Source organism: Apium graveolens, chromosome 11 (assembly GCF_009905375.1).
Source record: "Apium graveolens cultivar Ventura chromosome 11, ASM990537v1, whole genome shotgun sequence".
Classification (NCBI taxonomy): Eukaryota; Viridiplantae; Streptophyta; class Magnoliopsida; order Apiales; family Apiaceae; genus Apium; species Apium graveolens.
Genome location: NC_133657.1, coordinates 95819384 through 95963562, shown reverse-complemented (window position 1 = coordinate 95963562; position 144179 = coordinate 95819384).

Sequence of the window (144179 nt, the reverse complement as noted above, 5' to 3'; positions counted from 1 at the left end):
CATATAAGGTCGAATTTAACACAAACTGAGCATGCATGTACATTTTCGAAAAGAAGAGCATATATAACATGATTATACTTCAAAATAATGACCTATCTCTAACATGAAAAGTAGAATATGACTTTAAAACTAAAGATTAGTAGCATGCAAAGGTTTTAAAAGAGTTTTATTCATGGAAACACTTAGTTTATGCACATAAAAAGTATATCTCATAGAGAACTCTTTAATCCACATGAATTCAGAGTTTCTCTTTGGAGATCACATTAAATCAAGACATGCAAGCATTAAACTTCATCTCCTAAGCATGGAACTTCTTGTAAAGTGTATATTATATGAATGGGTAATGGAATTACACTAAAATGGCAAGATTTGATGAAGAAAAATTGAAGGGAATGGGGGAAGGGGATTCGGCCGAATGAAGAAAAAGAGAGGGGGAGGAGAGAAAATTTGAGAGTGAAAATGATGAGCTTGAGTGGAGTGTGGTGTTTGGTTAACTCCTCTCTTTATGGTTCATCATGCACTAATTCAATAGTGGAATTTGGAATGTACTAAAGTGCCCTTCTCCAATAACCAAGCAAAAGTGCATGTAAGGGTAGTTTATGTAATATCCGGGAAAATTATGTGAATATTATGTGTTACATAAATAAATATTATGTGTTTTATAAATTTAAAGCGATTATTTCCATGATATTAGATGTTATAACTATTATGTGTGTTTCCGTGCGAACCCGAAAAGTTTTCGATTGATTAAAATGCATTTAAACTGCAATTATATAAATCAGTCTGTAATTTGGACCCGTATTTAAGTATGTCTTTATCAATGCACCTGTTTTATCTCATTTATATGCAATGGAGTGTTTTTTGAGCATATTCGGGTTTTTCGGTTAATTTAAGTATCGTTTTATTTTCAAAAAATCAGCGGACCGGGACCCCACCGGGACGTCAAACCCCACAAAATTCGTGTTTTTATTTTTATAAAATTATTTGTATTTCAAATACCCAGGATTTATGTATTTTCGCATTATTCACAAATTTTGGGGAATTTCTACATTAATTTTATATTATATCATTTTTAAAATTATTCCCCGTAATTATGATTTTAGGGCTTTATTATTTTAATTACGGGAATACAAACATCCTTAATTTATTTTGGGATAGAATTTCTGTGAAAATACAAATACCAGCCTTTTATTTATTTATTCAGTATTTTTATAGAAATTTCAGAAAAAAACATAAAACCAAGAACAGTTTGTGGGGGTGAAATTCTTTGCAGCAACTTCAGTCACGATTTTTGATCGATTTAGGGAACCAAATCAGACGTTCTAGTAATCAAAATCATCCTCTCGACGAGAGCTTTCTATTGATATCAACATCTTGATCTGAGGTATAGTAATTAGAAAAGTCAAAATTTTGGGTATTTTTCTTCTTGAGAATCGTTTTTGATTTATGATGATTTTGGGTTGATTTTGATGCTACCAGTAGCTTTAGAATGATATTTGCTAACGATTTGAGTAGTTGGGTGATTTGTTTTAGTTCGAAATCGCTTAAACCGAGTTTTGTGGGTTTCTGAGTTTTCCAGAAATCCGGCAGGTTGTTCTTGGCGACCCGGCCGGGTTTTCTGGCAACCCGTTTTGTTTTCTTCCGACCCGCTATTGATCTGTTATTTCCAAGAACCAACCTGAAAACTTGTTTCTGTATTTTCTTTTTATATATTATTTTAAATTTATTTTCTTATTTCCAAAAAAAAATCATTTATTTAATGTTTAAAAATCATTTACTTACTATTTTTAAATTATAAAAATTATTTTCTTAATTATTTTAAATTCCTAAAATTATTTTCTTTTATTATTTTTCAAAGATATAATTTGATTTAATTATTTATATTTCATTTTAGTTAATTATTTATGAATTTAATTAATTGATTAAAACATTTAATCAATTAATCAGTTAATTTTATTTATAAACAGTTAAATAAATGTAAATTATTTATAATTAATTCAAATAATTCCTAAAAATTGTTTTTAATCTTTTAAAAATTATATTTTGGTATTTAAAAATCAATTAATATTATTATTAATTGATTTATTTCCGTTTATTTCTTATTTTATTCGTAATAAATAAATCGTTCGTCCGTTTAATACGAAACGAACGCGTACAGACTCAGAAAAATATTGCGCTTTCAATAAAAATACTTTTGAGTCCTAATTTCTTTTGTGTTGCAATGACATTTGATTTATGTATCTGTTTGAGTCGGTATCTGATCGGTAAATATTATTATTGACCTGATTTTCATTCTGAACGCACTAAGACATATCTTTTAATGATCTGACTTATGTGTTACATGAAATATGTGATTACGTGTTATACGAATGCCATGATTACTTGCTACGTGATATGCATGCTATCTGTTTACAGTTTTAAAATGCCATGATTAGTTATAAAATGATCGGGTATATGTCAAGACGGATAGTTACGTCGATTGAGTTTTGTTCTCTCAATTAAGATAGTCCTTTTGTTTATATAATCGATTAGCAAGGAGTGCAGTCAAGTGTTAGACGGAGATAGTAGCCAGCAGCTACAAGCAGAGTTATAGTGAAAGGTTATTGAGCATACCAGGCAAGTACCCCTAACTTCACTTATCATTAAAGTGACGTTTAATTCGAATCATATTACGCAAATATCTATATCTTCATTTATCATTCAAGTGATATTGAATCTGAACTTTATTCTTTCAATTTCCATACTATTCTAAGTTCAGAATAGTTAAACATTTATATTTCGCTATAAATCACTCTATACAGTGGAACGTTGAATTGAGATTAGCGAATAACTAATTGTTCTAGTTATTTCACCATCGATTGTTGAGATAGCTCTGGACCATGAGAAATGGGGAGTTATACAGTTAGGGATGTCCTTTGATTCGGCTCCTTTGATCAAAATATTTTATGGTTTGGATGAATGCGTAAGTGACCGGGATAGACGGTCCAGCGAAGGGCTATTTCTATGTGTTATATGAAATATTATGACATAATTTATGCCACAGGCTGATATATTGCCTTTTTATTTGAGTACTTGTGTTTTGGGGATATGTTTTTATGAATCATGACATTGTGCTATCACACGGGCTGATCAGCATGTGATAGTACATCCGTCGGAGTTAGATTCCAATCTAAAAATTATCGTTGATTGTTGATAGCTTGTGAAGCTTTTATTATTCATCAAATATTACTGATTTTATCATGTTGTTCAATTATTATCAGAATGTGGTTTATCATTTCAAGCACATTTTATACTGCTTGCTGAGCATTTCTTTCGCTCATACTTGTTTATCAATCTAATCTTTTAGCTAAGCCAGAGCAGGCTTGAGTTCCAGGTTTGATTAGAAGTCGAGTGCTTGTAGATAGTTGGGTGTGTTTTCCAGGTAGACTGTTTTGGGACGCCTGAATAAGTCTAGAGGTTTGTAATAAAATTTGAATAATCTGTAAAACTAATTATAGTTACGGTTTGTAATAATAGTTGGTTTGTATTAGTGCCTGTTTCATACTATAACCTGTGATCGATCCAGTGCATGTAAGGGGTCATATTTATTATCTTTTTCCGCTGTGATTAGTTATTATAAACTATTGGCTAGTGACCCCCAAATCTAGACCCCGGGTTTGGAGGGCGTCACAGGTTGGTATCAGAGCCACATGTTATGGTCACTGAAACAGGCTTAGGACTGTCATAGGTAAGTCATAGGAAGATCACATAAGATAGGCACGTGTAGTTTAGCTCTTATAGGGTTAAATTTAGGTTGTTGGGTTATAGTTAAGTTGTTTAGGTTCCCTGTTTTGCGTTTAGCCTTAGGCCTTTGTGTTATTGCTTTGCCATTTTGTTGGTTTTAAGGATGGTAAGAAGTGTTGAGAAAGAGGTTGGAAGGTTGTGTTGCAACCCTATCCACCGTTTGTTGGTTTATTTGAGATTTTGAGCAAGAGTTTAAAAGATTTGGATAATTTTTCATTAATTTTCTTTGTGTTATTATTCTCGAGATAATAAGCAGGATTATGTGATAATCATGTCGCTTGTGTTAATATGGTAGAAAGTTTATGATCTTTTGAGAAGAGATAATGCTTGAGAATTTTGATATGCTAAAGAATTGCTACATAATTGACACAATGCTTGACAGATTATTATATATATTGTTTGTTTTCTTACCAGAATAATGGCACCAAAGAGAAGGAATAATTCAGGAGAGGATCGTACCGAGAGTCGGATGGATCCAGTGATTGTCCAGATGTTGGGACTGATGCAGCAGCAGATGTTACATCTTACGCAGCAGCAAGTAGCAGCACCACCTGCAGTAACTTTTAAGCAATTTCAAGCTGTGAAGCCACTTGAGTTCAAGGGAAGTGTTGATCCTGTAGAAGCTAATGCATGGCTCAAGGAGATGGAAAAGGCTTTTCAATTAGTTGGAGTAGACTGAACAGAAGACCAAGTTTGCAAGCTACTTTCTGAAGGGTAAGGCAAACTATTGGTGGGAATCCACGCGAGCATTGGAAGGAGGTGAGTTTATAACTTGGGAGAGATTCACAGAGCTGTTCCTGGAGAAGTATTTCCCAAGGTATATGAAGAATCAAATGAAGATTAAGTTCTTGAACCTGACCCAAGGTGATCTTACTGTCGCTGAATACGAGGCTAAGTTTATAGAGTTAGCAAGGTTCGTGCCAGACCAGGTTGATACAGATGAAAAGAAAGCAAGAAGGTTTGAACAAAAATTGATGTTTTGGATTCAGAACAGAGTGGCCATGTTTGAGTTAACTTCATATGTGGCAGTGGTTCAGAAAGCAATGGTGATCGAAAGTAAAAGTGACATGTCTCCAAAAAGAAAAGGATGGGAAGAAAAGGAAAATAGAAACCTCAGAAGGAGGTCAGCAGCAGGGTAATTTCCAGAGCCGTTTCAACAAGAGGCCAGAATTTCAGGGTAATAGGAATATGGGATTCAGAAGACCACAATCAGGAATTGGAGGACAAGGCAACCGTTTTCAGAATTCAAATCAGCAGAGGCCCAATCGTTCACCAATACCGGATTGCTAGTTTTGTGGTAGAAAGCACTTTGGGAATTGTAATGCTAATGTGACGTGTTTCAAGTGCGGCAGGAAGGGACACGTTGCTAATGTGTGTCAGAATCTGACTCAAGGTCAGAATTTGGGAACTGGATGTTATAAGTGCAGAAAGCCAGGGCATATTTCCAGGAATTGCCCAACATAAGGTACGACGAGCAACACACCAAGGCTTACAGGTACTCCATCTCAGAATGTGACAAGGATTGAAGGACCACCAGCAAAGGACCAGCCAAAGGCCAGGACATTCAACATGACTATGAAGGATGCTATTTAAAGTTCAGACGTGGTTGCAGGTACGCTTCCAGTCAACTCCGTAGATGCTAAAGTTTTATTTGATTCTGGATCTACAAGGTCATTTATTTCTCAAAGTTTTGTCGATAAACTGCATTGCGAAGTTAAGTTGTTAGGACAAGCATTAATGATAGAGTTAGCTAATAAGGATCAAGTTCCCGTCGATTGAGTGTGCCCGAGGTGTGATATTGAGATAGGAAGACATCATTTCTATGCCAACTTGATACCTTTTAAGTTGGGAGAATTTGATGTTATCTTAGGAATAGATTGGTTGTCAGAAAATAACGCTCAGATTGATTGTAAGAATAGGAAAGTAAGACTTTAGACCTTGGATGGTAAGAAAAGGTGATATTTTGAGGAAATAAGTAAGAGAAGAAGTTCTTAACGATAGCTCAAGTGAAGAAGTTATTGTGTCAGAGTTGCGAAGCGTATTTGGCCCATGTGGTTGACATCAGCCAAGAAGTTCCGGTACTAGAAGCGATTCCAGTTGTCAACGAATTTCCAGAGGTCTTTCCAGACGATCTTCTAGGATTACCACCCGACAGAGAAATTGAATTTGCGATTGATCTAGCACCCGGAACAGAACGAGTTTCTAAAGCTCCGTACCGGATGGCACCAGTGGAGATGAAGGAATTGGCAACTCAGCTGCAAGATCTTTTGGAGAAAGGAGTTATAAGACCCAGTGTATCCCCATGGGGCGCACCAGTACTGTTTGTCAAGAAGAAGGACGGGAGTATGCGACTGTGTATTGACTATCGAGAACTGAATAAGCCGACTATTAAGAACAAGTACCCGTTGCCAAGGATCGATGATTTGTTTGACCAATTGAGAGGCGCTGTATGGTTTTCTAAGATAGATTTAAGGTCTGGATATCATCAATTGAAGATCAAGCCAGAAGACATTCTGATGACCGCATTTAGAACCAGATATAGGCATTATGAATTTCTAGTGATGGCATTTGGATTAATCAATGCACCAGCAGCTTTCATGGATCTGATGAATCGAGTATTCAAGAAGTATTTGGATAAATTCGTGATCGTGTTTATAGACGACATTTTGATCTATTCCAAAACAGAAGAAGGGCATACAGAACATTTAAGGATAGTTCTGGAGATACTGTGACAGAAGAAATTGTACGCAAAGTTTTCCAAGTGTGAATTTTGGTTAAAAAAAGTACGATTTCTTGGGCACGTGATTAGCAATAAAGGGGTAGAAGTGGATCCATCAACGATTGAAGCCATAATCAACTGGGAGAGACCAAAAACACCAACGGAAGTAAGAAGTTTCATGGGATTAGCAGGTTACTATAGAAGATTCGTGCAAGATTTTGTGAAAATAGCTATGCCGTTGACAAAGCTCACCAGGAAGAATCAGAAATTTGAATGGGACGAGAAGTGCGAGGAAAGTTTCCAAGAATTAAAAAATAGATTAGTATCTTCTCCAGTGCTAGTCTTACCAGATGATCAAGGAAACTTTTTGATCTATAGTGATGCGTCTTATAAAGGATTAGGATGTGTTTTGATGCAGCACGACAAAGTAATAGCCTACGCTTCAAGACAACTGAAACCACATGAAGATAAGTATCCGACGCATGATCTTGAATTGGCAGCTATAGTGTTTGTATTGAAGATATGGAGGCATTATTTGTATGGAGAAAAGTGCGAGATCTACACGGACCACAAAAGTTTAAAGTATATCTTCACCCAGAAGGAATTGAACATGAGGCAAAGAAGATGGCTCGAATTGATCAAAGACTACGACTGTACCATCAACTATCATCCAAGTAAAGCCAATGTGGTAGCTGACGCTCTCAGCAGAAATGAAAGGTTAAACATGATAATTTCATCCAAGGAATTGATCAAGGAATTTGAGAAGCTTGAAATAGAGGTCAGTACCCCAAGTATGTCTGCAGATGTGTTGTGTGCAATGTCTTTTCAACCAGAACTATTAGAGAAGATAAGAAGATGTCAGGAAGAAGTCATGAGCCATAAATGGGACAATTTGACAGGAGAAGAAATATGGACTCAAAAGGATGATAAAGGAATATTAAGATTTTCTTCCAGAATATGGATACCCAACGTAGCCGAGCTGAAAGATGAAATTCTTCGAGACACTCACAACTCTAGATACTCAATTCATCCCGAGAGTACGAAGATGTACAGAGACTTAAGAGAAAATTTTTGATGGCCAAGCATGAAGAAGGAAATTGCAGAATGGGTAAGTAAGTGTTATACTTTCCAGCGAGTCAAAGCGGAACATCAAAGACCCAGTGGACTGATACAACCATTGGACATTCCAGAATGGAAGTGGGAACATATCGCGATGGATTTTATGGTTGGATTACCGAGGACCAGGGCAAATCATGATGCTATTTGGGTTATTATTGATAGATTGATGAAGTCAGCGCATTTTCTTCCTATCAGCGAAAGATTCTCACTGGATAAATTGGTTCGGTTATATCTTAAGGAAATTGTGACATGACATGGAGTTCTAGTATCCATAGTTTCAGACAGAGATCCTCGATTTAATTCAAGATTTTGGAGAAGTTTTCAAGATTGTCTCGGAATGAAGCTGAACATGAGTACCGCGTATCATCCGCAGACAGACGGTCAAAGTGAAAGGACGATTCAGACTATTGAAGATATGCTAAGAGTATGTGCACTAGATTTTGAAGGGAGTTGGGATGAACATTTGCCATTAGTTGAATTCTCCTACAACAAAAGCTATCATGCCAGTATTAGAATGCCTCCTTACGAAGCTTTGTATGGGAGAAGATGCAGATCTCCAATATGTTGGGATGAGGTTGGTGAGAGAAAGATTTTGGGTCCAGAATTGATCCAGTAGACAAAGGAGAAAATAGAACTCATTCAGAAAAGATTAGTGGCAGCTCAAGATCATCAACGCAGATATGTTGATCCTACCAGAAAGGATATGGAATTTGAAGTTGGTGAAGCAATGCTATTAAAGGTTTCTCCTTGGAAAAGTTTATCAATATTTGGAAAGAAAGGAAAGTTGAGTCTGCGTTATGTTGACCCTTTTGAGATTTTGAGGCATGTAGGAAAGGTTGCTTACGAGTTAGCATTACCACCTCACATGCTGTATATTCACAATGTGTTCTATGTATCGATGTTGAAGCGTTATTTGCCTGATTCGAATCATGTGATAGAATATGAGCCAATCGAGATTCAGCCAGATTTATCTTTTGTTCAGCAACCAATACAGATTTTAGATAAGAAAGAAAGAGTGCTTAGGAATAAGTCTGTATCTCGAGTGCGAGTCTTGTGGAGGAATCCCAAGGTTGAAGAGTCGACTTGGGAGTTGGAAAGTGAAATGCGATCCAAATATCCTCATTTGTTTTCTTAGGCTGATTCTGAGGACATAATCCTGTTAAGGGGGGAAGGATGTAATATCCGGGAAAATTATGTGAATATTATATGTTACATAAATAAATATGATGTGTTTTATAAATTTAAAGCGATTATTGCCATGATATTAGATGTTATAACTGTTATGTGTGTTTCCGTGCGAACTCGAAAAGTTTTCGATTGATTAAAATGCGTTTAAACTGCAATTATATGAATCATTCTGTAATTTGGACTCGTATTTAAGTATGTCTTTATCAATGTACCTATTTTATCTCATTTATATGCAATGGAGTGTATTTTGAGCATATTCGGGTTTTTCGGTTAATTTAAGTATCGTTTTGTTTTCCAAAAAACCGGGACCCCACCGGGACGTCAAACCCCACAAAATCTGTGTTTTTATTTTTATAACATTATTTGTATTTCAAATACCCAGGATTTATGTATTTTCGCATTATTCGCAAATTTTGGGGAATTTTGACATTAATTTTATATTATATCATTTTTAAAATTATTCTCTGTAATTATGATTTTAGGGCTTTATTATTTTAATTACGGGAATAAAAACATCCTTAATTTATTTTGGGATAGAATTTCTGTGAAAATATAAATACCAGCCTTTTATTTATTTATTCAAAATTTTTATAAAAATTTCAGAAAAAACAGTAAACCAAGAACAGTTTGTGGGGGTGAAATTCTTTGCAGCAACTTCAATCACGATTTTTGATCGATTTAGGGGACCAAATCAGACATTCTAGTAATCAAAACCATCCTCTCGACGAGAGCTTTCTATTAATATCAACATCTTGATCTGAGGTATAGTAATTAGAAAAGTCGAAATTTTGGGTATTTTTGTTCTTGAGAATCATTTTTGATTTGTGATGATTTTGGGTTGATTTTGATGCTACCAGTAGCTTTAGAATGATATTTGCTAACGATTTGAGTAGTTGGGTGATTTGTTTTAGTTCGAAATCGCTTAAACCAAGTTTTGTTCTTTTTTTTGATAATTTTGAATCGATGTTCTGTGATTAGTGTTGAATCTAGGTTGTTATGATTGTTGTAAATAAATTGTATAGATCCTGAGGATTGTTTTATACCAGGAGTGTGGATTTTCATCAGGTATAGGCCGAATCCGAACTTTCCGATGAAATCATTGGAAAAGTCGAAGTTTTTGACCGGAGATCACAACTCCGGTGACGTTTATGGATTCTTCGTTAACAGAGTTAGTTGTATAATGATTTAGAGTGAGTTTGCTGTTAAAACCGATTACCGAACTTGTTTGGGGCCATTCTGGACTTCGTCGGACTTCCGCCGCGGCCGCCGGAGAACTCACCGGTTTCTGGGTTTTCCAGAAATCCGGCGGGTTGTTCTTGGCGATCCGGCCGGGTTTTCTGGCAACCCGGTTAGTTTTCTTCCGACCCGCTTTTGATCTGTAATTTCCAAACACCCAACCGGAAAACTTGTTTCTGTATTTTCTTTTTATAAATTATTTTAAAATTATTTTCTTATTTCCAAAAAAAATCATTTATTTAATGTTTAAAAATCATTTACTTACTATTTTTAAAATCTAAAAATTATTTTCTTAAGTATTTTAAATTCCTAAAATTATTTTCTTTTATTATTTTTCAAAGATCTAGTTTGATTTAATTATTTATAATTCATTTTAGTTAATTATTTATGAATTTAATTAATTGATTAAAATCATTTAATCAGTTTATTTTATTTATAAACAGTTAAATAAATGTAAATTATTTATAATTAATTCAAATAATTCCTAAAAAAAATTTTAATCTTTTAAAAATTATATTTTGGTATTTAAAAATCAATTAAAATTTTTATTAATATATTTATTTCCGTTTATTTCTTATTTTATTCGTAATAAATAAACCATTCGTCCGTTTAATACGAAACGAACGCGTAAAGACTCAGAAAAATATTGCGCTTTCAATAAAAATACTTTTGAGTCCTAATTTCTTTTGTGTTACAATGACATTTGATTTGTGTATCAGTTTGAGTTGGTATCTAATCGGTAAATATTATTATTGACCTGATTTTCATTCTGAACGCACTAAGACATATCTTTTAATGATTTGACTTATGTGTTACATGAAATATGTGATTACGTGTTATACGAATTCCATGTTAATTGCTATGTGATATGCATGCTATCTGTTTACAGTTTTAAAATGCCATGATTAGTTATAAAATGATCGGGTAGATGTCAAGACGGATAGTTACGTCGATTGAGTTTGGTTCTGTCAATTAAGATAGTCCTTTTATTTATAGAATCAAGTAGCAAGGAGTGTAGTCAAGGGTTAGACGGAGATAGTAGCCAGTAGCTATAAGCAGAGTTATAGTGAAAGGTTATTGAGCATACCAGGAAAGTACCCTTAACTTCACTTATCATTCAAGTAACGTTCAATTCAAATCATATTATGCAAATATCTATATCTTCACTTATCATTCAAGTGATATTGACTCTGAACTTTATTCTTTCAATTTCCATACTATTCTAAGTTCAGAATTGTAACGACCAAGAAATTACGCTTGTATTATATTATAATAAAGATAAATTATGTGTATTATTATGTGATTAACTGTGTTAAATCATTAAACCCTAATTGCCATGTGTTATGTGTTGCCTGTTTTGATCCGAACGTGTTTTGGATATTTATTGAGTGTTTTATCGTAAGTTATATATTTTATATCAAAACCCGTACAACTCAAACATTGTTTTAAAAGCCCGTATTTCAAACAAAATCATTGGCCCTGTTTTATCAAAAATGACCTATACCATATCGCTATTCTGAACCCCTAGACGTTTTACAAATTTACCTTTTTCGCGAAAAATGACTTTTTCGAACCCCTTCGGGTACCAAAAACCCCACAAAAATTATATTTTTATTTTTATATGATCATGAAATTATCATACATCATTTTTGTGGCGCCCTCCAAACCCGGGTCAGAAGTTTAGGGTCCACACACACCTTATTTATAACCTGCTTATAACAATAATAAAGATAATAATAATATGCAGTGACCCTACTTACCAACCACCACGGACCGCAACAGGTTAAAGTATGCACACAAGCCAAATACACTATTATATTACAAACGTTCAAATCCCAACTATTCCAAACTCAAAACTGAGTATTAAACATTATTACAAACTTTTACAGACTTAAATTATCCCAAAAGAAGCCTACTAGCTCGGCTCAATCAACCTGAACCCCTAGCTCACGCGCTGGACTGGGGATCCTTGGTACCAACCGGTTCCTTCTTAACTGGAAAAAAACAGAAACAATATCGCACAAATGAGCTAACTAGCTCAGCAAGTCACAATGACAAAACTGAGAATAATGATCATCAAGTGAATATGGTTATGATATCAATTGAACAATGGATTATGATTTAGAATTGGATACTATATTTTTATTTTAAAAACCAAGGTTAGGCTGTTGATCAGTCACGCACTAACCCCGAGCAAAGCACACAGCATTGCTCTAACTACTGGATCCAAGGCACACATTGGCCTAACTTGACCATTATATGGTCTGACCACGAATCTGGTCCACAATTTTATGAAACAATCCAATTCTAACATAATAACAGAATAAACAATAATAAACAATAACCAGAATTATTAACAATATTTGATGTTCCATAATGAAATAGTTTTAATCTGCATAAGGATCAAAAGAGTATTTTCAAAGTTTAGATGCTAGGTAATGAAAGAATTGGATAACAATGAATCAATGTTTCAGGGTTTCAAGGATTTGGCCTTTCAAAGCATAAAATACAATGGTTTGAGTATGTAGGCAACTCGATTCAGTGTATAGTATTTAGTTTGTATATATTTGTGGAGTAGTATCGTATATATGAGGTTCGTGTTTGGGTATACAACAATCAATGGTCTAGAAAGAATCAGGCTACGGCTCAAGATCAATAATTGGAACCAAGGTTTAGGGTTCAGTGCTTCAAAGAACTTACTATATAAAACAGGAATATCAGTCATGATAATATCTCGAGAAAGTTCAGAACACTCGCCTGGTATTAGCTTACTATACTGCACTCGCTTCCAATCTCAACCGTCTTACTCCTCAACTACCTGTTTCCCTTTCCTACGTCTTGCCTCTTATGCTCACATATCATAAGCATCTATCAATATTTAACTCATAGGATTCTATTCAACACATACTTCTATCTACCCTTCGTTTCATCCAAATCCGATTAACAGATTGAATGTTACGCAATAAACAGTAAACTTCGAATATATAAATCAACAGTCAACCAACATATCACATATACACATAATACGTCACATAATCAATGACATATCATTTAAAAAGACATTTCGGGTCATAAATAGGCTTTCTAGTATTTAAAATGATTTTTGAAATATTTTTCAGAATTAAAACGGGTCGTTGGATCAATTTCGGAATAATAAACAGGGTTCGGTTGGCCAATTCTGGCTCCGAAACAATTTTATAATAATTATCGAGCCTTGGAAATAATTTAGAATAATATTTTAAAGCTCGAAACTATTTTTCGGAATTTTTAAATCATTTCTAAATAAATAAATCTAATTAAATAATTAACTAAAATCAATTAACAATTAATTAAATCAATTAATCAATTAATTTTTGAAATAATTGACCAATTAATCAATTAAAAATTAACTGAAATTAATTAACTAATTAATTCAGATTTATTTTTGAATTAAAAATAATTTTTGGAATTAAAATAATAATTTTTAGAATTTTTAGAAATTAAAATAGAATTTTTATAATAAAAATAAATAGGAAATATGATTTTTCAATACTTTTAAAACATGAATCCTATTTTTGCAAAGTCTGGAAACTTCAGAGACCTAACTGTATCGTTTTTAAAACTACAGGGGCCTGTTTGTAATTTTGTCAGCCCCGCCGTCGACTTCACCGGAGTGTGGCCGGAGAACACGATTCCGGCCACCTCAGGCCACCAAACTGTCCAGATCACAACTACACTTCACCAGGAACATATTCATGCAAACAAATAATTCTAATCATTCCTGTTCTTACCGGAAATTGGCCAAGAACATCGCCGGTTTTCGGCGAACATCGTAAACCTTCAAAACACAACTCCCTTCGATTCACTAATCCTCTGTTAACGAGCTATATATCAATATATTTCAAATTTCATAAGGAACATAACCCACTATAAATCAACAGCTAATAACCCCTAAATCAAAAACCCCCAAATTTCAATTGAAAACATTCATACGGGATATAAACCCTAATTTTAAAATTCGAAAATTAAACTCAAATTTGAACATGTTAATGAACTCCAAATCAGACGTATAATATACCAAAATCATCAGGAAAACAAGCTCTACAACATGCAATCATTGTAAGTCATATGTCATAGCCTATTTGTATATTCGAGGATTCAACTCAACTCAAATAAGAATATAATAAGTAAATAGTGGATCGACCGTCAGAGAGATCTCGCAAAGTAATATCTGTCAAAGGATTCAGAAACAAGGTTCATCTATAGACTTGAGGAGTTAATTCACTGGAAGAAGTTCAAGAAGTTGATCATGCCTCAATGATATAAATCAAGATCGTGGATTTAATCAAGTGACAGAGATCTCGTCAGAGTATCATTAATTACAAGGATTTAATCTGAAGAAAATCAAAGCGTCAAAGTCAAGACATGAAGAAACGTCACGGAAGTTAGTCACTCATGAATCAGACAGTACATCGAGTGTCAACGTTGAAGTGGTGGAATTGATTCATTATTTTCAGTGATTTTCAGAAGATCTGCAGAAGGATGGGTGCTGCTCAAGACTAGAATTAATTCTCTATTAATTAATTAAGTCATCTAATTTAATTAAGAAAATAAATTATATCTGCGAAGAATAATTTATTTATTAATTGAATTAATTGATTAATTAATTCTGAATTAATTTTAGGAATTTTCAGAATTTAAATTGGATTAAAATCTGCATTAAATCAGCAAGACAATTGAAAATGAACTAGCATGACAATCAGGATTGTCATACCGATTGTCATGCTAGGCCATTTTCAATAGTCTCACCGAAAGTTACACTAGGAGGATGATTGTCTTGCTAGTTCATTCTGATTGTCATGCTAGTTCATTCAGATTGTCTTGCTAGTTCAATGAGATAGTCTTGCTAGTTCATTTGATAGTCATACTAGCTCAACTCATTGTCCTACCGAAAGTCTTGCCAGCTATAGGATTGTCATGCCAATTCAATTCTATTCGGCTGTTGATTAAAAAGAAGCAGAGAAGCAGCAACTCAACAATCCAGAAAAAAGAAGTCAAGAAAAAAGCAGAAAAGAAAAACAAGAAGAAATATTTCATCTTTTCATCTGCATACTTCAAGATTAAATTTCTAGATTGTAAAGTTAAATCCAATCCACTAGAAATCTTTATCTTGCTCTTGTGTAACAATCTAGCGGATCAAAATCCCTAGAACTTAATCTCAAATCGCGTTTAGCATTTGATTCTAATTATTACAAAAATAGAAAAAGTTCATGTCGAATTTATTCTAGATTTGTGATAATTGATTTGAGATTAATACCTTGTAATCGATACAGTTGTTGTAACACCTTTCAAGTTTAATAATATTTTTATTTAACTTGAATTTTGTTTCACATTTTTTATTCCACATTTATTCGATTATTTGGTACTGTTTGTATTCAACCCCCCCTTCTACAAACAAATTGGGACCTAACAATTGGTATCAGAGCCTTCTGATTAACGAACAAATCAAGATCCTAGACTTTTGTGATTTTTCAACTCCTTGAATTTTTATTTATTCAAAAATTCATAATGACTTCACATAAAGTTGGAACCGTTAAAATTCCACAATTTGATAAAGAGAATTATATCATGTGGAAGAAGAAGATGCTATTATTTTTACAAGTTGCAAATCCCAAATATTCAAACTTGTTAAAGAAGGGTATAAAAACTCCGATGGTTATTGAACCGGAGGTAATAATAGATGGTGTGGTGACTACTGAAGCTAGAACCTATCCAAAAGAGCCTGAAGATTTTACTCCTGCTGAGAAGGAAGAAGCCTCCTTGGATGCCAGCCTTCAATTAATATTAATTGATTCCCTTGATCCCTTGATGAACAAACATGTGATGAACTGTAAAAATTCCAAACACATGTGGGAAACTATTGAGGTGATTAATGAAGGCACAGAGGAAGTTAGGGAGAACAAGTTGGAAATCCTAACCTCTGAATATGAACATTTTAAATCAAATCCAGGAGAAGGAATTACTGAAGTGTTTGAGAGGTACAATGCGTTGATCAACAACCTGAACATCAATGGAAAGTATTATTCAATCAGGGAGGTCAACAAAAAGTTCCTTTTAACACTGCCAGCTCATCTTGAACATAGAATCACTGCCATTAGAGAAGCTAGAGATCTGAGTGAGATTTCTTTGGACAGGCTCTATGGAGTGTTAAAAACCTATGAGTTGGAGCAGATTCAACAGAAGGAAGTCTACGGGAAGGATAAAATGGTCAGCACATCTACTGCACTTGTAGCTGAAGGTCAACAACAACAACAATCTCAACAGTTAGAAAGAATGGTACAGTTTTCCAAGGGTGAGGAAAATGAGTTAGTAGCAGAATATGATCCTCCTACTACAAATCAATCAAGTGATGATTTTTATTCCTTGGAAGAGCTGGAGCAATTGGAAGATGAATCAATGGCCCAAATTGTCAAGAGATTCTCCCATGTCAGATTCAGGAGGAATCCCAAGCTTAAGTACAAGTCCAACTACAACAAATTCCAGAAAGGTGGATCTTCATCCTCTAACACCAGCAGTGGTGGGTACAAAACAGGGATGGTTGATCGAAGCACCATTAGATGCTATAACTGCAATGAGTTGGGACACTTTGCCACAGAATGTAGGAAGCCAAAGCAAGTAAGAAAGAACTCTGAAAGGGCTTATCTGGCAAAGGGAAGAAGCTGGGATGATACTGACAGTGAAGATGAAGATGAAGGAAATCTTGCTCTTATGGCTATTGATGGAAAAGCTTCATCATCAAGAATAGAGGTCAAACTTTCTGATGCTGAAATGGTTTATCATCTAAGAGGTAACTTAGATTGTGCACGTCGTGATAATGAACTGTTAAGTTTACAGATCACAGACCTTGAGAAAGAGGTCAATGAATTAAGACTTGTGCACATTAATCAAGACAAATTAAAAGAACATGTATCTTTTTTAGAGAATAGAGTTGACTGTTATAGAAAACTCGAAACTATTCTCAAAGACAAGATCACCGGTCTTGAGACTAAGGTTAGAGCCTACTTCAATTCTTGTTCGAAGGCTAAAGAGTTCTACAGTAAGCAAGCTGTTAATCAAACATCTGGAATAGGTTATGATTACAATGCTGCTATTGGAGAATTAGGCATAAACTCCCCTCCTCATGTCTGTGCTAAAGGGAGGGAAGTACCACATGTGCTTAAGGGTGTTGATGAACCCCTCTATAAAGCATCAATTGCTGAACCATTTGATGCGACCTCTTCTGTTATTCAAGAAGAAATACGTGCTGAGGATCATGCTTATGAGAAGATTGTTTCCAAGTCAAGTGAGTCGAAAGTTCCAGTCAAAGTTGTGAAAGCAACTGAGACTAACTCAGACACACATGAGTTGGATAACAATAATGCCATGTCTACCATGCATAAATTACCTGCTGTTAATCACTCTCATAAAGCATGTAGTGTTGCTAATTGTATGTCTTGTGCTTTTAATGTGATGTATGCTTATTTTAATGGTAAGCATGTGTCTAATGATAAGAGTACTACTCGTCAGCATGTGAATAACAAGAAGCATGATAGGTCTAAGACTGCTAGTCCTTCTAAGGCTAGAAAGGAGACATTTGTGCCTAAGCTTAAACAGAAATTTGTTAAGGCTGTTTACAAGGTCAAATGTTCAGTCATTGAGGATGTTGAGATCGTTAAAATTAAAAATGTTGTTTTGCCTGACAAAGGACAATTCTACAAGTATGCCGGGCCCAACCAAGTTTGGGTTCCGAAGAAGGTCTAATCCATCTGAAGTGCAGGGCATTAAACAGGTGTAACCGGTAGTGTGGATTCTTGACAGTGGATCATCAAGACATATGACCGGAGATAGAGCCCTGCTATCAAATGAGGATTGAGAAAGCTGGCCCCCTGGTTACCTTTGGAGATAACAGCAAAGGTTTATCTGAGGGATATGGCTGTTTGAAAGCTGGGAATGTTATCATTGTAATTTTGTATATTGTGCTAGGTTATTATCAGGAAGCAGTATCTAACATATAGCACCAGTGACGAGACTTGAGAATATTACGACATATCAGACACCTGCTGCACATTACACTTGGAATTGTACTCTAGTAAGATGTGTACAAGTGTACTCCTGGTTGGTAAGTCAAAAGAGGAAGTCAATGCACCACAGTTCATGGACTTTGCAGCTGCAGATCTATTGGACTATGCAATTTCTTCTTCACAATCTCACTTCAGGTTGGTATGAACTAGTATACTGCTCAAGCAATCGTCAAGGACATGGTATGGCACTCTAACAGAAGTTATAATTTTATATGAATAAGTAGAGTCGTCATATTAATAACTATCTTATCACTAGGCACAATCATATTGTTTTATATGTGCAGTGATATATTGATTATGCAACATAACAATTAGTATCTAAAGTACTTGACAAGTATCGGTCAATGATATCTTGTTAACATTATATTGCAGATATTTGTAAGTTTTTGACATGAATGAGAATTACTTAGACTTTACCCTAAGTGATCAATGTTTTATCAAAAACCCATTCATATTGAAAAACAAAATCAAACTTCTTTCTACATTAGTGATTTCTTATGTCATGTAAAATCTTTTAAAATCACTATTGTAAATCATTTTCTCTCTATTACCATATATTCTGTGTTACAGGTTCAGTCTCCAATGGCTTTCTTTCATTGACAGTCATGAGGTTGAAAACCCACAACGTCTATCCCAGACTGTAAAGACAAACATAAAAACAGAACCAACCAACACTCTTTTACCACTAAATGTAGTATGAATGAGCGTGAGGGAGATAGTGCCTAGTGCACCACATAAGGAAGTTCTGTAGTCAACCCAGTAGCTCTGTCTCCTACATAGATGAGTAGTATTTAAACCGAGACAACTGCTAGCCCCCATACATCTTCTCAAAAAGATGTAATGGCTGAAAAGGCACAAAAACAGTTACTAGATTCATTCTCTCAACAGGGTGAGTCTATTGAATTTTGCCTGTCGGCCAAGGTATCCGATGTAGTGTCACCACTTCAAACATAAACAATTCTTGATGCACAAGGAGAGGTTACACACACAAAGGATGAGTTGACGGAAACAAGAGTTTCGACCATTTTAAGGTCAGATTCGATTGTTCAAGGTTCGTTAGTGGACCAATTGCCTTTACAGGTGTTAGGAGAGGATACTGATCCAAAAGCCATATGTCAGTGGTCAGTGTCTACCTCCCCAGGCTTAAATCCCCTGGATGCATCTGCGGATAGTGGATCTGACATAGGTGCAGATCGGCAACTTGTTGACAATGATTCAGATATTACCTGATAAGTCACAAGGCAGTGTCTTCACAGACATTAGAAGGGAACTTTGATCTTTATGCTAAAATCGTTGGATCATTGTTTACCTTCCCAGAATTCAAATCTGGAACCCTAAAAGGGAAACTAGCAACTTGTAAATTATGACTCAGATTCATCTGACGAGTTTAACAAGGATGGGGATTTGCGAACTCCCATTGCACCACCTGTGACCTCCTTAAGGATGGCTAAGGTGATTTTCCTTGCAGGTACAACTGGAATATGGAGCTATGAGAGGAGTGATACACTTGTGAGAAAGAGTGTAAACACGAGTGGAGAGAAGAGTGAAACACATGTGAGGTACACTAAACAGAATCACACACTCACAGTGAGGAAGAAAGAGAAACTACTTGTTATTTCTTTTCCAACCAAGTGAAATATGAGAACTCCTTCAGACGACGGCATACATTCCTTCTTTAAGGGGGAGATAAAAGCTTAAGTAAAAGTTTGGAGGATTCCTCAACTAAGGGGGAGAAATAGCAGAGAGTAAGAAAAAGATCCTAAAAATATGTACACTACACCACACCATTGTTGTTTGTAACTACGGATCCTATTGTACGGGAGAGGTGGTAAACACAAGGTGATTTTCTAGTAAGGGAAGAAGCTGTTAGGGGAGTACTATTGGTTTTTATCTGCGGATCCTATTGTACGGGAGAGGTGGTAAAACGAAGGTGATCTTCTTTAATCAGTTGATTCTCATAGGGGGAGAAGCAAGAGATATGGGCTTCTCAACAGGAAATGTGGTTGTACAAATGAAGATGGAACTACTTGAAGATATGTTCAGTCTAGAGGAACATCTACTTGGAATCTGGAAAATGTTAAATCTCATCCAGAACTTTTCTGCTATTTACTTTGCATGTATGTTTATATCTTTTTCTTATTTGTTAGTTGAGTTATCCTCTAGGTATTTGTGTGTTATTGTCTAACAAACAAATAGGGGGAGATTGTAAGTCATATGTCATAGCCTATTTGTATATTCGAGGATTCAACTCAACTCAAATAAGAATGTAATAAGTAAATAGTGGATCGACCGTCAGAGAGATCTCGCAAAGTAATATCTGTCAAAGGATTCAGAAACAAGGTTCATCTACAGACTTGAGGAGTTAATTCACTGGAAGAAGTTCAAGAAGTTGATCATGCCTCAGTGATATAAATCAAGATCGTGGATTTAATCAAGTGACAGAGATCTCGTCAGAGTATCATTAATTACAAGGATTTAATCTGAAGAAAATCAAAGCGTCAAAGTCAAGACATGAAGAAACGTCACGGAAGTTAGTCACTCATGAACCAGACAGTACATCGAGTGTCAACGTTGAAGTGGTGGAATTGATTCATTATTTTCAGTGATTTTCAGAAGATCTGCAGAAGGATGGGTGCTGCTCAAGACTAGAATTAATTCTCTATTAATTAATTAAGTCATCTAATTTAATTAAGAAAATAAATTATATCTGCGAAGAATAATTTATTTATTAATTGAATTAATTGATTCTGAATTAATTTTAGGAATTTTCAGAATTTAAATTGGATTAAAATCTGCATTAAATCAGCAAGACAATTGAAAATGAACTAGCATGACAATCAGGATTGTCATACCGATTGTCATGCTAGGCCATTTTCAATAGTCTCACCGAAAGTTACACTAGGAGGATGATTGTCTTGCTAGTTCATTCTGATTGTCATGCTAGTTCATTCAGATTGTCTTGCTAGTTCAATGAGATAGTCTTGCTAGTTCATTTGATAGTCATACTAGCTCAACTCATTGTCCTACCGAAAGTCTTGCCAGCTATAGGATTGTCATGCCAATTCAATTATATTCGGCTGTTGATTAAAAAGAAGCAGAGAAGCAGCAACTCAACAATCCAGAAAAAAGAAGTCAAGAAAAAAGCAGAAAAGAAAAACAAGAAGAAATATTTCATCTTTTCATCTGCATACTTCAAGATTAAATTTCTAGATTGTAAAGTTAAATCCAATCCACTAGAAATCTTTATCTTGCTCTTGTGTAACAATCTAGCGGATCAAAATCCCTAGAACTTAATCTCAAATCGCGTTTAGCATTTGATTCTAATTATTACAAAAATAGAAAAAGTTCATGTTGAATTTATTCTAGATTTGTGATAATTGATTTGAGATTAATACCTTGTAATCGATACAGTTGTTGTAACACCTTTCAAGTTTAATAATATTTTTATTTAACTTGAATTTTGTTTCACATTTTTTATTCCGCATTTATTCGATTATTTGGTACTGTTTGTATTCAACCCCCCCTTCTACAAACAAATTGGGACCTAACAATCATCAAATCATACAAACAATCATTCGAACAAAAATTCATATTTTTAATCAAAATAATTCGAAATTTAATAAAAATATATAAAATTAACCTTTGATTCTGCAGTAAAACGGGTTATGGAATCTGATAGAGCTCTTCAAGACCTTCAAATCTGGTACTCGAGCTTTTCAAACAATGATCAATAACACCTTCAAAAGTTGGTTTGATTCTTGGAACAGTTTATGAATATATGATTTTGCTCTGTAAAATAATATAATTATCTATCTGCAAATGATTTTGATACGAAATAAAATACGAGAAAAGGCTATTTATAATTACGGAAAATTAGTATCCCGTTGGATCATTCCGGATATAAAACGGTACGTTTATTTATAAAAACTGATCCAAACGGTATTGGTTTTCGGGATAATTATCCAAACCAGTACAATTTGTACTGCGGTCTTGGTCTCAGCGCCTGGTTACACATACTACGAGGTGATAATTGGGATAGTTTAATAAAAAGCTCCCGTTTATCGAAAATACGGGTTTTATTGATTTACCGAAACGAATATTGTATCGAAAATGTTGCGCCGGGACCCGCGCAGAACAAACCGTACGCCGGATCGAAAAAGTCGAAACATGGAATATGCTCAGAATATTACAATTAGGTTAGGAAGGAGTTCTCGGAAGAGTTTCGGGTTCCAAAAGCGTAACAACGGATGACGTCGGTTGGTTCCCGTTTTTATAAAATAGATTTTAAATGCTCGGAAAAAGATTTTATAAATTTCATATGATCCTTATAAATCCATAAATGAACATAAAAATAATTCGGAAGATATGACAATTATCTATATTTTATTTTGGACATATAAAAATTAAAATACTCAATTAATATTATTTTTGAATATCCAAATACAAATAACACTTAACAATTAATTCACCGAATAGATACTGAACACACATAATATTTATTTAATTAGCAAAAATAATTACACGATATATCCCGGATATTACATCCTTCCCCCCTTAAAAGGATTTTGTCCTCAGAATCTCCTAAGAAAACAAATGAGGATACTTTTCTCTCATATCACTTTCTAACTCCCGGGTTGACTCTTCAATCTTTGGGTTTCTCCATAATACTCTTACTAACTTTACCACTTTATTTCTCAATACTTTCTCTCTTTCTTCTAGAATCTCTATCGGACTCTCTACATATGATAAATCTGCCTGAAGCTATATTGGCTCATATTCTATTACATGCCTGGAATCTGGATTGTACTTCTTAAGCATTGATACGTGAAAAACATTGTGAATGTGCTCCATATGCAGTGGTAACGCCAATTCGTAAGCTACCTTGCCAACGCGCTTTAGGATCTCAAAAGGTCCGACATATATTGGGCTTAGCTTTCCTTTCTTCCAAAACCTTGTTTGTCCTTTCCATGGTGATACTTTCAGTAATACCAAGCTTCCTTCTTCAAATTCCATGTCCTTCCTTGACTGGTCTGCATAATTCCTTTGACGATCTTGTGCGGCTATCAATCTTTTCTGGATAATTTCTACAACTTCCTTTGTCTGCTGCACCAATTCAGGTCCAAGTATTTGCGTCCATAAAGGGCTTCATAGGGTGGCATACCAATACTGGCGTGATAACTGTTGTTATAAACAAACTCTACCAGGGGTAAATGCTCGTCCCAACTTCCTTTAAAATTAATAGCACAAACACGCAACATGTCCTCGATTGTCTGGATCGTTCTTTCACTTTGGCCATCCGTCTGGGGGTGATAGGCCGTACTCATATTCAGTTTTGTTCCCAAACATTCTTGAAAAATCTTCCAAAATCTTGAATTAAACCTTGAATCTCGATCAGATACAATAGACACAGGAACTCCATGACGAACTACAATTTCCTTCAGGTACATATGGACCAACTTGTCGAGCGAAAATATTTCATTTATAGGCAGAAAATGAGCTGACTTGGTAAGTCTATCCACTATAACCCAAATGGCATCATGATTAGCCCTTGTCCTTGGTAATCCAACTATGAAATCCATGGTAATATGTTCCCACTTCCACTCTGGAATCTCCAATGGCTGTAACAATCCACTTGGTCTCTGATGCTCTGCTTTAACTCTCTGACAGGTATAACATTTGCTAACCCATTCCGCAATTTCCCTCTTCATATCTGGCCACCAATAATTCTCCTTTGAATCCCTGTACATTTTGGTACTCCCTGGGTGGATGGAATATCTTGAACTATGTGCCTCTTGTAAAATTTCATTCTTTAACTCCGTCACCGGTGGAATCCAAATTCTAGATGAAAACCTCAGAATACCTTGATCATCCTTTTATGTACATAATTCTTCACCTACCAAACCATTTAAATCTTGATCCATTACATCTTCCTGACATTTCTTTATTTTCTCCAATAACTCCGGTTGGAAAGTCATACTGTATACTTTCGCTTCCTCAGGCTTGCAAACTCTAATCTCCAATTCCAATTTCTGAAATTCCTTATATATCTCTTCAGGTACTGATAACTCATTTAACCTTTCCTTCCGACTTAACGCGTCTGCTACAACGTTCGCCTTACCGGGATGATAATTAATCGAGCAGTCGTAATCCTTGATCAATTCTAACCATCTCCTTTGCCTCATATTAAGTTCCTTCTGTGTGAATATGTACTTTAAGCTTTTGTGATCCTTGAAAATCTCGCACTTTTCTCCATACAGATAATATCTCCAAATCTTCAAAGCGAAAACTATGGCTGCTAGCTCCAAATCATGAGTAGGATACTTTTGTTCATGTGGTTTCAATTGCCTTGACGCATACGCAATCACCTTTTCGTGCTGCATTAAAACACATCGTAGTCCTTTGTGAGAAGCATCGCTATAAATTACGAAATTCCCTTGATCGTCTGGAAGTGACGAAACAGGTGCCGTGATTAATCTCCGCTTCAACTCCTGAAAACTTTCTTTGCACTTGTCGTTCCATATAAACTTTTCATTCTTTCGTGTAAGCTTTGTCAATGGTGTTGGAATCCTTGAGAAATTCTGAACGAATCGTCGATAATATCCTGCCAATCCCAAGAAACTTCTTACCTCAGTGGGTGTTCTCGGTCTCTCCCAATTCGTAATTGCCTCGATCTTTGCCGGGTCCACTTTGATCCCTTCGTTACTGACTATGTATCCTAAGAACTGAACTTCCTGTAGCCAAAACTCACACTTCGAGAATTTAGCATATAACTTCTTTTTCCTTAAAATCTCCAAAGTTGTCCTCAAATGTTTTGCATGATCCTCTTCCGTCTTTGAATAAATTAAAATATCGTCTATAAACACAATAACAAACTTATCCAAATACTCCTTGAAAATTCTGTTCATCAGGTCTATAAACGCTGCCGGGGCATTGGTCAATCCAAAAGACATTACTAAAAACTCGTAATGTCCATACCTTGTTCTGAAAGCTGTCTTTGGTACATCTTCTGGCTTGATCTTTAGTTGATGATATCCTGATCTTATATCAATTTTGGAGAAGTACTTGGCTCCCTTCAACTGGTCAAACAGATCGTCAATTCTGGGTAGCGGATACTTATTCTTGATTGTAAGCTTATTGAACTCCCTATAGTCGATACACAGTCTCATGCTTCCATCTTTCTTCTTGACAAATAATACCGGGACTCCCCACGGGGATATGCTGGGTCTGATTACTCCTTTCTCTAACAACTCCTGCAATTGCTTCACTAGCTCTTTCATCTCGATAGGTGCCATTCTGTACGGGGCCTTGGATACTGGTTCTGTTTCAGATGCTAAGTCGATCGCAAATTCAATTTCTCTATCTGGAGGAAGTCCTGGTAACTCGTCAGGAAACATGTCTGGAAATTCATTCACAACTGGAATATCTTCAAGTTTTGTTGGTTCTTGACTTCTGTCAATCACATATGCTACGAAATGCTCACATCCTTATCGTAGTAACTTCTTGGCTTGAATCATCATTAAGAACTTCTTTACTTGTCTCTGACCCTTGAACGTTACTATTCTTTCGTCTGGCGTCTTCACCATTACCTTCTTATTTCGACAATCTATCTGGGCATCGTGCTTACATAACCAATCTGTAATAATCCCAATTTTTGGAATTTTTGAAACACGGATGAATAGTAACATTTGCTGATGATGCTGATTAAGGAAAATTATCAGACCACGCTATATAGGAGTACTGTTATGGAAATTCTAAGATCGTATTAGTATTCCATAAAGTAAATAAGTGTATGTAAAGATCGTCAGAATCCAAATCCGAACACTTTGATTTTTCCCGAAAATCCACCAGATACCGAAAGAATTGAGTATAAGGTAACATGATTAAAAAGATTTAAATTCAAGGATTATAAAAGAGGATCATAAAAGGAATATAATGTATTGAGAAAGGTTAAGGGAACCCAAGTAATAAGATCCCGGGTATGATCCCTCAAACGATAAATGAGAACGAAAGTTAAGCGAACTGTATAACATATCAGCGGTCATTAGCCAAGTAATTAGGGGTTAATCAAAGAGGTTAGTGGGTGATGATGTCATCATACCAATAAGAAGAAAACAAGTGTAAACGGATGACATAATCAAGATGACCTAAGCATGACCTAGTAGATATTTTGAATTGGTGGAATATTATCCAAGTGTTTTTAACCATGGTAAATTCTAAATATGGTTAATTAAAATAAAATAGAAGCAACCAAGTAATTCACCACACAATTAGTCAAAGGGCAAAACAAGAAGCATTTCACTTTCTCCCCCTTGAAAGCTTGCTCTCGGCCAAAACCAGAGCAGCAACTTCAAACAGCCATATCTCCTTCAATACTCACTCAAATGATGTGTTCTATAGCTCGTTGGAAAGGTATTGAGATGGCCTACAACTCTTGTTCACAAGTCTCTTCCACATAAGCATTTTAAGACCCTCGATTTTACAGTTATTTCAATCGGACTTTTAGAAACTTCAAAACCTAACTTTGTGTTCTTGATTTCTTTGGAAAGATCAAGCTTGTAGGAGGTTAGATTAAGGCTCCCTAAGGCTTTCTAGAAACTTAAAACCTGCCAAGGAAGGTATAAACTTCAAACCCTAGCTTTGATTTTATGATTCCATTAAGTTTTATTGAAGCATTGTTAGTATTAAGGCTTGATCTTTGATTATAAGTAGTTTTGGTGGATTTGTATTGGTTTTGAATATTGGGTCTTTGATTGGTTGGATAAATTGGTAAAATTTGGAGTTGGGGACTGAGTTTGAGGTATGATGGTTGAATATTGTTGTGTTGGTGGTTGTGAGTGAATTGATGAGAATTTAGAGTGATTATTAAATTGGAAATCGCGTAAACATAACCGTCATAATGCCCGATTTTCCTTAACTGTTCTGTTCTGAACTTTAGGACCCGTGAACTCACTGTAAGATTCTAACATTTGACATTTTTAGATAGTTCATGTTACGAGCTTCATTTTGATATGTCGTTCGCCTAAATCCGAGTTACGAGCGATGAGAAACGACCGTTTTAAGTAACGGCGTTTCGCGAACGAACCATTACCCCTCGCCTTAATTTGAAACATTGGTTAAGGCCCTTAAATGAATAATTGGATTATGAAAAAATTATGTAAAGTGGGTTAGACGATTGGTAGGGTACTCGCAAAATAATCGCCTTAAAAATCTTAATGGTTAATTTATTAAAAATGGTGGAGCCGAGGGTACTCGAGCGACTTAAGTGCATCGTTAAGCGCGAAAGCGAACATAAGGGGTCTAATTGGTTAAAGTCTAGTTTCTTAAGCGACCGGGGTTTAATTCCGACTTATGTTGTTGTTCATAGGTTATCGGACCCACTCTAAGCTTAAGTCTATCTGGGAACACTCAGGCAAGTTTTCTACCCGTTATACTGTTGTTGTGATGTATACATATGTATATGCATTATATTGTGATAGATGCATGGTGGTTAATTAGCAAATCTTGCGATATATTGGAGCATGTGATATGGTATATTTGCATGTATGTTTCGTAATCTTGATATATATTATTGATTCAATTGCTTATAAGTTGCATAATACCTATACTAGAGATAAACAGTAGTTGCGTATACCCTTAGTATAGGGGACCCAAAGGTGAACATTTTTCTAAAACCGGGAGTCGATGTTCCCGAGTATATTATATATAATTATATATATATATATATATATATATATATATATAGATATAGTTTTCAAAACTATGAATCGAATAAGGTTTATTCGATAACTTTATTTTATTAATGAATATTATTTTGAATATTCATTCGAGGGCTTATGACTCCGTCTATTTTATTAATGAATATTATTTTGAATATTCACTCGAGGACATATGACTCCGTTTATTTAATTTAATGAATATTATTATTTGAATATTCATTCGAGGACTTATGACTCCGATTATATACTAATTATTATTCTTTATTTTATTAAAGAATAATGTGTCGATAATTAAACTCACTTTTGATTATTCAAATAAAGATCCTACTTTCGTATAAGTATATATTTGGTTATTTAATATTCATTTCAATTATGAGTTTTAAAACTCCTACCTCGATTATTTTTATAAGGATCACCCTTATGGGAATATTATTTAAATAATAATATTCAGATATTTTCTAATATATCGGGATTGATTTATTTTACTAAATCAGCATTACTCCAAACATTCTTAAAAATGTTTTCGAGTCTTCAAAATAATTTTTAAAGGTTAGGGAGGATCCCAAAACTCATTTTTTTATATTAAAGATCTTCCTTTCGAAGGGGATTTGAATACTCGCTCAAAACCTGAGGGATCCGGCTCTGTGGTGTATTTTATATTCGCAACAAGGTTGTTGTTTTGATAAAAGAGTTTTTGATTACTTACCCAACACTCGAGAAGTAAAATTCTTGGAACAAGTTAATCCATTAACAGGCACCGCCTGGGAAATATCGGTGAGTTTTCCTTTCCAACTAGATACGACTTCTTGGTGGAGCCGTATCAACAAGTTTCTACTTGGGGAAAGGGGGACAAGCTTTACGTTTCAGAGTCATGGATTTCATCTGAACTAGGAGTGGCGTAAGTGGTCGAGTGGCGCCGGCCCAGCCTTATTATATTGGCCCAAATGGCCTGGAAGTTCCGCTAAGACGGTCCATTCCTTAGGAGTCCAATGTTCGGTTGACAAGTAAATCCGACAGGTTCTCCTCTACATGTAGAAAATGGTGGGGTTGCACTACTGCGATTGATCATCGTAAGTGGTCTTCCTGGCGCGGCAAACTCCCGTAATGAGTTCATCATCCAATTGGATATTTCTGCAACACTACCCAGAGCACTTCGATAGAAAGGCTACAGTTGGGCGATTGTTGAGTGTTGGCAGGGTCGAGTTTTCAAAATGATGTTTGCATCAAATGAAGTATCTCGTAACTTCATTTTATTTTGATGATATTTTAAAGATTGATTCTATACAAGTCTTGTCTTGTAGCTTAATTTATGAGATGAACTATTTATACATTGAACGGTGGTAGTTCAAGTAGTATTCGGAAAAGATATAAGTATATTGGAGTATCTTGTAACTTCATCTTTTAAACTTATATCTAGTAAATGATTATCTTGTGCATGTCAAAGATTTTCAGAAAAACGTTGAGACAAGGTTAGATATATGAGATCACCTTGCAACGATATTTTTATACAGTTATAAACTGGAACTCTGTGTATATTATACATGTCAGAGGATTTCACAGATTGTGAAAAGTATATATGTATATATATACTGAATATTTTGCGACTTGGTCGCGTTAAGATATCAGCTTGGTTCATTTCTTCTTGACCAAGACTTTCATGAGTACTATGAGAATGCTCATATATTGTTAATTATTATACATATTATTTCGGTGGGCTTGTTGCTCACCCTTGCTTTCTTCTTTCATCATACAATAACAGATAGAAAAGATGATCAGGACCAAGCTTCCAATTCGCAAGCGGTTAGGAAACGTTCCGCAGTTTTCTGGAAGCGTTGATGCCGCTGTAGCTGAGGTAAAAATTACCAATAGGCTAGACTTTCAACTTCTGATGTACCAGACTTATGTATCTATATGAATTGTAATAATGGAAAAGAAATGTAAATTTATTCAGAACCGTTTTGAGGTGTAATGGCTTATAATTGTGGAATAAAATGACTTCTGTTATTTTTGGTATTCATCTCTGAGACTATAACTTGTGGTGCGTGTGTGTATATTGTGGGGTCACAGTACGTAGTAGTTGATTGTTTATTAAGATTAAGTGTTATTAAAGGAAATGGAACTCGTGAAAACCCAGATCCACGACCCCGGATTTGGGGGTGTTACAGAAATGGTATCAGAGCTAAGCGTTATAAACCTCAGAGATGATATGACGTTAAAATAATAAGTTCACTAAGATAATAAGAACTCTTGCCAAGTTCATAGTCGGGCTACCTAACGTAGTACTGACAGTTAAAACCCTTATGGGAACCCTTATAAATATCGTGATAGAAGCGTAGTTCGTTATCGTAGATGGTAGCGGGACTCCGAACCCTGAGGTTGAGGAGCAACAGCGCGATGATTTTTTATTACTAATTGGAGATCGGATTGTGGATTGAGGATGTAGTGGTTGAGGATGTTGTCCTAGATGGGATTGTTGCTGAGGAGGATCTCGTGGAGGATCCTAACAAGAATGAATAAAGGACCATTGAGGAATTGATGACCATGGTTAGGGAAACTACCAGAGGTAGGATTGGCCGGTCACTACCAGAGGTTCTTTCAAGTTTGTAAAGATAGTAGCCCCTTTAACGCGGCTTACTCGTAAGACTGAGAAGTTTGAATGGACAGAGAAATATGAGAAAAGCTTTTAACAACTGAAGCAAAGGTTGGTGTGGGCCCCTATGTTGGCATTGCCGGATGGAAAAAGGAGATTTTTGTGATTTGTATTGACGCTTCGCATAAGGAATTAGGGTGCTCTTATACAGCACAACAAGGTACTCGCGTACGCGTCAAGAAAATTAAGGGAATATAAAATTCGATATCCCCACCCATGAGCTTGGGCTCGTGGCAATAGTTTTGCCCTAAAGATTGGAGGCACTACTTGTATGAAGAGAAGTGCGAGATTTACCTAAGCCATAAGTGCTCTAGTACATTTTCACGCAGAAAGAGCTCAACATGCGCCACATGAGGTGGTTAGAGCTAATCAAGGATTACGATTATGAGATTCTTTATCATTCGGGGAAAGCCAATGTGGTGGCTGATGCCCTTAGTAAAAAGGAGAGACTCAAGATGATAATGTCTTTGAGAGAGTTTATAAGAGATTTAGAGAAAATGGAAATAGAAGTGAAGGTAACCGGAGCCGGTACCGAAAAGTTGTTCGAGATTGCAATACAGCCCGAATTATTGGAAAAGAACATATTGTGCCAGAAAAAGTGATGAATGAAGGCAGAGAGCCAACAAATAGATAAGAGATTAATACCGAGAAAGATGATAAGGGAATAATGAGGTATTCCTACAGAATTTGGGTTCCAAATGTTCAAGAGCTTAAAGATGAGATCTTAGATGAAAGCTAGTTTGAGGAATAAGATTTAGAGAAAACCCTGAACGTGATAGTCAGGGAGGTCGCCATCAAGATAGAAGGAACCCATAACATGATGAAGTGGAAATAAGGTTTAAAATATGTAGGATGACCCCGATTATGGGGAGGAGGAGGGAATGTTCAGACTAAGGAAACAGAAGTCGAGTAAGGAAAGGAGACCCGAGACGGTACTCCTATACGAAAATTTATGGACCTTTCTAGATAGAACTTAGACTATTATCCCCAACCACCACCCTGAGGAAACAATGCGGTGAGAAATTCTTTTAGGATCTTTAAGTCGCTAAGCTCTCAAAGTTCCAAGGAACAAGCTGACCCAGTCGAGGCAAGAGCCTGGCTAAAGGAAATATAGGAATCATTTGAGATTCTAAATGATTGAAGAATCACAAAAGACTGTTTTTGTCACTTACCCTCCTAAGAGAGAGGCCACCCGCTGGTGAAAGTCCAAGGAAGGCACGGAGCCAGAGGTTACAATAAACTGATTAAAGTTCAGTCAATTGTTTTCAGGAAAGTACTTCCCAAGGTTATGGAGATAGTGTAAAAGCTTTAGAGCTAGAACAAAGGCGGACAAGTATGATGAATTATGAATCTAAGTTGTAAAAGTTGTCAAGATTCGTTTTGAGGACACAAATCCAGAATGACGGGATGTTTGAAATCAATGTTTATGTTGTGTTGGTTTATGAAATAATGATAAGAGAAAGGAAAATAAAAAGAAACTGGAGTGGAAAGGAATATAAAGGCAATAGAGTTTGAGGAATGATAAGGAAGTTGGGTATGAGGAAACCCTAAAGACTCGTGGCAATAGAAATAGAAAAGTATGTAATCGTCAGGATGAGGGTGATTCACCATGAGTTAAATTGATGGTTGAAGGTATAAGAGATACATATATTTTATCCCCTGTAAGTTGGGAGGATTTGAGGAAACCTTGAGATAGTTCGAAGGATAAATATTGAGACGCGGATAGACTGAGGAGACAAGGAAGTAAGAAATTAGGAAAATTGGATGAAGGAAGTGACCTTCAAGAATGTGAAGTGTAAGACCGGTGGCTTGATACCCAGGAAGGGAGACGCCATGTATGAGAGATATCCCAACATTGAGATGACTGTTGAGATAAACAACAAAAGTAAATACAGAATTATTAAGAAGAAGTTCACGTTGAACACGACCAATATCTTCCAGAACATCCTTGTTATCGTTACCAAATCAAGCAAGAAAAGTAGATAACCGTAGTTATCTTTTGGAGGCCATATTGATTGACCTCATTTTGAATACAGATGTTATTGTGAAATTAGGCATATACTATCGAAGTGGGAATGATTGAATAAGACACCCTTATCAGGGATACATGACTTGATTTATCCATGGAAGGATGCATGTACCTTTTTAAAGGTGGCATTAAAGATAGAACATCGGTAACTTAAAATGAATCCTAGGGGAATGCATAAAGGTTGGCATTTCACCCTTAATAGGGATAGTATGAGTTTTGACAGTATGAATTGGAAAGGATTAAGGTAATAACAACCTTTAAGTATCAGTGGAGAAATTTTTCAGAAACATATAGACAATGGTTCTAGTATTAGTAAAGGGTATTTCGATATGCCCTGTATCTAAGGAATACAGGAGGAACGATTCAAGGATAACCTTAGAGGTTTTACAAGGAGAAAGGTAATATTCAAAATTCTCAAAAATAGAAATTTTGATAAAGGAAATATGACGTAATAAAAATAATGCCAAGTGGGGCACATGTTAAACCATGAGAAAGTATAGATTGAACCCAACGAAGGTCAAGAATGGTGAAAACAAGAAGGACCCAAGATAAGAGACGTCCTAAGTATGATCGAGAGTCAGTCATGATAATGATTAACCTCTAAAGACTGAGGCAACAACTTATGGAAAAATGGTGATTTTTTTCTCACTGGGATTTAAGAAAAGCATTTTCACATAAGCAGTGATTGAAATGAGGTAGAAAATTTAGTTGGAGGTGGTTAAAATGACATTGATTGTAAGGACATTTTACTATCAGGAAAGGCCAAAGGGGTGGCTGACACTCTAAGTGTAAGAGAGGAATTATAGGCGCTCGTGCCAGAGGAATACAGTGATGATGGTTGAAGCCGTGAAGGTTGTATTATGGTTTGGAAGATTGATATTCCTTCTGATGACTGTGCAATACCCAACCGTAATAGTAGTTTGGTAAAGGTTTAATTCGTGTAATCGCCATGAGCGGGCTATCTATCCTAGAAGGTCCTATATTGAGAATAAGCCAGGACCATGTTTCAAAAAGGACTAAACAAACCTTTGAGTTAAGTCTTCTATTGAAGGCATATGATTAAGAATGATATTAACCTGCTATCGTTGCTTTGATTAAAACTCTTCTGCAATTTTATCTGCTTCATGTCATATGTACGTCAAGTTCAGGAGTGTTCTTCATGAATCATGAACGGTGATCATGTTACCTCCTTAGAAGAATTCGATACGAGATGTATGGACTCCGTATGGTTAGCTATTAAGACTTCATGGAAAATGAATGACTACAGTAGGTCAACGGTGGACCCTAGTAGTGCAGGAATGATTCTGCGGGTAATGAGCCGATTAATTACAACCGTGAGAGTTGTATTGGAATGGATGTTGAGATTAAGTACCACTAATCGGGTTGTGGTAATGTATAAGTTATCATTGATAAACTAATTAAGTCGATTATCTACCTATTGAATACTTATTCCTTCTTATCAATAGAGAGTCGTATTACTATACAAGGAAGGTTGCAGTGCAAGCATAGAATTCTAGTAACGATAATATCTAGAATGAAATCCCATATTTGATTTTCGATGTCGAGGGAGTTTCAAAGGTGATTGTGTATTAGCTCGAGCAAGAGCATGGGTCCATAGAATGATGGATGGAATAGTAAATATTTAAGCATGTGAAATGCGATGCTATTATACTTGATGTGAATTTATATACATATATGTTTTGTTCTCCTATGTTAAACCTCTATAGTTCAGAGGTAGATTCCAAGACAGATATTTTGTGGCAGTATATTTTTTTTTATATATATATATAATTCTCTTCAATTCGTTCTTTTCTCTCCTTTTCATTTCATGTAAGCTGAGAAGAACAACCCTTCCAGAAGGGGAGGTATTGCCGAATGACTATCTATCTGTGTGATAGAAGCCTAGTAGGATACCACATGTTGTTTAATTGCTTGTCAAGTACTAGAGGCTGGCCACCTTCTGTACTAACTATGCGATGTAACAAGTGTTCATGATCATAGTGATCTCTAAATAAATTCTTTTACTTCTATATGATTGATCAAACTTTGGAAAATAGAAACAGCTGAAAAAGGAGTAGTAAAGTTATGGTGGTATTCGGAATGGAAACACGTTCGTGATACTAAGGTTGACGTGGTTATTAAAAGGTTATAGAACGCTAACGAGCAAAAGTATAACCAGTATAATATTAGGTGCGGAAGATGGTAATGACTACGAACAAGAAAAAAAGGAGTATTGAGAAGCAAAAGCTATAATGCTAGAAGCTATGATGAGAGTCTGTGCAATAGACTTGAAAGAATTTGGAATGATCACTTAACGCAGATTGAGTTTTCTTACGACAATAGATCATATGTCATTATCGAGATGTCGCCTTACGAGATCCTTGAGGGAAGACAATGTCGATCTCCCTTATGTTAGGATGAAGTTGCAGAGCGCAAGATGCTCGGACCAGCAGTGGTCCAAAGGACCAGGGATATAATAGATCTAATCAGAAGACGGCTGGTAGTAGCCCAAGATGGACATGAGAAGTGTGTTGAATTGACACTAAAGGACAAGAAATAGGAAGTAGGGGACCTAGTGCTGTTATAGGTATGCCCTTGGAAAAGATGGATGTGGTTCGGAAAGAAAGGAAAGCTAAGCCCACGAAGTGTTGGACCCTTGGAGATATTAAGACGTATTGGGAAGTTAGCATATGAGCTAGACCTACCCCCGAACCTGTAGCAAGTTCATAACGTGTTCCACGTATCAATGTTAAGGAAGTATAATTTGGATTCCAGACAAATAGGGGCACATGAGCACATAGGCATGCAACCAGACGTAACCTATATGGAGCAACCAGAAAGGGTTATAGATCGAAAAGGAACAAGTGCTTAGGAGAAGGGTTATCAAACTAGGCAGAGTTTGGTGGTAGAACCACAATGTGGGAAAATTTTCTTGAGACTTAGAAAGTGCAATGCTAAGAGAGCATCCCTATTCATTTTCTATCTGATTCAGGGACGGAATCCTTTTAAGGAGGGGAGACTGTAATAATCCCAATTTTTGGAATTTTTGAAACACGGATGAATAGTAACATTTGCTGATGATGCTGATTAAGGAAAATTATCAGACCACGCTATATAGGAGTACTGTTATGGAAATTCTAAGATCGTATTAGTATTCCATAAAGTAAATAAGTGTATGTAAAGATCGTCAGAATCCAAATCCGAACGCTTTGATTTTTCCCGAAAATCCACCAGATACCGAAAGAATTGAGTATAAGGTAACATGATTAAAAGGATTTAAATTCAAGGATTATAAGAGAGGATCATAAAAGGAATATAATGTATTGAGAAAGGTTAAGGGAACCCAAGTAATAAGATCCCGGGTATGATCCCTCAAACGATAAAGAGAACGAAACTTAAGCGAACCGTATAACAGATCAGCGGTAATTAGCCAAGTAATTAGGGGTTAATCAAAGAGGTTAGTGGGTGATGATGTCACCATACCAATAAGAAGAAAACAATTGTAAAAGGATGACATAATCAAGATGACCTAAGCATGACCTAGTAGATATTTTGAATTGGTGGAATATTAGCCAAGTGTTTTTAACCATGGTAAATTCTAAATATGGTTAATTAAAATAAAAGAGAAGCAACCAAGTAATTCACCATACAATTAGTCAAAGGGCAAAACAAGAAGCATTTCACTTTCTCCCACTTGAAAGCTTGCTCTCGGCCAAAACCAGAGCAGCAACTTCAAACTGCAATATCGCCTTCAATACTCACTCAAATGATGTGTTCTATAGCTAGTTGGAAAGGTATTGAGATGGCCTACAACTCTTGTCCACAAGTCTCTTCCAAATAAGCATGGTAAGACCCTCATTTTTACAGTTCTTTCAATCAGACTTTTAGAAACTTCAAAACCTAACTTTGTGTTCTTGATTTCTTTGGAAAGATCAAGCTCGTAGGAGGTTAGATTAAGGCTCCCTAAGGCTTTCTAGCAACTTAACACCTACCAAGGAAGGTATAAACTTCAAACCCTAGCTTTGATTTTATGATTCCATTAAGTTTTATTGAAGCATTGTTAATATTAAGGCTTGATCTTTGATTATAAGTAGTTTTGGTGGATTTGTATTGGTTTTGAATATTGGGTCTTTGATTCGTTGGATAAATTGGTAAAATTTGGAGTTGGGGACTGAGTTTGTAGTATAATGGTTGAATATTGTTGTGTTGGTGGTTGTGAGTGAATTCATGAGAATTTAGAGTGATAATTAAATTGGAAATCGCGTAAACATAACCGTCATAATGCCCGATTTTCCTTAACTGTTCTGTTCTGAACTTTAGGACCCGTGAACTCACTGTAAGATTCTAACCTTTGCCATTTTTAGATAGTTCATGCTACGAGCTTCATTTTGATATGTCGTTCACCTAAATCCGATTAAGAGCGATGAGAAATGACCGTTTTAAGTAACGGCATTTCGCGAACGAACCATTACCCCTCGCCTTACTTTGAAACATTGGTTAAGGCCCTTAAATGAATAATTGGATTATGAAAAAAATATGTAAAGTGGGTTAGACGATTGGTAGGGTACTCGCGAAGGAATCGCCTTAAAACTCTTAATGGTTAATTTATTAAAAATGGTGGAGCCGAGGGTACTCGAGCGACTTAAGTAAATCGTTAAGCGCGAAAGCGAACGTAAGGGGTCTAATTGGCTAAAGTCTAGTTTCTTAAGCGACCGGGGTTTAATTCCGACTTATGTTGTTGTTCATAGGTTATCGGACCCACTCTAAGCTTAAGTCTATCCGGGAACACTCAGGCAAGTTTTCTACCCGTTATACTGTTGTTGTGATGTATACATATGTATATGCATTATCTTGTGATAGATACATGGTGGTTAATTAGCAAATCTTGCGATATATTGGAGCATGTGATATGGTATATTTGCATGTCTGTTTCGTAATCTTGATATATATTGTTGATTCAATTGCTTATAAGTTGCATAATACCTATGCTAGAGATAAACAGTAGTTGCGTATACCCTTAGTATAGGGGACCCAAAGGTGAACATTTTTCTAAAACCGGGAGTCAATATTCCTGAGTATATTATATATAATTATATATATAGATATAGTTTTCAAAACTATGAATCGAATAAGGTTTATTCGATAACTTTATTTTATTAATGAATATTATTTTGAATATTCATTCGAGGGCTTATGACTCCGTCTATTTTATTAATGAATATTATTTTGAATATTCATTCGAGGACATATGACTCCGTTTATTTAATTTAATGAATATTATTATTTGAATATTCATTCAAGGACTTATGACTCCGATTATTTACTAATTATTATTCTTTATTTTATTAAAGAATAATGTGTCGATAATCAAACTCACTTTTGATTATTCAAATAAAGATCCTACTTTCGTATAAGTATATCTTTGGTTATTTGATATTCATTTCAATTATGAGTTTTAAAACTCCTACCTCGATTATTTTTATAAGGATCACCCTTATGGGAATATTATTTAAATAATAATATTCAGATATTTTCTAATATATCGGGACTGATTTATTTTACTAAATCAGCATTACTCCAAACATTCTTAAAAATATTTTCGAGTCTTCAAAATGATTTTTAAAGGTTAGGGCGGATCCCAAAACTCATTTTTTTATATTTAAGATCTTCCTTTCGAAGGGGATTTGAATACTCGCTCAAAACCTGAGGGATCCGGCTCTGTGGTATATTTTATATTCGCAACAAGGTTGTTGTTTTGATGAAAGAGTTTTTGATTACTTACCCAACACTCGGGAAGTAAAATTCTTGGAACAAGTTAATCCATTAACAGGCACCGCATGGGAAATATCGGTGACTTTTCCTTTCCAACTAGATACGACTTCTTGGTGGAGCCGTATCAATAAGTTTCTACTTGGGGAAAGGGGGACAAACTTTACGTTTCAGAGTCATGGATTTCATCTGAACTAGGAGTGGCGTAAGTGATCGAGTGGCGCCGGCCCAGCCTTATTATATTGGCCCAAATGGCCTGGAAGTTCCGCTAAGACGGTCCATTCCTTAGGAGTCCAGTGTTCGGTTGATAAGTAAATCCGACAGGTTCTCCTCTACATGTAGAAAATGGTGGGGTTCCATTACTGCGATTGATCAGCGTAAGTGGTCTTCCTGGCGTGGCAAACTCCCGTAATGAGTTCATCATCAAATTGGATATTTCTGCAACACTACCCAGAGCACTTCGATAGAAAGGCTACGGTTGGGCGATTTTTGAGTGTTGGCAGGGTCGAGTTTTCAAAATGATGTTTGCATCAAATGAAGTATCTCGTAACTTCATTTTATTTTGATGATATTTTAAAGATTGATTCTATACAAGTCTTGTCTTGTAGCTTAATCTATGAGATGAACCATTTATACATTGAACGGTGGTAGTTCAAGTAGTATTCAGAAAAGATATAAGTATATTGGAGTATCTTGTAACTTCATCTTTTAAACTTATATCTAGTAAATGATTATCTTGTGCATGTCAAAGATTTTCAGAAAAACGTTGAGACAAGGTTAGATATATGAGATCTCCTTGCAATGATATTTTTATACAGTTATAAACTGGAACTCTGTGTATATTATACATGTCAGAGGATTTCAAAGATTGTGAAAAGTATATATGTATATATATACTGAATATTTTGTGACTTGGTCGCGTTAAGATATCAGCTTGGTTCATTTCTTCTTGACCAAGACTTTCATGAGTACTATGAGAATGCTCATATATTGTTAATTATTATACATATTATTTCGGTGGGCTTGTTGCTCACCCTTGCTTTCTTCTTTCATCACACAACAACAGATAGAAAAGATGATCAGGACCAAGCTTCCAATTCGCAAGCGGTTAGGAAATGTTCCGCAGTTTTCTGGAAGCGTTGATGCCGCTGTAGCTGAGGTAGAAATTACCAATAGGCTAGACTTTCAACTTCTGATGTACCAGACTTATGTATCTATATGAATTATAATAATGGCAAAGAAATGTAAATTTATTCAGAACCCTTTTGAGGTGTATTGGCTTATAATTGTGGAATAAAATGACTTGTGTTATTTTTGGTATTCATCTCTGAGACTATAACTTGTGGTGTGTGTGTATATTGTGGGGTCACAGTACGTAGTGGTTGATTGTTTATTAAGATTAAGTGTTATTAAGGGAAATGGAACTCGTGACAACCCAGATCCCCGACCCCGGATTTGGGGGTGTTACACAATCCATTTCTAATATAACGTCAAACTCCCCTAACTTAAATGGTATCAAATCTACGCAAAACTTATTACCAGAAATCTCAATCTCATAATTCCCACAAACTTGATTAACAGATACACGTTCTTGATTTGCTACTTCCACAGTCATTATTTCATTTAAACACTCAACTGGATAATTTAACTTACTAACAAAATCTTGTGAAACAAACGATCGGGTTGCTCCCGAATCTATTAACACTTTGGCACATAAAGAATTCACATTAAGCGTACCTGCCACGACATCCGTATCCTGGATAGCATCTTTCACAGACATATCAAAAACTCTAGCCGTTGGAGTCTCATTCACTGTTGGGGTAGATCCCATAATCCTCAATGCATTACTGACTGGGGCTAGTGTCTTGCAATCCCTGGCCATATGTCCTGGCTTCCCACATTTAAAGCACGTAAATCCAATGGCTGGAACCTTTACTGCTGGATTCCGGATAGGCTGATCCTTATTTGCTGGCTCTCTTGCTGGCTGATTTCGGCACTCCCTCGAATAATGCCCTTTCTGGTTGCATTTGAAACATACCACATTCAACTTATTACAAACTCCCCCATGCTTCTTCCCACATACTTGACAATCCGGAAAAGTTAGTCTCAACTGATTCGGCTGATTCGTATTAACTGGACGATTGCTCTGGCCTCCGTCTCCTGCATTTTGTCTCCTGAAATTAAAATTTCTCCCTGACTGAAACTTTCCTTTCTTAAGACTTGGAAACTTCCCTGGTTGTGATTGGCCCTCATTCCCTTCAAATTTCCTTTTCTTGCTTTCCTTTTCCTTTTGGAACATCTCACTCTCTGTCTCTGCGATCATAGCCTTCTGTACTACTCTTGCATAGGTATCTAATTCAAAAATGGCTACCTTCCCTCTGATCCATGGTTTCAAACCTTGCTGGAATCTTTTAGCCTTCTTCCTGTCAGTATCCACATACGATGGTACATACCTTGACAATTCCTCAAACTTACCCTCATAATCTGTTACCGACATGTTCCCTTGCTTTAATTCTAAAAACTTCAGCTCCATTCGATCCTGAACAAACTGAGGAAAATACTTTTCTAAAAACAATTCCTTAAACCTTTCCCAAGTAATAACATCTGTACCTTCCAATGTCTTCACCATCTCCCACCAATAGGTGGCCTCATTCTTCAGATAGTAACTTGCAAACTCAACCTTCTGTTCTTCCTTTACTTTCACTAAGGCAAATGCCTTCTCTATTTCCTTTAACCAAACATTTGCTTCAATTGGCTCTAAGGAACCCTTGAATTCTGGTGGGTTTACTTCCTGAAAAGTTTTAAAAGTTACCTGGGGGTTGGTCTGCCTTTGTTGTTGTTGTGCCAGGTGAACTGTTTGTTGGGCCAAGATTTGAAGAATCTGGGCTATTGTTGGGTCCATGGTATCACAGGGGTATAACTGGTGCAATAAATAAGGTAAGGTAAAACAGGTGCAATAAAGTAAATGACAGTGCTGGAAAGGAAAAAGGTACTTATATATATATAGATCAAAAGTTTTAGGTAGTACAAGCGTAAAGACACTTCGGAAGTAAAAGCAAAAAGGGTACAATAACCTACTCACTAGTCAGCATAGCTAGTCTATAAATATAACTCAAAAGTCTACTGATACACACTACACACTACTGTATATACTATATAACCATAACAACAATGCTCAGCATCTCCATCTCTGAATCTCTGACTCAACTCCAAGGAAACTCTGGTCCTGCCAGCCTCTCAAAGTCCTCCATCACCTCAGTAGCCCAGCCCATCAGTGCATCAGCGCCTCTGCCAGGTAGTATAGCTCCATGTAGCCTAGCCTCAAAAACCCTCGGTGTCACATTAATCTCCTCTCGAAGCTCCCTCACACCACGATCAACATCGGTAGTCCTAATGATATGTTGTAGCTCTCTGATCTGGGCCAACAAGAATCACGCTCCAATAGAAGAGCCTCATACCGGTAGTAAAGAACTGGGGGCAATGTAGACTGGAATGGGGCACTCACAACTGAATGCCCAGTGGAATCTGAATCAGCTGGTGGGGGTCCTCTGACAGGTGGCCTCATGCCTGGGGGTGGAATAGCCTGCAGTGGTACGGGCTGCAACACAGGTGGAGGTAGTATAGCCAACACTGGTGGAACAACAGGACGTGGATCCGAAGATGGCACTCCAACTAAAGGCTCTGAGTGATCAGCTGATACGGGAATAAAAGAGTCGGCCATCGCTGCTATCTGAAATCATTTCACAATATAAGAATCTCGAACCATAACGCGAATTACACTAATACCTGATATACCGAAGCACTCAACCTCTCGACATTCTATCTTTCTATTTCTTACTTTTAATCCTAACCCTCTACCCATTCCCGTCAACCTAGGCTTGTGTCAGTGACTTATAACCTGTAGCTCTGATACCAAACCTATGGCGCCCTCCAAACCCGGGTCAGAAGTTTGGGGTCCACACACCTTATTTATAACCTGCTTATAACAATAATAAAGATAATAATAATATGCAGTGACCCTACTTACCAACCACCACGGACCGCAACAGGTTAAAGTATTCACACAAGCCAAACACACTATTATATTACAAACGTTCAAATCTCAACTATTCCAAACTCAGAACTGAGTATTAAACATTATTACAAACTTTTACAGACTTAAATTATCCCAAAAAAAGCCTACTAGCTCAGCTCAATCAACCTGAACCCCTAGCTCTCGTGCTGGACTGGGGATCCTCGGTACCAACCAGTTCCTTCTTAACTGGAAAAGAACAGAAACAATATCGCACAAATGAGCTAACTAGCTCAGCAAGTCACAATGACAAAACTGAGAATAATGATCATCAAGTGAATATGGTTATGATATCAAGTGAACAATGGATTATGATTTAGAATTGGATACTATATTTTTATTTTAAAAACCAAGGTTAGGCTGTTGATCAGTCACGCACTAACCCCGAGCAAAGCACACAACATTACTCTAACTACTGGATCCAAGGCACACATTGGCCTAACTTGACCATTATATGGTCTGACCACGAATCTGGTCCATAATTTTATGAAACAATCCAATTCTAACATAATAACAGAATAAACAATAATAAACATTAACCAGAATCATTAACAATATTTGATGTTCCATAATGAAATGGTTTTAATCTGCATAAGGATCAAAAGAGTATTTTCAAAGTTTAGATGCTAGGTAATGAAAGAATTAGATAACAATGAATCAATGTTTCAGGGTTTCAAGGATTTGGTCTTTCAAAACATAAAATACAATGGTTTAAGTATGTAGGCAACTCAATTCAGTGTATAGTATTTAGTTTGTATGTATTTGTGGAGTAGTATCGTATATTTGAGGTTCGTGTTTGTGTATACAACAATCAATGGTCTAGAAAGAATCAGGCTACGGCTCAAGATCAATAACTGGAACCAAGGTTTAGGGTTCAGTGCTTCAAAGCACTTACAATATCAAACAGGAATATCAGTCACGACAATATCTCGAGAAAGTTCAGAACACTTGCCTGTTATTAGCTTACTATACTCCACTCGCTTCCAATCTCAACCGTCTTACTCCTCAACTACCTGTTTCCCTTTCCTACGTCTTGCCTCTTCTGCTCACATATCATAAGCATCTATCAATATTTAACTCATAGGATTCTATTCAACACATACTTCTATCTACCCTTCGTTTCATCCAAATCGGATTAACGGATTGAAAGTTACGCAATAAACAGTAAACATCGAATATATAAACCAACAGTCAACCAACATTTCACATATAACACATAATACGTCATATAATCAATGACATATCATTTATAAAGACATTTCGGGTCATAAATAGGTTTTCTGGTATTTAAAATGATTTTTAAAACATTTTTCGGAATTAAAACGGGTCGTTGGATCAATTTCGGAATAATAAACAGGGTTCGGTTGGCCAATTCTGGCTCCGAAACAATTTTATAATAATTATCGAGCCTTGGAAATAATTTAGAATAATATTTTAAAGCTCGAAACTATTTTTCGGAATTTTTAAATCATTTCTAAATAATTAAATCTAATTAAATAATTAACTAAAATCAATTAATAATTAATTAAATCAATTAATTTTCGAACTAATTGACCAATTAATCAATTAAAATAGAATTTTTATAATAAAAATAAATAGGAAATATGATTTTTAAATATTTTTAAAACAGGAATCCTATTTTTGCAAAGTCTGGAATTTTCAGGGACCTAACTATATCGTTTTTAAAACTACAGGGGCCTGTTTGCAATTTTGCCAGCCCCGCCGTCGACTTCGCCGGAGTGTGGCCAGAGAACACGATTTCGGCCACCTCAGGCCACCAAACTGTCCAGATCACAACTACACTTCACCAGGAACATATTCATGCAAACAAATCATTCTAATAATTCCTGTTCTGGCCGGAAATTGGCCAAAAACATCGCCGGTTTCTGGCGAACATCGTAAACCTTCAAAACACAACTCCCTTCGATTCACTAATCCTCTGTTAACGAGCTATATATCAATCGATTGCAAATTTCATAAGGAATACAACCCACTATAAATCAACAGCTAATAACCCCTAAATCAAAAACCCCCAAATTTCAATTGAAAACATTCATACGGGTTATAAACCCTAATTTTAAAATTCAAAAATTAAAATCAAATTTGAACATGTTATTGAACTCCAAATCAGACGTATAATATACCAAAATCATCAGGAAAACAAGCTCTACAACATGCAATCATCAAATCATACAAACAATCATCCGAACAAAAATTCATGTTTTTAATCAAAATAATTCGAAATTTAATAAAAAAATATAAAATTAACCTTTGATTCTGCAGTAAAACAGGTTATGGAATCTGATAGAGCTCTTCAAGACCTTCAAATCTGGTACTCGAGCTTTTCAAAGAAAGATCAATAACACCTTCAAAAGTTTGTTTGATTCTTGGAACAGTTTATGAATATATGATTTCTCTCTGTAAAATTATATAATTATCTGTCTCTAAATGATTTTGATACGAAATAAAATACGGGAAAAGGCTATTTATAATTACGGAAAATTAGTATCCCGTTGGATCATTCCGGATATAAAACGGTACGTTTATTTATAAAAACTGATCCAAACGGTATCGGTTTTCGGGATAATTATCCACACCAGTACAATTTGTACTGCGGTCTTGGTCTCAGCGCCTGGTTACACGTACTACGAGGTGATAATTGGGATAGTTTAATAAAAAGCTCCTGTTTATCAAAAATACGGGTTTTATTGATTTACCGAAACGAATATTGTATCGAAAATGTTGCGCCGGGACCCGCGCAGAACAAACAATACGCCGGATCGAAAAAGTCGAAACATGGAATATGCTCGGAATATTACATTTAGGTTAGGAAGGAGTTCTCGGAAGAGTTTCGGGTTCCAAAAGCGTAACAACGGATGACATCGGTTGGTTCCCGTTTTTATAAAATAGATTTTAAATGCTCGGAAAAAGATTTTATAAATTTCGTATGATCCTTATAAATCCATAAATCAACATAAATATAATTCAGAAGATATGACAATTATCTATATTTTATTTTGGACATATAAAAATTAAAATACTCAATTAATATTATTTTTGAATATCCAAATACAAATAACACTTAACAATTAATTCATAGAATAGATACTGAACACACATAATATTTATTTAATTAGCAAAAATAATTACACGATATATCCCAGATATTACAATTTTTCTTTGCATTTTTGTAATATTCATTATTTTGGCATTTATTTTGTATTTATTGGATATTTAAAAATTGATTATTAATACCCAAACATTATAAAAATTGGGGCCAAATATTTTTATTAGGAGTGTAATTAGCCCCTTAATTTTATTTAGGGGTATTATTTTCCATAATATAAATAGCCTAATTTTTATTAATGAATTAGTTAATTAATCATAAAAATTCAGAAAATTAGGAATTAGGGTTTGTGGGTGAAGAACAGGGCAGAGAATCAATCACATATTTGAAGGTGATTCTGACATCCAAATCGATCACGTAAGTAATCAAATTGAAGCTGGTGAACTATAGTTTATGATTCTGTGATCAATTTCAGTTAATAAGTATTCGATTTTAATTTCATATTTTCTGATTATTTGCTTGAATTCGGGTTTGATTTTGGTTAGTTGTTAGAAGATTTTGATGTTGTAGTTGTGTAGATCGTCGATTTTGCAATCGAACGGCACCGGTTTTGTCGAGTTTGGTTTCGTTTTAAGGGTGGCCGAAAAAGCGGCGATGCCGCTGTTGTTGGTGGTTTAGGCGACGGGGACGGCTGGGAACGAAGGCTGAGGAAGGAGATGAACAGGAACGGGGTTGCAGGACGTTGGCAAGAAGTAATCAAGGTGCTGTTGCTGTTTGTTCGCCGTGGTTCGCCGGGAAGCATGCCGCCGGCGTCGGATTTTCCGTCCGGGCGGCCGTGTTCTTCGGAACCCGGGTTCGATCCGGTTTCCAACCCGGTTTCGACCCGGGGTTTGATCCAAAAACCCTGAAACCCTCCCCTGTTTTTATGTTTCTGATTTTCTATTATTTATTTTATTTTATAAAATCCAAAAATCAGATTTTAGTAATTCTAGAAACAATTAAAAATCAGTTTTAAATTCTAAAAAATATTATAATTAATTTCTAAATTAATTTATTAATTTAGAAATTCTAATTTAATTATTTATTTAATTATTTAATTATTTATCTAATTATTTATTAGTTATTTAATTAATTAATAATTAGGTAATTAATTAATAAATATGGATTAAAAATAATCGAATAATATGAATAATACTTCGCTAATTAGTTGAATAGCGCGACTAACTCGTATTTATACGAGTAGTGATTCGATAAGTTAGAATTAGTAATCGATAGATATTTATTCGAAGAGTGTTGTAATAATTATTCGTATTAAATAATTAGATACAGATAATTAATTAATTAATTAATCGTATAAGATATAATAATAATAACAATAGTTCAATAGTTATTCGAGGAAGGTGAGTAGCTCGTAGTTATACGAGTAGTTAATCGTTGAGTTAGGTTATGATTCGAGTAATAAGTATTTATTCGATACATAGCATATCAGTTAATTGTATTGATTGATTATTTGTGAATAATCGATCTAATCGAGTAAGTGATAATAATAATTTGTAAATAATTGTAATAAATTGTAATTAATCCTAATAATTAGATATTAATTATTTTAAAATACAATAATTGTTAATTAATTATTTAAAAATATAATTAAGGATTATTTAATTATAATTAATTATTTATAATTAATTATTAATTAATTTAAATTTTGTTTAATTCATAATAATTTGGTTTATTTGAGTAAAACGAAGACCCCTAGACTTAAAAAAATGAAACGAATCCAATAAAAATAATTGTAAATCATAATTTCCTCCGAAAGAGAGTGGGATTGTGATAGTTAATGGTTTATAGGCCTCATAGGGGTAGAATCGAGTCAAATAAATCCTGAAAAATTATAATAAAATCAAATGGGGTTAGTTAATACAGGTATGAGTCTAGTATCGATTCTAAAAATATTTATGAGTCTAAAAATTAATTATGTGCCTTATGTGCTATGTGCGTTACGTGATTATATGAACCATACGTGCTATATAATTATATGTGTATATGCGAGTCAGATAGAAACGCATGGGTAGATTAATATGGTTGCGTAGTATCAATTCGACATACACGTATGTAGTAAGTTATCTAAACGACTATCTTTCTATGATTGATCCAGTATCAGCAAGGCCGATCAAGCAGGAGTCCTAAGGAGGTGAGTTGAACCAGGTTAAGTACGCGCAAGGCAAGTTTTTCCCCTATTCTAAATTCAGAATAGTGAATTATACCCCATTTTCTATATCAGTTACACTTTGATAATTCTTGTTCACATACACTGTTACCCAATTATTGATTCTTGTTTCTATTTTGTTTCGATTCTTAATTTCTCAATTTATTGAATCCCCTATTCATATTCCAATACTTTTACCCTTGTTACATATACTCTGATATATCCTGGGGTTGGGATACATCAAAAGCATTCTGATTGTTTCGGATGCTACGTTTTGGACTGGATGGTTACTATACGGGCTGGGTTTTACCCAGACCATTAATTAATAGGTCGTGGTTTCCTGAGTACTCCTTATGTTGGTCAGGTCTATGCAGTTGGTTATAGATCCGCACTGTATCCTGACTGATCAACAGGTTATAGTGCATAGTTAGTTCTTGTTTCCAGTCTTGTTCATTTGGCATTCGCCAGCAATGGAAAATTGTTATTCTACACAGAAACAGATGGTTCTTCAAACCACCAGATTATCGATTCATTTATTCTTCTCTCTTTATACTATATAGATTATTGCAGACTTGTTGAGTAATTTTGGCTCATCCCCTTTTATTGTTGTTCCTATTGGTTTACGGTTAAGGTAGAGAATGAAACCCATCAGGACCCGCGTAATCAAGAAGCGAGTCAAGCAGCGGGACCCTCTTATACCAAGAGTGTTCCTCCCTATTCCAGAAGAGAGCTTTGAGTTACCTGATTAGGTGTACCAGGATAAGTAGTAATGTTGGGTTGAATAAAAGTTTTGTATGTTTTGAATAAAAGTTGTGTGGTGAGAATGTAGATAGAATAAAGTTTTGTAACAAAGAGAGTTCTTGAGACGGATTGTTTTATTTGGGTTGTAATAAAGTTAGTATGTCGTTCTTGTTTTTAACTCTTAACCTTAAAAGATCCTGAGTAGCAGTAGCTCGGGGTAATTATCATATTTATATTCCGCTTGTGCAGGTTTAGTGTGTAGTTAATGTTAATAATGCCCCAAATCTATACCCCGGATTTGGAGGGTGTTATAGTTGGCATCAAAGCATAGGTTTTGACCCTTGAAAACAAGAACATTAGGGTTAAGATAAGATAGGAAGATCATATAGGATAGAAGTAAGAGTGTAAGGATTGTTTGTTTATGTGATTAGAAGTTATGAGTTTTAGGATTGTGATTTGATTGTTCATGTGTTATTATTGTTATGTATGTTAGATGGCTTCTTCGTCATCATCTACGGAGCGGACTGAGACAGACCCAGTGGTAGCACCAGTATTAGCCCCAGCTTCAGTGCAGATTTTTCCTCCATTACCACCACCTCCACCATTGCCACCTGGACCAACACCAGAGATACCCCCTCCACCAGAGGTACCAGACTTTGTTGATTATTTCCCTTATTTTGAACCGGAGATACCTGACTTTCCACCTTTAGAGTTGTCGATGTTTGATGTTCCTGATATGGTTGACATTCCACAGTGGGAGGACTTAGAGCCCCAGGTTCCTGTGCCACCGGTTGAGATTCCATAGATTCCCCAGATGGAGCCTGAGTTAGAGCCACCAGTATATGCACCCATTGAGCAGCTTGTTTTATTTCCTGCACCGCTAGCTGTTTATGCCCCTGAGCCCGGAGTGTACCAGTTCCCGCAGCCAGAGTTTATGGATGAGGTAGTAGTAGATGAGCCAGTACCATTGCCTTCTCGAGGTTCCCACACGGATCTTCGTGAGCATTACATAGTTACATATCAGTGTTTCCAGTCACAGAGAGAGGAGAGGGTTAGATGGCATGATCAGTGTAGAGAGATCCTTGGGTTGTTTGAGACACAGGAGGACGGTCCAGTTCGAGCACTTCACCCAGACTATATCTTGAGAGAGAGGCTATGCCAGATCCACAGGGTTGGTTCTCAGGAGCTTACTGACTTGAGGCAACAGGACATTAGTGCAGAGGCAGCATACCGCAGGGCGATGAGACTTACAGAGGCAGTATTAGAGGCTTTGCAGGAGGAGCTGAGCCGTGTGCCACCAGGATTCTGATCTTAGCAAATGGAGGAGTGTTGTATTTTGTATATATCTGTAGATAGAGGCAACATAGTATTGTATGAATAGTTTGTATGAGTGTAGCTACTACTTTTGACTGATAGCAGTAGCAGTACGACTGACATATTATAGACTTTTGTATCAAGCATTGACACTTGCAGCTGGTGTCCTACCTATATATATAAAATGAACCTTTTCACATTTTTTTTATTTTTCTAGTCATTTAAGCATTTACATTTATTTTATTGTTTTACCGTTGCATATTTTAAAATGTTGTTTATTTACAATAATGTTGTACCCTTTATGTTTTCAAATTTTAAAATTATTTTAAAAAGGATTTATTTAAACATCGCACTATTTTATTCATTTAGATATTTAATAAATTGTTTTCTTCCCCATATCAACTGTTTTAACGCTGTATTAATATTATAAAGACTGTTTCCATTCCATAACACTTGTTTAGTATATTATTATTAAGAGAACCCATTGTTTTATTATCAGAAAGATGGCACCTAAAAGAAAAGCATGACCCGACTCGTCTAACGGAAATACCGAGGGCCAAAACGATAATAATCAGATTGATCAGATGTTCCATCTCATGCAACAGCAAATGCTGATGATGCAACAACAGATGCAGCAGCAACAACAATAGTTTCAACAACAAATGCTACAGCAAGCCACTCATCCAGGACAACAAGTACCACCAGCAGCACCTGTAGTTACTTTCAAGCAATTTCAATCGGTAAAGCCTCCAGAATTTACCGGTTCCACAGATCCTACAAAGGGGAGAGCTTGGCTGAAGGAGATAGAAAAGGCTTTTACGTTGGTTAAAGTTGAGGAAGAACAGACGACGGATTTTTCCAGCTACTTTCTGAAAGGCGAAGCCAATTACTGGTGGGAATCGAAGAAAGCTTTGGAAGAAGAAGGTGTGGTGACCTGGGATAAATTCACTGACCTTTTCTTGGAGAAATATTTTCCTCACTTCATGAAGAATCAGATGGAGATCAAGTTCCTGGAAATGAAGCAAGACAACTTATCGGTCGCGGAATATGAGACGAAGTTCACAGAATTGGCCAGATTTGTTCCTGAGCAAGTGGATACGGATGAAATGCGGGCCAAAAGATTCCAGCAGGGACTGAAGCCATGGATTCGTAGCAGGGTAGCTGTATTTGAGCTAAGACTTATACGGCTGTTGTTCAGAAGGCCATGATCATTGAAGGTGAAAGTGAAGTAGCTCAAAAAGAGATTGAACCAGGAAATTCCCAGAATCGTTTCAACAGAAGGCCGGGATTTCAAGCTCGGGGAAAAGTAAATACCAGGAGACCAGAACAAAGCAACCAAAGGAATTTTTCGAGTTGCTTCGAGAATCTGGATACCTAACGTACCGGAATTAAAAGCAGATTTTTTGCAAGATGCCCATAGTTCAAGATATTTGATTCATCCCGGAAGCACAAAGATGTACAGAGATCTAAAGGAAAACTTTTGGTGGCCAAATATGAAGAAAGAGATAGCGGAATGGGTTGGCAAGTGTTATACGTGCCAAAGAGTAAAAGTTGAACATCAACGTCCGAGCGGACTACTACAACCACTAGATATTCCAGAATGGAAATGGGAGCACTTAGCCACAGATTTTGTAGTCGATCTTCCAAAGACGAAAGCAAATCATGATGCAATTTGAGTTATCATTGATCGATTAACGAAGTCATCACATTTCCTTCCGATCAACGAAAGGTTTTCACTGGACAAGTTAGTGCACTGATATCTCAAGGAAATTGTAATGCGTCATGGTGTACCCGTGTCGATTGTATCGGATCGAGATCCCCGTTTAAATTCGAGATTTTGGAGACAATTCTAAGAATATCTAGGAACTAAGTTAAACATGAGTACTGCTTATCATCCGCAAACGGACGGGCAAAGTGAAAGGACAATCTAAATAAACGAAGATATGCTACGTGTATGCGCAATAGACTTTGAAGGCAATTGGGACGAGCACTTACCGCTAGTGGAATTTTCTTACAATAACAGCTATCAAGCAAGTATCGGGATGCCACCTTATGAAACTTTATATGGGAGAAAATGCAGATCACCTACATGTTGGGATGAAGTTGGAGAACGCAAGATTCTAGGTCCAGAACTGATTCACCAGACCAAGGAAAAAGTAGAACTTATCCGCAAGCGACTTGAAGCAGCGCAGAATCGACAGCGTAAATATGCAGATCAATCCAGAAAAGATGTGAACTACCAGGAAGGGGAACATGTATTGCTAAAGGTATAACCATGGAAGGGATTAACTAGGTGTGGCAACAAAGGCAAATTGAAACCTCGCTACGTTGGACCATTTGAAATTTTGAAGAAAGTTGGAAAGGTTGCGTACGAGTTAGCTTTACCACCCCATATGCAGCATATTCATAACGTATTTCATGTATCTATGCATAAGAAGTACAATCCTAATACAAGGCATGTAATAGAATATGAGTCAATAGAACTTCAAGCAGATTTGTCATATGTAGAGCAACCGATAAGAATTTTAGATCGTCAAGAAAGGGTATTAGGAAAATATTCTGTACCATTAGTAAGAGTTTTATGGAGAAACCCAGTGGTTGAAGAATCAACCTGGGAGCTCGAGAATGATATGTTAGAAAAATATCCTCAATTATTTTCATAGTGTGATTCTGAGGACATAATCCTGTTAAGGGGGGAGAATGTAACGACCGAGAAATTATGCTTGTATTATATTATAATAAAGATAAATTATGTGTATTATTATGTGATTAACTGTGTTGAGTCATTAAACCCTAATTGGCATGTGCTACGCGTTGCTTGTTTTGATCCAAACGTGTTTTGGATATTTATTGAGTGTTTTATCGTAAGTTATATATTTTATATCAAAACCCGTACAACTCAAACAGTGTTTTAAAAGCCCGTATTTCAAACAAAATCATTGGCCCTATTTTATCAAAAACGACCTATACCATATCGCTATTCTGAACCCCTAGACGTTTTACAAATTTACCTTTTTCGCGAAAAACGACTTTTCCGGACCCATTCGGGTACAAAAAACCCCCACAAAAATCACATTTTTATTTTTATATGATCATGAAATTAGCATACATCATTTTTCTTTGCATTTTTGTCATATTCATAATTTTTGGGAATTTTTGACATTTATTTTGTATTTATTGGATATTTAAAAATTCATTATTAATACCCAAAAATTATAAAAATTGGGGGCAAATATTTTTATTAGGAGTGTAATTAGCCCCTTAATTTTATTTAGGGGTATTATTTTCTATAATATAAATAGCCTAATTTTTATTAATTAATTAGTTAATTAATCATAAAAATTCAGAAAATTAGGAATTAGGGTTTGTGGGTGAAGAACAGGGCAGAGAATCAATCACAGATTTGAAGGTGATTCCGGCATCCAAATCGATCATGTAATTAGTCAAATTGAAGCTGGTGAACTAAAGTTTATGATTCTGTGATCAATTTCAGTTAATAAGTATTCAATTTTAATTTCATATTTTTTGATTATTTGCTTGAATTCAGGTTTGATTTTGGTTAGTTATTAGAAGATTTTGATGTTTTAGTTGTGTAGATCGTCGATTTTGCAATCGAACGGCACCGGTTTTGTCGAGTTTGGTTTCGTTTTGAGTGTGGCCGGAAAAGCGGCGACGTCGCCGCTGTTGTTGGTGGTTCAGGCGACGGGGACAGCTGGGAACGAAGGCTGAGGAAGGAGATGAACAGGAACGGGGTTGCAAGACGTTAGCAAGGAATAATCGAGGTGATGTTGCTGTTTGTTCGCCGTGGTTCGCCGTGAAGCAACCGCCAACGTCGGGTTTTCCGTCCGGGCGGCCGTGTTCTTCGCAACCCGGGTTCGACCCGGTTTCCAACCCGGTTTCGACCCGGGGTTTGATCTAAAAACCCTGAAACCCTCCCCTGTTTTTATGTTTCTGATTTTCTATTATTTATTTTATTTTATAAAATCCAAAAATCAGATTTTAGTAATTCTAAAAATCAATTAAAAATCAGTTTTAAATTCTGAAAAATATTATAATAAATTTCTAAATTAATTTATTAATATAAAAATTCGAATTTAATTATTTATTTAATTATTTATTAGTTATTTAATTAATTAATAATTAGGTAATTAATTAATAAATAGGGATTAAAAATAATCGAATAATATGAATAATACTTCGTTAATTAGTTGAATATCGCGAGTAACTCGTATTTATACGAGTAGTGATTCGATAAGTTAGAATTAGTAATCGAGCGATATTTATTCGAAGAGTGTTGTAATAATTATTTGTATTGAATAATTAAATACAGTTAATTAATTAATTAATTAATTAATCGTATAAGATATAATAATAACGATAGTTCGATAGTTATTCGAGGAATGCGAGTAGCTCGTAGTTATACGGGTAGTTAATCGTTGAGTTAGGTTATGATTCGAGTAATAATTATTTATTCGATACATAGCATATCAGTTAATTGTATTGATTGATTATTTGTGAATAATCGATATAATCGAGTAAGTGATAATAATTTGTAAATAATTGTAATAAATTGTAATTAATCCTAATAATTGGGTATTAATTATTTTAAAATACAATAATTATTAATTAATTATTTAAAAATATAATTAAGGATTATTTAATTATAATTAATTATTCATAATTAATTATTAATTAATTTAAATTTTATTTAATTCATAATAATTAAACCGTTAGTCCGAATTGAGTAAAACGAAGACCCCTAGACTCAGAAAAATGAAACAAATCCAATTAAAATAATTGTAAATCATAATTTCCTCCGAAAGAGAGTGGTCTTGTGATAGTTAATGGTTTATAGGCCTAATAGGGGTAGAATCGAGTCAAATAAATCCTGAAAAATTATAATAAAATCAAATGGGGTTAGTTAATACATGTATGAGTCTAGTATCGATTCTAAAAGTATTTATCAGTCTAAAAATTAATTATGTGCCTTATGTGCTATGTTCTTTACGTGATTATGTGAACTATACGTGCTATATAATTATATGTGTATATGCGAGTCAGATAGAAACACATGGATAGATTAATAGGGTTGCGTAGTATCAATTCGAGATACGCGTATGTAGTATGTTATCTAAACGACTATCTTTCTATGACTGATCCAGTATCAGCAAGGCCGATCAAGCAGGAATCCGAAGGCGGTGAGTTGAACCAGGTTAAGTACGCCCAAGGCAAGTTTTTCCCCTATTCTAAATTCAGAATAGTGAATTATACCCCATTTTCCATATCAGTTACACTTTGATAATTCTTGTTCACATACACTGTTACCCAATTATTGATTCTTGTTTCTATTTCTTTCGATTCTTGATTTCTCAATTTATTGAATCCCCTATTCATATTCCAATACTTTTACCCTTGTTACATATACTCTGATATATCCTGGGGTTGGGATACATCAAAAACATTCTGATTGTTCCGGATGCTACGCTTTGGACTGGATGGTTACTATACGGGCTGGGTTTTACCCAGACCATTAATTAATAGGTCGTGGTTGCCTGAGTACTCCTTATGTTGGTCTGGTCTATGCAGTTGGGTATAGATCCGCACTGTATCCTGACTGTTCAGCAGGTTATAGTGCATAGTTAGTTCTTGTTTCCAGTCTTGTTCATTTGGCATTCACCAGCAATGGCAAATTGTTATTCTACACAGAAACAGATGGTTGTTCAAACCACCAGATTATCGGTTTATTTATTCTTCTCTCTTTATACTATATAGATTGTTGCAGGCTTGTTGAGCAATTTTGGCTCATCCCTTTTTATTGTTATTCCTATTGTTTTACAGTTAAGATAGAGAATGAAATCCATCAGGACCCGCGTAGTCAAGAAGCGAGTCAAGCAGCGGGACCCTCTTATACCAAGAGTGTTCCTCCCTATTCTAGAAGAGAGCTTTGAGTTACCTAATCAGGTGTAACAGGATAAGTAGTAATGTTGGGTTGAATAAAAATTTTGTGTGTTTTGAATAAAAGTTATGTGGTGAGAATGTAGATAGAATAAAGTTTTGTAACAAAGAGAGTTCTTGAGACAGATTATTTTATTTGGGTTGTAATATAGTTAGTATGTCGTTCTTATTTTCAACTCTTAACCTTAAAAGATCCTGAGTAGCAGTAGTTCGGGGTAATTATCATATTTATATTCCGCTTGTGCAGGTTTAATGTGTAGTTAATGTTAATAATGCCCCAAATCTATACCCAGAATTCGGAGGGTGTTATAAGAATAGGTAAACGTTTATATTTCGCTATAAATCACTCTATACAGTGTAACGTTGAAATGAGATTAGCGAATAACTAATTGTTCTAGTTATTTCGCCATCGATTGTTGAGATAACTCTGGACCATGAGAAATGGGGAGTTATACAGATAAGGATGTCCTTTGATTCGGCTCCTTTGATCAAAATGGTTTATGGATTGGATAAATGCGTAAGTGACCGGGATGGACGGTCCAGCGGAGAGCTATTTCTATATGTTATATGAAATATTATGACACAATTTATGCCACAGGAAGATATATTGCCTTTTTATTTGAGTACTCGTATTTTGGGGACATGTTTCTATGAATCATGACCTTGTGCTAATCCACGGGTTGATCAGCATGTGATAGTACACCCGTCGGAGTTAGATTCCAATCTAAAAATTATCGTTGATTGTTGATAGCTTGTGAAGCTTTTATTATTGATCAAATATTACTGATTTTATCCTGTTGTTCAATTATTATCAGAATGTGGTTTATCATTTCAAGCACATTTTATACTGCTTGCTGAGCATTTCTTTCGCTCATACTTGTTTATCAATCAAATCTTTCAGCTAAGCCAGAGCTGGCTTGAGTTCCAGGTTTGATCAGAAGTCGAGTGCTTGTAGATAGTTGGGTGTGTTTTCCAGGTAGACTGCTTTGGGACTCTTGAGTAAGTCTAGAGGTTTGTAATAAAATTTGAATAATCTGTAAAACTAATTAGACTTACGGTTTGTAATAACAGTTGGTTTGTATTAGTGCCTGTTTCATACTATAACTTGTGATCGATCCAGTGCATGTACTGTGATTCTGTTATTATAAACTATTGGCTAGTGACCCCCAAATCTAGACCCCGGGTTTGGAGGGCGTCACTATTTAGTCTTTTGGTGGATAGAAGAAGGTTAGTGGGGTATGAATTGTCTATTATGCCCTTTAAATTGAATTTGAAGGTATTTGCATGCATGGGAAACTAAGTAATTTGCAATTTAAAAATTAACTAATTTATATAAAATAATTTTTATAAATATAAATGCACCTCCATAAATCACCAAATAAATATCATAAAATAGCTTATGATTTTAGAAATTTAATGATATAAAATTTTAAAGTTTATTGTTAAAAGATTTTTAAAATCGATTTTTCATATAAAATGAAGTACTTTTGATTATCATTTAAAAATACTAAATGATAAGATTTTCTTTTCAAAAAACATTTATATAAACTAATACATTAAACACTTAGTTTATAGGCACTCAGTCATATAGATCATCCACATTTATAATTCCATACAATTTAAATTTTAATTATATACACACAATTATATATAGTTAGGGTTTTAGATATACCAGTCGTAACATGATGATAAGAAGATTGAGAGACTGAAAGATGAAGGTTTCCATGATAGCCTAAAATTTGACAATGTTGAGATGATTTGTGATGATAGTGACGACGAGAGTGATCAAGAAACTAAATCTAAGGACAGTGTAGAAAAGTCTACAACTATTGAAGCACATAATTCAGCATCCCTCGAAAGACCAAGTACATCATCCGTTGAGAGAAAAGCTGCATCATCCGTCGGAAGGAAAACATCAACATCCATTGAGCCATCAATAAAAGTTGAAAGTCAACATGGATCACATACAAAAAGAACCCCTACTTCAAGTCAAAGATCCACAAACTCAGGGGGAGTTCTTCTAATCAAAACCTAGTCACACATCAAGACAACTATGAGGCCTCTTCATCTAAAGCTAATCTACCTCAACAAAGAAAATGGACTAGAGATCACCCATTTGAACTTATTATTGGTGATGCATCTTCAAGAGTTCAAACAAGGCAAGCAACTAGCAGCTTTCTATCTCAGGAAGAACCTAAAAAGGTATAAGAAGCTTTGTTGGATCCTGATTGGGTATTAGCAATGCAGGAAGAGCTAAACGAATTAGAAAGGAATAAGGTATACAATATGGATTAAAATGGCATAGTAGTCAGGAACAAAGCAAGATTTGTTGCCAAGGGCTATTGTCAACAAAAAAAAATAGATTTTGATGAGACTTTTCCTCCTGTTGCAAGACTTGAAGCCATCCGAATATTTCTAGTCTTTGCAGCTTATGCCAATTTCAACGTCTATCAAATGGATGTCAAAAGTGCATTTATGAATGGAGATTTGGAGGAAGAAGTCTATGTGACTCAACCTCCTAGTTTTGAAGATCCCAATTTTCCATAATATGTCTACTATCTTTTGAAAGCACTTTATGGATTAAAGCAAGCACCTAGAGCCTGGTATGACACTTTTTCTAAGTTTTTCTTAGAAAATCATTTTACAGGAGGTACTGTTGACAAAACTTTATTCTTTAGAGGCTTTAGCATACTTGTTTAGATTTATGTAGATGATATTATATTTGTCTCTACAGATGAGAAATTTTGCAAAATATTTGTCAAATTAATGCAAAGTAAATATGAAATGAGCATGAAGAGAGAACTAACTTACTTTCTTGGTTTACAAGTTAAGCAAGTTAGTGATGGAATTTTCATTAGTCAAACCAAATATATTTATGATCTTTTAAAGAAGTTTGACTAAATGGATTGCACATCTGTAAAAATTCTCATGGCCACTAACACTAAACTTGAATAAACACTACTGAAAAGTTTGTGGATATTTCAGGCTATAGAGGCATTGTTGGGTCACTTTTATATTTAACATCTAGTAGGCCAGATATAATGTTTGCTACTTGTCTTTGTGCTAGATTTCAGGCTGATCCTAGAGAATCTCACTTAGTAGCTATTAAGAGAATTTTTAGATATCTCAAAGGAACACCAAGACTTAGCATTTGGTATCCTCGAGATTCTGCTTTTAATCTAATTGGTTATTCAGATGCAGATTAGGCAGGTTGTAAAATTGATAGAAAAAGTACAACAGGAACCTGTCAATTTCTAGGAAACAAGATAGTATCCTGGTTCAGTAAGAAATAAAATTCAGTCTCTACTTCTACAGCTGAGGATGAATATATTGCAGCTAGTAGCTGTTGTGCACAAATTTTATGGATGAAAAACCAACTGTTGGACTATGGTCTATAGGTGGATAAGATTCCAATTTTCTGTGACAACACCAGTACAATTGCCATTATTGAGAATCCAGTACATCATTCAAGAACCAAGCACATAGACCAAGTACCATTTCATTCGAGAGCATGTTATGAATGGTACTGTGGAACTACATTTTGTTCCAAGTGAGAAGCAGCTTGCACACATCTTCACCAAGCCACTTGATGAATCCGCCTTTACTAGGTTGGTAAGTGAGTAAGGTATGCTTAATTATTCTTGAATTTCTTTTGATGTCTTTGCAAGTTGAAATGCAGCCAGAAATTTAGTTGATTTTTTTGTTAGGAATGAAATTTTGGCTAAGTCAAAATTTACATCTCGACGGACGTTCATTATTCATTATCCGTCGAAATTGAACATCCATCAAAATATATTATCTATTAAAATCAATCATCTTTCTGCATTCTTTTTAACTCAACGGATATTTTCTAAAACCTCATCCATTGAATTGCTTTCATCATAGCCGTTAATTCTAGGAATTATTCGTTGAATTTACTTATAGGATGTAAGTATATTTTGATGGATAATCATTAGAATTTTAATAGTTTATTCATTTTTAAACGGCTATTTTGGGAAAATCTCATTGGTTACTTTATTTTACTTTTTAATTTTGACAGTTTATTTCTGAGAAAGTATAAAAGCCTATTTTGTTTTCATTTTTACTTTTATCATTCTCAAGAAATTTCTAATCTATCTTTGTCTCCAAAGTAAAAACCCTCTTTCCGCAACTACTTTCAATCACAGCAATGGCACCCGTAGTCCAAATCATGTCTCAAACTGGGTATGTATATGAAAAGAACAACTTCGTAGCTTCGGTGAACAAGAAGATTGCTGCATCTGAAGACTATCATAAAATTATGGACTTCATTCGAAGCTGAAAACTGGGTTATGTTATGCTTGAGTCTCCGGTCATCTACTGTGAAGTTGTTGAGGAGATTTGAATTACTGTTGTGTTTAGTTCCAAAGATAAGATCATTACCTTTTATCTCAAAGGTAAGGAACATTGCATTAACTGTGATACTCTTGAAGCATGCTTTAAATTGCCTGAAAATAACACTCCTGTTCCACACAAAGACACAGATATGGGTAACATGCTTATTTCTATGGGTTATTCTCTTACTTCCACCAAATTAGGTGAAGTTATTAGGCTAGTATTTAGGAAAGAATGGAGCTTTCTCTATGACTCCTTTTTAAGGATTTTTCAGACAAAATTATTAATTTTGATGTTGTTAGCTATTATGTTGTTAATATGCTCTATATGCTTCTGAGTGATAAGTATTTTAATTTCAGTGCTTCTGTAATGTATGAATTAGGAGACATTAAGAAGAGGTCTAAGAACATATATTATGCTAGATTCTTTATGTTAATAGCTAATTTTGTTTCTGAGGATCTCTCAATAGTGAACCCAATAAACAAGTTAGATTTTTGGGTCCAAGAGAGAAGAGTTATTGCTGATCTTAACAGGGCTAATCACCATAGTAAGGTTCCCCTCATCTACATGTCAAATATGGAGCAGCCTCAGGTAAGTGAGGTAAACACTTCTATCCCTGCTACTTATCTATCATAAGTTTCTTTGCAAACAATTGTGGCTATGGCATCTGTGATAGTCCAAATAGGTGCCTACCCAAGCCACAAAATTTAAAACTTCCAAATTCAAGTCAAAGAAAACCCACTCTAGTTTCTTTCAAAAGAAACTAGTTTTAAAATCTACTAAAAACCAAGAGGGGAGTGTGAAGGGAAGTGAGCCTGTTGAGGGATATGGTGAACAAAGAAACCCTAAGAATAGGGAGATGAGGTGTGTGTAACCCAACCTAGCGACACTGCAGTTTCCCAACAAACTGTAGTGATTAATAAGGAATCTAGCTAATTACTAGTTACATCCTCCCAAAAGGATGTAACTATTGAACAATTCTCTCAACCAAGAGCACAGTCAAGAGTGTTAGGGATATAGACCAACCTCAAACTTATACAAGAAAGAAGAAATATAAAACACTTGGGGATACACAGGGTGCACAAACAGTGCCAACTGTAGTCAAAGACTCAGTTTCTGCACCATCTCAAAGTCAGATTGATGTGACTCCAATAAATGTGGAGTCATAGCCAAAATCTATAACAATAGAAGCACCTCACACACATAAATCACCCATAAATTCTCTGAATATGGATATGATTCACACATCATTTCCTGATTCTCCATCTTTAACTCTCATGGAGGAGCCAAAATCTCAAGCAAGTGGGCATCATCTTTTAAATGATTTGTTGGCTCACTTTCCATTTCTTTCAGAAAATGTTAAGACATCTGTGGACAATCTCAAATCAATCACCACAAAGTCTACAATAATTTTAACTCCAAACTCATTTATTTCTACTATCTCGAAGGATATTGTTCATCCGCCGACTAGTGATTGTATCTCGACGGATGTGCTTAACAGAAATTATCTGTTGAATCTCTCAACTACTATTTCGACGGATGTCTTTCATCCATTGAAAGTCTCTGCACCACTTGAAACTTCCATCGTTGTAACAAGTGCAGATGAGTTAGTGTTTGTACAATCACTCTTAGGTTTGAGGGAAGGGAATGAGCAGAGTGAGAGGCTGAGTTGCTCTCATGCAAAATGAGAGGAAATGAGTGAACAAATGCAAGCTATTTCTTCCATCTTGGCAAAAGAGAGTGAGAAAATTCCCTCCTTTTATGGTGAAGGTGAGGGTGTGAGGGTGGGAAGCCAAGGGGAGCCCTTGATGCAAAAACAAAGAGAATATCAGAGAAAAGCCGGTACAAGTGAAGAATGGAAGATGCCTATTATTAGTGAGTTAATAATGTCAATAAGGTAGAAAAGAGACAGCTAATTCAGTAATAATACCAAGTTGTTTTAGAATATGTTTCTTATGAAGCTGAGGCATTTACTCACCATGTTCCAGCCTATTATATTTTGGCTGAACAGGACAATGAGGCTGTTGAGAGGATACTAAACTTAGTGTTGTTAGGCACAAAGCATGCGCTAATAATTCACGCAAGTATACGCATTCGCAAGTAATATAGAATGATTTCTAGTTCGTTCCCACAGAGACTCTGATTAATTATATTTAATTAACACTTACTCACCAATATATGATTACTTCTCAATGTCAAGATAATAACACTTAAGGTTGATTAACTAATTATTAACTACGAGAATTAAACACTTAAAGTAACACTTGAATTCATAATATTAAACACACATGAGATCATAACTTCATTACTACTTCATTCAATAGTTATTGTTATTACCCTTAGCATGTAACGGTGATCATAGTAATCGAACAACACGAAATTGCTGAAAGCCAACTTTCGTTGCACAATTACCATTCTACCAAGCATCCACAATTAAGATAGAAGTTGAATAGGCATCAATTATGTTGAGACCCTATATGTCTACAGAATTTGACAACAAAACGATTTAAGCGCAAGTTATTCATTATGATTACACAGGGCAAGTAAAACGGTTAGAGTTACCCACTAATCATGCATACAATATATGAACCTATGCTAGTATGGCAAGTTCTAAATCTCAAGATTCACTGTCGTTTCACAAGAGATTAACAAGCTATCTTATATGTTTACGACGCACATAAGAAGAATAAGCACAACATATGCTACATATCATACAATCATCACATACCAAGGTATTAAACAATTAACTAAAGAAATCCATAGTAAATCCGCTACGACCCCATGATCACGATTAGCCCATGATAGAACTCATCGTCACCATGGGTTCATATAAAATATGATAATAACACAACGATATAAACTTAATAAATATACTTAATAAAAACAGAGTACGTCACAAGAGTATTAAGGTTTAAAGAGTAAAGAAAACTAGCATCCACTGTTACAACGAATTAAAAGAATCACAAGATAACGTATGCTTCCTCTTCTTTGTTGTGGTGTACTAAAATGGTCTTCTTAATCTTCTCTCTTTGTTACTTGCTCCTTGCTTTATACTTGTTGTTGTGAAACGTCTTCCAAGATTGCTTATATAAGAGTCCACAAGAGACAGCGCCGTCAGAAGCCCAATAGAAGTCAAATTAGAAAATCCAGATTCTAAAATTACGACCCCAGGCGGCCGCCTCCATTCCCACGCAGGCGCCTGCTCTCCAGGCGGTCGCCTGCAAGCTCCAGGCGGGCGCCTGCACAGTTTCTGGAAAATTCCACTCCTTCCCTTCTGATTTTGCTGATTTCTTCGCACAGCACCCCGCAACTGATTCCAAGTACTTCCCTAGGCATATTATGATGAAATCTCCCTAATTACGTAAGTTATACCATGAAATGCAAAAACACTAGAAAAACACATCAAATACACAAAAATACTTGATTTTAAGACATCAATTCAAGCCATTATAAGACGTTCTAAGTGGTATAAAATGCCACTTATCAATCCCCAAACTTAAATCGATGCTTGTCCTCAAGCGTCACAGACTCAACAACAAAATAAAAAAAACATGCATGAATGCAAACTACATGAAATCCAGCGATCCCCATCGCAATGACTAAACCAACCAACACATGACATCTCAACAAATGCAATTAGGTGACTAAAGATCAATCAAATCACACAAGCTAACATACAACTAGAAATGTGGTGTGTGCGAATGCTTAACAGATATGCTTCGAAACTAGATCAATTATCATAACTCAATTATCCTCAAGGCAATCACAAGATTATACGAAGAATATATTCTAGACACAAAATGACTTATAACACTTCAAGATCACTGGAGCTTGTTCCGGAATCATGCTTTAATTCAAAACAATAAACAAATGCTTATTTGATCGTGCAATGAGTGAGGTCCATAAAAGACTTATGCAATGGCATCCATTTAGCGAGCGTTAGGTTAGCGTATCCCAGACTATAAAAGCCTTAGGTCACTAGGCACAAAGTCCCCTAAGAACTTAATAACTCGAATACCAAAGAGCTCACTCATGATCAATTATGCATTAAACCATATTTTTTTTTCTTCTATGCTTTTCTTTTCTTTTTCTTTTTTCAATTTCTGAGCAAGTGTGTTTCGCTCCATCTTGCTCAAGCCTAGACTACTCGCATACAATACGAGCCGGCTACTAGCCTTTTGACGCCTAGCCATAACTAACAATGATATCCAATTTTTACTGCAATTTTATTTATTCATGCCTTTTATCATTAAGAGCCTATCATACATTCTAAGCATAAGAAATAGATTAACCTCAAAAACCATTAAACCATGACAACAATCTAGTCCTTAAACATACTCTAAAACTTAGTGAAATTACAAGTGTTTCTAGCATTCATGTCAACCTAACAAGATTCAACATCACTATAACGCTATCATTACACTCGCATTAATATCACATATCAATTGGTAAAGCAACACAAAGGGATCATGGTATATGCATGAGCTATATGACATGATAAATAAAGCTATAAAATAAAAAAACTATATAGCAAAAAACATGCAATTATATAAACTAAACTATCATGAATATGCAACTACATGACACATACACAAATATGTTCCTTAACTACCACCCCGAAACTTAAAATCTTCACTGTCCCCAGTGAAGGTAATAGAAAGGGACACAGGGTATACCTACTCAGAGAAATCATCATCATCACCACCCTCAGATGGTGGAGTGTCAAGAGGCGGATAAGCAGAGTCCTCACCAAAGACGGGCCACTGGATGTCAGCTCCAAGGTCTCTGAAAGCAGACCCAAGTGCTAGGGTGAGCTCCTGTGCAAAACTACTAGGTGACTCATACATTGCATCCATCCTCCTGAAAAGCCTCCTATACTGGACATCAGCCATCACTGAATCATCACCTCCCTGGGCTCTAGAAGAACCTGCCCCACCATGAGCCTAACTGGGTCTAGCCATCGTAGCACCAGCTGCTGGACGTCCTCCTGGGAGACAATATCCCAAACTATGCTCCTCGGGCTCTCCACTCGTCCACTCCTGCATTGCATTCAGCATCGATGAATTAATAGGAGCGGCTGGCATCTGCAGCTGCTCATAAGAAGGCCAGTGGACTCCAACTTCCTTACACAACTTCGTGCCAGTAGAGGCATAAGGGATGTTATAATGCATCCTCCCCCTCAAAAACTTCAAAATCCCTTGGTAGATGAACTTACCAAGGTCCACATAATACTCCTCATTCAAAATCCCCCACAACAACCTCGCTCTCTCAACTGTAACCTCATGTGCATGCGAAGATGGCAAAATATTAGCACAAATAAAGGCATTCTGTAATAACCCCAAAATTTTGAACTTTTTTTGTAACCCTTATGAATAGTGTTTTTGCTGATTATGCTGAATAAGAAAACTTTTCATACCACACTTTGTAGGGGTTCTTTTATTGTTATTCTGAGATCTTATTAGTACTCTATATAGTATATAAGTGTATGTAAAGATCGTCAGAATCCAAATCCGAACACTTTGATTTTTTCTCAAAAATCCACCAGATACAGAAAGAAGTGAGTATAAGGTAACAGGATAAAAAGGATTTAAATTAAAGGATTATAAGAGAGGATCATAAAAGGAATCTAATATATTGAGAAAGGTTAAGAAAACCCAAGTAATAAGATCCCGGGTATGATCCCTCAAACGAGAAATGAGAACGAAAGATCAGCGAACCGTATAACAGATCAGCGGTCATTAGGCAAACAATTAGGAGTTAATCAAGGAGGTTAGGCATAATGAGGTCATCAAACCAATAAGAAGAGGGCAAGTAAGGGATGATGACATAACAAGGTGACATAAGCATGACATGAGGGGGAAGGAGGTGTGGTTGATTTAAAACCACACAAAGTTCATGGTTAAAAAGGTGATTAACCAAAATCAAGCTAAAAACAACCAACCAACAATCATTTCACCCAAAACACAAATATCATTTCATTTTCTTCATCTTGCTCTCGGCTTTTCTTCTTTTCCAAAGAAAGAAAAATCAAAATCCTAGTTCCAAGCTTTGTTAAATCACAAGGTAATTATCCAAGACTCCTTGTGCATAGATATAACTATCCTATAAGTTTGAGATCCTAAATCATTCACAATCTCTTCCTAAAAATCATGGAAGAAGATGGTGAATAGTGTTTTTCAAGAACTAAAATTTTTGTTCTTGAGTTTTTGTTTAGATTAAGCTTGGATAAGGACTTTTAAGGGTGATTTCAAGCTAGTTACTTGATTCTCCACTCTCCAAGGAAGGTATAACCCCTCCAAACCCTAACTTTACTTGAGTATTAGGTTTAAGTTATGTTTTTATAGTTCATGAGAGGCTTGTTTGTTGTGAATGTAGAGGATAGTTGGTGTTGTAATGTTTTGGAGTTGTAATTCTTGGAGTATTGATTAATGAACTTAAGTATAGTTTAAATTCGTGTTTGAGAATAGTATAAATTGATAATGTTGAGTTGTTGGGGCTGTTATGATGAAGTATGGATGGAGTTTGGTTGGGATGTTGATTGTGAGTTGATTGTGATATGATTTGGAGTGGTTTAAATTTGGGAAATCGCGTAAACATAGCCGTCGTAATGTCCGATTTACTTTAGGCTGTTTTTGTTCATAACATTAGGACCTGTGAACTCACTGCTAGGTTTTCACCATTTCCATGATTAGATAGTTCATGTTATGAGCTTCGTTTTGATATGTAGTTCGTTTGATTCTGATGTACGATTTATGAGAAACGACCGTTTTAAGTAACGACATTTCGCGAACGAAATATTACCCCTCGCCTTACTTTGAAACCTAGGTTAAAGACCTAAAAGACTAATTGGAGTATGAAACAATTATGTAAAGTGGATTAGACAGTTGGTAAGGCACTCGTGAAAGAATCGCCTTAAAACTCATAATGGTTAATTTATTAAAAATGGTGGAGCCGAGGGTACTCGAGCGACTTAAGAGAATCATTAAGCGCAAAGTGAGCGTTAGAGTCTAAATTGGTTAAAGTATAGATTTACAAGTGACTTTGGTTTATTTCCAACTTATATGTTGTTTATAGGTTACCAAACTCGTCCCAAGCCATTTATAACCCCCAGTCGCTCAGGCAAGTTTTCTACCCGCTATACTGTTGTTGTGATGTATATACGTATATGCATTGTCTTGTGATAAATGCATGTTGGTTAATTAGCAAATTCTTGAGATATATTGTAGCATGTGATATGGTATATATGCATGCTTGGTTCGTAATCTTGATACATATATATGTTGATTCAGTTGATAATACCCATGCTAGAGATAAGCGGTAATTTGCATATACCCTTAGTAAAGGGGACCCCAAGGTGAACATATTTTTAAACCGGGAGTCGATGTTCCCGAGTATATATATATATATATATATATATGGATATAGTTTTCAAAACTATTGATCGAATAAGGTTTATTCGATAACTTTATTTTATTTAATGAATATTATTTGAATATTCATTCGAGGACTTATGACTCTGTTTATTCTATTTAATGATTATTATTTGAATATTCATTTGAGGATGTATGACTCCGTTAATTTTATTTAATGAATATTATTTATAATATTCATTCGAGGTATTATGACTCCGCTTATTATTTAATAATATCCTTTATTTTATTAAAGAATAATGTTTCGATAATCAAACTTATTTTCAATTATTCAAATAAAGATAGTACTTTCATATAAGTATATCTTTGGTTATTTAATATCCATTTCAAGTATGAGTTTTAAAACTTCTACTTCGAATATTTTTGTAAGGATTATCTTTGTGAGAATATTATTTAAAAAATAATATTCAGATATTTCTAATATATCGTGACTGATTTATTTTAATAAATCAGCAGTACTCCAAACATTCTTAAAAATGTTTTCGAGTCTTCAAAATGATTTTTAAAGTTAGAGTGGACCCCAAAACTCATTTTTTTATATTTTAGATCTTCCTTTCAAAGGGGATTTAAATACTCGCTCAAAACCTGGGGGATCCGGCACTGTGGTGTATTTTACATTCGCAACGTGGTTGCTGCTTTGAGAAAACAATTTGATTACTTGCCCAACGTTCGGGAAGTAAGTCCATCTAATTGAGTCGGCATAAGCGACAGGCCGGGGTACGGTCTATCAAAGTGTAAGTGGCTGGATGGCAGTCCATCAACGCGTAAGAGGTCGGGTGGCGGTCCAGCACAAGGTCCTTATGTGGCCAGGGTGATGACCGGTGGGGGATTCATCCATCTACTAGTAGAAAAGGTTACTTATTGGTATCTTTGCCTGATCAGCAAGATATCGGGTTTATGCCAAAATTCTTTTCCTTTCCAAAATTCATTGGATATTACAAACTCTGTTCATACTTTACATAACAGAGGTTCCAGGAAATGTTTAAGAGATATATATGTGGATATATATATCGGGACTAAATAAAGTATCTCGTAACTTTACTTCATTCAATAATATTTCAAAGATTGAATCTATTCAAGTCTTAACTTGTGGTCTCATCTATGGGATGACCTTTTGAAACCTATAATACTTTGAACAGTGGTAGTTCAAGTAGCTTTATAAATGATATAAGTATAGTGAAGTATTTGATAACTCCATCCCTTGTTTTTGCTTATATCCAGTAAGTAATTATCTTACACCTGATAAAGGTTTCCAGCAAGTTATCCATTTAGATACTTGCGTTATTGTTTACACTATATATTATCTTGCGAGCTGTAATGCTCACTCTTGCTTTATTTCTTCATCACACAACAACAGTTAGGAAAGATGGCCAGACTCCAGCAGACTCAGCGCAAGAGCGTGGGAAGCGTCCCGCGCCTTCCCGTGGAGATCATTGCTGCTATAGCTGCAGAGGTAGATCTATCTGTAGATCAGACCTTCTACTTTTGGGAATCAATTATGTATAATTATAACTTGTGGCAGATAATGGCAATTAATTGTAAACTTATCAAGTAATCATTTTGGGTTGTAATAACTTTTAAATTGTGGATTCAAAGACTTGTACTTATTTCAATTTCATCCGTGAAACTATAACGGGTTGTGGTGTGTGTTAGTGTGGGGTCAGAGCATGAGGTTATTTATTGTTAATTAAGTGAAGTGATATTGTGGAAAGAAAGACCGTGACGACCCAGATCCCTGACCCCGGATCTGGGGGTGTTACAGAAATGGTATCAGAGCTAAGCGTTATAAACCTCAGAGATGATGCGACGATATAATAATAAACTCACAAAGATAATAAGAACTCTTGCCAAGTTCATGGTCGGACTACTTAAAGTAGCGCCGACAGTTAAAACCCTTACGGGAACCCTTATAAGTATCATGATAGTAACTTAGCTCATTTAATGTGTAGGCATATGAGATAGAGGACCCTGAGATGTTCGAGCGTGAGCATGATAAGGCACTGCTAGATGCCGAGGATCAGGAGGAGCCTGAGATGGAGGAGGATGAGAAGGACCCCTCAGAGGAGTCAGAGACAGAGGTTGTTGCTATTTCAGATGAGGAGGACCCGAATGAGGTCCCAGTAGCTGAGGAGCATGTCGGAGCTATAGTGGAGTACATTGGTACCCCTTTACCCTCACTCCCGGTGGTCAGAGCTCCTACCCCTCCACCACTATCTTGGAGCCCCTATGATGACAGCTCAGAGACCCATTGTAACACCCCCAAATCCGGGGTCGGGGATCCGGGTTGTCATGAGTTTCATTTCCCTTAATAACACCCAATCTTAATAAATAATCAACTACTCTGTACTGTGACCCCACAATAAACACACACACCACAAGTTATAGTCTCAGAGATGAACACTCAAAAATAACACAAGTCCTTATATTCCACAATTATAAACCGTTACACCTTAAAAAGGTTCTGAATAAATTTACATATTCCTTGCCATTATTACAATTCATATTATACATAAGTCTAGTTCATCAATAGTTGAAAACCTAGCCTATTGGTAGCTCCTACCTCAGCTACGGCGGCATCAACGCTTTCAGAAGACTGCGAAACGTTTTCTAACCGCTTGCGAATCGGGAGCTTGGTCCTGTTCATCTTTTCTATCTGTTGTTGTGTGATGAAAGAAGAAAGCAAGGGTGAGCAGCAAGCCCACCAAAATAATATGTATAATGATTAACAATATATGAGCCTTCTCATAGTACTCATGAAAGTCTTGGTCAAAAGAAATGAACCAAGTTTGATATCTTAATGCGATGAAGTCGTAAAATATTCAGTATATATACATATATACTTTTCAAAATCTTGGAAGTCCTCTTCCATGCATAATATACACAGAGTTCCAGTTTTATAACTGTATAAAAATATCGTTGCAAGGTGATCTCATATATCTACCCTTGTCTCAACGTTTTTCTGAAAATCTTTGATATGCATAAGATAATCATTAACTAGATATAAGTTGAAAATATGAAGTTACAAGATACCCCAATATACTTATATCTTTTCCAAATATTACTTGAACTACCACCGTTTAAGTTATAATCAGTTCAAAAGTTCATCACATAGATGAGACTACAAGACAAGATTTGAATAGATTCAATCTTTGAATATCATTATAAATAATGAAGTTACGAGATACTTCATTAAATCCCGATATATATATACACCTATATATATACATTTCATACACTCCTTGAAAACCTCTGTTATGAAAATTATAAACAGAGTTGCAATATCCAATGAATTTGGAAAGAAGAAAACCTTGGCATAAACCTGATATCTTGCTGATCAGGCAAAGATACCAATAAGTAACCTTTTCTACTAGTAGATGGATGAATTCCCCACTGGTCATCACCCTGGCCGTAATAGGACCTTATGCTGGACTGCCACTCAGCCACTTACGCATTTGATGGACTCCCACTGAGCCACTTACACTTTCATGGACGCCCACTGAGCCCATGTTGCTTATGCTGAATCAAATAGATGAACTTACTTCCCGAACGATGGGCAAGTAATCAAGATGTTTTCTCAAAACAGCAACCTCGTTGCGAATGTAAAATACACCACTGAGCCGGATCCCTCAAGTTTTGAACGAGTATTTAAATCCCCTTTAAAAGGAAGATCTTAAATATAAAAATGAGTTTTGGGATCCGCTCTAACTTTTAAAAATCATTTTGAAGACTCGAAAACACTTTAAAGAGTGTTTGGAGTAATGCTGATTTAATGAAATAAATCAGTCCCAATATATTAGAAAATATCTGAATATTATTATTTAAATAATATTCCAATAAAGAATAATCTTTATAAAAATAATTGAAGTAGAAGTTTTAAAACTTATACTTGAAATGAGTATTAAATAACCAAAGATATACTTATACGAAAGTACTATCTTTATTTGAATAATCAAAGATAAGTTTGATTATCGACACCTTATTCTTTAATAAAATAAAGAATATATCTCAGCAAATAATCGGAGTCATAGATCCTCAAATGAATATTCAAATAATATTCATTAAATAATATAAACTGAGTCATAAGCCCTCGAATGAATATTCAAATAATATTCAATAAATAATATAAAGGAGTCATAAGCACTCGAATGAATATTCAAATAATATTCAAATAATAAAATAAAAGGAGTCATAAGTCCTCGAATGAATATTCAAAATAATATTCATTTAATAAAATAAAGAAGTCATAAGCCCTCGAATGAATATTCAAAATAATATTCATTTAATAAAATAAAGAAGTCATAAGCCCTCGAATGAATATTCAAAATAATATTCATTTAATAAAATAAAGAAGTCATAAGTCCTCGAATGAATATTCGTAATAATATTCATTAAATAAAATAAAGGAGTCATAAGCCCTCGAATGAATATTCGTAATAATATTCATTAAATAAAATAAAGGAGTCATAAGCCCTCGAATGAATATTCGTAATAATATTCATTAAATAAAATAAAGTTATCGAATAAACCTTATTCGATTAATAGTTTTACAAACTATATCAATATATATATATATATAAATATATATTATACTCGGGAGTCTCGCCTCCCGGTTTTAGAAAAAGTTCACATTTTGATCCCCTATACTAAGGGTATACGTAAATACCGCTTATCTCTAGCATAGGTTTTATGCAACGAATAAGCATTTGAACCAACATATATATAAATCAAGAATACGAAACCGGCATGCATATATACCATATCACATGCTACAATATATCGCAAGAATTTGCTAATAACAAATATGCATTTATCACAAGATCATGCATATACACATATACATCACAACAACAGTATAACGGGTAGAAAACTTGCCTGAGTGACTGGGGGTTACAAATGGCTCGGGACGAGTCTGGTAACCTATAAACAACATATAAGTTGGAATTAAACCGAAGTCACTTGTAAATCTATACTTTAACCAAATTAGACTCTAACGCTCGCTTTGCGCTTACTGATTCTCTTAAGTCGCTCGAGTACCCTCGGCTCCACCATATTTAATAAATTAACCATTACGAGTTTTAAGGCGATTCCTTGGCGAGTGTTTTACCAACTGCCTATTACACTTTACATAAATGTTTCATACTCCAATTAGTCCTTTAAGGTCTTTAACCTATGTTTCAAAGTAAGGCGAGGGGTAATGTTTCGTTCGCGAAACGTCATTACTTAAAACAGCCGTTTCTCCTAAACCGTACATCGGAATCAAACGAACCAGATATCAAAACGAAGCTCGTAACATGAACTATCTAAACATGGCAATGGTCAAAACCTAGCAGGGAGTTCTCGGGTCCTAATGTTATGAACAAAAGCAGTCTAAAGTAAATCAGACATTACGACGGCTATGTTTACGCGATTTCCAAATTTTTTACCATTCCAAATCATATCAATCCAACTACCAATCAACAAAAACTCAAGATACACATCAATGCTACTGATTTCAGTCATAATAAGCTCAAGGATCTCAATCCAATCATATATTATAACATCTCCAAATTCAACTAAACTACTTAACAATTAAGCTCGAATGATGCTTATCATTCAAATTACTACTCATCCATCCAAACCATCTCCAAACTTCAACATTCAAACTTATTACTAAAGGGTGTGAAGATTTATACCTTTCTTGGAGGGTGGAAAGTTACTAGGAAGCCTTATGGAGCCTCCTACAAGCTTGATCTTTCCAAAGAAATCAAGAACACAAAGTTAGGCTTTGAAGTTTCTAAAAGTGCGATTTAAAGAACTGTAAAAATGAGGGTCTTACCATGCTTATTTGGAAGAGACTTGTGAACAAGAGTTGTAGGCCATCTCAATACCTTTCCAAAGAGCTATAGAACACAAAATTTGAGTGAGTATTGAAGGCGATATGGCAGTTTGAAGTTGCTGGGTTTGTTTTAGCCGAGAGCTTTCTTCTTGAAATGGGAAAGTCAACTTTCAATTTGTATTTGTGTTATGATATTTGTTGGTTGGTTGCTTCCTTTTGTCTTGGAATTAAATTAAATTTTTACCATGGTGAAAAATGTGTGGCTCACAATCACCCAACCAATCCTTCCCACTTGTCATGCTTAGGTCATCAAGCTTAGGTCATCTTGTTACACTTGTCTTCTTCTTGTTGGTTTGATGACATCATCATCCCTAACCTTCTTGATTAACTCCTAATTACTTGCCTAATGACCGCTGATCTGTTATACGGTTCGCTTAACTTTCGTTCTCGTTTATCGTTTGAGGAATCATATCCGGGATCTTATCACTTGGGTTCCCCTAAACCTTCCTCAATATTTTATATTCCTTTTTATGATACCCTCTTAAAATCCTTGAATTTAAATCATATTTATCCTGTTACCTTATACTCACTTCTTTCTGTATCTGGTGGATTTCCGGGAAAAATCAAAGTGTTCGGAATTGGATTCTGACGATCTTTACATACACTTATATACCATATAGAGTACTAATAAAATCTCAGAATATCAATAACAGAACCCTTACATAGTGTGGCATGAAAAGTTTTCTTATTCAGCATAATCAGAAAAATCACTATTCATAAGGGTTTCAAAAATTCCAAAAATTGGGGTTATTACACCCATACTCCCGAGCCTAGGCAGACCGAGGAGGCACCCCCAGCGGCTCCGGATTCACCACCTCTCGACCCTGCCCATAGGCAGTCTTTATTAGCCCACGGCTATGTTCAGGATGTGCTGAGGACCCGAGTGGCTGTTGCTGAGGCCCGGCTAGATGAGGCCAGGAGGGAGTTGGATGCAGAGAGGGCGGGTAGGCGTACCCGAGCTTATGAGACCAGGGCTACTATACCCCGATCCTTGAGGAGGGAGCTAACGGGGATAGAGCTCACGTCCCGAGTGAGACTCCGATCGCTCCAGGGGGACAGGCATGGTAGGATCTCCAGGCGGCAGGCCGACTATATCTTCTGTCGTGCGATGGAAAGGGTATGGGAGCTGACCCGCTCCGGTGTGTGATTCAGGACTGGCGATGGGATAGTCTAGTTGTCTAGTTAGTCGAGGCCTTAGTAAGAGCCAATTTTCCGGGATAGTTGACTTGTATATAGCATCCCTTTTTCTGACTAGACATATAGACTATTGTGTATCACTTTTGGGACAGATGGCTGTAGCACTGTTGTACTTTTGACCAGATCAAACTATGTATTTCTCGCATTATGTATATATTTGTTTCCTTTCAGTTCAGTTCCTTAGTGACGAGATCACTGTTTTTATCATTTTTATTACTGCACTTCTTATTAAAACAGTCATAAAATAATAGAATTGCGAGATACATTCTCCCCATTATAGAGCTGTGCAAGGCACATGTTGTGTATGATTGTGACTAACGTTGAATTTCCCAATAATTTTTTTATCAGTATCATGCCGCCAAGAAAGATTGGAACTAGAGCGAACCCTGGATCTGAGGACCAGGGAAGCCATAACCAGGACGATAGGAACCAGGAACACAATGAAGAGGAAGACGAGGGTTATGTTGAACAGGATGACTCCCTGTATGAAGAGGAGGAGGAGATATATGATGTTGAGGGATTTGAGATAGAGGCTGAGGAAGGAGAAACTGAGGTTGAGCAACCAATACCAAACCCAGGCATGGATCCCATGGGCCAGTTCATGCAACTACTAAGGCAGAACTTGGAACGTCAACCAAACCCACCCCCTCAAGAAAATAACAATGTTGTGGCAAACTCTTTCAGGGCTTTTAAGTCCCTTAAGCCCCCTGAGTTCCACGGATCAGCCGACCCAGTTGAGGCAAGGGCATGGTTAAAGGAAATGGAGAAATCCTTTGAGATTCTGAGTATCGATGAGGCACAGAAGACTGTATTTGCTACCTACCTTCTGAAAGGAGAGGCTAACTACTGGTGGGAGGCCAAGAAAAATATGGAGACATATGCTATTATAACCTGGGAAAGATTCAGTCAGTTGTTTCTGGGAAAATATTTCCCAAGGTTTATGGAAAACCAGATGGAGCTCAAGTTCTTGGAGCTAAAGCAGAATAAATTATCTGTAGCAGAGTACGAAGCGAAATTTACTGAGTTATCAAGGTTTGTGCCGGAGTTTGTGAGCACCGAGGAAAAGAAAGCTAGGAGGTTTCAGCAGGGACTGAAACCGTGGATTCAGAATAGGGTGGCAATCCTTGAGCTTACTGATTATGCCACTCTGGTGCAAAAGGCAACAATTGTAGAAGCCGGAAGTGAACAGATGCAGAAGGAAAGAGAGAAGAAGGGAATAAAGAGGAAAAGTATGAGCATGGGTGGAGGTTCCGCAGGAAGGAACTTCCCAACTAGAGTTAATAGGGGAGCAGTGTCCCTACCGGGAAAGAACATTGGGTTTAAGCGGCCAATGAGTGTAAATGTGAGCCAAAGCGTCCAGAAGTCAAGAATGTCCTATTCCAACCAGTCTCGACCCCCATTGCCAGCCTGTAACACTTGTAGAAGGATGCATTCTGGGGAGTGTAAAGGAAAGCCGGTAATCTGCTTCAAGTATGGTCGAGAAGGTCACTATTCGGACAAGTGCACTTCGCCAACCCCCATTACCCGCCCAACCACCACTTGTCATCAGTGTAGACGCCCGGGTCATTGGAAGAGGGAATGCCCAATGAAAAAACCAGCAACTTCGGGAGCAAGCAGGGCTGCTTCTAATAAGCCACCTACTGCAAGGACTTTCAACATGACAGTCCAGGATGCTATGAAAGATTCTGATGTGATAACAGGTACCCTTTCTCTAAATTCAGTCAGTGCAAACGTTTTATTTGATTCAGGAGCAACTAAATCTTTTATATCAAGGGACTTTGCGCGTAAATTAAGACTTAAAGTTGAACCCTTGATAGAGCCCTTACAAGTAGAAATAGCCAACCATGAAGTTATTCTTGTTAATCTGATTCACCCCGCCTGTGAGTTAGGCATAGGGGAACAATCTTTCAGTGTTGATTTGATTCCTTTTAAGTTAGGGGAATTTGATATAATTTTGGGAATAGACTGGTTATCTAGCAATGATGCTCAGATAGACTGTAAAGGGAAGAAAGTTAAGTTGAATATTCCCAGAAAGAAAGAAGTCATATTTAGGGGAAAGAGGCAGACGCAGAAATTTTTGACCATGGCCCAGGCCAAAAGGATGCTACGAAAAGGAAACGAGGCTTACCTAGCCTATGTGGTAGACACGCAAAAGGAGGTGCCCAACTTACAAGATATTCCGGTAGTCAACGAATTTGAAGATGTATTCCCACAAGACCTTCCGGGATTACCACCCGATAGAGTGATTGAATTTACTATTGAGTTGGCCCCAGGGACGGCGCCAGTTTCAAAAGCACCTTACCGGTTAGCCCCGTTAGAAATGAAGGAATTAGCTACCCAATTGCAGGAACTCTTAGATAAGGGTATGATAAGACCCAGTGTGTCTCCGTGGGGAGCACCAGTGTTATTTGTTAAGAAGAAAGATGGGAGCATGAGGCTGTGCATCGACTATCGAGAGTTGAACAAGCTAACCATAAAGAACAGGTACCCGTTACCTAGAATAGACGATCTGTTCGACCAGCTAAATGATGCTGTTTATTTTTCCAAGATTGACCTGAGAACTGGATATCACCAACTAAAGATTAAACCCGAAGATATTCCCAAGACAGCATTCCGTACCAGGTATGGGCATTATGAGTTCTTGGTAATGTCCTTTGGATTAACCAACGCCCCAGCGGCTTTCATGGATTTAATGAACAGAGTATTTAAGAAGTACTTGGACAAGTGTGTGATAGTTTTTATCGATGATAATTTTATCTACTCAAGGACTGAGGCAGAACATGCAGTGCATTTGAGGATAGCTCTAGGAATACTTAGAGAGGAACAGTTATATGCCAAATTCTCGAAGTGTGAATTCTGGCGGAATGAAGTACAGTTTTTAGGACATGTGATCAATAAAGAAGGAATATTGGTCGACCCCTCCAAGATAGAGGCGGTTTCAAATTGGGAAAGGCCAACCACACCCACAGAGGTAAGGAGTTTCATAGGATTGGCCGGCTACTATCGTAGATTTGTACAGGACTTTGCGAAGATCGCAGCCCCTTTGACACGACTTACTCGTAAGACAGAGAAGTTTGAATGGACGGAGAAATGCGAGAACAGTTTTCAGGAATTAAAGAAAAGGTTGGTAATGACCCCGGTGTTGGCATTGCCAGACGGAAAAGGAGATTTTGTGATATATAGTGACGTGTCGCACAAAGGATTAGGGTGTGTGCTTATGCAGCACGGTAAAGTGATTGCGTATGCATCGAGACAACTAAAGGAATACGAGATTAGATATCCTACCCATGATCTTGAGCTAGCGGCAATAGTTTTTGCCTTAAAAATTTGGAGGCACTACTTGTATGGAGAGAAGTGCAAGATTTTCACAGGCCATAAGAGCCTCAAGTACATATTTATACAGAAAGAGCTCAACATGCGCCAGAGGAGATGGTTAGAACTAATCAAGGACTATGATTGTGAGATTCTCTATCATCCGGGGAAAGCCAATGTGGTGGTTGACGCCCTCAGTAGGAAGGAAAGGCTCAGAATGATAATGACTTCGGAGGAATTAATCAAGGATTTCGAAAGAATGGAAATAGAAGTAAAGGTAACCGGAACCGGATCTGAAAAGCTGTTTGAGATATCAATGCATCCAGAGTTATTAGAAAAGATTATATTGTGCCAAGAAAGAATAATGAATGAGGGCAGAGAGTCAATGACTAGAGAAGAGATCCATACTGAGAGAGACAATAAGGGGATAATGACGTATTCCTACAGGATTTGGGTTCCGAATGTTCAAGAACTTAAAGACGAGATTTTGGATGAAAGTCATAGTTCAAGGTATTCCATTCACCCGGGAAGCACCAAGATGTATAGGGATTTGAAGGAGTATTACTGGTGGCCCAACATGAAGAGGGACGTAGCAGAATGGGTAAGCAATTGTTTGACTTGCCAAAGAGTAAAGGTAGAGCACCAGAGACCCAGTGGACTTTTACGACCCCTGGAGATTCCCGAGTGGAAATGGGAACATATAGCGATGGATTTTATTGTAGGCTTGCCAAGGACGAAAGCCAATCATGACGCCATATGGGTAATTATAGACCGACTGACAAAGTCAGCTCACTTCATTGCTATCAATGAAAGATACACAGTCAATAGACTGATGGACATTTACCTTAAGGAAATAGTGACACGACATGGAGTCCCAGCGTCCATTATCTCAGACCGAGACCCCAGATTCAACTCCAGATTTTGGAGGAGCTTTCTAGAATGTGCGGGAACCAAACTGAACATGAGTACCGCTTACCATCCCCAGACGGATGGGCAGAGTGAAAGGACCATCCAGACACTAGAGGATATGTTGAGAGTCTGTGCAATAGACTTTAAAGGAAGTTGGGATGATCACTTGCCATTGATCGAGTTTTCTTATAACAATAGCTTTCATGCTAGCATCGGAATGCCGCCTTATGAGGCCCTGTATGGAAGAAGGTGTCGATCTCCCTTATACTGGGATGAAGTAGGGGAGCGGAAGATGCTCGGACCCGAAGTGGTCCAAAGGACCAAAGACATAGTGGATCTTATCAGAGGGCGGCTTGTAGCAGCCCAAGACAGACAGAAGAAATATGCAGACCTAGCCCGAAAGGACAAGGAATATGAAGTAGGGGACTTAGTACTACTAAAAGTATCCCCTTGGAAAGGATTAATGAGGTTCGGAAAGAAAGGGAAACTAAGCCCAAGATACATCGGACCTTTTGAGATATTAAGACGGATTGGAAAGTTAGCTTACGAGCTAGCCTTACCCCCTAACTTGCAACAAGTTCATAATGTGTTCCATGTGTCAATGCTAAGGAAGTATCATCGGGATGCCAGACACATAGTGGAGTACGAGCAGGTGGATATGCAACCAGATCTGACTTATGTGGAGAAACCAGTAAAGATTCTGGATAAGAAGGAGCAGGTGCTTCGGAACAAAGTGATCAAGCTAGTCAGAATGCTATGGCCGAATCATAATGTGGAGGAATCAACTTGGGAACTAGAGAGCGCAATGCTAGAAAAGTACCCCCATTTGTTTTCTATTTGATTCCGGGACGGAATCCTTTTAAGGAGGGGAGACTGTAATAACCCCAATGAATAGTGTTTTTGCTGATTATGCTGAATAAGAAAACTTTTCATACCACACTTTGTAGGGGTTCTTTTATTGTTATTCTGAGATCTTATTAGTACTCTATATGATATATAATTGTATATAAAGATCGTCAGAATCCAAATCCGAACACTTTGATTTTTTCCCGAAAATCCACCAGATACAGAAAGAAGTGAGTATAAGGTAACAGGATAAAAAGGATTTAAATTAAAGGATTATAAGAGAGGATCATAAAAGGAATCTAATGTATTGAGAAAGGTTAAGAAAACCCAAGTAATAAGATCCCGGGTATGATCCCGTAAACGAGAAACGAGAACGAAAGATAAGCGAACCGTATAACAGATTAACGGTCATTAGGCAAACAATTAGGAGTTAATCAAGGAGGTTAGGGATGATGAGGTCATCAAACCAATAAGAAGAGGGCAAGTAAGGGATGATGACATAACAAGGTGACATAAGCATGACATGAGGGGGAAGGAGGTGTGGTTGATTTAAAACCACACAAAGTTCATGGTTAAAAATGTAATTAACCAAAATCAAGCTAAAAACAACCAACCAACAATCATTTCACCCAAAACACAAAGATCATTTCATTTTCTTCATCTTGCTCTCGGCTTTTCTTCATCTTGCTCTCGGCTTTTCTTCTTTTCCAAAGAAAGAAAAATCAAAATCCTAGTTCCAAGCTTTGTTAAATCACAAGGTAATTATCCAAGACTCCTTATGCATAGATATAGCTATCCTATAAGTTTGAGCTCCTAAATCATTCACAATCTCTTCCTAAAAATCATGGAAGAAGATGGTGAATAGTGTTTTTCAAGAACTAAAATTTTTGTTCTTGAGTTTTTGTTTAGATTAAGCTTGGATAAGGACTTTTAAGGGTGATTCCAAGCTAGTTACTTGATTCTCCACTCTCCAAGGAAGGTATAACCCCTCCAAACCTTATACCCCTCCAAACCCTAACTTTACTTGAGTATTAGGTTTAAGTTATGTTGTTATAGTTCATGAGAGGCTTGTTTGTTGTGAATGTAGAGGATAGTTGGTGTTGTAATGTTTTGGAGTTATAATTCTTGGAGTATTGATTAATGAACTTAAGTATAGTTTAAATTCATGTTTGAGAATAGCATAAATTGATAATGTTGAGTTGTTGGGGCTGTTATGATGAAGTATGGATGGAGTTTGGTTGGGATGTTGATTGTGAGTTGATTGTGATATGATTTGGAGTGGTTTAAATTTGGGAAATCGTGTAAACATAGCCGTCGTAATGTCCGATTTACTTTAGGCTGTTTTTGTTCTTAACATTAGGACCCGTGCACTCACTGCTAGGTTTTGACCATTTCCATTATTAGATAGTTCATGTTACGAGCTTCATTTTGATATGTAGTTCGTTTGATTCCGATGTACGGTTTAGGAGAAACGGCCGTTTTAAGTAATGACGTTTCGCGAACGAATCATTACCCCTCGCCTTACTTTGAAACCTAGGTTAAAGACCTAAAAGGACTAATTGGAGTATGAAAGAATTATGTAAAGTGTATTAGGCAGTTGGTAAGGCACTCGCGAAAGAATCTCCTTAAAACTCGTAATGGTTAATTTATTAAAAATGGTGGAGCCGAGGGTACTCGAGCGACTTAAGAGAATCATTAAGCGCAAAGCGAGCGTTAGAGTCTAAATTGGTTAAAGTATAGATTTACAAGTGACTTTGGTTTATTTACAACTTATATGTTGTTTATAGGTTACCAGACTCGTCCCAAGTCATTTATAACCCCCAGTCGCTCAGGCAAGTTTTCTACCCGCTATACTGTTGTTGTGATGTATATACGTATATGCATTGTCTTGCGATACATGCATGTTGGTTAATTAGCAAATTCTTGAGATATATTGTAGCATGTGATATGGTATATATGCATGCTTGGTTCGTAATCTTGATACATATATCTGTTGATTCAGTTGATAATACCCATGCTAGAGATAAGCGGTAATTTGCATATACCCTTAGTAAAGGGGACCCCAAGGTGAACATATTTCTAAACCGGGAGTCGATGTTCCTGAGTATATTATATATATATATATATATATATATGGATATAGTTTTCAAAATTATTGATCGAATAAGGTTTATTCGATAACTTTATTTTATTTAATGAATATTATTTGAATATTCATTCGAGGACTTATGACTCTGTTTATTCTATTTAATGATTATTATTTGAATATTCATTTGAGGATGTATAACTCCGTTTATTTTATTTAATGAATATTATTTATAATATTCATTCGAGGTAATATGACTCCGCTTATTATTTAATAATATCCTTTATTTTATTAAAGAATAATGTTTCGATAATCAAACTTATTTTCGATTATTCAAATAAAGATAGTACTTTCATATAAGTATATCTTTCGTTATTTAATATCCATTTCAAGTATGAGTTTTAAAACTTCTACTTCGAATATTTTTGTAAGGATTATCTTTATGAGAATATTATTTAAATAATAATATTCAGATATTTCTAATATATCGGGACTGATTTATTTTAATAAATCAGCAGTACTCCAAACATTCTTAAAAATGTTTTCGAGTCTTCAAAATGATTTTTAAAGTTAGAGTGGACCCCAAAACTCATTTTTTTATATTTTAGATCTTCCTTTCAAAGGGGATTTAAATACTCTCTCAAAACCTGGGGGATCCGGCTCTGTGGTGTATTTTACATTCGCAACGTGGTTGCTGTTTTGAGAAAACAATTTGATTACTTGCCCAACGTTCGGGAAGTAAGTCCATCTAATTGAGTCGGCATAAGCGACAGGCCGGGGTACGGTCTATCAAAGTGTAAGTGGCTGGGTGGCAGTCCATCAACGCGTAAGAGGCCGGGTTGCGGTCCAGCACAAGGTCCTTATGTGGCCAGGGTGATAACCGGTGGGGGATTCATCCATCTACTGGTAGAAAAGGTTACTAATTGGTATCTTTTCCTGATCAGCAAGATATCGGGTTTATGCCAAAATTCTTTTCCTTTCCAAAATTCATTGGATGTTACAAACTCTGTTCATACTTTACATAACAGAGGTTCCAGGAAATTTTTAAGAGATATATATGTGGATATATATATCGGGACTAAATAAAGTATCTCGTAACTTTATTTCATTCAATAATATTTCAAAGATTTAATCTATTCAAGTCTTAACTTGTGGTCTCATCTATGGGATGACCTTTTGAAACATATAATACTTTGAACAGTGGTAGTTCAAGTAGCTTTATAAATGATATAAGTATAGTGAAGTATTTGATAACTTCATCCCTTGTTTTTGCTTATATCCAGTAAGTAATTATCTTACACCTGATAAAGGTTTCCAGCAAGTTATCCATTTAGATACTTGCGTTATTGTTTACACTATATATTATCTTGCGAGCTGTAATGCTCACTCTTGCTTTATTTCTTCATCACACAACAACAGTTAGGAAAGATGGCCAGACTCCAGCAGACCCAGCACAAGAGCGTGGGAAGCGCCCCGCGCCTTCCCGTTGAGATCATAGCTGCTATAGCTGCAGAGGTAGATCTATCTGTAGATTAGACCTTCTACTTTTGGGAATCAATTACGTATAATTATAACTTGTGGCAGATAATGGCAATTAATTGTAAACTTATCAAGTAATCATTTTGGGTTGTAATAACTTTTAAATTGTGGATTCAAAGACTTGTACTTATTTCAATTTCATCTCTGAGACTATAACGGGTTGTGGTGTGTGTTAGTGTGGGGTCACAGCATGAGGTTATTTATTGTTAATTAAGTAAAGTGATATTGTGGAAAGAAAGACCGTGATGACCCGGATCCCTGACCCCGGATCTGGGGGTGTTACACATTCCATGCACGGGCATACATGTTCTTCACAACAGCTGGAAAAGAACGATACTCGTTAAATCCCGTCTTCAACTTCCAATTCTCCTCCTGGGGCTTCCTTTGTCGCTGCCCAATAACACGGCGAATCACCTCGGGCTGATAATCAACAGTAAGCCCACGAATAACAGAATACCCATTCTTGTCAGCCTTGGCGTTTGCATAGAAATCGCGAACAACACTCATCGGGACCGCCTCAGGTGACTCGCAAAAAGTAATCCAACCCTTCTCTACAATCATCGGCAATAACTCACCATCCCTCCATGATGGAAAAAATCCCCTCTCCTTCAGAATCGGCTTAGTCAGAAGCCTAGCATACTCCTCCTCAGCAGCCCCATCCACCAATCGGGGCCTCGCAGTAGTACCCCTCGAAGAATCAGCAGTCGGAATGGTGTCGCTGTTATCGACAGTTCGAGATCTCTTTGGGGCCATTGAAACTGAGAATAAGAGTTGTAGAGTTGTGTTTTGTGTGTAGAAAAGGGTTTGTAAGTTGAAGTATATGGGAGTGTATATGGAGAGGTTGTGTGTATATATAGGGTAAAATTAGGGTTAGAATTAGATTAGGAGTGGGATAATGGCTAACTTGTAGGGAGAATTTGTGGGTAATGGGGTTTGTTGTGCTGTGGTTTTGTATTTTTGATTTTTCTGTTTTTTTTAAGGCTGAAACGAATTTTTCAAAATTTTGGTCCGCAGACGGTCGCCTGGAACCAGCAGGCGGGCGCCTGCTAGCAAGCGGCCGCCTGGAACCAACAGGTGGGCGCCTGCAAGGTTCTTGGAAAAAATATTTTTTAGCCAGCGTTTTCTGATTTTTTTGGGTTTTTGGATAGAATACTAAATTCTAAGGGTTCCTATGGTCTCATATCTTGGGTTGCCTCCCAAGAAGCGCTTCTTTTACATTATCAGCTTGATGTAGAGTAGTTCGATCAAGTTGACAATAAAATGGCACTAACCACTTCCCTGTTTGCCGTATCCCCATAATAGTGCTTCAAACTCTGACCATTTACTTTGAATGCTTGGCCCGGAACGTTCTCAAAAATCTCCACCCCTTCATGTGGAAACACAGTTTTGACAATAAATGGTCCAGACCACCTTGATTTCAACTTTCCAAGAAAAAGTCGGAGATGGGAGTTGAATAGAAAAACTTGTTGCCCCGGCACAAATGACTTAGGAGATAGCTTCCGGTCGTGCCACCTTTGTACTTTTTCCTTGTACATCTTGTTGTTTTCGTATGCTTGAAGTCGAAATTCATCAAGTTTATTTAACTGAAGCATTCGCTTCTTCCCAGCTACATCTAGATCAAGGTTTAACTTCTTCTATGCCCAATAAGCCTTATGCTCAAGCTCCGCAGGTAAATGACATCCCTTACCATAGACAAGTTGAAACGGGGACATCCCAAGTGGAGTCTTGTATACTGTTCTATAAGCCCGAATAGCTTCATCGAGCTTCAAAGACCAATCTTTCCTTGACGGACAAACAACTTTCTCTAGAATGCATTTGATCTCTCTATTAGACACTTTAGCTTGACCATTAGTTTACGGATGATAGGCAGTAACAATACGATGATTCACATTATAGCACTGCATCATAGAAGTGAACTTACGATTGCAGAAATGCGACCCCTCATCACTTATGATAACTCGTGGCATTCCAAACCTTGTGAATATCTGCTTATGAAGAAAACTCAACACTACCTTTGCATCATTCATCGGTAGAGCCTTGACTTCTACCCATTTCGAGACATAATCGACTGCCAGCAAGATGTACTGATTATTGCAGGATAAGATAAATGGTCTCATGAAATCGATTCCCCAAACATCGAAGACCTCAACTTTAAGCATCACATTAAAAGGCATCTCATCCTTTCTAGTAAGATTCCCAACTCTTTGGCAATGATCACACCTTAAAATGAACTGATGTGCATCCTTAAATAACGTAGGCCAGAAAAAACCTGCTTGAAGAATACGAGCTGCTGTCTTTTCACCACCATAATGTCCACCATAAACTGTGGAATGACAGTCTCGTAATATCCCCTCTATCTCACAGAATGGGATACATCTCCTGCTGATCTGGTCAGCTCATTGTCTAAACAAATATGGTTCATCCCACATGTACCACTTCACCTCATGCAGAAAATTCTTCTTTTGAGCCGCATTCATATTAGGAGGATTATATTGCTGACAAGATAGTTCACAATGTCTGCGAACTATGGCTCTTCCTCTTGAACTGCGAACAACTGCTCATCCGGAAAATATTCGTTGATCAATATCTTATCATGTGAAGTAGAATCAGGATTCTCCAATCTAGAGAGATGGTCAGCTACTTGATTTTTAGTACCTTTTTGATCCTTGATCTCTAACTCAAATTCCTATAGCAAGAGCACCCAACGAATAAGTCTAGGCTTCAAATCCTACTTTGAGACCAGATAGCGAATAGCAGCGTGATTTGTGAATATTGTCACCTTTGTCCCAAGTAGATAAGATCAAAATTTTTTGAAACCAAAAACTATAGCCAAGAGCTCCTTCTCAGTAGTGGTGTAGTTCATTTGAGCTCCATTTAGTGTCTTACTAGCATAGTAGACCACATGAAAGATATTATTCTTGTGCTGCCCAAGAACTGCTCCCACTGCATAATCACTTGAATCGCACATCATCTCAAAAGGTTCTGTCCAATCAGGTGCCATAATAACTGGTGCAGTTATTAAACTCTTCTTGAGAGTCTCGAATGCTGCCAAACATTCATCATCAAATTTGAAAGGCACATCTTTCTCGAGCAAGTTACACAACGGCTTAGATAACTTAGAGAAGTCCTTGATGAAATGCCGATAAAAACCCGCATGACCAAGAAAACTACGGATTCCTTTAAGAGAAATAGGTGGCAGAAGATTTTCAATGACCCCCACCTTGGCTTTATCCACCTCAAGGCCTTTGCTAGAGACTTTATGCCCAAGAATGATGCCTTGTTGCACCATGAAGTGACATTTTTCCCAGTTGAGCACCAAATTAGTTTCCACACACCTTTTGAGCACCGAATGAAGATTATTCAAACATTCATCAAATGAATGTCCAAAGACGAAGAAGTCTTCCATAAACACTTCGACATTATTTACAATCATATCAGAGAATATAGCCATCATGTATCTCTTAAAAGTGGCAGGTGCACCACATAAGCCAAAAGAAACTCTGCGAAAAGCAAACGTGCCGAATTGACAAGTGAAAGTAGTCTTTTCTTGATCTTTTGGTGCAATGCAAATCTGATTGTAACCCGAATAGCCATCCAGAAGACAATAATACTCATGACCAGCCAACCTGTCAAGCATCTGATCAATAAATGGAAGAGGAAAGTGATCCTTCCTCGTGGCTTTATTCAATTTTCTGTAGTCCATGCATACCCTCCATCCTATGACTGTTCGAGTGGGGATGAGCTCATTCTTCTCAGTTGCTACCACAGTAATACCTCCTTTCTTAGGTACACATTGCACGGGGCTCACCCAAGAACTGTCAGAAATAGGATATATGATTCTTGCATCCATCCACTTTATAATTTCCTTCTTCACCACTTCTTTCATGATAGGATAAGGTCTTCACTGTTGCTCAACAGTCGGCTTGCTACCTTCCTCTAGCAGAATTTTATGCATGCAGTATGAAGGGCTGATCCCTTTTATATCTGCTATAGTCCATCCGATGGCCGATTTGAATTCTCTCAAGATCCTCAAGAGCTTGTCATCATCACTACCTGAAAGGTCAGATGCAATACTAATAGGCAAAGTAGATGCATCACCTAAAAAAACATACCTCAAGTGTCCAGGCAATGGTTTAAGCTCCAAAGTAGGTGCTTCATCAATAGATGGTTTGAGCTTTCCCTCAGCATTCTTGAGATCAGTATTACCAAGAGATTCAAATGGCATGTCTAGCTTTCGCTTCCAAGGAGAAGCATTTAGATATTGTAGTTGCTCATTGCCTTCCTCATCTTCACTGTCAAATTCCCTCAGTAAGGCTTTTTCAAAGGCATCAGACCTTAGCACATGATCAAGTTCTGAAGTTACTGCAGAATCAATCAAATCCACCTTGAAGCACTCTTCATCTTCTGTAGGGAATTTCATTACATTGAATACATTGAATGTTACATCCTGATCTTGCTCCCGCATAGTAAGTTCACCTTTTTACACATCTATTAAGGTGCGGCCTGTATCCAAGAAATGTCTTCCCAAGATTATGGGAATCTTCTTATCTTCCTCGAAATCCAGAATGACAAAGTGTGACGCCCTCCAAGCCCGGGTCGGAAGTTTGGGGCTCACAACACACACCATAATATTTAAACCTGTATATAAAGTATTATATGCATTGACCCTTCTTTACACAACCACGGATCGCAACAGGTTAAAGTATGAAAATAAGCTACAACTTTACCCTTTATTACATCGTACCAAAACCCAACTAGTTCAACTTATAATTGTTAATGTTATCGTACTTACAATCTTACACCACTCATCTATAATATAAAGCTCCTGCTAGCTCGATCCAACTTAAACGGAAATCCTAGCTCGCACACTGGACCGGGAATCCTCGTTACCAACACTTTCTTCTTCAACTGTTGAAAACATAAAATTTTTTGCAAGAGTGAGCTTACTAGCTCAGCAAGTAATCATAGCAACAATTGAGGTTAAACAATTACCAATTGAAATGATTCAGAAGAATCAAGTTTCTGAATAAGCAATGATTAGAATTGGATATTCACTTTTCATTTTAAAATCAAGGTTAGGCTGCTGATCAGTCACGCACTAACCCCGAGCAAGGCTCCCAGCTTTGATCTATATACTGGATCCAAGGCACGCATTGGCCTATTATGACCACGAATCTGGTCTGACCACGAATCTGGTCCATATTTATAAAACTATCCAATTCTAAAACAATTCAATATGATAACCAATGTAAATCAATAAACTGAATCATAAACATCATTTATCTTGAAGCATAGGGTGATTCATAATACCAAGTAGGTATAACAAGGGATTTAAAAATATTGGCTTTCAATCAAGGGAAGAATCAGAAAGTAGAAGACCAAGGGTTCAAGGGTTCCAAGAATTGGTCTTCTGTTAAACAAGGAATAAGGGTTGGTATTTGGATCGTATTTGGGAATTCAACAATCAATGGTTTGTGAAGAACAAGGCTTATAGCTCAAGATCAAGAAGAATCAGGGTTCAAGGTTAAATAGTTTATAGCACTTGCAATATAAAATATGAGTGATTTTGAATAATAGCGACATGTTATGAAACAGTTCAAAAATATTTGCAATATATCTTTAAAGAAAGGTTCAGAAGTACTTGCCTTATCATCGATGATTTCCACTTTACTTTTACTCATCTAACAATTTTACTCATCAACCACTTTTCGTCTCTTTCTATGCCTTGCTTATATTTATCAATCACTTTCCTTCTCTTTCTACGCTTTGATTCTATTTATAGATCACTGGTTCCCTTTTCTATGCCTCGCTGACTCTGCTAGGCATCACAAGTATCTATCAATTATTCATATTCGTATTATTCTAATCATCACATAGACATCATAAGCTTTTATCTACCCTTCGTTTCACCCAAATCCGATTTACGGATTAAAAGTTATGACTAAAACAATTAAACCATAACCACATAGGCATATAACGCATCAATCAGTGAACACGTAGCACATAATACGTAAAGTATTCGATCAAAATTATTTTTCAAAGAAGATTCGGGGTCAAAATAATTTTTCAAGTATTTAATATAACTATTTGAACATTTTTCGGAATTAAAACGGGACTCTGAATTATTTTATAATTAAATAATAGGGTTCGAATACCCGAATATGACTTTAAAATAATTTTATAATAATTATCGAGTCTTGAAAATAATTTTAAATAATATTTTAAAGCTCGAAACTATTTTTCAGAATTTTTAAATCAATTTTATATAATTAAATCCAATTAAATAATTAATTAATAAATAATTAAATTAATTAATCAATTAATATCTAAATTAATTGACTAATTAAATAATTAATTATCAACTAAAATTAATTAATTAAATAATTAAGATTTATTTTGAATTTAAAAATAATTTTCAGAATTAAATAGGAATTTTTAGAAGTTAAAAATGAATTTTTATAAATAAAACAAAATTTAAAAAATGAATTTCAAATAAAGAAATCAGAAACAGTTCCAGGTTTTTGATTTAGGAGAATTTGAGATCGAAATCGGGTCTGTTAATTCGAAAAACGGGTCCGAAAAAGATCCGTAACCCGACCGGAAGAACAGCAGAATCCGGCGGCCGGGGATATTTTCCGGCGAGCTTTAATTCGCTTATTTACACGCTGTTCGATCCGGTTTCTTGAGGGAAATCATTCTACAGTTCTTCAGCAACATAGACACGTCAATAACCAACGAAAACAAGCCCCCGATCGGCTTTTCCGATAAAACTGCCATGAACGCCGGCGAAGCTTCGAGCTTCTCCGACGATTCACTACAAGCATCCAATGGTGCATATAATTACATGAATTAACTCATTTTGATACGATCTGTCGACTACTGTAACTCAAACATACCCAGAATCAATGAATCAAAAGTTCCTAAATCTGATTAAGAACATTCATAATAATTAAAAACTCTAATTCAATTAATCTGAAAATCAAACCTCATTTTCTATATGTTATTGAACTCTGTTTTTGACATATAATATACCAAATTGACCAGGAGAAAATTATCTACCAGATTATGCCATCAAATCATACAAACAATATCAAGAACAAAAATTCCTATTTTAATTCATAAATAATTCGAAATAAAATAATTAAATCAGAAAAATACCTTGATTTCTGGGCAAAAACAGATGATTGAATCAGAAAGAAGATTTGGAGAGCTTCGTTTTGATATATTACACGCCCGAATCGGAGTTCGATAACGCCTTCGTTTATACGTTTGATTCTCAAGAACGTATCGTTTTTAGGGTTTTTCTCTGTAATTACTATATTTCTACTAGTTGTAAATGAATAAACGAATAAAATGAAATAAGAATTATGCTATTTATATTTACGGAATATTGGTTCATTCTGGATCATTTTGGATCGTTAAATTAGTTGCTTAGCCGCTAAGTAACTGCAAAAATGATCTAATTTGATACTCGTATTGGATAATTATCCAAACCGGGATTCTTATAAAACACTATATATGAAAATAATGAAATAATATCCCGTCTTTCGAGAATACGGGTTTTATTGATTCACCGAAATGATTATCGTATCGAAAATCTTGCGTCGGGCCGCGCACAGGTCAAACCGTAATCCGGATCGAAAAGGTCAAAACACGGAAAATGTCCGGAATTACCAGATTGGGTTAGGAAGGAGTTTTCGGAAGAGTTTCGGGTTGTAAAAACATAAAAACGGTTGAATTTGGACGATTTTCGGCTTTATAAAATAATTTTGTAATTATTCAGAAAATAATTAATAAATTTATAAATCAATATAAAATCATATAACAGTCTAAAAATTACCAGAAAAATACCGTAATTATCTATATTTTATCCTGGTCATCATAAAATTAACATACTTATACTTTATCACATATAAGCATCCACATATCCACACAAATTATCAAAAAATTCACCAAAAATCACATAATAATCATATAAAAATTATTTATTGATAAAAATAATTACACGCGATATCCCGGATGTTACACAAAGTCTGCAGGAAAGATGAGCTTATCCACCTTTACTAACATGTCCTCCACGATGCCTCGTGGGTATGTAATAGAACGATCAGCCAACTGTAGAGACATGTAGGTGGGTTTTGGATCTGGCAAATTCATCTTTTTGAAGATAGACAACGATATCATATTGATGCTTGCTCCCAAATCGCAAAGGCACTTGTCGAATGACAACTTGCCAATGGTGCAAGGAATGGTGAAGCTACCTGGATACTTAAGCTTTGGAGGTAATTTTTGTTACAGCACATCACTGCACTCTTCCGTTAGAGCAACGATATCAAGATTATCCAGTTTCACCTTTCTTGAAAGAATACTTTTCATGAATTTCGCATAACTAGGAATTTGCTCCAGAGCCTCACCGAAAGGTATGCTGATGTGAAGTTTCTTGAACACCTCCAGAAACTTACCGAATTGCTTATCCAGCTTTTATTTTTGCAATCTCTTAGGAAAAGGTGGAGGAGGATAGAGCTGTTTCTCCCCTGTATTACCCTCAGGCAGAGTGTGTTCAAGAGTAGTCTTCCTTAGTTCCACCTCTTTCTACTTTTGCTTTTCTTCTTCATCTACAACTTCAGCTTCTCCATCTTTTGCTTTTTCAGCTTCAACAACTTTTCCAGACCTTAAGGTAACAGCTTTGACTTGCTCCTTAGCTTCCTTCCTTCCTGGCACTTCAGTATCGCTGGGAAGTGTGCCAGGTTGACGATTGAGCAAGGCATTGGCTATTTGATCGATTTGATTCTCCAAGGTCTTGATAGAAACAGCCTGACTTTTGCACAATAGCTTTAGTTGCTCGAAATCAGCACTAGAAGGTGGACCAGCACCTCCATATTGAGGATATGATTGCCTTTGAGCATATTGCTGAGGTTGCTGGAATCCAGGTGGATTAAACTGTTTACTTACAGCTTGCTGATATGGTTGCTGAACAGCATTCTGATTGTTGCTTCAGCTGAAATTGGGATAATTTTTGTTATTAGGATGATAAGTAGCTGGCACAGGCTGCTATAGTCGCTGATAATTGTTCACATACTGAACAGATTCATTAACAAGAGAACACTGATCCGTAGCATGAGAGCCTGCACAAAGCTCACAGACAATAAATATCTGATTGATTCCATATTTGGCTAAAGAATCGACCTTCATAGACAGCGCTTGGAGCTGCGCTACAATAGCTGTAGCTGCATCAACTTCCAGAATACCTGCTACCTTCCCAGGCATCATCCTTTGAGTTGGGTTTTGATACTCATTTGCAGCCATAGTTTCAATGAGATTATAGGCCTCAGTATAGCTTTTGGCCCAAAAGGCGCCTCCAAAAGCTGCATCGAGCATGGGCTGGGATTGGGCCCCCAAACCATTGTAGAACCCAGTGATCACCATCCAGTCAGGCATACCATGATGTGGACACTTTCTCAACATCTCCTTATAGCGCTCCCAAGCTTCGCCCATAGATTCTGTTGGTTGCTGCGCAAACTGAGTAACAGCACTCCTCATAGCTGCAGTCTTGGCCATTGGATAGAACTTCACCAGAAACTTTTGCGCAAGATCTTCCCAAGTGGTGATGGACCCAGCTGGTAAAGAATGTAACCAGTCCTTAGCTTTATCCCTCAGAGAGAATGGGAAAAGTCTCAGCTTGATAGCCTCATCAGTAACACCATTATATTTGAAAGTACTGCAGATCTCGACAAAATTTCTGATATGCATGTTGGGATCTTCAGTCGCAGCACCTCCGAAAGAAACAGAATTTTGCACCATCTGAATAGTGCCCGGCTTGATTTCAAAATTATTGGCCTCAATAGCTGGATGAATGATGCTTGACTGAATGTCATCAATTTTAGGCCGAGAAAAGTCCATAAGAGCTGGATCTGCTGGAACTATACGATCACCCATAATTACCGGTTCTTTCTTTTCACTCTCTCTATCTAAATCTTCAAAATCTAACTTCTCTGGAATGTCAAGAAGTGAATCTTTCTCCTCAGCCGTATCTAGAGTCCTCTTACGAGTGCGAGAACGTGTTTGAATAAACGCTCGCTAGAGTACCTGAAACACAACCTGAAACAATAAGTAACAAGTCTTAATCAATGAGTCCTAATGACCACTGATGGCAAGTACATAAACTAAACAAATTAACACCGATTCCCCGGCAGCGGCGCCAAAAACTTGTTAGGCACAAAGCATGCGCTAATAATTCACGCAAGTATACGCGTTCGCAAGTAATATAGAATGATTTCTAGTTCGTTCCCACAGAGACTCTGATTAATTATATTTAATTAACACTTACTCACCAATGTATGATTACTTTTCAATGTCAAGATAATAACACTTAAGATTGATTAACTAATTATTAACTACAAGAATTAAACACTTAAAGTAACACTTGAATTCACAATATTAAACACACATGAGATCATAACTTCATTACTACTTCATTCAATAGTTATTGTTATTACCCTTAGCATGTAACGGTGATGATAGTAATCGAACAACACGAAACTGATAAAAGCCAAGTTTCATTGCACAATTACCATTCTACCAAGCATCCACAATTAAGATAGAAGTTGAATAGACATCAATTATGTTGAGACCCTATATGTCTACAGAATTTGACAACATAACGATTTAAGCGCAAGTTATTCATTATGATTAAAGAGGGCAAGTAAAACGGTTAGAGTTACCCACTAATCATGCATACAATACATGAACCTATGCTAGCATGACAAGTTCTAAATCTCAAGATTCACTGTCGCTTCACAAGAGATTAACAAGCTATCTTATATGTTTGCAACGCACATAAGATGAATAAGCACAACCTATGCTAGATATCATACAATCATCACATACCAAGGTATTAAACAATTAACTAAAGAAATCCATAGTAAATCCGCTACGACCCCATGATCACGATTAGCCCATTATAGAACTCATCGTCACCATGGGTTTATATGAAAATATGATAATAACACATTGATAAAAACTTAATAAAAATACTTAATAAAAAAAGAGTACGTCACAAGAGTATTAAGGTTCAAAGAGTAAAGAAAACTAGCATCCACTGTTAAAACGAATTAAAAGAATCACAAGATAACGTATACTTCCTCTTCTTCGTTGTGGTGTGCTAAAACGGTCTTCTTAATCTTCTCTCCTTGTTACTTGCTCCTTGCTTGATACTTGTTGTTGTGAAACGTCTCCCAAGATTGCCTATATAAGAGTCCACAAGAGACAGCGTCGTCAGAAGCCCAATAGAAGTTAAATTAGAAAATCCAGATTCTAAAATTACGACCCCAGGCGGCCGCCTCCATTCCCACGTGGGCGCCTGCTCTCCAGGCGGTCGCCTACAAGCTCCAGGCGGGCGCCTGCACAGTTTCTGGAAATTTCCACTCCTTCTCTTCTGATTTTGCCGATTTCTTCGCACAACTCCCCGCAACTGATTCCAAGTACTTTCCTAGGCTTATTATGATGAAATCTCCCTAATTACGCAAGTTATACCCTGAAATGCAAAAATACTAAAAAAACGCATCAAATACATAAAAATACTTGATTTCAAGACATCAATTCAAGCCATTATAAGACGTTCTAAGTGGTATAAAATGCCACTTATCAGGTGCACACAACAACTTCTATTCTAAGGGCCAAGGATGCAATCAATTACATGCCCTCCACAACCGGTAATGATTTTGAGTGTCCATCTGGTGGTTTCGAAGATTCTTTTGGGGATGATGGTGAAGATGATGAAGATGAAGGAAGGGTCTTAGGGGGAGATGCAGAAACTCCATCATGGATGTTAAACAAGGAATGTACTTATTCACATCCCTAAACCACACTTTTCAAGCTGATTCATGACACCCAAAGTGCAATTCAGGCAACCACAAGTTCCAGCACGAAGAGTCTCCTTAAAGCCCATATGGACTCTCTGCAGTTGCATAAGATTTAGGCATTAAAGCAAAGTCAAGATGTGGATGAGCTCAACAAAGATCTTGCAGATGTAAAGACAGATCTTTCTGCTAGATTAGATGCCAAGCTTCCAGAAGCAATAATGCTAGAAATTGTCCAGAAGCTTAGGAAAGATGCTGATTTGAACAGAAAAGTTGAGGCCATAAATTCAAGACTTACCAATGTGGAGTAATCAATGGCCAGGATACTAGAAAATCAGGAAGCTCATAAAAGTATGTTACAACAACTAGTGGCTGCACAAACCTCAACCCCTGCTCAACTTGATTCTAACAAAAATGGGGAGAATAAAGCAATCATTCAAGCTAGTGAGGGGGAGAAGGATGTGCACATACAAGTCAGCAAAGTGATTGTTCCAGCAATTACTTTCTCTAAGCCACCACTTCTAGACAACATTGACTTGATCAATATTGCAGCAGCTGAGCTCAGGATGAATGAGCAAATGAAGAAAATTGATGAAAGAATTGAAAAGTTGTTTGGCCCAATTGAACAGAAAGATAAATCTATGAATTTCTTCACTCAATTGAGACCAATTCCAATCAATGAAATGAGCTTGGGAAATATGGAGAGAGGTTAAACCTCAGCTAGAAAGCATCCACGGGCCAATGTGATTTTGAAGCCAAATCATCATTACTCAAAGAATTCCAACAAAAATCCATTGGACATGGTCTATGAAACTCCCAAGCTTGATGAAGAGAAGCTGTTTGGTTGATCTATTGCTTATCACAAGGATCCAAGAGACTCAGTCTTGAAGAAGAGAATTACTAAAATCTATAGACATGGAAAGTTAATCTGTGTGATGGATGGACATCAACAATTTGCAGAAGCTAAGAAAGAAGAAAAGGTGATGCTCAAATAACAGAAAAGGCAAGCTGCCTTAGATGTCAAGAACCAATCTAAGAAGCCTGCAACCACAGAAACTGAAATGCCCGCTGTGATAGATGAGTCTGTGATTAAAGAAAAGCAAGATGAATAAAAGCAAGAAGAACCAAAGCAGGAAAAAGTACCAAGACAAAAGTTAAGAGCAAAGAGGAAGCTGAATTTTGATGAAGACAAGGAAGAGTATATGCCAACCCAATCTACCACTACAAGTCAATCAACCTTTCCCATAATGGAGTAGGCTGAATTCAAGGTTTATTTTGATATAAATTTCCATGATGAACCCATTATTCCAAAGGATGAACCTATAAAATTGGAAAAACCTACCTATCTTTGATCTAAACATCCAATCCCAACCAAACCAAAGAAAAGAAAGAAAAGAGCAATCAAACAAACCAAACCTGTCATACTCCAATCCAAAGCCTCAGCCAAACCCAAACCAACTGTCAACAAGAGAGATCAACTCTACATTTGTGACATCAAAGAATTTCATATATCAATCTCTATCTGGATGAGCTAGATGATGTAAGAGCTATTGATGCCTACAAGAATGTTTGAGAGAGATTGGTGTTCAGGTACAAGGGTGAAAAAGAGATAACTTGGCCTCTTCAAAGAGTTCCCAATGAAGGCTATTCTACCTTGGTGAAGATCTTCTCCTCAATCAAAAAGAACTTTGGTTTCAATATTGTTGCCAAAAGTGAAATACTGAACAAAACTGAGAAGATAAGGAATGGTTGGAAGGACTGTTAGATATATTTGTGATGCCATGTCTAATCTGATTTCTTTAGTTTCAGAACTTAATATCAGGACTTACTGGAAATCAGGATTTACTGAAGACAGGAAGATATCAGAACTTAAGATATTAGAACTTGTGATATCGGAACTTAAGGAAGGATATGCTTCAGACGTAAAGTGCGGCTGATTTTTAGGAGAGGATCTGGACTAAAACAAAGGAAGATATGCTTTAGGAGTTGGACAACTAGAAGACTTGTAGAAGATAATATCTGATTTATATATTTTAGGACGAGATATATTTTATATCAATTAGAAGATATCTTGTAACTGTGTACTATAGAAACACAACTTAGGGTTTACACTATAAGTGTTATCATTCACGAGAAAGATTATTCATTGTAACCCTAGCAGCTCTTAGTGATATTCATACATCATTGAGAGAGTAGTTTAACCTACTGTAACAGAGTTTATTACGATTGAATAAACTACTACTTTATGTTCTAAATCGATTTGATTGTATAAACACTATATTCAACCCCCTTCTATAGTGTTGTGTGGCCCAACAATTGGTATCAGAGCATCTCTGTTGATATACAAACAGTGAGATCCAGTTTACAATCATGTCTAACGAAACACAAACTCCACCTAAGCCCACCAAAACTCAAGATACTCAAAACAATCAAACCCACAGTCAATATGAAAGTATTAGGGTTACCATATTGAGAGCATCTGAGTATCCTATATGGAAGGTAAAGATGGCTATGTTTCTGGAAGCCACAGGTCCTGAATACCTTGATAGAATTAATGATGGACCATATAAGCCTACCAAGCTTTCGTTTGCAGTTGCTGATCAACCAGTAAAGACCATACCAAAGGAGAAAGGTGATTACACACCTGAAGACATCTCATATATTGCCAAGGATGCAAGGGTAAGGCATTTACTTCATAGTGCAATTGACAATGTCATGTCAAACAGGGTAATTGGATGCAAGACTGCAAAGGAAATATGGGATGCTTTGAAGACAAGATGCTAGGGAACTGAATCCATCAAAAAGAACAGGAAGACAATACTCACACAGGAGTATGAGCACTTTGACTGAAAATCTGATGAGTCACTAACTGATTTATATGACAGATTTGCCAAACTCTTGAATGATCTGTCACTAGTGGACAAGAAATATGATCTTGAAGATTCAAATCTAAATTCCTTTTAGCTCTTCCTGAAAATTAGGATTTGAAGTCTACTACCATAAGAGACAACTATGACCTTGCTGAAACTACTCTTGATGAAATTTATGGTATGCTCAAGACTCATGAACTTGAGATGATCAAAGGAGCAAAAGGCATGGAAGAAAGTCAAAGACAGTTGCACTTAAAGCTGAGGAGGAATCTTCTAAAGTGGTTGTCTCAAAGAGGGGCAAAGGAAAGGCTCTCATCATACAGTCTGATTCAGAGTCATCATATTCTGATGATGATGATTCAGAATCTGAAAATTTATCTAAATTAACTGTGTGCTCTTATGGTGAAGGGTATCACAAAGATAGCCTACAAGAAATTCAGAAAGGGTAAGAAGTTTTCCAGGAAAGGTGGAAGTTCTGAAAAGAAAGGGTTCAGAAAGACTGAAGGCAAATGAGGAAAGTCTGACAGAAGAGACAACTCAAATGTCAAATGCTACAATTGTGGTGAAAGAGGCCACATATCTCCTGACTGTAAGAAAGGAAAAGGTGATAAAGGCCAGACACTTATCACAAAGAAGAAAAACTGGGCAGACACTTCAGATTTTGAAGAAGAGGTAAATTATGGTTTCATGGCAAATGCTGATAGCAGTTCTGGATCTGCTGAATTGAAGGTACCTCATTCAACTCTTGCTTTTCATACTGATGATATTTTTGAGCTAAGATTATATCTTAAAACCATATTCATTAGTTTTAGAGATCAGACTTTAGAAAATGAAAGATTAAAATCTGAAGGTCTTGCTCTTAGAAACAGAAATGACTACTTAGAAAAAGAGTTAGTTATATTTCATCAAACTTAAAAAGAAAGAGATGAGGCTTTGTATGTTAAAGATGAACTGCTAAAACTGAATAAATCTCTTAAATCTGAACTAGAAAAGGAAAAGGAGATAATCAAAACTTGGACTAACTCTGGAAAAACAACTCAGAAAATCTTAGAAAGTGGAAATTGGAAAGAAGAGGTTATCTAGATGATAAAGAAGAAAAGGAAACTGTGTCATCTAAACCAAACTTTACCAAGAAAGCTGAAAAGCCTAAAGTTAATCCTGTCAAGTTTGTGTCAAATTCAGACAAGTCAAAATCTGAAAAGATGAAAGACTCTAAAACAGAAGTAAAAAAAAAGTCAACTTCTGACAAATTAAAACAGGATAAACCACCTGCAGTAGACATTGGCTTAATGACAAAGAAGCAGCTTAAGTATAAGCTGAAAGAGATTAGAAAAGTGAACAAGGTAAAGGAATCTAGGAAAAATAGGAATGAAAAGGAAGGTTTGAATAAAAGCAATAATTATATGTCTATTCCTAATGCTCCTAGAAAGAAATTCTATAATTGTGGAAACTCTAACCATCTTGCTTCTTTTTGTAGGAAAAATAAAGATATAAACTCTTTACCTCCTAGATCAGGAGTTAAGAGTCAGTCTGTTAGGTTTAAACCACAATATCCTTGTTTTCATTGTGGTAGTTTATGGCATTCTATTTATACTTGTAAGGAATATCATAGTTTGTACTATGATTATTATCAAATAAAACCTTCTTTAAAGAAAGTTGGTGTAATTCCTTCTAGTGTAAATTCTGATGCAAAGTCTGATATAAAATCTGATATAAAATCTGATAAAAAGTAAGTTAGCATAAACTCTGAAACTAAATCCGCTGCAAATGCTAACAAACTTAATAAAGCCAAAGGATCCAAGCAAGTCTGGGTCCTTAAAACTAATCAATAGTGGTCTTTGTGATTGCAGGGCAACAGGAAAAATATCCTGGTTCTGGATAGTGGATGCTCAGGATATATGACTGGAAATAAAGTCTTGCTATCAGACTTTATGGAGAAAGCTGGCCCAAGAGTTTCTTATGGTGATGGCAATATGGGAAAGACTCTGGGATATGGCAATATCAACCTTGGGAATGTCATAATTGAAACAGTAGCTCTTGTCTCAGGACTTAAACACATTATGCTAAGCGTGAGTCAAATCTGTGACAGAGGTTATCATGTGGATTTCTTTGAAGAACACTATGAAGTTGTAGGTAATTCTACAGGCAAAGTGGTTCTGAAAGGTTACAGACATGGTAACATATATGAAGCCAGACTTTCAACAAATTCTGATAGTTCTGCAATCTGTCTGATAAGCAGAGCATCAATTGAAGAAAGCTGGAATTGGCACAAGAGACTGTCTCATTTAAATTTCAACAGCATAAATGAGCTAGTAAAGAAAGATCTTGTGAGAGGACTGCAAAAATTAATATTTTCTCCTGATGGTCTTTGTGACTCATGTCAAAAGGCAAAACAAAGAAAATCTTCATTCAAGAGCAAAACTGAATCCTCAATTTTTGAGCCTTATTACTTACTGCATGTTGATCTATTTGGTCCAGTCAATGTCATTTCCATTCAAAAGAAGAAATATTCTATGGTTATAGTGGATGAGTTCACAAGATACACTTGGGTGTATTTCTTGCACAAGAAGAATGAAACTGCATCTACTCTAACTGATCGTGTCAGACATCTGAATAAGTTGGTCAAAGATTCTGTTAAAATAATAAGAAGTGATAATGGCACTGAGTTCAAGAATTCAATCATGGAAGAGTTCTGCAAAGAGCATGGAATAAAGCAGGAATTTTCTGCACCTGGAACTCCACAGCAGAATGAAGTTGTAGAAAGAAAGAACATGACTCTTATTAAAGTTGCATGAACTATGCTTGATAAAGCAAAGTTACCAACCTATTTTTGGGCTGAAGCTGTGCAGACTGCTTGTTTTACACAGAATGCTACACTCATAAACAAGCATGGAAAAACACCATATGAGATGGTGAAGAAAAAGATGCCAAATATGAAATATTTTCATGTATTTGGGTGCAAGTGTTTTGTACTTAAGACTCATCCTGAACAGCTGTCAAAATTTGATCTAAAAATTGATGAAGGAATTTTTGTTGGATATCCACTTTCCACAAAAGCCTTCAGAGTCTACAATTTAAGAACAAGGGTTGTCATGGAATCTATCAATGTATCTTTTGATGATAAAAAGATTACTGGACTTGAAGATTTCAATGATCATGACCAGCTGAGATTTGAAAATGAAGATGTAAATTCTGATGACCTAAATCCTGATCCTGTAAGTTCTGATGGGTTAAATTCTGATGTCATTGAAACTGTGGTAACTGCTCCAAAGGAAAATACACCTATACAGGGGGAGCAAGCTGATGATCATACCACATCTCAAGACTTTCAAGAAGCATCAGAACCTGTCACTGGCTCTTCAAGTTCTGATTCATCAAGTGTTGATGAGCCAAATTCTGACAATTCTAGAAACTCTGATTCTTCAATTCCTGAAGGATCCAACTCAAATTCTGGAATCTCAGAGAGCATAACTTCAGGGGAGCATCAGAAAATGCTGATGGAGACAGCATGGATCATGGGGGAAGATCCAGTTCTAGAGATCAACTTCCATCTCCAAGGAAGTGGACTAAATCACACACACTTGACTTAATAATTGGAGATCCTGAAACAGGTGTCAGAACTGGAACAACAACAATAAGTGAATGTCTCTATCATTCTTTTCTATCTCAGACTGAACCAAAGAAAGTGGAAGAAGCTCTTCAAGATGTTGATTGGGTGCAAGCAATGCAGGAAGAGTTAAATGAATTTGAAAGAAATAAAGTCTGGACCCTAGTGCCAAGACCAGAGGACAGATCCATTGTTGGTACAAAATGGGTGTTCAGAAATAAAACTGACAGTGATGGCATAATTACAAAAAACAAAGCAAGGCTGGTTGCTAAAGGTTACTCTCAATATGAGGGTATTGACTATGATGAAACATTTGCTCTGGTTGCTAGATTGGAAGCCATAAGAATCTTTTTGGCTTATACTACTCATAAGAAGTTCAAAGTCTTTCAAATGGATGTGAAAAGTGCTTTTCTCAATGGAGAATTAGAGGAAGAGGTATATGTTGAACAACCTCGAGGCTTTGTAGATCCAAAATTTCCAAATCATGTCTACAGGCTTGACAAAGCACTTTATGAGTTTAAGCAATCTCCTAGAGCATGGTATGAGACTCTGACTCAATTCCTTCTGGAAAGTGGATTTCACAGAGGCACAATTGACAAGACTTTATTCTACCTCAACCATGGAAAGGACTTACTTTTGGTACAGATGTATGTTGATGATATCATCTTTGGCTCTACAAATACAAAACTTTGTGAAATATTTTCCAAGTTAATGCAGTCAAGATATCAAATGAGTATGATGGGAGAACTTAGCTATTTTCTGGGACTTCAAGTCAAGCAAACTGAAGAAGGTACTTTCATAAATCAATCCAAGTACACCATAAATTTACTCAAAAAGTTTGGAATGCAAGACAGTTCTACTGCATCAAATCTCATGGCCACTACCACCAAGTTAGATAAAGATACTGGAGCATCAGTAAATATTACTAACTACAGAGGTATGATTGGCTCTTTACTCTATTTAACTGCAAGTAGACCTGATATCATGTATGCTACCTGTCTTTGTGCAAAATTTCAGGCTGATCCAAGAGAACCTCATCTAATAACTGTGACAAGAATTTTCAAGTACCTCTAGGGTACAGCTAATCTAGGATTGTGGTATCCTAGGGAATCAGATTTTAAGCTAATAGGTCACTCAGATGCATATTTTGCAGGATGCAAAATAGACAAGAAAAGCACTAGTGGAAGCTGCCAATTTCTTCGAGGCAGATTGGTTTCTTAATTTAGCAAGAAACAGAAATCAATTTCCACATCAACTACAGAAGCAGAATATATTGTTGTAGGAAGCTGTTGTGCACAGATTCTTTGGATGAAGAATCAGCTACTAGACTATGGGTTAGAATTTTCTAAAATACCTATTTACTGTGATAATCAAAATGCTATTTTTATGACAGGAAATCCAGTCCAACACTTAATGACAAAGCACATCAGCATTATGTACCATTTCATAAGGGAACATGTGATGGAAGGTACAGTGGAGTTGCATTTTGTTCCAACAGATCAACAACTAGCAGATATCTTCATAAAACCACTATGTGAAGCTACTTTTACAAGACTGGTAAATGAACTTGGAATGGTTTCAGGTTCTTTCTCAAAATCTATTTAGTTTTTGTTCTCATACATTAGACTTTATGATCAGTGTTTACAAATTTTCTTATCTTAATGTAATCTGTGCTTAAATTGTTACATATTAAACACTGCTTGTTATCTGATGTGATTCTATAAACTCTGAAAGTGTTTTGAATGTTCTATGACTATTCAATCCAATAAGGATTATCTTGTTAGATGCTGACTTAGTAGTCTTTAACAAACTATGTATCCCGTGTTTGAATTAGTTGTTTATGTGGAAATCAATAACACAAGCAAATTATGATTTTGATCTTAGTCAAATTTACTTTTTGTATCTTATTACTAAGTCACAAACTAGATTATTGCTTCTTATCTGTCAAATTCTGATGTCAGTAAATCTTAAGGATGAACTACATTCTTGATAAGCCTCACTTATATGAAGAAAACAAAAGAAAAGAAAAATTGAAATCAGGTACTCCTTTGAGATCTAGAGTAATTTATGTGAGAGGGAAGATCCAAGTGCATTGCTGGTATTAAGTTATATGCATTAGAAAAGCAAATTGATTTTTCTAGGTGACTTTTCACATTCTCTGATTACTGGAGAAATATTCTGATAATAGCATAAATTCTGATGGCAGTTGTAACTCATTTACACTGAGAAGCCAATGTCTAAAGAATTTCAAAAGATGCATTAAATAAGCATAAACAGTTGAGGTGGATTCTTGCATAACTTTATTCTATAGTAGACTTCACAATTCAAGACAAATTTTAAGCATTTTTCTTAGTTATGCCTTATTTTTAAGTTATACTGAAGTTTATCAGACTTTAATCCTTATCTGATCATTTGCACATACACACACTATCACTCCATATGAATGATGAAAATTACTATGGTGATTAAGTTGTTTCTGATAAACAGTTAAGTATTATTTGCATAAATTCTGAGGACAAGTTCTGATTATATTCTGATGATTAAACTTTGAAGATATCAGCCAGTATTTATGTGAAGAATCACAGAAACACTCATTCACTTTTTGAGTACAGAAGCCATGTTCTGATGACCGTTAAATTCTGATAAGAGTCAAGTTCTGATGCAAACTCTGATGCTTACGTGTCACATTTTAATTACTTGACTTATTTTTTAGTATTTACTGTAACGGTTATATTTCACAGGAAAGTAATTAAGTGAGATAAAAAAAGTGATAATCATTTGGTTAATGGGCTGCGTGTTTGTTTTGGTAACCGCATGTAAGCAATAATTACTGCACGTTTACCGTGCCAACTAATAATGTTTTTGACTGTTTACATGCTGTCAGGTGTAAAATGTTGGTTTTACTTCCAAAAAGAGCCGTTGAGTGGAAAGAGTATAAATATTAGAGATAAAACATTATCAAATCTTTTAACTTCTCTCTTATCTTATCTCTTATTTCTTTTACTCTCTCTCTCTCTCTCTCTCTCTCTCTCTCTCTCTTTTTCTCTCTATTTTCTAACGGACTTTCTTACAGGCATTTTATCAAACACCTTGCAAACACACAACTTTTCACTTAGTTTCTCACATAAATGGCACCAAAGGACCTTATCTATGATGGAGCCAAGTTTGTTCCCAACAACTACATGGCTATTCTCAACAAGGACGAGGCTCCTTCAGAACTTCACTTCATTCAAGATTTTCTTGCTCGAAGTGAAATTGGGTATGCTCTGACCGAACCACAGACTCTCTCAGACAAGCAAATTCTGGAGTTTTGGAGGTCTGGAGTCTATGATGATGGTGGTGAAAATAGGTCCACAAGCATTATTTTTAAAACAGGGGAAGATGAGCACTTGGTCACCTTGTCAACTATTCGACAAGCGTTGTATTTGCCAAAAAACTGTACTTACAGTTCACAAGTTGGAGAGTCAGTACTTCAAAACATGATGGAAAATCTTGGCTATGAGAAATATTTGTCCAAGCTGGGACAACTGAAGAGGCCCTACATCAGGAGGGAGTGGAGCTTCTTTTTTGACTGTATAACCAAAGCCTTTGCCAACAAATGCTCCAATTTTGATGCTATTCCAATCATGACTCAGCAAATTGGGTATGCTCTTCTCAATAAAACTCATTTTGATTATGCTAGTGTTGTGCTAGGTTTTATTGGAAATAGGATGAAAGAGGACCCAAATACTGTTTATTTTTCTAGGTTCTGTCAGCTTATTTAATGTTTTTGTTTTTCTGATAAGCCCCAAAACTTTAGTGAGACAATTGAACCCTTTAAACGTCATAAAAGGGCTTTCACAGACTTATTATCTGCTGCTAATAAGAAGAATATACTAAGACCCCTCCAAATTCCTCAATCTGTAAAATAGTTCTTAGTAAACTCTGATCCTCACACATACACAACCATATATTCTGATGTTGCACCTACACAGCCTTCTACTTCTCAACCTCCACCAACACAGCCTTCCAATACTCAACCACAGCCTACTATCAGAACCTACTATCAACCAGCATCATCACCTACTATCAGAACCTCACCTCTCAAATCCAAAACCAAACCAACCTCTGGTACTTTTCGAAAGGTGCCAGTTGTAAAATGTGACACATCCTCTAGGACCAAAACCAAAAGGACTATCTCTGTGTCTAAATCTTCACCAAGGAGAAAAAGAATGATGATTCTGAGAGATGAATCTGATGAGGATGAACAAGTCCAGGTTCCTGAATCAGAGTCTGTGACAGTAGCAGCTGAAGAATTAACTCTTTAGAAGGAGAATAAAGCTGAGGGTTCTGGGATTTTGAAAAGGAAAAGATCTTCAAATTCTGATACAGATCATGTCACTCCACCATCTAGAAGATCAAGGAAGACTAGAGCAGGTGTGAAAATTACACAATCTCAATATGAAGATGCTGAGGAAGGGGATCAGGATTCTCTGATCTCATCAAAACCAATTGTAATTGAAGCCCTTCTAGCACCTGAAGACACTGTTCATGACACAGAGATCACACCTCATATCTCTCCATTCAAAGAAACTGCTATAGTTGAAGATTCAGGGTTAAGTCCTGAAATTGACAGTCAGAGGTTGCATATTCCATCTGTTTTGTATCTGGAAGCACCACTAGCAAATGTGTCAACTCCACCTGTTTCTCCAATAATAAATGCTGAAATTTCTACTACTCCGATTCTGGATTTGGAACCTAAAACAAATGAAGTTGTTCCAGAATCTCCTTCAGTTACACACACTCTGGTGTTATCAGAAGATGATGAGATTTTATCAATTTCTGGAGATAGTGCTCCAGCAAGTGCTCCAGTCAGTGCTCCAATTCTTGGAAAGGAGGCACCACTTAAATTTGTTGAAGAAGATGCTCCTGTTCCATGGGAGGAAACTTTTAGAGGAGTTTAATGGGCAAAGAAGTGGAATGAACCTGATTTCATTCCTAGCTCAGATGTTCTGTCAAAACATATTCAAAAGCTGATGAGTTGCTGACAAGTTCTAATTTCAAGCAACAACTTAAAGTTATTGCTCTCAGTACTAAAAATCTTCAAGGTCTACACTCCAAGACTCATAAAAAGGTAGATAAACTTCAGGAAAATGTTGATAAGCTAGACCTGATACTCAAGCTAGAAAAGAATAGGTTTATCAAACCAATTCATGAAAAAATGGAAGCTATTATGCAAGTTCAAACCAAGCAGCAGGCTCAACTGGATGAGGTCTTGCAGAATCAAGCCTCTCAACAAACACAGCTCAATGAAATCCAATCTTCAGTGGAAATCCTTCTTTCTCTACTCCTGTTAGATGATGCCAAAAAGGGGGAGAAGGTAGTTAAGTCCAAATGCTCAATTAGCAAATCACTGAAGAAAAAGGATGATTCTGAAGATGACCAGGGAAACCCTAGCAAGGGCAAAGGTTAAAGTCAAGGCAAGAAAAGCAGCAAAGTTTCTTCACAAAAACTAATTTCTGATTCTAGCAAATCTTCTACACAGAAGAATACAAGTTCTGAAGCTGTGAATGCTCAAACTCTGATATCAAGTTATGATATTCTGATTCAGTCTGGAAGTCAAGACTCTCAGAAGTTTTTACAAACTCTGAAGCTCAAGGGAAGGGAGACTACTGTCTACTATAAAGATCCCAAAATTCAGACTCTTGATGAAGAAATTGCTAAAAGATTGTTTCTCAAGCATAATCCTGGAATGGATTTAGAGACTCTAAAGGAGGAAAAAGCTAGATTTGCTGCTGAGAAGACAAATCCTAAATCTAACGCTTCTAATGCAAAGAAGCCTCCCAGACCTAAGGAGAAAGGTATTGTGGTAAAAGAAAGATCTGCCACAGAGATTCCAAGATCAAGTACTAGATCTCTAACTACTACTGATCCCAAAGACAAGGGAAAAGGAAAAGTTGGGGAGACAGTCAAGAAACAGGAAATGAAGATTCCTCAAATTCTGATGGATCCCGTGTGCAAGTTGGTTCAAGTCTTTGATGATGCTGCTGCAGAAGATGAAATTGTTGAAACTCTAAAAAGAAGAAAGATGACAGAAGAATCTAAGACAACCTCTGACATAGCTAAAGTTGTTCAGAGTGAAGATATTTTAGAATAACAAGCTATAGAAGAATCTGTAAATCCTAAACAAGTCATCAAGACATCAACCTCTGACAGAGCTCAAGCTGATTTGAACAAGATGACAGTTGCTGATAAGAAGAAACTCCTATGGAAAAATGTTAATCCATCAGATCCTAAGAAAAGTCAACTGCTATCTGATTTCATAACTGTTGGATTGAATGCCAGAGAAGCAAGAGATAGATCTGGGTTAGAATCAAGTGAAACAAAGATCAAAACAGGAGTTGCAGTGAATATCAAAGATCTATTTTTATTAACTGACAAACCACTTGAGGAAGTTACACAGAAACACCTTGACAAGGTTATATCTGTTCAAGTGGTACTGGATACTCATGATAAGAGTAAAGTCAAGGAAAAGCTGATTCTATTTCTTAAAGATGGAAGAACATACATAATGTCTGAATCAGATGTGCTGAAAAAATCTCTTAAAGAACTTCAATTCTTTCATTATCTTTTGGAGATAAAGTCTGGGGTTACCAGAAGATGGTCAAATTTCATCATGAAGACCATAAGGAATAAAGCCAGAATCTCTAGATCAAGGGTTGCAGAATTTATTCCAAAGATAGTTGAAGGTGATGGAAGAGAAATTTCAATGAAGAAGAATTATGCTAAGATGGAAGTTATTCTGAAAGAGAAATATCTATGCTACAATGAAGACTCCTCTCATCCAAGGGTAATTAGACTTGGTGATGGATTGGAAAGAAATCATATTTCAGCACTTAGGATTGCCATCTACCAGATTGGAAGTCAAGATGAAGAAATGAAGCAAGTCAAGGCTACATTAGCTCAAGTTCTGAGAAATGCAGAAGAGAAGCTGATATCAAACTTTGTCAAGAATCATTTTGGATTTAGATTGATTCAGTAAGATTGGTAAAAGATGCAAGGACTGTAAGTTGTAGTTAGTTGTCTAAATAAACTCTCATTGCATTTGTACTTAAATGTTTTTGACATCATCAAATATATTAACTTGTTTATTTTACATAATTTATAAGTTGGGGGAGATTGTTAGATATATTTGTGATGCCATGTCTAATCTGATTTGTTTAGTTTCAGAACTTAATATCAGGACTTATCAGGACTTACTGGAAATTAGGACTTACTGAAGATAGAAAGATATCAGAACTTAAGATATCACAACTTGTGATATCAGAACTTAAGGAAGGATATGCTTCAGAAGTAAAGTGCGGCTGATTTCTAGGAGAGGATCTGGACTAAAACAAAGGAAGATATGCTTTAGGATTTGGACGACTAGAAGACTTGTAGAAGATAATATCTGATTGATGTATTTTAGGAAGAGATATATCTCATATCAATTAGAAGATATCTTGTAACTGTGTACTATATAAACACAGCTTAGGGTTTACACTATAAGTGTTATCATTCACGAGAAAGATTATTCATTGTAACCCTAGCAGCTTTTAGTGATATTCATACATCATTGGGAGAGTAATTTAATCTACTGTAACAGAGTTTATTACGATTGAATAAACTACTACTTTGTGTTTTAAATTGATTTGATTGTATAAACACTATATTCACTACGACATAAGTGCACATAGGCAACCCTACTATACAGTTGCATAAGGCCTAAATAGTGTTGCATAAGGTAATAGGCAACACCAGGCCGGGGTTGCCAATATGGACGTGGCCGTAGAGCCCTAAGGCAACGAATTATGCAACACCAGAAAGCGTTGTATTATGCATCTTTTGCAACAGTAAAAGCGTACAATGACAACAACAGTTAGTGTTGCATAAAATGAAGCCATATCACCATTGTGTCCTACGTGGAAAGTGACACGTCATTTTGCCAATGTGTTTGTAATTATTATGACACTGGTTTTTCAAAAAACCCAAACATAAGCACTACAATTTATAAGATGTACCTTTCAAGAATTTGATATGGATCAGCGACAAGCTGAAGTTTTCCATCAATCCATAAAGAATATCGTACATTAGGAAAAAGGCGACGTAATCGAAGCTTTGGAATCTGTAAAAAATGCATCATTATTTAGTAAAGATTAATAAGCTTGCCTAGATGATTCACATGCATATGATAATGGCATAAAACAGTTCATATCATACTCAGTCCTTTAAATTAGAGAAACAGTCAAATATATAACAAATATCCAATGTCTAATATAAAGTCCTCCAACTCCAAGCCAGCCTTCTGTGTTTTTTTTGTTTTAAATACATCTGTAGAAGCAAGAACTTATAAATTCTGGACAGGAAGGAGTGATAGGGATGTAGGACGGAGATAGACAAAGACTATATATCAATTATCAAGTTTGCGCCCATAGTGGTATTTCATGTAGAAACCCTCATGAGTGTAACTGCTCTCCAACTTCATGTACACTATGCAACTCTCGAGTCCTTTCAACTCTTTTAGTGTTTTGATATGCTTCTTAAAGTCAATAATAGCTTATGACTTTCATTTTTAACTTTTAACAGATTTCCGGGAACTAAGCAAGTATCAAGTATCAATGACTAAACAAATTGAATAATCTCATCGATGCAGCATAAACCAGACGCAAAAATGTTTTTAAAGACATAATGAGAGAGAGAGAGAGAGAGAGATTCCCTGAAGCTACCATACATTGATAATATTCTACTTTTTCAAATAACCAACAATCTATCGTTTGCCTGTCCAAAGAGAAAAAAAAATCAATTATTTGAATTAACTGGTAACAATGTAGTTTTTTTCTTATTGTATTAATACCACGTGAAGTGGCTTTTCATTACACAGACAAGCTTCTGAGCAGGGGAGGACCAAGGAGTAATTTCCAGTGGGAGCTCACTGAATATGTACATACATGTATAAAGTTAATAATCAATTTTAAATATGTACCCTAAGAGAAATTTGAAATTGATCTATCCCATACACTAATTTTTCTCGTCACCTGAGATTGGAAATTCAGAATAAAAACAAAGAAAATTATAATTTTCGCAAGATTTGTACTTCAGTCAAGCCCATACAACACTTATATTTGCAATATTAATGTCACTGTCACCATGTAAAGGAAAAAGATACAGGGAGTGTGAAAGACAGTCTGGATGATCAATGCATTTTCCCTAGGAATAAACTGGGAAACTAGGAGTGAATTGAACACATAAATAGAACTAACCTTTCCATTTCATCTTGCATCAGTGTATGGAATGTTACGGACAAAGATAATCCTCCATATCCTAACCCTCTTTCTGCTGTCCAGGATACTTAAATTCTTCATAAATACTTCCGAGCACGTACAAGAACTATAACACTTTTGCAAGAACTCCGAAGTTCCTAATTTGATCGTCAAAAATTTGAACAGAATTATAACACTTTTGCAAGAACTAAACGAGCGCGTGCATTTGACATGAGAACACAACAAACAACAAATGCAGTCATCAAGAAAGCTATCTAATATGATTGCATAGAAGGTGTCGTGTTTCCTTAGGGAGCAACAACAGCAGAAGCATCAGGTGCAACATTAGTCTCAACAGTAGAACTTAAACTCTGCAGTTCTGTTTGTATAACGGAAACACTATTATGAGACTCGAGAGATTGCTTAGAGATAAATATATATACAAAAATGTAAAAGACACAAAAAACCGAAATTACATAAAAACCTACATAATAGCACATGTAATTTTTGGGATCGAATAAACCCAAATTTGAAAACCCTGACTTAAGAAATCAAAAGACTCAAATAAGTATAAACTGAAGTTTAGAAATGAGAAATATTATAGTATAAATTTAAGATTTACAGTCCAAATTTGAGAGTACAACCTAAATAGAAGCCCCAATGTTTGGAATCATTACCATACATGCTAAATCTTTTGTCAAAGCATCCCATGAACATGTCAAACAACTTGCACACAAAATACAACATGAATCTCATCAAAACAGATAATTATCATATGAGTATAGCTTGTAAACTCATAAATCCAAAAAAACTCTCATGGACATTTTATCAAACATGTGGTTTTTTTAAAAACACAGTAAAAATTAAAAAAAACATGGAAAAGGAGAGCGCCAACAATTGCAACTTTGGTAGCAGTGGTGAGCTCCTTGTCATTAGATATAGACCTTGATGAAGAAGGGTTTAATTAGGGTTCTTTAAAGGAACAAAAAGGATGTGAGTTTTATGAAAATGGTTCTTCAAAGTATATAGTCTATCTCAAATTAAAGATATATTGATAATTTGATATTAAGAGATATGATGAAGACTATTGAGGGAGAAGAAGAATCAACAGTGAATTGAAACTATTGAGAGAGAGAGAGAGAAGGATATAGTTGAGAAGAGGAGAAGAGAGCGTCTAAGTTGAAAAGACGATAAGAGAGCGGCTAAATGAAAAGTTGAAACTAGGGCAAAAAGTATTAGCGGGATTTTACCCGCCTAAGCATCTTGCTTAGATGTATGTGATTTTTCTTATTTATTTGAAATAAAATAGTAAATACTGAAATTTTTATTATATATACAAATAATATGAAATAATAAAAAATAAAAGTAAATATTAAAATATTGAGGTAAGATATGTATTTAAATGGTGAAATATAATTATTTATTGACTAATTAAAACCTCGTTCTTTGATCAGTTGTCTATATAAAAAATTAAAAAAAATTACACATCTCTAAAATTAGTAAGTAACATCATCTGTACGGTTGGAACGCCGAACAATAATTTTTTTTAAAAAAAAATTACCACTCGGGACAAGACTGGTTAATGGGAACCTGTGTTGACCGTGGTTTGACTATTATAAAAGCACACAATATAAAATCTGAATTTTTAAAAAAAAATTACACATCTCTTAAATTAGTAGGTAATATCATCCATATGATTGGATCATCGAACAAGAATTTAAAAAAATAGAATCATCACTCGGGACAAGACCTGGTAATAGGAACCAATGTTGACCGTAATTTGACTATTATAAAAACACACGATATAAAAATTTGAAATTTTAAAAAAAATATATAAATCTCTAAAATTAGTAGGTAATATCATCTGTACGGTTGGATCATCGAACAAGAATTTTAAAAGAAATAGAATCACCACCCCGGACAAGACTTAGCAACACGAACACGTGTTGACCTTAATTTGACTATTAGAAAAACACACGATATAAAATCTATTTTTTTTAAAAAAATATACATCTCTAAAATACTTAGGTAACATCATCCGTACGGTTGGATCGTTAACAAAAATTTTAATAAAATAGAATCACCACTCGGGACAAGACTTGGTTATAGGAACCCGTGTTGACCATAATTTGACTATTATAAAAATACATGATATAAAATCTAATTTTTTTAAAAAATATTTAGACATCTCTAAAATTAGAGGAATCATCATCCGTACGGTTGGATCGTTGAACAAAATTTTAAAAAAATAGAATCACCACCCGGAACAAGACTACGTAATGGGAACCTGTGTGCACCGTGGTTTGACTATTATAAAAGCACATGATATAAAATCTATTTTTTTAAAAAAAATTACACATCTCTAAAATTAGTAGGTAACATCATCCGTACGGTTGGACCAATTAAAAATAATTTTTAAAAAATTAGAACATGAATATAACAAATAAATTTTAACAATAGTACAATAGCTAAGGCAACACTAAATAACCTACTGCAACACGAGAAAGCAAATGCAACGCCTAAAGTGCCACGTCACCTTCCATGTTAGCAGTGGGCCCCAATTATGCCATGCCAGCATGCCACGTTAGCATTTTGGGCCCTATATGTGGGACCCACTAGTGCCACGTCAGCATGCCATGTCAGCTGCTGACGTGGCATGCCACGTCAGCATACTACGTCACCAGTGGTCCCGGATGTGGGACCCACATATGCCACATCAGTAAAAATGGCCCCCTTTAGTGGGACCCACATGCCACGTCAGCATTCCACGTCAACAACTGTGGGTCCCCAACATGCCACCTCAGATTTATTTTTCATGTCAGCATTTATTAAATAATAAAAAAATATCTAATGCAACGCTGTGACCTCTACTGTTGCATGTTGCGCAACACTAACAGTTATTAACAACAGTAGCTTCAATGTACTGGAACACTTTCTCCACCGTGTTGCAATAAACTGAAAATTTTGTAGATAATGCAATGTTTTTCGTACAACGCTGGATAAAAACCGTTGCAAATGTGCACTTATGGCGTAGTGATTCAACCCCCTTTTATAGTGTTATGTGACCTAACAAGGACCCAAATGCACTCCCAAGAGTGTTAACTATTCCTTACAATGGAGATAGAGTGTATTTGAGGCCATACTGGATAATGGAGTTCAAGGATGAGAAGAATACTAGAAGATTCTTCAAATTAGAGGATCAGCTAAAAATTTCAAGTAATGAAACTCTCATAGAGATGCAAGAAATGTTGGATCAGTCTAATGAAGATGAATCTGAAATCTATAGGAAACTTTAAGACCAGATTGAAGTGAAAAATGAGAAGCTGGGTAAGAAGACTAGACATTAAGGAAATAAGATAAATTTGCCCAGCTTAGAGGAGCACCTTGAAAATGGCTTGTGAGATTATCTATGAACCTTCCTCTGTATAATTTTTAATAGATTGTAGCACTTATCATTTTTAGCTACTATTAATCAGTCTGTACTTTTTAGGGTGTTTTGTTATCATCAAGTTTTTCTTAAATTTATGCCTACAATTCCAGTAAACATAAATTGGGGGAGATTGTTAGGAATATGTCATAGTCTTGATGATAAGTTCAACAAAACACCTTAGTAGATTTAATTAAGTGTTTTTGTAGCTCTCGATGGATAATCTTATCATCATCCGTTGAGAGTGTAGCTTATGTATTTATAAGTTTTGTAACACATTCCTGCAAAGAGTAATGCCTTAGTGAAATAGATGTTGTAGGATATTCTAAGTCATGTTGACTACTAGAATAATATGCAGAATAAGTTCGCTAATTGTAAATATTAGATGCCTTGTAATTCTGCATAAGTGAAATAGAGTCAAGTGTCATGAAAGACTTTCAACGGATGTTTCCACAAGATTTCAATGGATGATCAACTTAAGTCTTGACGGATGATCAACCAGAGTCTCGACGGATGATCAAACAAAGTTTCAACGGATGATCTAACAGAGTCTCAATGGATGATCACATTTAAAAAGCAGTTGACAGTGACTTGATAGTCCAATGGGTTGATTGTATGCAAATAAAATGTGGCAGCCTAATTTCAGGTTTTAGAGAACAAAGAAGCATTTCCATTTCCATGCTTACTCAAAAAAATCAAAGTTACTGGATGGAGAAATGAAGAAGTATGTGATTAGACAAAGACACATCTTGTTTTATTAGTTGGCTTATTCAATTGTAACTTGTAATATATAAACCAAGAGCAGCTTGTAGTTAATTAAGCATTCAACTAGAGAAATAGAAAAAGCACTATCTTTAAAGAATTTTTCTATAGTTTGTAATTCTACTTGTAAGCAACTGTGTGCACATTTGCATCACAAATTTCTCGGTCTAATATATATCTCTGGTGAACAAGTTAAATCCACCAAAAAAATTTTAATCCTTGTGTTTAATTACTTTATATTTGAATACACTCAATACGTTCATTTTGCACTTGTGCCTATTCAAAAACAGTTATATATTTGATAGTGTAAGTTCTTAAAATAACAGAATTATATTCAACCCCCCTTTTGTAATTCTTTGTTAGATTGTTTGGGAATAATACCTACAGACATGGAAACATTTATAAAGCCAAACTTTATGCAAATATTAATGGTCCTGAAACTTGTTTGGTAACCAAGTCATCGGTAGATGAAAGTTGGAATTGGCATAAGAAGCTTTCTCACCTCAACTTCAATAATCTCAAAGAAGTAGTGAAGAAAGATTTAGTAAGAGGTCTACCAAACATGTAATACTCCGCTGATGGTTTGTGTGATGCATGTCAATAAACCAAGCAAAGAAGAACCTGTTTCAAAAGCAAGTCAGAATCATCCATCAAGAAGCCATATCAAGTGCTGTATTTGGATCTCTTTGGCCCTGTGAATGTCAAGTCAATTAACAAGAAAAGGTATACTCTAGTTGTTGTTGATGAATATAGTAGATTTACTTGGGTGTTTTATTGCACAGTAAGGATGAAATGTAATGCCCTCCAAATCCGGGATCTAGATCTGGGGGTTACTTGCTAATCTCCAATAGTGTACCACATATATAACAGTTATGCAAATATATGTCTAACCCCTTTAAATCTATCCAGGATCTTTTTAGGTTGAGGTATGAAAATAAGAACGACAAACTATCTTTATTACAAACCAAATTTAAAATCTCAAAGAACTCTCTTTATTCCAAACCATTGTCTAAACAAGTTTTAACGGACTTCATTTTATTCAAAATCACACCATATCCATATAAACTACACCTGCTCAGGTAGCTCGAAGCTCTCTTCCTGAATCATGATTAGCACTTTTGGTATTAGAGGATCTCGCTGCTTGACCCACTTCTTTACTACGCGAATCCGGATATGTTTCATTTTCCTTCTTAACTGAAAATAAATAAGATGAATAACAACAAAGGGGGTGAGCCAAAATTTGCTCAACAACTCCACAATATATACACAGTATTATGATAACGATAAATGAACCGGTAATCTGGTTGTATCTGTAAAGATGTAATCTTGTAAAAAAAGAATGAAGGCCACTATCTGCGAGTATCAATAAACTAGACTGGACACAAGTTCGCCCCTATATCCTGCTGATTAGTCAGGGTACAGTGCAGATCTATACCTCTATGTATAGATCCAATCGGGTACTTAGGCTCAACAACCCAAAACAAGGATCCGGTTAATTCTCGGTCCATAGGATCAAGTGTATACCTGATCCTAATCATCACCATTCAGTCCACAGATGAGCAACCGGAATAATCGGTATGCTTCGATGTATCCCAACATCGGAGTATATAATGATATATGTATATATATATATAATCTATTGGAATATGAATAGAGTATTCAATGAATCAAGAGAAATCAGGAATTGAAATAAAATATAAATAACAAAACAATAATTGTATATCAGTGTTTGTGAATAAGAATTATCAGTGTTTAATTAGAATGAGAATTTGAATAGAAGGAATTAGTTCACTATTCTGAATTTAGAATAGGGAAGAAAACTTGCCTGTTATGCGACTTACTACAACTATATCACCGTTCTCTGGCGCTAGCTTGGTCCCCCTTGTTGACTTCGTCTCTATCAAGTAAAGATACTCATTTAGTCAACTTGTATCTCAATCATGTCTCAAACCGACTTCACGTAGCCCTTATCGTCTACTCGTACGTTTACAATCGACTCGTATAATAATTACTAGCAAGTAGACTCTAATGACCACATAATTAACATAGCACATAAGTCACATATTCATTTTAGGCTTTAAAGTAATTTTTAGAATCGAAATCGGATCACCATTCGGATTACCGAACAATATCTAGCTCGTTTCCTAATTTTCGGAATTTATTGGACCCATTTCTATAATTAATAGGGTCTATAAATAAATAATTATCGAAAGACGACTCGCTTTTAAAAGAAATCAAGGTTTGATACTATTTTTAATGAAAACAAATTATTTTTTATGAGTCACAGGGCTTTCATTTCGCTTAAATCGGATAAACGGTTCAATTATTGTTTAATAAATAAGAATAAATTAATTTATTATTCAATATAATCAATTATGAAAATTAATTGAACCTCAAAAATATTTTGAAATAATTATTTAGGAAAAATTAGAATTAAAAATGATTTTTCCATAATTTTTAGAATTAAAATGAATTAATTATAATTTATTAAAAAATATTTGATTAATTATCAAAATAATTCATCATTTTTAAATAATTAATAAATAATTAATAATTAAAGAAATAATTAATTTTGAATTTTAGAAATATTTCAGAATTATTTATAAAATAAATAAATCAATTAAATAATTAATAAATCAATTTATAAAATAAATAAAACTGAATTTTTTATTATTTATAAAAATAATATGAATAAAAGTAAAAATAAAAATAAAATTTCCCAAAACAGTTTTATGAAAATAATTTTGGGGAAAACAGGATCAAAACCGGGTTTCAAACTGGGATTGTATTTGGGTTCCCAAGAACACAACCGGGTCGCCGACCAGTTAAACTATCCGCCGACAACCTAGTTTCCCGACGACCTCAATTCCGGCTACATAGGGGGTTATTCATCCTTGATTTCATAGGGTTTTTAATCCCTATCAACCCAGGAAATCAAACTCCAACTCCAAAGTTACAGACAATAACTGTATCGTCTTCTCCCACCAAAGTCGAAGAACGCCGGCGACAGTTGCGGCATTTTCCGGCAATGTCAACCCAGAACTTGACATATTTAGTTGCAAATTGTTCCTTTCTTCGTTATCAACCTAACCCAGTCCAAAAAATTATTAAAAAAATCATCCCCGTGACCGGAAAAAGAAAATGTCATTTAAGGCGGTGATTTTCAGGCGAACACTAAACGTAAACCATATTCAACGAAACCAGTCTCAATCAATAACAAATTTCACGATCTATAACTCTACATCAATCAATTAAATGAAAATAATCTCAAACTAAAGAACCCGAATTCGAATCAAAACCCAAAAATTAAAATTGAAAAAATGATGCATTTAAACATGAAATTGATAGCAAAATTAGAAAGTAGAAGTCGTGAGCTTTCGATTGGTTACTCACATGATGAATTTGGATCACAGAAACACCTTGAAATCGAAGCTTGAATCCAAGAACTCAAGAACCCTAATTTCTAGAAATTTGCGGATTTTTCAGAATTTTCTGATTTTTTATAATTAATTATAAATAATTAAATATAAAATGGCTATTTATAGTAGGAAAAATAATACTGCGAATTAAAATTAAGGGCCTAATTATACATCTATTAAAATTAATTGGCCCCAAATATTATAATTTTTGAGTATTAATTTTTAAATATTTAATATGTACAATATATATGCTAAAATTTCTCAAAAATTGTGAATAATTCAAAAATATAAAGAAATGGTATAATTGAAATTCCATAATTTTATAAAAATAAAATATGATTTTTGTGGGGTTTTTGACACCCGAAGGGGCCCGAAAAAGTCATTTTTCATGAAATGAGAAAATTTATAAAATAACTGGATGTTCAGAATAATGTTATGGTACACGCCATCCTAGAAAAAATAAGGCTAATTATTTTATTCTAAATATCAGCTATTAAAACAAAGTTCGGGTCGTATAACTTTTAATACGAAAGCTTTTAATACGGAATAAAATACCCAATAAATACCTTGACGATACAGAACACACGTAGCACATAACCATTAGGGTTTTATAACTAAATACACATAAATGATATAATAAAACACATAATTTATCTTTATTACGATATAATACAAGCGTAATTTTCCAGTCGTTACATCATTCCCCCTTAATTGGATTATGTCCTCAGAATCTCGCTAAGAAAATAACTGGGGATATTTTTTTAACATTTCACTCTCAAGTTCCCAGGTTCATTCTTCAACCATAGGGTTCCTCCACAAAACTCGTACTAAAGGTACGGACTTATTTCTCAATACTCTCTCCTGCCGATCTAGAATTCTTATTGGCTGCTCTACATATGACTGTTATTCCCAATCAATGCAACAAGAATTACAGAAGGGGGGGTTGAATGTAATTCTGGCTCCATTTTCTAATTTTAAGAATGTTCTTACTTAATATATAACTGTGTTTGATTTTGCAAGAGTGCGGAATAAAAGTAAAATGAAAATCAAAAGACAAAGTAATAAAACACAAGGCTTTAAAATTTTCTGGTGGATTTGAACTTATTCACCAGATATATATATATATATATATATATATGAGAACTCTGTGATGCTTGAATAGCACACAGATGCTTACAAGTTCAATAACAAGAACAACTGAGAAATTCTTTACAGATTTTGCTTCATCTATTTCTCTAGTGTTTCTTTCTAACTTGGATACTTTTCAACTTGCTACTCTTGGTTTATATATTACCAAGTTATATGATAGTAAGACAAGACAATAAGACAAACTATATCTGGTCTAACTTCATGCTGCTACATCACTCTATCCAGCATCTTTGAATATCTTCATAATTGCATGGAAATGGTAATGCTTCTTTGTTCTCCAACTCCTGCTATTAGGCTGCAATATTTCATTTGCAAACACCCGACGCATGTGACTGTGTTGTCACTGTCAACTGCTCTTTTTGAATATGATCATCTGTCGGGACTATATTGGTCATCCGTCGGGAGCCTTGTTGAATATCTGTCAATAGTCTTTGTAGATCATCCGTCGGGTGCCTTTCTGTCACTTGAGTCTATTTCACTTATACAGAATTACAAGACATCTTATATTTAAAATTAGCCAACCTATTCTTCCTATCAATCTAGTATTCAACATGACTTAAAGATACCTACAACATCTACTCACCTAATACATTATTGTTTGCGGAAATGTGCTACAAGACTTATTGTTACATAAGCTACACTCTCGATGGATGTTCAGTTGTCATCCGTCGGGACTATAAAGTGTTGGGTTTCGAGCACATAAACGTAACGGAAACAGTAATTAAAAACGTGAAAAATCAGAATTTTTGAAACCCACCGCAGGATCCATGCAAAAAATATATATTTAAATCATAGATCAGATTGTTTACCTTAAGAAGCTTTACCAATTGGTTGACTAATGGAGATCCAAAGCTTGTTCAATCACCACGCTTCCCGCTCTCGCGATCTATGGTCTATCGGTATCCACACGAATGCTTGAACTCAAGGATTGGATGTGTACTAGCACAAACTCGTTTCTTTTTGCTCTATCTTCTCTCTTGGTGGCTAGGGTTTTAGTAAAGTCTTTTTCACCTCAAAATCAGCCACACAAGAGATGTTATATAGAGAGTAGAAAAACGAATTATAACTCTTAACTAATTAGGAGTTATTATTAATTCAAAGTTCCTATTTGTATTATAATTAATTCTCACTTAATTATTTAACAAATAAATTTCATAATTAATATTAGTAAATTTGAATATCAATATTTATCCAATTAATTAAGTCATACTAAATTAATATTATAAATAATTCAAATTACTTTAATATAATTTAAATCCAATTTAAATTAAATAATCCTTTAAGCATTATTAGTGTGTGACCCTATAGGTTATTATTACGTTGGCAACGAATTTTAAATCTAATTTAAAATCGTAAACAATGAGCGGCATCTAGTAATGCATCATTGCTACCCAAGTAATAATAATTGAATCGGTGATCGATTTAATCTTTTGTGAATAATGTATAATATAATATAATCCCTTTAACCAAATATTATAGATTAAACTAGAGGCATATAATGTGTCATCCTCATCAAAGTTTAATCCAAGTTTCATTGATCAATGAGTAGACTAACATATCAAATCAACATTTGACCGTGGCCACGCATTTCGTAGTCTAGCTCACACAAGAGGCCAATAATATCACTCCTAAAATAGGAGGGTTAAATCCTATCTAGATTATTCATATTTCTCATACGATTCATAATATACCCAATATCCACTTTTATCATTAACCGGTCAAAGATAACTTTTAATGAAATCAATGTATATTAATTCTTGTATAGAAATATAATGACTTCAGGTCTAAGGACCATTAAATCATTATCAATGTGAGAATTACTTATGACACAACAGACATGTATAATCTCATATCGGGTCTGTCCATCACCATGTATATATATATCTGCCTGTGTTTTTGACTTTAGTATCACTATACGTATGATCAATGAGATGTGATCATCAGTCAACAAACACACCGGTCTTAATGCATTATTATTGTCCCTTAATAATAATACTCGACTAGGGACCTTTAGGAATATTGATACTATTCTCATAATCTCATTTCTAAGTCACGTACTTAGAGATATAAAATTACATATCATATTCCAAGGATATTTATTAATCTAACATTTATATCGCAGTAAACTAAGAAATAATAAATTATAAAGGGAATAATCGATAGAACATAAATATTAATAATCCTAAGGTCTTAAATTAAAACATCATAGTGTTGTCTCTAAGGCACAAACACTAACAATCTCCCACTTGCACTAGAGCCAATCACCCATGTATCTAATACTCATGGAACTAGTATGACCATCGTGCTTCTGCTGCGATAAATGTAACGCCCTCCAGACCCGGGGTATAAGTCTGGGGGTTACTAGCTAATCTCCAAACCTATACAACCTGTATATAAAATATTGCAGAAATATATCTAACCCCTTTAATACTAACCAGGATCTTTTTAGGTTGAAGTGTGAAAACAAGAACCACTAACTACTTTATTACAAACCAAATTTAAAGTCTTACTAAACTCTCTTTATTACAAACCATTGTCTAACCAGTTTTAAACTAAGTTCATCTTTATTCAAACACACCCACTAAGAACTATCTACACTCCACCTGTTCGGGCAACTCCAAGCTTTCTTCCTGGATTGGGATCAACACCTTGGGTATGAGAGGATCCCGTGGCTTGACCCACTTCTTTACTACTCGATTCCTGATAGGTTTCATATTCCTTCTTAAGTGAAAACAATTAGGTGAATAACAATAAAAAGGGGTGAGCCAAAAGTTGCTCAACAATCCGCAATATATAAACAGTGTTAAAGCAATTTAAATGAATTGGTAATCTGGGTACATCTGCAAAGATATAAACCCGCGAGAATAGAAAGAAGGCCATTACTGGCGAATACAAATGAACTAAACTGGACACAAGTTCGCACCTATACCCTACTGATCAGCCAGGATATAGTGCAGATCCATATCTCACTATATAGATCCAATCGGGTACCCAGGCACTACGACCCATATCAAGGATCCGGTCATGTCCCGGTCCTTAGGATCAAGTAAAAGTTAATCCCAAACGTCATTATCCAGTCCATGGAAGAGCAACCGGAATAAATAATATACTTTGATATATTTTAATCACCAGAATATACCAATATGTATGTGTAACAATTGGAATATGAATAGAGAATTAAAAGGAAAAGGAGGAATCAATAATCGAAATGAAATATGAACAAGAGAATAACAATTGTATATCAGTGTTTGTGAATAAGAATCAAAAGAGTGCAAGCGTGATAAGAATCTGAAGAAATGTCACTATTCAGAAATTAGAATAGGGGAAAAACTTGCCTTCTACGTGATTCACTTCAAGTATTTCACCTTCGTTTATCACCGGCTCAATCTGCCTTGCTGGCTTGGCTTCTATCAAAGAAATAGACTGATTTAGGCATCTCGTATCTCAATTGCGTCTTAAACCGACTTCACATACCTCCTATTGTCTACACATACGCGTATTATTGACTCGTGTATTATTTATTATCAAGTAAGACTCGGTTAACCACATAATACACATAAGCACATAAGCCACATAATCATTTTTAGGTTTAAAAAAAAATTTAGAATCAAAATCAACTCGTTGTTCACTTAACTAATCATTATCTGACTTGTTTCCTATTTTTCAGGATTTATCAGACTCGTCTCTGCACGCGATTCGGCTTGTAATCAAATAAATATCAAAGGTCAACTAGTTTCTAGAAGAAATTAGGTGTTAATATTATTTTTAATGAAAATAAATAATTTTTAGAGTCAAAGGGCTTTCGTTTCGCTCGAATCGGACTAACGGTCTAATTAATATCAATTAAACAGCAATAAACCAATTTATTATTCAATATAAATAATTATTACTAATTACCAAACCCTAATTTTTAAATAATTATTAAATAATTATTTGCAAAAAAATCAGAATTAAAAATGATTTTTCTATAATTTTTGGAATTAAAATGAATTTATTATGATTTATTGAAAATTATTTGATTAATTATCAAAATAATTAATTATTTTTAAATAATTAATAATAAATAAATAAATAAATAATAATTAAGAAAATAATTGAATCTGATTTTTAGAAAATATTTCAGAATTATTTATAATATAAATCATTTAATTAAAAAATTAATTAATCAATTTATAAAATAAATAAACTGATTTTTAAAATTAATAAAAATAAAAATAAAATTATTTTCTAGAAACATTTGTCAGAAACCAAACTCTAACAAAATTGGATCAAACCCGAGTAATCCAATCGGGTCAAACGGGTCAAAATCCGGGTCGTGAAGAACATGTCGGATTTTGCCCAGAATCCGGCCACCGAAGCAGATTCCGGCGTGCCGTTTTCTGGCAAAAAACGACTTGGTTTGGTTCATTTTTCACAGGGTTTCTATTTCAATCAACTTCAGAAATTCATCGTCGGCCAAAACAGACCATAAACATCACGGAATCTTCATCTCCGATCAAAACCGACACCAACTCCTGCCAAATATCGAATTTCTTCATTTGTACATGAAATCAAACGTTCTATATTGCAAGTCGAAGCTAAGAACACATACAATCAAACCCCTAACCTTTCAAGAACCAAATATTCACCAAAATTACGAAGGTATCATTTGAAAATTGAACATAAACCCTAGTAATCGTAAATCACTATACATGAATAGTTTGTTCAATTAACTACCATGAATCGACTATAGATCATCTAACAAAGCTATATCAATCATCAAAACATCATAATAACCCTAGAATTAAAAAGCCCTAATTCGAACATAAACCCTAGAAATCGAAAATAAAAAACGATGCATTAAAACATGAAATTCATATCAAAAACAGAAAGAACAGATCAAAACCTTCGATTTGTGTACTCGAATCACATGATTTGATGCTGTAATCTGTCCAAAATCACCGATTGAATTCTTGACCCGAATTTGTTCTACCCGACCCGACTATAGAGAATTTTGTATTTTTTTCAGGTTTTTAATTAATAATTAATAATAATAAAATAAAAATTAGGCTATTTATAGTAGTAAAATTAGTACTCCTAATTAAAATTAAGGCCCTAATTCTACATCTTTTATAATTAATTGGCCCCTAATTTTATAATTTTTGAGTATTAAAATTTAATTTTTAAATATTTTATATATACAATATATCTACCAAAATTTCCCAAAAATTTTGAATAATACAAAAATATAAAGAAATGGTATAAACGAAAGTCCTATAATTTTATAAAAATAAATATGTGATTTTTGTGGGATTTTTAACACCCAATGGAGCCCGGAAAAGTCATTTATTTCGAAACGAGAAAATTTATAAAATACCTAGATGTTCGGAATAACACGATGGTACAAGCCGTTTGATGAAAAATAAAACCCTTTATTTTATTTGAAATATCAGCTATAAAATCGTAATTCGGGTCGTATAACTTTCGATATGAAAGTTATAAATGCAAAATAAAATATCTGTAAAATACCCTGAAAATACCTGGACGATATAGAATACACGTAACACGTAGCAGTTAGGGTTTTACTACCAATTACACATAAATGACACATTAACATACATAATTAATTATAAATATGATATAATACAAGCGTAAATTTCTCAGACGTTACATCCTCCCCCATAATAGGATTCTGTCCTCAAAATCTCGCCATGAAAATAAATGGGGATACTTTTCTAAAATTTCACTCTCAAGTTCCCAGGTTGATTCTTCAACCATAGGATTTCTCCACAAAACTCGCACTAAAGATACAGACTTATTTCTCAACACTCTCTCTTGCCGATCCAGAATTCTTACCAGCTGTTCTACAAAAGATAAATCAGGTTGGATAATTTTCGGTTCGTATTCTATTACATGTCTAGAATCAGGATTATATCATTTCAGCAATGATACATGAAACACGTTGTGAATATGCTGCATGTGAGGCGGTAAGGCTAATTCGTAAGCAATTTTTCCCACTTTCTTCAAAATTTCGAATGGACCAACGTATCATGGCTTTAATTTACCCTTGTTTCCAAATTTGGTTAATCCTTTCCATGGCGATATTTTGAGTACCCTATATTCTCCTTCTTGATAGTCCATATCGTTTCCTGCTTGATCCACATATATGCTGTTAGATATATTTGATAATGTCATGGCTAATATATTTTATGTTTAGCTTTCAGATCTTACTGAACAGGATAAATCAGTACTTAACTGTTGATCAGTACTTATACTGGAAGTCAGGACATAAGGATATCAGTACGTATGTTATCAGGAGATAATCATCAGAAGATAGATATCAGAACTTAAGTGCTGAAGGATAATCAGATAAGGACAGTAGCTGATTAAAGGAAAGAAGATTGAGATAAACATAAGAAGAGATATGCATGAAGAAGGAATTCCGTGAAGAATGGAATACTTGGAAGAAAAGATATCTGATTGATATATTTTAGGAAGCAGAATTATATTTCATATCAATTAGCGATTATCTTGTAACTGTGTAGTATATAAACACAGACATAGGGTTTACACTATAAGTGTTATCATTATTAGAGAAGATTATTCATTGTAACCCTAGCAGCTCTCGTGATATTTGTTCATCACTGAGAGGTAACAGTTCCATTCTGTAACAGAGTTTATTGTTTCAATAAAGTTTGTTTTCTGTTACTTAAGTTCTTAAAGTTCGATTTGAGTGTACTATACACTGTATTCACCCCCTCTACAGTGTGTGTGTGACCTAACAATTGGTATCAGAGCTACTCTGTTAACACACATACAGTTAAAGATCCAAACACAATCATGTCGGACACAGAAACTCCAACTAAGCCTACCACAACTGAGGAACCACCAAAGACACAAATTCAGAGTCGGTATGAGACCATCAGAGTCCCCATACTGAGACCATCTGAATATCCCATATGAAAGGTAAGGATGACCATGTTCCTGGAAGCAACAGATCCAGAATACCTTGATAGAATCAAGGAAGGCCCTCACAAACCAACCAAGCTCGCTGTTGCAGTTGCAGGTGAAGCAGCAAAGACCGTACCAAAGGAGAAGAGTGATTATACTGTTGAAGACATAGCATCAATTGCTAAGGATGCTAAGGTACGACACTTACTGCATAGTGCCATTGATAATGTAATGTCAAACAGGGTAATCAACTGCAAGACTGCTAAGGAGATATGGGATGCTCTGGAAATAAGGTGTCAGGGAACTGACACAATTAAGAAGAACAGGAAGACAATACTCACTCAAGAGTATGAACACTTTGACTCAAAGGCTAATGAGTCATTGAATGATTTATATGATAGATTTGTCAAACTTTTTGTAATAACCCCAAAATTTTTCAACTTTTTGTAACCCTTGTGAATAGTGTTTTAGCTGAATGAGAAAACTTTTCACGCCACACTATGTAGGGGTTCTGTTATGGATATTCTGGGATATTATTAGTACTCTATGAAGTATATAAGTGTATGTAAATATCGTCGGAATCCAATTCCGAACACTTTGGTTTTTCCCGGAAATCCACAAGATACGGAGAGAATTGAGTATAAGATAACAGGATAAAAAGGATTTAAATTAAAGGATTATGATAGAGGATCATAAAAAGGAATATAATGTATTGAGAAAGGTTAAGGGAACCTAAGTAATAAGATCCCGGGTATGATCCTTCAAACGATAAACGAGAACGAAAGTTAAGCGAACCGTATAACAGATCAGCGGTCATTAGGCAAACGATTAGGAAGTTAATCAAAGGGATTAATGGGAATGATGTCATCCAACCAATAGAAAGAAGACAAGGAAGGAAGGATGACATCATGAGGATGAGGTAAGCATGACATGGGAAGGAAGGAGGTGTGGTTGAATAAGGACCACACAAATTCAAGGGCAAGGTAGTAATTTGCTAAATCAAATACAAATCAAGCCAACCAAGCTAGCAAAATCATTTCATCAAAAATCAAAAACAACCAAGGCATTTGTTCTTCATCTTAGCTCTCGGCTTTTTACATTTTTAAAGGCTAGATTTTTCAAAAATCAAGATCCAAGCATCCTAAATTGGTAAGAAAATTCCCTAATCATCTTTATGCTTAGTTATGGCTATATCATGAGTTTAAGCCATTAATTCTTTCTCTAACTTCTTCATTTAATCATAGAAGAAGACAATGAATAGTGTTTTCAAGTTTTTAACTTGAACTTTTTCTTGTTTTCTTGAAGATCCAAGCTTTCCTAAGGCTTCTCAAAGCTTCTTAAGGCTTCCTAGCTCCACCCACCACTTCAAGGAAGGTATACCATTTCCAAACCCTAGGTTCATATATATTATAAGGTGATTTTGAGTAGTGGGTTGATATTGTATCTTGTAGTTATGATTTAGAGTTTGAGATTTGGTATGGTAGTGAATGGAATGGTAATTATTGTGGTTTTGATTTAAAAAGAACTTAAGAATGATTAAAGTTAAGTTTAAGCATAAGTATGAAAGATTAAATTGAATTGGTTGGGGTGGTTATGATGTGATAAGGATGGAGGATGGTTGTATGTTGGATTTGAGGTTGATTTGGGTTGTTTGTGAATGGGTTAAAATTTGGAAATCACGTAAACATAGCCGTCGTAACGTCCGATTTTCTTTGGACTGTTTCTGTGCATAGCATTAGGACCCGAGGACCCCCTGCTAGATTGTGACCACTGCCATGTTTAGATAGCTCATGTTACGAGCTTCGTTTTGATATGTAGTTCGTTCGATTCCGATTTACGGTTTAGGAGAAACGACCGTTTCAAGTAACGGCGTTTCGCGAACGAAACTTTTTCCCTCGCCTTACTTTGGAATGTAGGTGAAAGACCAAAAAGGGTTAATTAATGTATGAAACATTTATGGTAAGTGTGTTAGGCAGTTGGTAAGTCATTCGCGAAGGAATCGCTTTAAAACTCGTAAAGGTTAAATTATTAAAAATGGTGGAGCCGAGGGTACCCGAGTGACTTAAGCAAATCAGTGAGCACAAAACAAGCGTTAGAGTCTAAGTTAGTTATAGTATAGATTTACAAGTGATTTTGGTTTAATTCCAACTTACTTGTTGTTTATAGGTTATCAGACTCGTCCCGAGCCTTTCTCACCCCCAAGTCGCTCAGGCAAGTATTCTATCCGTTATACTGTTGTTGTGATGTATACACTTGTATATGCATTATCTTGCGATAGATGCATGTTGGTTATTTAGCAAATTCTTGCGATATATTGTAGCATGTGATATGGTATATATGCATGCCTGTTTCATATTCTTGAAATATATATCTGTTGGTTCAGTTGATAATACCTATGCTAGAGGATAGCGGTATCTTGCATATACCCTTAGTATAGGGACCCAAAGGTGAAAATATTTTTCTAAAACCGGGAGTCGAGGATCCCGAGTAGATTTTGTATATATGGATATGGATATATATATATATATATATTTATATATATATATATATGGTTATAGTTTTCCAAACTATTAATCGAATAAGGTTTATTCGATAACTTTAACTTTATTTTATTATTGAATATTATTTTGAATATTCATCGGAGGACTTATGACTCCTTTTATTTTATTAATTGAATACTATTTTGAATATTCATTCGAGGGTTATGACTCAGTTTATTTTATTATTTCAATATGATTTGAATATTCATTCGAGGGTTATGACTCAGTTTATATTATTTAATGATTATTAATTGGATATTCATTTGAGGATGTATGACTCCTTTATTTTATTTAATGAATATTATTTATAATATTCATTCGAGGTATTATGACTCCGCTTATTACTTAATATATTCTTTATTTTATTAAAGAATAAGGTGTTAATAATCAAACTTATTTTCGATTATTCAAATAAAGATAATACTTTCATATAAGTATATCTTTGGTTATTTAATACTCGTTTCAAGTATAAATTTTAATACTTCTACTTCAATTATTTTTATAAAGATTATTCTTTATGGGAATATTATTTAATTAATAATATTCAGATATTTTCTAATATTCTGGGGACTGATTTACTTCATTAAATCAGCTTTACTCCAAACACTCTTTAAAGTGTTTTCGAGTCTTCAAAATGATTTTTAAAGTCAGAGCGGATCCCAAAACTCATTTTTATATTTAAGATCTTCCTTTTTAAGGGGATTTAAATACTCGCTCAAAACCTGGGGAATCCGGCTCTGTGGTGTATTTTATATTCGCAACGGGGTTGCAGTTTTGGTAAATGAATTGATTACTTGCCCAATGTTCGGGAAGTAAGCCCATCTAATTGAGTCGGCATAAGCGACAGGCCGGGGTACGGTCTATTATTGTGTAAGTGGCTGGGTGGCAGTCCATCAACGCGTGAGGGGCCGGGGTACGGTCTAGCGCGAGGTCCTAATGCGGCCAGGGTGATGACCGGTGAGGAATTCATCCATCTACAGTAGAAAAGGTTACTTATTGGTATCTTTGCCTGATCAGCAAGATATCGGGTTTATGCCAAAATTCTTTTCCTTTCCAAAATTCATTGGATGTTTCAAACTCTGTTCATACTTTACATAACAGAGGTTTCAGGAAATGTTGAAAGGGGTATATATATGTGGTTATATATATATCGGGACTAAATAAAGTATCTCATAACTTTTTCATTCAATAATCTTTCAAAGATCGAATCTATTCAAGTCTTAACTTGTGGTCTCATCTATGGGATGTTTTTCTTAAAACCTATAATACTTTGAACGGTGGCAGTTCAAGTAGCTTTATATATGATATAAGTGTGGTGAAGTATTGGTAACTTCATTCCTTGTTTTTACTTATATCTAGTAAGTAATTATCTTACATATGATAGAGATGCTATTAAGTATCCATTTAGATACTTATATTATTGTTATCACTATACATATTATCTTGCGAGCTGTAAGGCTCACTCTTGCTTTATTTCTTCATCACACAACAACAGTTAGGAGAGATGGCCAGACTCCAGCAGACCCAGCGCAAGCGCGTGGGAAGCGCCCCACGTCTTCCCGATGATGTTGTAGCTGCTATAGCTGCAGAGGTAGATCCATTGTAGTTCAGACCATCTACTTTTGAGAATCAAATTATGTATAATTATAACTTGCGGCAGATAATGGCAATTAACTGTAAATTTATCAAGTAATCATTTTGGGTTGTAATAATTTTAAATTATGGATTCAAAGACTTGTACTTATTTCAATTTCATCTCTGAGACTATAACGGGTTGTGGTGTGTGTTAGTGTGGGGTCACAGTATGAGGTTATTTATTATTAATTGAGTGAAGTGATATTGTGGAAAGAAAGACCGTGACAACCCGGATCCCCGACCCCGGATCTGGGGGTGTTACAGAAATGGTATCAGAGCTAAGCGTTATAAACCTCAGAGATGATGCGACGATATAATAACAAACTCACAAAGATAATAAGAACTCTTGCCAAGTTCATGGTCGGACTACTTAAAGTAGTGCTGACAGTTAAAACCCTTATGGGAACCCTTATAAGTATCATGATAGTAACTTAGCTCGTTTAATGTGTAGGCGCCTGAGATAGAGGACCCTGAGATGTTCGAGCGTGAGCATGATGAGGCATTGCTAGATGTTGAGGATCAGGAGGAGCCTGAGATGGAGGAGGATGAGGAGGACCCCTCAGAGGAGCCTGAGACGGAGGTCATTGCTGTTTCAGATGAGGAGGACCCCTCAGAGGAGTCAGCGACAGAGGTTATTGCTATTCCAGATGAGGAGGACCCGGATGAGGTCCCAGTAGCTGAGGAGCGTGTTGGATCTATGGTAGTGTATGCTGGTATCCCTTTACCCACACTTCCGGTGGTCAGAGCCCCTACCCCTCCACCACTATCTTGGATTCCTGATGATGACAGCTCAGAGACCCATACTTCCGAGCCTAGGCAGACCGAGGAGGCACCCTCAGCGGCTCCGGATTCACCACCTCTTGACCCTGCCCAGAGGCAGTCTTCGTTAGCTCATGGATATGTTCAGGATGTTTTGAGGACCCGAGTGGCTGTTGCCGAGGCCCGACTGGATGAGGCCAGGAGGGAGTTGGATGCAGAGAGGGCGGGTAGGCGTACCCGAGCTTATGAGACCAGGGCTTCTATACCCCGATCCTTGAGGAGGGAGCTTACGGGGATAGAGCTCACGTCCCGAGCGAGACTCAGATCTCTCCAGGGGGACAGGCATGGTAGGATCTCCAGGCGGCAGGCCGACTATATCTTCCGTCGTGCGATGGAAAGGGTTTGGGAGCTGACCCGTTCCGGTGTGTGATTCAGGATTGATGATGGAATAGTCTAGTTGTCTAGTTAGCCGAGGCCTTAGTAAGAGCCAATTTTCCGGGATAGTTGACTTGTATATAGCATCCCTTTTTCTGACTAGACAGATAGACTCTTGTGTATCACTTTTGGGACAGATGACTGTAGCACTGTTGTATTTTTGACCAGATCAAACTATGTATTCCCGCATTATGTATATATTTATTTCCTTTCGGTTCAGTTCCATAGTGACGGGATCACTGTTTTATTATTATTATTACTGCACTTCGTATTAGAACTTTCTTAAAATAATAGAACTGCGCTATACGTTCTCCCCATTATAAGAGCTGTGCAAGGCACAATGTTGTATATGATTGTGACCTAACGTTGAATTTTCCCAATAATTGTTTTTATTATTATCAGAATCATGCCGCCAAGAAAGATTGGAACTAGGGCGAACCCTGGGTCTGAGGACCAGGGAAGCCATAATCAGGACAATAGAAACCAAGAACACAGTGAAGAGGAAGATGAGGATTATGTGGAACAGGATGACTCCCTGTATGAAGAAGAAGAGGAAACATATGATGTTGAGGGATTTGAGATAGAGGCTGAAGAAGGAGAAACCGAGGTTGAGCAACCAGTACCAAACCCAGGCATGGATCCCATGGGTCAGTTTATGCAACTCCTAAGGCAGAATTTAGAACGTCAACCCAACCCACCCCCTCAAGGAAGTAACAATGCAGTGGCAAACTCTTTCAGGGCTTTTAAGTCCCTTAAGCCCCCTGAGTTCCACGGATCAGCCGACCCAGTTGAGGCAAGGGCATGGTTAAAGGAAATGGAGAAATCTTTTGAGATTTTGAGTATCGATGAGGCACAGAAAACTGTATTTGCTACCTACCTTCTGAAAGGAGAAGCTAACTACTGGTGGGAGGCCAAGAAAAACATGGAGACAGATGCTATAATAACCTGGGAGAGATTTAGTCAGTTGTTTCTGGGAAAGTATTTCCCGAGGTTTATGGAAAACCAGATGGAGCTCAAGTTCTTGGAGCTAAAGCAGAATAACTTGTCTGTAGCAGAGTACGAAGCGAAATTTACTGAGTTATCAAGGTTTGTGCCGGAGTTTGTAAGCACTGAGGAAAAGAAAGCTAGGAGGTTTCAGCAGGGACTGAAACCATGGATTCAGAATAGGGTGGCAATCCTTGAGCTTACGGACTATGCCACTCTGGTGCAAAAGGCAACGATTGTAGATACTTATATTATTGTTATCAAGTATGATAGAGATGCTATCAAGTATCCATTTAGATACTTTATTATTGTTATCACTATGTATTAACTTGCGAGCTGTAAGGCTCACTCTTGCTTTATTTCTTCATCACACAACAACAGTTAGGAGAGATGGCCAGACTCCAGCAGACCCAGCGCAAGCGCGTGGGAAGCGTCCCGCGTCTTCCCGCTGATGTTGTAGCTGCTATAGCTGCAGAGGTAGATCCATTGTAGTTTAGACCATCTACTTTTGAGAATCAAATTATGTATAATTATAACTTGTGGCAGATAATGGCAATTAACTGTAAATTATCAAGTAATCATTTTGGGTTGTAATAATTTTAAATTGTGGATTCAAAGACTTGTACTTATTTCAATTTCATCTCTGAGACTATAACGGGTTGTGGTGTGTGTTAGTGTGGGGTCACAGTATGAGGTTATTTATTATTAATTGAGTGAAGTGATATTGTGGAAAGAAAGACCGTGAAAACCCGGATCCCCGACCCCGGATCTGGGGGTGTTACACAGGTGCTGATGCTTCTTGAGAGTCTTGAGTTGTGGTAGGATGTTCAGCTTGCTCCCCCTGGACAAGTGCATTTTCTTTTGGAGTTGTTACCACAGTTTCAATGACATCAGAACTTAACCCGTCAGAACTTATAGGATCAGAGTTTAAGTCATCGGAATTTACAGAATCAGAATTTAAATCTTCATTTTCAAATCTCAGTTGATCATGATCATTGAAATCTTCAAGTCCAGTAATCTTCTTATCATCAAAAGATACATTGATAGATTCCATGACAACCCTTGTTCTTAAATTGTAGACTCTGAAGGCTTTTGTGGAAAGTGGATATCCAACAAAAATTCCTTCATCAGCTTTTAGATCAAATTTTGACAGCTGAGAAAGAAGTAGAGCAGCATAAAGTAGAAGTAGAATCAAGGAAGACTACTGTTGAGCACACTCCTCCTGAGGGTAATACAGGGGAGAAACAAATCTATACTCCACCATCTTTTCCTAAGCGGCTGCAGAAGAAAACGCTGGACAAGCAATTTGAGAAGTTTCTGGAGGTGTTCAAGAAACTTCATATCAACATACCTTTCGCTGAGGGTCTTGAGCAGATGCCTAGTTACGCAAAGTTTATGAAAGGTATTCTCTCTTGGAAAGTGAAGCTAGATGATTTAGAGACAGTCACTCTCACGGAGGAATGCAATGTTGTGCTGCAACATAAGTTGCCTCCGAAGCTTAAAGATCTAGGAAGCTTCACTATTCCGTGTACTATTGGAAAAGTGTCCTTTGATAGATGCTTATGTCACTTGGGAGCTAGCATCAATCTGATGCCTTTGTCAATCTTCAAGCAGTTGGACTTACCTGATCCAAAACCGATTTATATGACTTTGCAATTGGCCAACCGTCTATTACATATCCGCGAGGTATTGAGGAGGATGTCTTGGTCAAGGTTGATAAACTCATCTTCCCTACTGATTTTGTAATTCTTGATTTCGAGGAGGATAAGAAAATTCCCATAATTTTGGGAAGACCTTTCTTGGCGACTGACCGAACCTTGATAGATGTGCAGAAGGGTGAGGTCACAATGCGAGTGCTGGATCAGGATGTAACTTTTAATGTGTTTAATTCTATGAAATTTCCTACGGAAATGAGGAGTGCTTAAAGGTGGAGTTGGTCGATTATGTGGTTACTTCAGAACTTGATCACTTGCTAAGGTCCGATGCCTTAGAAAAAGCCTTATTAGGGAATTCAGATAGTGAAGATGATGAAGGTGAAGAACAATTACAATATTTGAATACTTCTCCCTGGAAGAGGAAGATTGATATGCCTTTTGAATCTCTTGGAATGGAGGAATTGAACAAAGCTCCTAAATGCCTCAAGCCATCTATTGAGGAAGCTCCCACTCTTGAGCTTAAGCCTTTACCTGAGCATTTGAGGTACGCGTTTTTAGATGATGCATCTACCTTGCCTGTTATTATTGCATCTGACCTTCAGGTAGTGACGAGGAAAAGCTTCTGAGGATTCTGAGATAGTTCAAATCAGCAATTGGTTGGACTATAGCAGATATCCAGGGAATCAGCATGCATAAAATTATGCTAGAGGAAGGTAGCAAGCCTACGGTCGAACAGCAAAGAAGACTTAATCTGATCATGAAGAAAGTAGTGAAGAAGGAAATTCTTAAGTGGCTAGATGCAGGGATCAATTATCATATCTCTGATAGTTCATGGGTGAGCCCAGTTCAATGTGTACCAAAAAAAAGGTGGAATTACTGTGGTAGCAAATGAGAAGAATGGGCTTATTCCTACACGAACAGTCAGGGGGGGGGGAGAGTTTGCATGGACTACAGGAAGCTGAACAAGGCCACTAGGAAGGATCACTTCCCTTTTCCCTTTATTGACCAGATGCTTGATAGATCGGCTGGTCACGAGTACTAATATGTTCTGGATGGCTATTCGGGTTACAATCAGATTTGTATCGCTCCTGAAGATCAGGTGAAGACTACCATCACTTGTTCATTTGGTACTTTCACCTTCAGACGAGTTTCTTTTGGTTTGTGTGGTGCACCAACCATATTTTAGAGATGTATGATGGCCATCTTTTCTGATATGATTGGCCAGAATGTGGAGGTTTTCATGGACGATTTCTCTGTATTTGGCGATTCTTTTGATGAATGCTTGCAAAATCTGGGACACGTTCTCAAGAGGTGTGTTGAGATAAATCTGGTTCTCAATTGGGAGAAATGTCACTTTATGGTGTGACAGGGCATTATTCTCGGGCACAAGATTTCTAGTAAGGGTCTTGAGGTGGACAAAGCCAAGGTGGAGGTCATTGAGAATTATCCTCCACCTATTTCTGTTTAGGGAATTCTTAGTTTTCTCGGCCATGCGGGTTTCTATAGGCATTTCATCAAAGACTTCTCCAAGATTTCGAATCTATTATGCAGTTTTGCTAGAGAAGATGTCCCTTTCAAGTTTAATGACGAGTGCCTTACAGCTTTTAAGACATTGAAGAAGAGTTTTATCACGGCGCCGGTCATAACTGCACCTGATTGGAATGAACCTTTTGAGATGATTTGCGATGCAAGTGACTATTCAGTTGGAGCAGTTCTTGGGCAGAGGAAGAACAACATATTTCATGTGGTCTACTATGCTAGCAAGACCCTAAATGGTGCTCAACTAAATTATACTACTACGGAGAAAGAACTTTTGGCTATTGTCTATGGTTTTGAGAAATTTGGATCTTATCTACTTGGGACTAAGGTGTTAGTTTTCACTAATCATGCTGCAATTCGTTATCTCGTCTCAAAGAAGGACTCGAAGCCTAGATTGATTAGATGGGTTCTTTTGCTTCAAGAATTTGAACTAGAGATCAAGGACAGAAAGGGGACTAAAAATCAAGTCATTGATTATCTCTCGCGTTTAGAGAACCCTAATGCTACTTCATTGGATAAGACATTGATAAATGAGTCTTTTCCCGATGAGCAGCTATTTTGAGTGCAAGAAGAAGAACCATGGTTTGCAGACATTGTGAACTACCTTGTGAGTAATATCATGCCTCCCGACTTATCTTATGCTCAAAGGAAGAAGTTTCTACATGAAGTGAAGTGGTATATATGGGATGAGCCATTTCTTTTTCGACAAGGAGCTGACCAAATCATCAGGAGATATATTCCTTACAGCAAAACGGGGGGGATCTTGCGAGATTGCCACTCAACGGCTTATGGAGGACATTATGGTGGAGAAAAGATAAAACTCGTATTCTTCAAGCAGGTTTCTTTTGGCCAACCTTGTTTAAAGATGCTCACCAGTTCATTTTGAAATGTGATCGATGTCAACGTGTGGTTAATATGTCTAGAGGGATGAGATGCCTCTTAATGTGCTTCTCGAGGTTGAAGTCTTCGATGTTTGGGGAATTGATTTCATGGGGCCATTTGTCTCATCTTGTAACAATCAGTACATCTTGTTGGCGGTTGATTATGTGTCAAAATGGGTTGAAGTTAAGGCGTTGCCAACGAACGATGCGAAAGTGGTGCCTAATTGTCTTCACAAGCAGACATTCACAAGGTTTGGAACTCCAAGAGTCATAATCAGTGATGAGGGGTCACATTTTTGCAATCAAGTTCACTGCTATGATGCAAAGGTAGAATGTGAATCATCACATTTTTACGGCTTATCATCCTTAGACAAATGGTCAAGCTGAGGTGTCTAACAGAGAGATCAAGCGCATTTTAGAGAAAGTTGTGTGTTCATCAAGGAAAGATTGATCTTTGAAGCTTGATGAAGTTGTTTGGGCGTATAGAACAACATGCAAGACTCTATTGGGAATGTCACCATTTTAGTTGGTTTATGGTAAGGGGTGTCATTTGCCAGTAGAGCTTAAACATAAGGCATATTGGGCTTTGAAGAAATTGAATCTTGACTTGGATGCAGCTGGAAAGAAGAGGATGCTTCAATTGAATGAACTCGACGAGTTTTGACTTCAAGCTTATGAGAACAACAAAATGTACAAGGAGAAAGTCAAGAGGTGGCATGATAGGGGTCTAGTGCTCAAATTATTTGTGCCGGGGCAACAAGTTCTTTTGTTCAACTCTCGTCTCCGTCTTTTTCCTGGAAAGTTGAAGTCAAGGTGGTCAGGGCCCTTTATAAACAAAAAAGCATTTCCGCATGGAGCGGTGGAAATTTTTGAAAGTGATCCGGGCCAAGCATTCAAGGTAAATGGTCAGAGCTTGAAGCATTACTATAGTGACATGGCAAACCGCGAGGTGGTTAGTGTCGTTCTATTGTCCATTTGAGCTCAAGGTTTTACGTCGAGCTAGCGACGTAAAATAAGCGCTTCTTGGGAGGCAACTCAAGTTTGTTGTACATTAGTAGGTAGAGGAAGCAAGAAAAAATGAGAAAAAACACAAAAAAGTCAAAAAAAGAAAAAAATTTAGAGTCAACTTCAGTAGCCAAGCGCGCCCGCGCTGATCTAGCGCGTGGCTGAGCTATTTTTCTAAAAGGTAAGCGCGCCTGCGCTGATCTAGCACGTGGCCATGCCAGTTTTCTAGAAGGTGAGCTCGCCCGCGCTGTCCAAACGCGCGCGCACTGTCCAAGCGCGCGGCCGCGTCGGGTCCTGTTCGAAAAAAAAAAAAATAAAAACAACAGTTTTTAAGGGAATTTCGGAATTTTAACTATAAAATCAATTTCAAACCGAATTTTACTCTTCCTCATCCCAAATTTCCCTCTCCAAATCAAACCCATTATTCCCACGATTCACATAATCAATTTCCATTTCTATTCCATATCTAATTCTCATCTCTCCATCTATAAATACACACTCTTATATACAGACTTCTCTACCACTTCACAAATTCTCAAACACAAATCTCTCTCAAACACTTAGTTTTATTCTCTCTTATTCAATCCCAATGGCACCCAAGAGGCAAAGAATACAAGTAGGCAGTAGCACTGCCGATTCTTCATCTGTGGGTGGTGTGAGGCCAAGTTTTTCTACTCCTGAGGCTGAAGAAGAGTACACGAGGCTTCTCTCGAAGCCTATTACTAAGGAGCGAGGTTTTCTGCCATCAGGGAAGGATGGCAAGCTGTTGGAGATGATTCTTGAGATGGGTTGAGTTCCTTTTTGTGAGGCTCCCGCTGCTGTGCCCATGAGTGTTGTACGGGAGTTTTATGCTAACGCTAAGGCGGAGAAGAATGGCTTCACGGTAGTTAGGGGGATGACTATAGAGTACAGTGCTGATGCCATTAGGAGGGTGATTGAGCAGCCCGTGAGGAAGCCCGGTCAGGACACGTGGAATGATAAGAATCCCGAGGACTTCAACTTGGATCTGATCGTTGCGACTCTGTGTGTGCCTAAGACTCACTGGAAGTTCAAGAGGGGCACTACTGATTACTCCACGTTCCTTGCGTCGTGCATGAACAGGTTCACACGGTCTTGGAATTCGTTTATTTATGTTAACATCATATCGTCTTCGCATGTGCATGAGATTACTATGGAGCGTGCTCATCTGCTATGCGGTATTCTTCAGAGCGATTACATTGATTTGGGGATGGTGATTTATCAGGGGATTTTGAGATTCTTGAGAGGTGGTACCACAGGTGCTATATCTTATATGTCCGTTGTGACGAAGCTGTGCGTGGCGGTTGGTGTTCATTGGCCCGCACATGAGCAGCTTCAGCTTCGAAGTGCTCCTATCAACAGTTCTACGATGTTGAGCATGAAGGAGTGGTATGGAGGGAAGCCCGATCCTTAGGGGCTTGGTTATTCATATTTTCATCTTCCAGGTGTTGTAACCATGGATCAGGCTACTGCGGGAGGTTCTTCGCAGGGCCGTAGAGCAGCTTGGAGAGCTCATTTAGGAGAGGAGGCTGGTTCGTCACAGCAGTAGCAGCAGGAGGAGGCTGGAGCAGATGTTGGAGCTGGTTTGAGTTCGACACATTATAGGATTCTAGCGAAGAGGATGGATCCGATGCACGATATCTATAGTCGGTTTGCACATGATCTCACCCAGGCACTTGGGACAGCTCTCAAAGCCACCGGTATTGACATCCAGTGGCCAGTATTTGGTGAGGATTCCGTGTATCCGCCTCCTGACACTCCTGACACTCCACCCGTTGAGGGTGATGATTCTGATTCGCAGTAGGTATTCCTGATTCCTTACTATTATCTTGACTGAGGACAGTGAATATTTTAAGTTTGGGGGTAGTAGTTGAAGGAATATGTTTGTGTGAGTCACATTTAGTTTGCATACTCATGATAGTTTAGTGCATATAGTTTGCATATTTTTCCATGTAGTTTTTTTTTATTATTTTTGGTAGTTTTTATGATAATTTGTTCATGTAGTTGCATGCATGTGCAAAATAACGTGATCCCTTAGATGATTTTTCTGATTAATCTGTGATATTGATGCTAGTGTAGTGATGTCGTATTTAGTGATGTTAAGTCTTATCGAATTAATTTGCATGCTAGAGACAATTGTATTTCACTAAGTCTTATAGGTTGCTAAAGTTCTAGATAATGGTCATGGTTTATTTGTTTGTCAAGGTTTAATCGCTTGTTTATATTTAGAATTTAGGATATTCTCTTAATAATAAATTAGCATGGAGATTTAAAAAAATTGGAGAAAATTGGATTTCATTGCTAATTGTGTGGCTAGGTGTCAAATGGCTAGTAACCGACTCATATTTATATGAGTAGTCTAGGGTTGAGCGAGATGGAGCGAAACACACTCGTTCAGAAATTTGGAAAAAAAAAGAAAAAAAAAAAAGTGTTATGTATAATTGATCATGAGTGGGCTCTTTAGTACTCGAGTTATTAAGTTCTAGGGGACTTTGTGCCTAGTGACCTAAGGCTTTTATAGTCTGGGATCCGCTAACCTAACGCTCGCTACATGGGTACTATTGTATAAGTCTTTTGTGGACCTCACTCATTGCACGATCAAATAAGCATACTTGTGTTTTTTGTTGTGAATAAAAGCGTGAATCTATGTTAAACTCTGATATAAGAATTGAAGTATTATAAGTTATTTTGAGTCTAGCTTTATTCTATTTATAAACTTGTGATTGTTTTGATAGGTAGTGAGTCATGATTGTTCATCTAGTTACGATAGTATATCTGTAAGCAGTTGCACACACGTACGTCTTTGGTTTGTAGATTGATTTATGAGGTTTGGTTGATTTATGCAAAAAAATGCATTTGATGAGGTGTTGCTTGTTGATTGGTTTAGTTATTCCATGGGATCGTTGCATTCATTTAGTTGCATTCATGCATTTGTATTTCTTGTTTTTTTTGAGTTTGTTTATGCTTGAGGACAAACATCGATTCAAGTTTGGGTGTATGTTGAGTGGCATTTATGACACTTTATAATGCTCTATTAAGCTTTGAATTGGTGTATTTATACTCAAGTTATTGGTGTTTTAATGTGTTTTCTAGTGTTTTTTGCATTTCAGGCATTAATCTGAGAATCAGGTGAATTAGCATTGTTTTTATGCTAATATGGTGTTAGGATGGTGTCCAAGGAATAAAGCTCGCGAATACCGGCTCAAAACTGCAAGAAAAAGAAGTCATCAAAATTTTGGTAGAAGCCCAGCACGCCCGCGCTGATCAAGCGCGCCCCGCGCCCAAACTACAGAGAGCCAGCGCGCCCGTGCTGATCAAGCGCGCGGCCGCGCCGTGTCGGGATTGAAGAATCCTGTTTCTACTTGGCTTTTGAGCGAAAGACTTCTACATTGCATGGTGCTGCTATATAAACAACTTTAGGTCATTTTCATAAGATATCAAGCTAGAGACATATCGAAGCTACGAAGAAGACGACAAGAGACGTATAGCACAATTCAACAAAGGCGAAGACGATCTAGTTTATTCTTGTGAATCTTTGTTTTGAGTTGTAATCTTGGATGCTTGTTTCTTGTTTTGTTGAACCTATACTCTTGTGTTAACTTTGTTTGATTATTCATTATAGAGACTACGTTTATTATACCATGCTTCCATGAGAACCCACATTGATGATGAGTCCGATTATGGGCTAATCGTTATCATGGGGTTCTAGCGGATTTATTTATGGATTCTTTAGTTTATTTGTTTCGATGCCTTAGTGTGTGGTGATTGTATGATAACCTAGTATTGGTTGTGCTTATTCGTTATGAGCGTCGCGAACTTATAAGATAGTGTGTTAATTCTTAATGAAGCGAAAGTGAATTTAAGGATTTAGAACTTGCCATGCTAGCATAGGTTCATGTATTTTTTATGCATGATGCGTAGGTAATTTTAATCATCTTACTTGCCCTATGTAATCAAGATAGACTTGTGCTTAAACCGTTATGTTGTCAAATTTTATAGACATATAGTCTCAATATAATTGGTGTCTATTCAGCTTCTATCTCTTTTTGGATGCCTGGTAGTATGGTATTCGTGTAACGAAAGTTGGCATTTATCAGTTTCATGTTATTTTATTAGAGTCATCACCATTACATGCTAAGGTTAAGAATGAAAAGGCTATTGAATGAAATATTTAATGAAGTTAGAATCCCATGTTTGTCATATATTAATTCACTCATTCTTATTCCCTTAGTTATAATTGTTAGTTTAATTCTTAGTTATAAACAACCTCAATTTGTTATCGTCTTAGCATTGAATAATAACCATACATTGTTGCTTAAGTGCATAAATTATAAAGTTAACCTAAACCAGTCCCTGTGGGAATGAATCTGATTTATATCTTATACTACTTGCGAACGCGTATACTTGCGTGTAATTTAGCGCGTGTTTAGCGACTAACAGCTTCTGAGTGATATGTATTTTAATTTTAGTACTTCTGTAATGTATGAATTGGGGAGTAAATTAGGTTACATTAAAAAGAGGTCTAAGAACATCTATTATGCTAGATTCTTTATAATGATAGCTAACTTTATTTCTGAGGATCTCTCAATTGTGAACCCAACAAACAAGTTAGATTGTTGAGTCCAAGAGAGAAGAGTTATTGCTGATCTTAACAGGGCTAATCACCATAATGAGGTTCCCCTCATCTACATGCCAATTATGGAGCAGCCTCAGGTAAGTGAGGTAAACACTTCTATCCCTGCTACTTTTCCATCATAAGTGTCTTTGCAAACAACTGTGGCTATGGAATCCGTGACAGTGACCAAACAGGTGCCTACCCAAGCCACAAAATCAAAAATTTCGAAATCCAAGTAAAAAAAACCCACTCTAGTTTCTCTCAAAAGAAACTAGTTTTAATGAATTCGCCAATTACCTCTGTATTTAGACAATCCTGGTTATTGAAAGTAAACAAGAGTTGACTGTCTGGAAGAATAGAAGTTTTATGTCTGGTTCCTACTCCAGAAATGAAGATGGTAAAGAGGACTCAGGAAGCAGTATTGAAGGTTGCAGCTTAGAAAGGTTAACTCAGTAGAGGAATGGTTGGTCGGAACTCGAAAGGGTGGACTCAGTAGAGTCCAGAGTTCCCTAAGTTTGATTCGGTTTACTAAATGCTCCTTGTAGGTGGTGGCTGATATAGCCAGCCCAGTTGTGCGATATATGGGGATTAGTTAGTGTTCCACTTAAGCAGTGGTGGGACATTATATGGAGAAGCTATATTATGCTATTTAGTATCTTTATATTTCAGTTTTCCTGTACTGTTGTTGATTCTGCTATTGTTGTTGTTGCCATTATTGTTGATGTTGTTAATCTAGATCTTTTATAAATGGATCTTGATAATAAAGACATGGGTACTTTGACTGGGCAGTATTTTCCTGATGCAGGTGCACCGTTTCGATGGTGATATTTTCTGTTATGCATTTTAGTTATATTTTCAAATAAATTCCCTGCTATATTTAGGAAAATGCCACCCAAGAAAGCTACCCAGTCTAAAGAAAATAGTAGTAATTTTGCAGAGGGTCCAACTATATATGAAATTCTAGACTTTTTGCGCCAGCAGCAGCAATAACAGTTGCAGCTAATCCTACAGATTCAGTAGCAACAACATCAGCAAAGAGAGCCAAACCGAACTACTAGTTTTAAATCCTTTTAGTCTGTTAAGCCCCCAGAGTTTAGAGGTGAAGTGGACCCGATTGGTACCAGAAATTGGCTAAAGGAAATGGAAAAGGCTTTACCCTCACTCAGGTAAGTGACGATCTTAAAACGGATTATGTGAGTTATTTTCTGAAGGGTGAGGCAAATTATTGGTGGGAATCTAATCGTGCATTGGAGGGAGAAGGTCATGTTTCTTGGGCCAAATTTATAGAATTGTTTTTGGAGAAATATTTTCCAGATTGTCTATAGAATCAGTTAGAAGTTGAGTTTTTAGAATTGAAAAAGGTGGAAAAAGTGTGTTAGATTATGAGGCCAAGTTTACGGAAATGGCCCGATTAGTTCCTAAGTATGTTAGTACGGAGACCCAGAAGGCAAGGAGGTTTCAATAAGGGTTGAAGCCTGAAATTCGCAGATGAGTTATGGCATTGCAACTCAAGACATATCCTTTCGTAATTCAGGCCGCCCTAGTAATTGAAAGTGACCAGAAGTTGGCCATTAAGGAAGAGGGTGATAAGAAAAGGAAGTCT